This window comes from Eriocheir sinensis, chromosome 23 (genome assembly GCF_024679095.1).
Source record: "Eriocheir sinensis breed Jianghai 21 chromosome 23, ASM2467909v1, whole genome shotgun sequence".
In the NCBI taxonomy this organism is placed as follows: domain Eukaryota; kingdom Metazoa; phylum Arthropoda; class Malacostraca; order Decapoda; family Varunidae; genus Eriocheir; species Eriocheir sinensis.
In genome coordinates this window covers 11141820-11285998 of record NC_066531.1, presented here as the reverse complement: position 1 = coordinate 11285998, position 144179 = coordinate 11141820, and the positions used below count along the sequence as shown (strand labels likewise).

Genomic DNA, 144179 nt, shown 5'->3' with positions numbered 1-144179 from the left:
CAGGAGAGAGACCCCTCTGTGTGTGCTCTGCGCATCACAGAGGTGATTGTCTCTGGAATGGAGGCATACATTCCACGTACTTTCTCTACTCCTCATGCTAAAAAGCCTTGGTTTAATCACGCTTGTTCTCGTGCTATTAAAGATAGAGAGGCAGCTCACAAAAGATTCCAGAGCCTTTGAACTCCCACTAACTTTGATCTATACATTTCAGCCCGGAATCGTGCCAAATCTAGTCTCCGACTTACCAAAACTTCTTTTATAAATAGAAAATGTCAACACCTTGCTTCTTCTAATTCTTCCCGTGACTTCTGGCATCTAGCCAAAAATATCTTTTCCAATTTCACTTCTTCCTCTTTCCCTCCTCTCCTTAACCCTGACGGCAGCACTGCCGTCTCATCTGTCTCTAAGGCTGAACTCTTCGCTCTAACTTTCTGTAAGAACTCCACCTTGGACGATTCTGGGCATATTCCTCCTACTCATCCCCGCTCTGATTCCTTTATGCCTGTTATTAAGATTATTCTTAATGATGTTTCCTATGCCCTTTATGGCCTCAACTTTCAGAAGGCTTAGGGACCTGATGGAATGCCTCCTATTGTCCTTAAAAACTGTGCTTCTGTGGTGACACCTTGCCTGGTCAAACTCTTTCGTCTCTGCCTATCAACATCTATCTTTCCTTCCTGCTGGAAGTATGCCTTTGTACAGCCTGTGCCTAAGAAGGGTGACCGCTACAATCCCTCAAACTACCGCCCAATAGTTTTACTTTCATGTCTATCTAAAGCTTTTGAATCAATCCTTAACCGGATGATTCAAAAGCACCTTTCCACTTCTAATCTTCTATCTGATCGCCTGTATGGGTTCCGCAAGGGGCGTTCTACTGGCGATCTTCTTGCTCTCTTAACTGACTCTTGGTCATCCTCTCTTAGCAGTTTCGGTGAAACTTTCTCTGTTGCGCTAGACATATCGAAAGCCTTCGATAGAGTCTGGCACCAGTCTTTACTTTCTAAACTGCCCTCTCTCTCTGTTCCTTTATCTCCAGTTTCCTTTCCGGCCGTTCTATCTCTGCGGTGGTAGACGGTCACTGCTCTTCTCCTAAACCTATCAACAGTGGCGTTCCACAGGGCTCTGTCCTATCACCCACTCTCTTCCTGTTATTCATCAATGATCTTCTTTCCATAACAAACTGTCCTGTCCACTCGTATGCCGACGACTCCACTCTGCATTATTCAACTTCTTTCAATAGAAGACCATCAAAACAGGAAGTACACAACTCCAGACTGGAGGCTGCAGAACGCTTAACCTCAGACCTTGCTATCATTTCCGATTGGGGCAGAAGGAACTTTGTGTCCTTCAATGCCTCAAAAACTCAATTTCTCCACCTATCAACTCGACACAATCTTCCAAACACCTATCCCCTATTCTTCGGCAACACTCAGCTGTCACCTTCTTCAACACTAAACATCCTCGGTCTATCCTTAACTCAAAATCTCAACTGGAAACTTCATATCTCCTCTCTCGCTAAATCAGCTTCCTCGAGGTTGGGCGTTCTGTATCGTCTCCGCCAGTTCTTCTCCCCCGCGCAGTTGCTGTCCATATACAGGGGCCTTGTCCGCCCTCGTATGGAGTATGCATCTCATGTGTGGGGGGGCTCCACCCACACAGCTCTTCTGGACAGAGTGGAGGCTAAGGCTCTTCGTCTCATCAGCTCTCCTCCTCATACTGATAGTCTTCTACCTCTTAAATTCCGCCGCGATGTTGCCTCTCTATCTTCTATCGATATTTCCACGCTGACTGCTCTTCTGAACTTGCTAACTGCATGCCTCCCCCCCTCCCACGGCCCCGCTGCACACGACTTTCTACTCATGCTCATCCCTATACTGTCCAAACCCCTTATGCAAGAGTTAACCAGCATCTTCACTCTTTCATCCCTCACGCTGGTAAACTCTGGAACAATCTTCCTTCATCTGTATTTCCTTCTGCCTATGACTTGAACTCTTTCAAGAGGAGGGTATCAGGACACCTCTCCTCCCGAATTTGACCTTGTTTTTGGCCACCTCTTCTGACTCTTTTATGGGTGTGCCCTTGAGCTGCTTCCTTTGTTGTAAAAAATAAATAAATAAATAAATTGAAAACTCCCTCGATTTCATCACCGTCGATTACGTCGACTCTTGCGACATATCTTTGTGTGGTTCCCTTCATGCTATGAATGTTCACTACCACGAAACCGCCTTCCATTAACTCGTCATCCGATATATCGTCATCAGAATCTTGTGTAAGTGAATCCATGGTCTCGCATACATCGTCCTCACTATCATCATCCGAAGTGGCATTATAGATGCTGTCTGTCTTGACTTCTGTCTCTTACCAAACAAATTCTTCACAATTTCTTTATTCGCCTTGGCGGCCTATTTTTCTTCTCTCTCTGCTGCTACTTCATCCCGGACTGGCGTATCAGTCAGTATTTTTGTGGCCCTTTTCTTTTCTTTCTTTCTTCTTTTTTCCATCGTCGAATGCAGCGGAGGCCCTTTTCATCACATCGAGGGGTACAGGGGCCCGGCCCGTTTTTCTGATGTACTTTCGCGGCATCTGATATCAAACAGATTACAATGAGGATTAAAAATAATCATTCACACATGATGGGTAAGATGAACTGATGGTTCATCTGTCCCCAAACTTAAAGGTTCATCTTACCCCTCCGCGGCCATTTTGAATGAATCGTTTGTAAATATGTTAATACAAACCGTTACCATCGAAAACATGGACAGAAGAATTATCAAATACTAAACTAATCACCAGCAATTTGCAACAAAAGTAAGACTAATACATACCAGAGTAATTGACGATATTCTCAGCTTCCAATATTTTACTTTTCAATGGAAGAAACATTTTTTGCTGTAAAAACTGACAGACTCTCCACAGGAACGTCTCGCTGCTACCAGAGACACGTGGTGACTACTGGTTTGGTTGTGCAGCATTAGAGCTTGATGCAATCTGTGATCACGTGATCGCAAGGGGTGGTTCATCTTACCCTACGGTTCATCTTTCCCCACTTTCCCATACTCGTATTACAGAGGTATCTGACACAGCCGCACGACGCGCGGGGGAGATAACCTACCCCCCTTTCCAAGGCCACATCACTCTAGCTTCATCACCCGCAGGCAGAGCTCGGGTCAAAATTACGGCCGACATGTGCTGTTAAACCACCATTTACTTCTATAATCTTGGCTTTACCCTCGAAACAAGCAGTTTCAAGATTTCAAAGGGAAGGGTTTTCAAATAAGTTTGTCTTCAGTAATATAAGTGAAGCCATGCCATTCCCGAGGTGTTCCTTCAATTGTAGGTTCTTCCCTTTTTCATTTTATTCAGAATTTTTCCTTAAAGTGCATATGACGAACAACACATCTTTGATTTAGTTCCTCATGGGTGCAGTTGCAAAGGACGGGGATGGATGGACGAGAGTGAATGGGAAGATGGGTAAGGCAAGGAAGGGGATGAATGGAGAGAAGGGGAAGGAGTGGGTGGAAACATGGAAACATGGAAATGCAGGCAACAGAAAGCCTATTGGATCATTACGAGGTCGCCCGCTTGGGTGATTTAATCTGCTCGACCGCCACTTGGGGCTTGGTGAGCAGATGAAAGCACCTCGATATTGAGGAGCAGATGGAAGCCCCTCGTTATTCAGTTTACTCCCGACGCAGCGAAATGACGGTCGATTCTATATTTGAAGGAGTTGATGGTATTCGCATTTACTACTTCTGAGGGAAGATTGTTCCAGTGGCGGATGACTCGGTTTGAAAAGAAACTCCTTCCAATGTCTGTGTTACATCGACTCACCTGAATGGGTAAACCGTTATTTCTAGTTCTTGAGTTGGTTTGCAGTTCAAAGAATTTGGAGTAATCGACGTTATTGAACTTTTTTAGATACTTGAAGACTTGAATCATATCCCCTCGTTGGCGTCTTTTCTCCAATGTAAAGAGATTGAGTCGCTTGAGTCGTTCCTCGTACGGTTGAGCCCTAAAGGTTGGAATCATCTTTCTGGCGCGTCGTTGAATCCTTTCCAGTAAAGCAATGTCCTTTCTGTAATTGGGAGACCAGAACTGCACTGCATACTCGAGGTGCGGTCTTACCATGGAATTATACAAGGATAGCATCACGTCTGGTATTTTACACTCGAAGTTCCTCACTATGAACCCGAGCATAAGGTTGGCCTTGTTGTATGCTGGCCTTGTTGTATGCTGGACATGTCGCCGAATGGCCAAGACTATTCGGGGACATGTCCCCGAATATTCGGCGAATAAATCACGACACGGCAAACGGGTCGCGGTGGTAGGTGTACACGGGGGTCTATCTATCTATCTATCTATTTATGGATTATCTCTCTCTCTCTCTCTCTCTCTCTCTCTCTCTCTCTCTCTCTCTCTCTCTCTCTCTCTCTATATATATATATATATATATATATATATATATATATATATATATATATATATATATATATATATATATATATATATATATATATATATATATATATATATATATATATATATATATATATATATATATATATATATATATATATATATATATATATATATATATATATATATATATATATATATATATATATATATATATATATATATATATATATATATATATATATATATATATATATATATATATATATATATATATATACGGAATAAAATAATACTTTAATAAAAAGTAAAGAAGACAATATGAAAAACAAGAAGAATCATGAATATATAAAATAGGTATGGAACTAACATTTTCATTTATTTCATAATTAATTTACTATTTATTTCTTTATTTATTTCTTAATATCATTATTCTGCCATTATTTAACCTTTGTTTCATTTTCAGTTATTTAGATTTATTTCTTCTTTCAGTTACTGGTTTGTTTACTGATATTACGTAAACATTCATTCATTCTAAAATATTTGTAGGAGAGTAAAACAAAAACAAGTCACATTTATACATTTTATTACACATACTATCATACATATTACTACACAATCATATTACCACACATGGTATTTACTCGCCCACAATTCTGTCCTGTCAGGCCACTGCTCCCCGGGTGTTGTAGTAGTCCATGAGGTAGGCGCGGATTCCCGTGCTCTTGTATGCCACATGGGCATCAGATGATCAGCTGTCAGAAATCTTGGCACTGTCGGAGAATTGTCCCCGACATGTCGCCGACACTTCGGGGACATGCGAAGACAATTCGGAGACTTGTCGCCAGTTATTCCGCGACAAAAAAAAAAAAAAAAACGTTAACATTTCAGATTTTGAGGTCGGCGACTTGGACGCCGAATAGTCGGTGACATGTCTCCGAACTGTCCCCGAATTGTCTTGAGCATTCGCCGACATGTCGCCGAATGGTCACGAACTGTAAGAATCTTGGTCATGTCGGCGAACCGGTCGCCGAATTTTTTCACGAATTGATTCGGCGTCAAGTTCGTGGCCAAAATTCGGCAGTGTATTTGGGGCTTAAGGCGTCTCCTAGAAGTGATAATCAAGACTAAATCAAATGACAGAGCAGTAGCAGAAAGACGTCGCACTGCTATTGCCCATAGTATAATATCTGCTGTCAGACCTCGTTCATTCATATCACCAATTTTGCTAGGAATATCTGTGTATATTAATAGAAAACTGGAGTCACGTGAACTCATTGATCTTCTCGGTAGTTTATCTTTTGCAGATAACTACAGGGAGGTTCAAAGACAATATGATGCCCTTTTACTAAAAGAAGAGCAGTTTTTTTACCTTTCTGGAGATCTAGTCAATTTTATTTTTGACAATGCAGATATAAATGTTCGCACTCTAACATGTCATGGCACGTTGCATACCAAGGGTGGCATTGCATGTGTAACCCCAGCAGCAACAGATCAGGTTTCATCTCTGCTACAAAGGTCCACCAGTATCAGATCTGTAGTGCAGATGGGACAGTTCAGTCATGTGTCCATAAAGCCATACAAAAAACCTAAATCTGCAGGACTGAAGTCAGTCATAATTGACCCACCTAAACCCCCTAAACCACTCCCGGCCCTGTTGAACCTGGCTAAATCTCTGGATAGTATATAGTTTGCTAGTTTTTCCCAAGCTATTCCTTCAGCAGAGTGTCCTTCCTGGAGTGGATTCATGCAGGTGGCAGTCACAGGGGACAATAATCATAAAAGCAAGATAGAAATTCTTCCATTCACCAACCAAGCTCCATCTCAGCCATCAACCATTTTTGGGAAAGTGTCTTGTGACATTTGACCAGCCACTGTATATCAAAGCTGTTAAGGCCTCCCCTGAGCTCAAGAACACAATAGTCAGGCTTGGTGGGTTTCACCTTCTGATGTCATTCATGGGATCTATTGGCTACATAATGGGCGGTAGTGGTTTGGAGAGTTTGTGGCAGACAGTCTATGCGCCAAACACAGTGAATCATATGGTGACAGGGCATGCATATGCAAGAGCTCTTCGTGCCCATTTACTCACAGCAGCTGCTCTTGTGAGGATCTTACTACAGACACCAGGTTGTCTGATTGGGAGGGATATCAGTCAGTTTTGCTCTGTTCAAATAATGATCCTTGCCAGGGAGTGTGACATGAGTAGCATTATGAATGAAGAGGTAGTTCAGCAGCTGACTCACATTTTACATGATCTCATGGCAGATGCTGTTAGACAAAGTCGTACAGGCACGTTATGGATCCAGTATTTAAAGCAGGTGCAAGTAATTATGCTCTTTATCAGAGCAGAGCGCACAGAAGACTGGCATTTGCATCTTCATGCTGTGAGTAAATGATCCCGATATTCCATGCAGCAGGCCATACTGCTTATGCTAAATCATCACGTTTGTATCTTGACTCAATGAAGAAGCTACCTGAAATCATGGGTGAAACTGAATTTCTAAATTTCCCCAAGCATGGTTACTTCACAATACGGAGAAGTGATACATTTTGGAATGGGAATTTTACAGACCAAATAATTGAGCAAGAACTCATGAGATTATTGAAGACATCTGGTGAACTGGCTCGTGGTAGGGGAATAACTGATAGCACTGTGACCAAATGGGTCTTTGTAACTCCATAATGTGTTCCTATCTGCAATGCACTGGAAAACTTCTGTGGTGTTCATAACAGCACATCAGACCAGCATGCTGATTTACGTCCATCCAGAACAGCACGTGACAGTCAGGATTGTGAAACTTTCATTAATTGTCTTTCTACATTCCCGTTCTCATATCAAGGGTATGAATCTCTTGTCTGTATTTCTACTGGTGAAGTTGCTAATACTGCAGCAAATGCTGATGAATCATACACAGTGGGGAAAGCTGGAGCAGAAGCAATGACAGGACACAACTATGCTGATCAGAAAATGAAGCGAAAAGACAGGGTTTTGTCAATCAGCAGCGCTAGATCTCAAGTTTATATAAGAGGACAGAGTGTGGAAGTCAACGCAGCCGTTCTTTTCATGCGTGTGACATGTAATATGAAGCATCATAATGAAATGCGGGATTTCCTTTGTTATGAATTTGGGACCCACCTTTTTCATCATGGGATGATGCGCAAAAACATCAAAAGTGTCCTTGCCATTATGCTGAAGTCAAAGGTGAATGGTCAGTTACAGATTCCCGAGAACTTACAATTCATTATTGATGGTGGCCACCTCTTACACAGTGTAACTTGGTCATGTGACGCTACATATGGAAAGGTGTGTGACACCTATGTGACACATGTTCTTAATCATTATGGAAGGGGCTCAGCAATCATATTTGATGGATACGATTGCACCATATCAACAAAAGCACTAGAACAACACAGGAGAGCAGTCCAGAATGCATCTGCAGGTATTATATTTGAGGTGGACATGGTGCCTACCACCTCCCAAACGTCATTCCTGGCAAACAGTAAGAACAAGCAGCGGTTGATTGGTATACTCATGAAAAAATTAAGTCTAATGGTGTGAACTGTTAGCAGAGCACTGCAGATGCAGATCATCTCGTTGTAGCCACATCACTGACTGCAGCAGCTGGTGACCATGAACGACCAGTTGTAGTTGTTGGGAAGGATACTGATTTGCTGGTGATGCTCACTGCCCAGGCAACTAGAGATATGAACATTTTCATGATGTTTGAACGTGATCCATCAGTTTACAGCATACATGCTATTCAACAGGCCATCAGTCCCAACCTTGAAACCAATCTCTTGTTCCTACATGCTATAACAGGCCGTGATACTGTTTCAGCCTTATACGATGTAGGTAAGATGAAGGCAGTGTTCATTATTGAAGGCAGGAACGAATGGGGAATGTTGGATGTGTTTCATCAGCCTTCATCAAGTCATGAAGAGATGGCAAGAGTTGGAGAACAATTTTTGCTAAAACTGTATGGGGCAGTTCAGTCCACCTCTCTGGATATGCTTCGGTATGTACTGTACATGAGGCAGGTTGGTAGAAAATCTGTGTACTCAAGTGGAGTCAACTTAGAGAGCCTGCCACCAACATCAGCTGCCACCAAATATCATTCATATCGGGCCTACTTAGCAGTGCAGCAGTGGTCCGGAAATGAGCTGGCACCTACTGAATGGGGATGGAAAGTACAAGATGGAAGGTTGCTTCCAGTTGCAACAGACCAACCTGTGCCACCTGATCGGGTGTTGCGAATGATTTCATGTGGGTGCATAATAGGATGTGGAAAAAATGCAGTTGTTACAGAGCTGGGCTATTTTACACTGAGATGTGTTCCTCGTGTATTGGGAGGACATGTAACAACAGCCAATCCATAGATTCAGATGAGAGTTGAAACTAGAACTGTGTTGTAATAATTATGTTTCGACATAAATGTACTCACATTTGGTACCTGCCAGACTGGACCAATGGTTTCTTTGTTGTATTATTTGCTTCTTGATATATATGCTGTATGGATATGCCTTTCTATGTATTGTATGTTTCACAGTTTGTAGCGGTTAGCATCCTACTGAAATTGGATTTCGTTAATTTAATCTTGTGCCCTTTTTGTGAACCAGATTACTTATGGTAGTTCTGCAATTTGGCAGAATAATTTCTTGAGACAGCACATGGTTATTTTGAAAGTAATGCTTGGATTGAATTTCGAACGGTATATTTACACTCCTTGCCCACAAAAACATGGGATTATACCCCAAAATAATCTCTCTCTGATGGATAGTAACAAAGTTATTACATTTTTAGTGTCTTTCTGGTGTCTGGTCGACTCATCAGCGGTCATCTTGGATTGTGAATTTTCCACAGCCTGGAAGTTATTATGTTACTAGATAGATTTCCTGAAAAAATCAGCTTTCTACATTTTGTTCCCGGCTCAACACTAATGCTCCTGGGCTATTAGAAATTTAGGCTATTTTGCAATTAGGAATATTAAGCTATTATTTTGCATTTAGGAATCAAGGCTATTATTTTGCATTTAGGAATACTAAATTATTATTTTCCATTTAGGAAAACTAGGCTATTTTTTTTGCATTTAAGAATACTAAGCGATTATTTTGCATTTATAAAACTAGGTTATTATGTTCCATTTACGAATACTAAGTTATTATTTTGTATTTAAGAAAACGAGGCTTATTTTGCACTTTTTTCTTAAGCGAAGTAATTCTCTCTCTCTCTCTCTCTCTCTCTCTCTCTCTCTCTCTCTCTCTCTCTCTCTCTCTCTCAAGCAACAGTGGCTTTAAAAAGCAGAGACTGAGTGGGCAAAAGGGATGTTTGTGTCGTGTTTTAGCGGTGCTTAAATTTTTTATATATGTTATTGATACTAAAACGAACTGAAATGAAAATGTGACTTCATGGGTCCATGCGCATTACCAGTGGGGGGCTACATGCCAAATTTGGTTAGGCTAGGTAAAAAAAATAAAGTCAGGACGCCTTAATTTTGTTTTGAGAGTTTGCCCGCCTAATATTTAGGCGGTTCCGCCGACATCCGTCAAGGATACAGAGTCTATGTCATGACCCAATATGAGTTAGTGTAATTATCAGTTCATAAAATTACCTACCACTCCCGTGTTTGCCAGCATTGCTAATGTGCATCTTATATTTGCAACCAGCTCTGCCACAAGGTTGCAATCATTTTTGTCATTCAGCTTTATGCTCGTGCTGACAGTACTTAACCTGTTTGAGTTTGGTCTTCGTGGCCGTCTCCCTGTTTTTATTCAGGAGTTTTTATCTCATCGTCCTTTACGGGTTAGAGTGGGGAGTACTCTTTCCGAGGTTTGTCCACTTGAGGATGGTGTACCACAGGGAAGTATTCTCAGTGTTGCGCTATTTGCTGTGGCTATTAATGGAGTCGTTGGTGTCCTGCCTGATGGAGTTCATAGCTCCTTATATGTAGACGATTTATCCATTTCGTTTTATGCGACAAGGATGTCGTTGATTGAACGAAAACTGCAATTGACTATAAATAGAGTCGCCAATTGGGCAAATACGCGCGGCTTTCGATTTTTGTCCTCAAAGACAGTAGCTATGCATTTCTGTCGTCTTCGAGGCGTTCATCCGGACCCTGACTTATATCTTGGTAATAGGCAACTGTCCTGTGTAGAGACGACTCGTTACCTCGGTCTTTTATTTGATAGCCGCCTAACCTGGGTGCCTCATTTACGTTACGTTAAGGCGGCTTGTCAGAAAGCCCTGTCCCTCCTTCGTGTTTTAGCTCATACCTCTTGGGGTGCAGACAGGGACACGCTACTCCTCCTCCACAGAACACTCATCCTTTCCAAGTTGGAATATGGCTGCGAGGTATACTCCTCCGCCAAGGAGGCTCACCTATGCGTGTACAGTACATCACGCCGGGGTCCGCTTGGCTACTGGTGCATTCCGGTCTTCACCGATACCTAGCCTCCTCGTGGATGCTGGCGTCCTGCCTCTGGATTTGAGACGCCAGTCCTCTCTATTCCGTTGCTGGTTCCGCGTCCAACGCCTTCCAGAATCAGTTCCTTTTGTGTCAATTTTGCGGGATTCCCGTTCGCCTGCATATGATGAGCGACCTAGTCTCCCTAAACCTTTTGGGTTTCGGGTAGCGTCTGCCATGACACCGCTGTCTTTCCCTCCCATTCCTATCTGCCCTTATCGAGTACCTAGGGTTGGATACTGGCAGTTGCCCGGTGTGTCCTTGTGTTCTCCCACTATAGATAGTAAGAGGGATTTACCGCCATATGCGTATATGCGTCCCGAGCCTTATTTTTAGAGCATTTCACTGAACACTCGGACTCCATCCCTGTCTTTACTGATGGCTCTAAATTGGATGCTGGAGTTGGCTTTGGTGTTGTGTTCCCCTCCTTCTGTCGGGGAGGTAGTCTTTCTTCTGTTGCTTCTGTATTTACTGCAGAGCTGTCTGCAATAGTCCTCTCTTTATAGATTATTTTTACCCTTCCTGTGGACTCTTTTATGATTTTTAGTTATTCTCGTAGCGCTCTTTCTGCGCTGGGCTCCTTTACTCTCTCTGTTAATCCCCTAGTTTTATCTGCTCTCGAGTGGTTGTATTTGCTCAGCAACAGGGGATATCGCGTTGGGTTTTGTTGGGTTCCAGGACACGTTGGCGTACACGGGAACGAACGAGCTGATGGACTTGCAAGGGAGGCAGCAGCTAGAGCTGCCCCTCCTAGTGCTGTCCCATGTACAGATATGTTTCCAGAGATTCGCAAGGCAATTCTTGCCAGTTGGCAGGAGAGGTGGAATGCTCGGGGTGCGACTTCCAAAATGGGAGAGATTACCAGGACTGTGTCTCGTCCTTGGTCATACGAGAGTGTCCGTGACCGTCGCTCGTAGACAGCCTTGACCCGTCTTCGGACGGGTCATACGCGTCTAACACATGGTTACCTCATGTTCCGGGGAGTGCAGCCTTATTGTGATGACTGCTTGGTTCCCCTGACCGTGCGGCACTTGCTGGTCGAGTGCCCCAGTTTGGGGGACCTGAATGTGCGATACCTGTCGCAGTGTCGGGGAGAAGACGGATCATTCCGTCTCTCGCTGATGCTGGGAGGGAGATGCCTTTCCCCGGGACATGAGGTACTTCTCTGTATGGAGAAGGCTGGCCTTCTCCATGAATTATGACCGTTTTCTGTGTGATTTGTTTCGTCTCGTTTTGTTTGGCTTTGCTCTTAGTTTACTTTTTTAGGTTCCTCTTTTAGCCCTTTTAGTTTAGATTTTTTTTTTTTTTTTAAAGTTTTTAACACATTGAATGCGGCGCCAAATGACCCTGGCTGTTGCGGCGCCTAATTTAAATCAATCAATCAATCAATCAATCGTGCTGACAGCTCCTCTGATCTTACTAACGACATACGTCATGGGCACTTTGCATTGCTGCAGTGTTATGCTCAGTGAGCTACAAAGGTATGTGAAATTTTCCAAGATATCAATGTTCTTTACACATGCATAAACACACAGAACTTTTTCATCCAGTGAGCTTCCAAACATTTGTATCTTAGTAGTGGCAAAGGTGACCTGCATTTCCAAAGGCTTTGCCTTCTCGTGTAGGGCCTGTAGACCCATTACCAGAGCCTCCAGCAACTTGATAAAGGTTACTGCATCATCGGCAAAGCCAGATCAGTGACCTTGGCATTGCCAACAGATGCTCCACAATGACTTTGCTCCACAACTCTGCCTAATACTCAGTCCATATAAGTGCTGAAAGCAACAGGGGAAAGAGACACCCCAGGCTCGCTTGTGTTTTCAGGAAAGAAAAGTTGGATACTCCCTTCCCCAGCACACATTTCACAGCACACTCTGACTCAGAGTAAAGACCAGTTAATAGAGCAATGATCCTTGAAGGAATCCCACAACGTTGCCGGAGAATGTTTCGCGGTGCACTGAATCAAATGCCTTCTTGAGATCGACTTAGGCTGCAAGCGTCCCTTGTCGAACCTCACGTTGACAGTCCACCAGTTCACGACGGTCAGTTATTGACTTACAAGGCGTAAACCCAGACTGCTCAAGCCTCGTCAACTTCACCAATGCTTGACACTGACCAGTGAAATACCACTGTAGTTGTCACAATCAGGAGGTACTATTGTACCAGATTACAATATTGTAGTTCAAGACCTCATGCAACTCGCGGATCATGCATGGGCTCACCTCCAGATTTGATGAGTTCCATACTGATGTTACAAACACCAGTTACCTTTCCAGACCCAAATCTTGCCACAGCCCCTCTGATTTTCTTCAGAGAGGCTTTTGCCAATGGGTGGATCAACAGTTACTACTACTACTGTTGTTACTTTTTTTTTATTTTTTTTTTTACGTTGTTGCCTATTGCGCCAGTAGGCATCTTCCCGGTGGGGCCTGATGGTCGGCCCAAGGCTTCTTCCAGGTGGGGCCTGATGGTCGGCCCAGCCCGTTCTGGCACAGGCGAGTGTTTATAGTGGCGCCATCTTGCGTTGGTTAGGGGCTGCTCAATTTGAGCATCTGCCGTGAACAACTGCTCAAAGTACTCACTCCAAAGCGCTCTCTACTCATCCATGTCACAAAGGAACACAAAGTAAGAACAAACAACAGCAGACCTGCTGGTCCTTACGAGGTTGTTTGTGACAAGCTACACTAACTATCTAACCAAAGGTGGAAGATGAAGGACAGCAAAGGCGATGACATTTTTGTCACTGACGAAGCAACCAGTTATCTTCGGATATCGCTTGCTTGAGAAAGAGACCGAGAGCAGAGGTTCTTCAGGGCTCAGTAGGCAAGTCAGAGGTCATTTGCACTGAAATGGCCCTCGACGTTCTCAACAAGACTGCTGCCATACCTCTCCTTGTCTCTTCTCAGATTTACATAGATTTACATAGATACCCATACCACATACCCTATCGTCCAGAGCCAGGGGTTCTCAACCTGGGGTTCGCGAACCCCCAGGGGTTCAAAACCAGATTTCAAGGGGTACTTAGATGGCTGACGAAAATTTTTTTTTTAGATAGTTACATCTGCTCAAAGAGAGAGAGAGAGAGAGAGAGAGAGAGAGAGAGAGAGAGAGAGAGAGAGTGTGTGTGTGTGTGACGGAGGGGCGCGCCATATCGTGTCGGTTTAATTTCAAACAGCAACGTGAGTGAGGGTGGGGGACGGTTACGTGGACACTGGACAGTCAGCTCACTCAGCTAGCCAACAGACACTGATGCACATCGTAGTTGTTGCTCCTGTCTCCAACGCCTTTTGTTTGCTTAAATGAGGTTAGTTCGTTTTTTTTAATTTTTTTATTCTGTATTGAATATTCTTTTATCATTGGCAATATTATACATGCATTTCACAGTATACTCGTACGTGTATATAGCTTTGGTTATAAAAAAGTTCCTCTTCTACAATTCCAGATATCGTTATGGCCTCATCAGCGAAGAAACGGCAGTATGATGAAAGCTACATTCAGTATGGATTCACTGCTATCAACAAAAGTGGGATTGAATTTCCAGTGTGTATTATGCCACAAAGTTTTGTCACTGGAGTGCATGAAGCCTAGCTTTCTCAAACGCCATCTAAACAGCTGTCATCCAAGTTTTATAAGCAAGAATGCTGCTTTCTTCAAGCAAAAGGAAGAGGGATTGAAGCGAGCACGCTTCGATCGTTCGGGACATTTCAGGCAACAAAATGAAGCTGGTTTGCGTGCATCCTACATGGTATCACTGAGAATTGCACAAGAAAAGAAACCTCACAACATTGCAGAAAAGTTGATAGTTCCTTGCTGCAAAGATATAATACGTTGTGTTATTGGTTGTGATGCTGAGCAGAAGGTCACATCAGTACCTCTCTCAAATGATACTGTTCATCGACGAATAGTAGATATGTCTGAGGATGTCAAACAACAAGTAATTGCTGAATTAAAGGAAGTCTCTTTAGGAAAATTTGCAATCCAGCTTGACGAGTCGACTGACGTGGCTGCTTGTGCACAACTCCTGGTGTTTGTGCGATACGTCACTGGTCAAGATTTCAAGGAAGAGTTTTTGTTCTGTCATACCTTGAATACGACTACTAGAGGTGAAGACATTTTCAATGAAGTCTCATTGTTTTTTGAGAAAGAAGGACTGTCTTGGAATAATGTATGTGCATGCACAACTGACGGAGCACCAGCAATGCTTGGTCGTCGATCAGGATTTCGAGGAAGAGTGAATCAGGTGAATCCTGAAACCAAGCATCTTCATTGCATGCTTCATAGATATGCCCTGGCATCCAAAACTCTCCCACCTGATTTAAAATTAGTCCTGGATGATGTTGTGCACATGGTAAATGCCATCAAGTCAAGCGCCCTAAATACAAGACTGTTTTCCCTTCTGTGCCAAGAGTTTGGAAGTGATGAAGAAGTGTTGCTCCTTCACACTGAGGTTCGCTGGCTGTCGAGGGGGAATGTGGTATCAAGAGTAGAATCACTAAAGGAGGAGCTCACTGAATTCTTCAAATGTGACAACAAGGCAAAGTCACTTGAGTTCACCAAGAAATTGTCAGACAGCCAGTGGCTTCAGAAGCTGGCCTACCTGAGTTACATATTCTTACGCCTCAACTCATTTAACTTATCCCTCCAAGGCCGTTTTGCCACAGTGAGTGATTTCATGGACAAACTTAGGTCACTGACCATGAAGCTGGAGCTTTGGGAAGGGAAGGTCAAAGATGGAAATCTTAGCATGTTTGAACACCTTGGTGAGGCACTTGATAAAAGTCAAAACACTGGAAAACAAGATGTGATGCAACTTGTGCAATCACATCTAGCTTCTCTGCGGATGGAGCTGCAGTCTTACTTCCCCGAATTGAGTGAATTGGAATCAAAATTGATTAGAAACCCTTTCATTGTGAATGTGCACCTTCTCCCAGATAACATGCAAGAGGAGTTCTTAGAGTTGGTGAACGACTCTGTTGCAAAAGATGCATTTGAAACACTTTCCCTAACCAAGTTCTGGGCTAAAATGAGTGAGATTTACCCTGTTGTATCTAAAGTAGTTCTGAACTCTTTGTTGATGTTCCCTAGTACTTATCTGTGTGAGCAAGGATTTTCAACGCTGTTGAACATGAAAACCAAACATCGATCACGGCTTAATGTGGAACATGACCTACGATTGTGCCTGTCTAATACTGCTCCTCGAATTGAGAAACTTGTTTGTAACAGACAGGCACAGCCTTCACACTGAAGTTCAGTAATGGTTGATAAAGGAAATATTGTTTCATTTCTGCATGTGTAGTATCACTGTAAAATACTTGGAATATTCATGTTTCATCTCAATAAAGTAATAAAAATTTGAATAATTTCATAATATCCTATGTTGTACCATTGTACATTGAGTTAGTTACTAAATTACCATTTTGTTCGATGTCAGATTACCGGGGGGTACTGGTAAATGGTCTTATATCTCAGGGGGTACTTGACGGGAAAAAGGTTGAGAACCCCTGGTCCAGACGATAGTCTGTTTCATTTCATTTGTTAATCAACAGAGCGGGATTTTCCATGGACGTGGTACCTGCGCATTTCTAGTTCGGGAATACGTGAAAATCAACTGTTGTGATAGATATTCAAGCTATTTTTTTCAATAACATATTTGAATGTTTATGTATACAAAAAACACCAGTCATATGCATCGATATATATAGTGTAACATACAAACCCCCATACATTCCCCCAGGGAGGACTCCCCTTCTGGATGCCGACTTAAGAGGTGTCCTGATAACTCCTCGAACCTCCTTTTCAGTTTCTGCAAGATTCGTGGTCTTAGTTCTAACTTCCATTCTGTGGAACACAATCTCTCATCCTCTAAACCTCACCTTCTCTTCCTCACCGAAACACAGGTTTCTGAGGCTACTGACACCAATCTCTACTCTGTTCCCTCCTACTATCTCTATCCTAAATTTCAATGCAAAGCTGGATGTTGCGCCTACGTGCGTATCGACATTACTTGCTCTCGTGACCTTGACTCTTCTGAATTTTCCACCATCTGGCTAAGGCTTCATTGTCATTCTATTACTAAATACATATGTGCTGTTTATCTCTCACCTAACTCTACTAACTTTGTAAAATTCTTTGACTACTTGAACTCTAAAGTGGAGCACATTTTGGCTCACTGTCCCATTGCTGAAATCTCCAGTTTGGAAGATTTCAATGTTCACCACCAGCTTTGGCTTTCATCCTCTTTCACTGAGCAGCCTGGTGAACAAGCCTACAATTTTGCTATCCTCAACAATCTAGAGCAGCTGGTTCAGCACCCTACATGTATTGCCGACCGTCTTGGAGACAGGGCCAACATTCTAGACCTCTTCCTTACCTCTAATCCTTCTGCTTATTCTGTCAAACTGTTTTCTCTGTTGGGCTCCTCCGATCACAACCTTATTTATGTATCCTGTCCTATCGCTCCTGTACATCCTTTGGACCCACCGAAGAGACGATGCTTCTGGTATTTTGCTTCAGCTCGGTGGGACGACCAGAAGATGTACATTTCCGATTTCCCGTGGAATGATTACTGTTTCCAGGAGTGTGTGCGCATCACAGAGGTGATTGTTTCTGGAATGGAGGCCTACATTCCACGTACTTTCTCTACTCTTCATGCTAAAAACCCTTGGTTTAATCACGATTGTTCTCGGGCTATTAAAGACAGAGAGGCAGCTCACAAAAGGTACCAGAGCCTTCGCACTCCTGCTAACCATGATCTTTACATCTCTGTCCGGAATCGTGCCAAATCTATTCTTCGACTTACCAAAACTTCTTTCATCAATAGAAAATGTCAAAACCTTGCTTTTTCCAATTCTTTCCGTGACTTCTCCTCCAATTTCACTTCTTCCTCTTTCCCTCCTTTCCTTAACCCTGACGGCAGCACTACCGTCTAATCTATCTATGAGGCTGAACTCTTCGCTCAAACTTTCTGTAATAGCTCCACCTTTCCTTCGCACAGCCTGTGCCTAAGAAGGGTGACCGTTCCAATCCCTCAAACTACCGCTATATAGCATTACTTCCCTGTCTATCTAAAGCTTTTGAATCAATGCCTGTTATTAAAATTCTCAAGAATGATGTCTTCTATGCCCTCTCTGGCCTCAACTCTCAGAAGGCTTATGGACCTGAAGGAGTGCATCGTATTGTCCTTAAAAACTGTGCTTCTGTGCTTCCCCCTACCAGGTCAAACTCTTTCGTCTCTGCCTATCAACATCTACCTTTCCTTCCTGCTGGAAGTACGCCTGCGTACAGCCTGTGCCTAAGAAGGGTGACCGTTCCAATCCCTCAAACCACCGCCCTATAGCTTTACTTTCTTGTCTATCTAAAGCTTTTGAATCAATCCTTAACCGGAAGATTCAAAAGCATCTATCCACTTCTAACTTTCTATCTGATCACCAGTATGGGTTCCGCAAGGGGCGTTCTACTGGAGATCTTCTTCCTCTCTTAAGTGACTCTTGGTCATCCTCTCTTCGCCATTTCGGTGAAACTTTCTCAGTTGCGCTAGACATATCGAAAGCCTTCGATAGAGTCTGGCACAACTTTTTGCTTTCTAAACTGCCCTCTTTCGGATTATATCCCTCTCTCTCTACCTTTATCTCCAGTTTCCTCTCCGGCCGTTCTATCTCTGCTGTGGTAGACGGTCACTGTTCATCTCCTAACTTATCAACAGTGGTGTTCCACAAGGCTCTGTCCTATCACCCACTCTCTTCCTATTATTTATCAATGATCTTCTTTCTATAACAAACTGTCCTGTCCACTCTTACCCTTACGACTCCACTCTGCATTATTCAACTTCTTTCAACAGAAGGCCCTCTCAACAGGAATTACATGACTCCAGGCTGGAGGCTGCAGCACGCTTAAAGTCTTTAAAAGTAACACTTAAAAAAGGGTAACAACCTCAGTCGGTTCTACACTTACCAACTTGGCGGAACCCAGATGTAGACTCAAGTACGTGGTACTTCGAGAGAGTTCCCTTTTCTCCAGCTCCAAGTGAGAGTTAGCTATCGTGCACTAGTAATGAAGGGTTCACAAAATGACGGTTTTGATCTCTGAAAAACCTATTTTTGGGAACCCGGAATGACTAGTGCACATTCCTTACTTCCCCCCCTCATTCCCCTAAGAAGGTTCCTCCAGTCTCCGTCGAAGCGCACTGAAAGAATGAGGTGTGGGACTGGCGGCATCTTCCTCTACTTGTGCCCAGGTGGCGCTGCTGACGCCGTTCTCGATCGCTTCATTAGACTGTTCCACGTTGGGGTATCTGCCGTTTTTCTCTAGGCTTTATCGCGAGAGCGAGGATCCCTCTCTTATAAAAGCTATCGTCATTCCAGGTTCCTCAAAATAGGTTTTCCGGAGATCACATAAGTCACTCTGGTTATAGGCTTAATAGTTTCCTACCCGTGTTTATGTTGTTTCTGTATACCTGTGTGTGTGTGTGTGTGTGTGTGTGTGTGTGTGTGTAAGGGCAAAAAAAAAAGATCATAATGGAAAAAAATATAGCCCGCTGATCACTGCCCCCATAAAAAGAGTTAGAAGAGTGGCCAAAAAAGAGGTCAATTTCGGAAGGAGAGGCATCCCGATACTCTCCTCCTGAAAGAGTTAAACTCATAAGCAGGAGGAAATACATTTGAAGAAAGATTATTGCAGAGTTTGCCAGTGTAAGGAACGGAGGAGTAGAGATGCTGGTTAACTCGTGCATAAGGGATTTGGACAGTATAGGGATAAGCTTGATTAAAAACTCGTGTGCAGCGGGGCCGCGGGAGTGGGAGAGGTATGCAGTTAGCAAGTTCAAAAGAGCATATAACAGTTTTTAGAAGCTGCTGTGGCACCTGAAGTATGGTGATAGCTCATTTTCTCTTTGGCAGACGTAGAGGTTGGATGTATTGCTCCTCGGCCTCTACTGACGTACCACAAATCACGATGTCCCATAACAGCCAAGGTCAAACACAAAAACGACACTGTGTTCGTTTAGACAAGGCAGACATGTGTCCTATCTTTAAGCAAGTGGATGATCTCCCAGAAAACCAACTTCCTACATACAAAGATGTTCTATCATGTGTTCTGTGGCATAAATATAAACTGCTTGAATCATCAAAGAGTCCTTCAGTTCACATGATATCTAAGTGTGTTGCAGAAAAGATAGTTCACATTTACAGCCAGGAAAACATCCCATAATCAGTCAGAAATGCATTGTTGACAAATTAGAAGCCTATCACAACAAATACAGGAACTTGCTGAAACCTTTCAAAGACCGAAAAAAAAAATGCCCAAGTTATGATCAGAAAGTTAAAGAGTTCATCAGAGATGCTGCTAGATTATTTGAAGTAACAGCTTGCAGGTGCCTTGAATTCCAGTACTGTGCCTGTCCTCGACAGAAAAAAGTCCCCAAAATAGAACAAGAATTTGAAGAGGACCAAATAAATGAACGTAAAATGTTCATTGGAGGAATGGCAAACGAACAACTGAAGCCATTAGGAAAAGAGAAGAAAGAAGAAATCAATATGCTGCAAGACCATCAGCCAGTTACAAGCATCAGGATGTCTTGTTCAAAGTGATACCTCGTCCTCAAATTTGACTGACTCGGCAGATGAATACACCCCTTCCAAGTACCAGCTCCATCATAGAAAACCAAAAGAAGGTGGAGCTGTGGGACAACAATGTAGAAATTAAAAAGAAAAAAAATTAAGAACAAAAACGTCTGTTCTCTTCTTTCCATGAGGTTTGTGACTGGGTTGGAGTGTCCGATCGTGGTGCTGCATTACTATCTAGTGCAATCCTTGAAGATTTAGGGGTTATTACAAAAGAGGATCCTTCCAAAGTCATAGATAGGAACAAAGTACGGAGATCGAGGCAATCAAACGGACAACATTTTACAAAGGAAGCACACGGGAAAGTATAAGTTGCAGGCATCTACTTTGATGGAAGGAAAGAAACTCTTACTACGGAGAAGATTGGAAATAGAGACTATAGGAGAAAGGTAATTGAAGAGCAAATTGCTATAGTGGCTGAACCAGGTTCAGAATATCTAGGCCAGTATTCACCTGCCACTGGTTCTGCAAAGAGTATTGCCACTGAGCTAAAACAGTTTGCTAATAGAAAAGGAATTTCCATGGAAAACGTACTGGCGATTGGATGTGATGGTACAGCTGTAAATACCGGGAATAAATCTGGGGTGATTTGTCAAATCGAGAAAAGCCTTGCTCACCCAGTTCATTGGTTCATCTGTCAGTTCCATGGCAATGAGCTGTCACTACGTCACCTATTTGAAAAACTTGATGGTAAAACAAGTGGGCCACATGGCTTCGCAGGACCAATTGGGAAAAGCAATCTCTAACGGGACTGTTCCTGACACACTGTCAAGGAGAAATTCTGGAAACCTAAACCACTCCATATGGTTCACAACAGCCAATTGGATTCTCCGCCTGTATATTGGTACACAACATCCTACAGAACAACGTAAAACACTTTTTTTTTTCAACAAAGGAGACAGCTCAAGGGCACAAATACAAGAAACAATAATAAAAAAAACCGCTACTCGCTCCTCCTAAAAAAAGAATCGAAAGAGGTGGCCTAAAGAGTGGTCAATTTCGGGAGGAGAGGTGTCCTGATACCCTCCTCTTGAAAGAGTTCAAGTCGTAGGCAGGAGGAAATACAGATGAAGGAAGGCTGTTCCAGAGTCTACCAGCGCGAGGGATGAAACAGTGAAGATGTTGGTTAACTCTTGCATAAGGGGTTTGAACAGTATAGGGATGAGCATGAGTAGAAAGTCGTGTGCAGCGGGGCCGTGGAAGGGGGGGGAGGCATGCAGTTAGCAAGTTCAGAAGAGCAGTCAACGTGAAAATAGCGATAGAAGATAGAAAGAGAGGCAACTTTAAGAGGTAGAAGACTATCAGTAGGAGGAGGAGAGCTGATGAGACGAAGAGCTTTAGACTCCACTCTGTCCAGAAGAACTGTGTGAATGGAGCCCCCCCCACACGTGAGATGCATACTCCTTACGAGGGCGGACAAGGCCCCTTTATATGGATAGCAACTGTGCGGGGGAGAAGGACTGTCGGAGACGATACAGAACGCCCAACCTCGAGGAAGCTGATTTAGCGAGAGAGAAGATATGAAGTTTCCAGTTGAGATTTTGAGTTAAGGATAGACCGAGGATATCTAGTGTTGAAGAAGGTGACAGCTGAGTGTTGTCGATGAATAGGGGATAGGTGTTTGGAAGATTGTTACGAGCTGATAGGTGGATAAATTGAGTTTATGAGGCATTGAAGGACACAAGGTTCCTTCTACCCCAATCGGAAATGATAGCAAAGTCTGAGGTTAAGCGTTCTGCAGCCTCCAGTCTGGAGTCGTGTACTTCCTGTTGGGATGGCCTTCTATTGAAAGAAGTTGAATAATGCAAAGTGGAGTCGTCGGCGTATGAGTGGACAGGACAGTTTGTTGTGGAAAGAAGTTCATTAATGAATAACAGGAAGAAAGTGGGTGATAGGACAGAGCCCTGTGGAACACCACTGTTGATAGGTTTAGGGGAAGAACAGTGACCGTCTACCACAGCAGAGATAGAACGGCCGGAAAGGAAACTGGAGATAAAGGAACAGAATCCGAAAGAGGGCAGATTAGAAAGCAAAGACATGTGCCAGACTCTATCGAAGGCTTTCGATATGTCTAGCACAACTGAGAAAGTTTCAACGAAACGGCTAAGAGAGGATGACCATGAGTCAGTTAATAGAGCAAGAAGATCGGCAGTAGAACGCCCCTTGCAGAACCCATACTGGAGATCAGAATGATAGAAGGTTAGAAGTGTAAAGGTGTTTTTGAATATTCCAGTTAAGGATTGATTCAAAAGCTTGAGATAGACAGGAAAGTAAAGCTATAGGACGGTAGTTTAAGGGATTGGAGCGGTGTGCCTTCTTAGGCACAGGCTGTACAAAGGCATACTTCCGGCAGGAAGGAAAGGTAGATGTTGATAGGCAGAGACGAAAGAGTTTGTCAGCCCGGAAGCACAGTTTTTATGGACAATAGGAGGCACTCCATCAAGTCCATAAGCCTTCTGAGAGGTGAGGCTAGAAAGGACACATAAAACATCATTATGAAGAAACATAATAACAGGCATAAAGGAGTCAGAGGGGGGAATGAGTAGGAGGAATATGCCCAGAATCGTCAAGGGTGAAGTTGTTACAGAAAGTTTGAGCGAAGAGTTCTGCATTAGAGACAGATGAGACGGCAGTGCTGCCGTCAAAGTTAAGGAGAGGAGGGAAAGAGGAAAAAGTGAAATTGGAAGAGATATTTTTGGCTAGATGCCAGAAGTCACGGGGATAATTAGGAGAAGCAAGGTGTTGACATTTTCTATTTATAAAAGAAGTTTTGGTAAGTCGGAGAATAGATTTGGCACGATTCCGCACTGAAATGTATAGATCAAAGTTAGTGGGAGTTCGAAGGTTCTGGAACCTTTTGTGAGCTGCTTTAGAGATAGATGAGACGGAAGTGTTTCCGTCAAGGTTAAGGAGAGGAGGGAAAGAGTATAAAGTGAAATTGGTGTAGATATTTTTGGCTAGGTGACAGAAGTCACGGGAAGAATTAGATAAAGCAAGGTGTTGACATTTTCTGTTGATGAAAGAGGTTTTGGTAAGTTGGAGAATAGATTTGGCACGATTCCGAGCTGAAATGTAAAGATTGTGATTAGTAGGAGTGCAAAGGCTCTGGAACCTTTTGTGAGCTGCCTGTCTATCTTTAATAGCACGAGAACAAGCATGGTTAAACCAAGGCTTTTTAGCATGAGGAGTAGAGAAAGAACGTGGAATGTATGCCTCCATTCCAGAGACAATCACCTCTGTGATGCGCTGGGCACACACAGAGGGGTCTCTCTCCTGGGAGCAGTAATCATTCAACGGGAAATCGGAAAAGTACTTCCTCAGGACGTCCCACCGAGCTGAGGCAAAATGCCAGAAGCATCGCCTCTTTGGTGGGTCCAGAGGAAGAACAGGAGCGATATGACAAGATACAGAAATAAGGTCGTGATCGGAGGAGCCCAACGGAGAGAACAGTTTGACAGAGTAAGCAGACGGGTTAGAGGTAAGGAAGAGGTCTAGTATGTTGGGCGTGTCTCCAAGACGGTAGGGAATACGTGCAGGGTGCTGAACCAACTGCTCTAGGTCGTTGAGGAGAGCAAAGTTGTAGACTTATACACCAGGCTGGTCAGTGAAAGAGGATGAAAGCCAAAGCTGGTGGTGAACATTGAAATCTCCCAAGATGGAGATTTCAGTGAAGGGAGAGTAGGTCAAGATGTGCTCCACTTTAGAGTTCAAGTAGTCAAAGAATTTTACATAGTTAGTAGAGTTGGGTGAGAGATAAACAGCACAGATGTATTTAGTAATAGTATGACAATGAAGTCTTAGCCAGATGGTGGAAAATTCAGAAGAGCCAAGGTCGTGGACACGAAAGCAAGTGATGTCTTTGCGCACGTAGACGCAGCATCCAGCTTTGGATTGATATTTAGGATAGAGATAGTAGGAGGGAACAGAGTAGAGATTGCTGTCAGTAGCCTCAGAGACCTGTGTTTCGGTGAGGAAGAGAAGGTGAGGTTTAGAGGAGGAGAGATGGTGGTCCACAGAATGAAAATTATGTATTCTAGATATCATGAAAATATGAAATAGAAACATATACAAGAAGTCATTGTGGTTAATGCTGTCTATATGTTTGTCAACAAATGATGAGCGATGGACCGACGGAGTGGATCATCCGTGTCGAGCGGCCGCTGTTTCGCTGACGTCATTTTGAGGTCATTATTAACGTCGACGGATCCGTCAAAACGGAATAGTGGGAACCTCGCCTTACTCATTTCCCTCACCTCCTTCCTTTCCCTCCATCCCCTCCTTTCCTCCCTTATTTTTTATCTCCCTCACCTTCCTTTACTAACACCCTTCTCACCCTCTTATCAACTCCCTTACACCTTACCTCCCTCCATCCCCTCCTTTCCTCTCTCATTCTCTCTCTCCTCCCTTTCACTCCATCCCCCTCCTTTCTCTCCCTCTCCCCTCCCTTCTCTTTCATCCTCTCTCCTCCTTTACTCTTTATCTCCCTCTCCTTCCTTTTCCTCCTCTCCTCCCTTCCCAGTTCCCACTTCCCTATTCCCTTACATTCTCTCCCTCTCCTCCCTTACTCTTTCTCAGTCACGTTGTTTTGTTTAGAAGTGAGCCGAGTACCGCACCCCGCCGGCCACCGTCCCCCCTTGACCCGCTCTATTGTTATATATTTCCATTATTTCTATTTCCCTTCCTTCTGTTTCTTCTATTCCTTCTTTCTTCTTCTTTATTCTTCTGTAATTCTCTCCTTTCTCCTTTTGTCTTTGATCTTCTTCCTTTTCTCCTTTATCACAATTATCATATTACTGTTACTGTAATTATTATTATTATTATTATTATTATTATTATTATTATTATTATTATAATTATTATTATTATCATAATTATTATCTCTCTCATATATAAGAAAAAAACTATTAAAACAAACACAAAAAACACGATCTCTATCTGTGGAAAAGGATTATAATTGGTTTCATGCACTTAATTAATATTCCTTCCTTTACTGTTTTCTGTTATCATATAACGAATCTTATCATTTCCTCCACTGCATGAATATTGCACACATGTTTCTTGTATTAACTGAAAATCACACAGTATGCGCTAACCACTCTTGCAGGAAAGCTGTTACAGTGGCGGACGACTCAATTCGAGGAAGGAAGGAGGGGGAGGGAGGGAGGGGGCGGGAGAGCAATTTATTATTTTCTTTATTCTTTGTTCCATATCTCATAATAGAAGGGTGTCGATCCAGTGCAGATGCAGCTAACAGATGTGGAGTAAAGGACCTGCATGGAAACAGTGCTCAGAAGGGAAAGACTCCGATGGTTTAGACATGTAAAGAGAGCAGGGGAGGACACAGTGCTGGGAGTTCTGGAGAGAATGGTAAGATAGGGTGTCCGGTGCAGATGTAGCTCACAGATGTGGAGTAGAGGACCTGGAAACAGTTTCTTTTTTCCTTTTTTACATGTGACCTAAAGCGCCGGTAGGCTTTTTTTATTAGGGGCCTGATGGTGGGCCCGAGCCCGTTATGGCGCAGACAATTGTTTATAGTGGCGCAATTATTATTGGCTCATGCTGCCCCCCGGAGATCATTCTTGATTTCACTTGCATAGCTTCTTCTAGAGTCCGGGTTGGTGGGTAGTCTTCAGGACAGCATGTGGGTAGTCTTAGGCCCTTCGGCGGTGACTGAATAATCCCAGGTGGTTAGCGGCGGATTCGAACCCTCATCATCATCAACCCTGCGAATGCGGGGCCGGCACGCTAACCACTCCGCCACCACCTCAGAAACATGGAAACATGGAAATGCAGGCAACATAAAGCCTATTGACTCATTACGAGGTTGCCGGCTTTGGTGATTTAATCTGCTCGACAGGCACTTGGGGCCTGGGGAGCAGATGAAAGCACCTCGACATTGACGAGCAGATAAAAACACCTCGATATTGAGGAGCAGATGAAAGCACCTCGATATTGAGGAGCAGATGAAAGCACCTCAATATTCAGTTTACTCCCGACGCAGCGAAGTGAAGGTCGATTCTATATTTGAAGGAGTTGATAGTATTCGCATTTACTACTTCTGAAGGAAGATTGTTCCAGTGACGGATGACTCGGTTTGAAAAGAAACTCCTTCCGATGGGAAAGACTCCGATGGTTTGGACATGTGAAGAGAGCAGGGGAGGATACAGTGCTGGGAGGTTTGGAGAGATTGGCAAGACAGGGTGCGCAGTGCAGATGTAACTAACAGATGTGGAGTAGAGGACCTGGAAACAGTGCTCAGAAGGGAAATACTCCGAAGATTTGGACATGTGAAGGGAGCAGGGGAGGATACAGTGCTGGGAGTTGTGGAGAGATTAGCAAGACAGGGTATCTAGTGCAGCTAGATGTGGCTAACAGATGTGGAGTAGAGAACCTGGAAACAGTGCTCAGAAGGGAGACTCCTATAGTTCGGACATGTGAAAAGCAGGGGAGGATACAGTGCTGGGAGTTTTGGAGAGATTGAAAGTAAAAGGAAGGAGACCAGTTGGTAGACCTAGGAAAACGTGGGGAAGGTGTATACAGGAAGACTTGGCAGTGATGGGATTGGATGAGCATCAGGCAGAAGACAGAGCAGAATAGAGGAGACCCATAAAGCGTCCAACCGCTCAGGAAGAGTGAAAACGGACGTTAAACGAAATTATGATGATGATGATATCTCATAATAGAAGAAGAAAATAAGAGAACTAAGAACATTATTTTCAGTAACTTCCTCTGCATTGCGCCACGTAGGGCTACAGCAGACGCTTTTAAAATTAGGAACAGCAGACGCTTTTAAAATTAGGAACAGCAGAAGCTTTTAAAATTAGGAACAGCAGACGCATTATACATTAGGAACAGCAGACGCATTTAAAATTAGGAAGAGTAATCACTTAAATTAACTTGAGAAACAAACAAAGATTAACATGATTCTGAGGGGAAGTAGGCACCCGTTTATTATATATATACATGTCTGTACATCATCAAGACCCCAAGACCCAGACCAAGCATTCCTAAACGTATACTATAGTAGCAGCACATGAGTCTGAGGTCTTCGTTATCGTGTTCTGGCAACTTGCCATTACACATGCACACACACATACAGCTACATAATCAGCGACCTTATTTTTTTTTTACAACAGAGGAGTGGCCGAAAGATAGAGAAGAGCTGTGTGGGTGGAGCCCCCCACACGTGCGATGCATACTCCATACGAGGGCGGACAAGGCCCTTGTATATGGATAGCAGCGGTGCGGGGCAGAAGAACTGGAGGAGACGATACAGAACGCCCAACCTCGAGGAAGCTGATTTAGTGAGAGAAGAGATGAGAAGTTTCCAGTTAAGATTTTGAGTTAAGGATAGACCGAGGATATTTAGTTCTGAAGAATTATAAGGTGACAGCTGAGTGTAGTTGAATAATAGGGGATAGGTGTTTGGAAGATTGTGTCGAGTTGAAAGGTGGATAAATTGGGTTTTTGAGGCATTGAAGGACACAAAAACCCAAAGGTTCCTTTTATCCCAATCGGAGATGATAGCAAGGTCTGAGGTTAAGGATTCTGCAGCCTCAGTCTTATAAACTAAAACAGATTTTTACGACAATTTCAATAATATGATTAATACTGACGTGCCCTATGCGTAGACTATCATATAACATCGTAGACGCCATGACGCCAGGTTGCCAGAGCGCGATAATTCACCTCAGTCTCGGGTGCCGCGACGAAACCAAGGCTGTTACACAGAGACGGCCTTGGCACAGCACAACTATAACTCCTCCTCCTCATCTCTCTCCTTTCCTTTCCCTCCTCTTCCTCCTCACTCAGGCTTAGTGATGCGGAAGACGAAGACGAGACCCTCCTTGTCACAGAAATAGTTTGGGACGATGCGCCGCTCCACCTGAAGGAATTATGACCATCATTTCAAATACGTGACTTTCTCCCCCTGGCCAGCTCCTGACCATCTCCTTATACCAGAGTGTCGTGACAGGCGCCCATACAGTGAACAGCCCCGCCAGACAGAAACCTTGATTAGAGTAAATGTTTTCTTGTACCAATGTTGCCAGATAGTTGTACTCAGCCTCTTATATATTTACCAACTTCCGACCCCAAAACTGTCTCCTGGGGATCAATAACTAGATTCATTTATATCTATCGTTAAAATAGTGAATTCCTGATGTTTCTTGGCAATAGTTAGGTGTCAAAAAATGGTAAATACTATGCTCTGAGTACGATAATCTGGCAACGGTGATCCCTACCTTCTTCCACTTCCCGTCCGCCTCCAGCTGGTCCATGTAAGGCTCCAGCTTGTCCTTGTAGGAAGGTACGGTTTGTAGGTACTCATGGCGCATCACGATGATCACGAAGCCTCCTGGAGTGCCGGAGAGGAGGAAATCAGTTAATCATTGGGGCATACGCTAGGGGGCGCGTCATCTAGCCTACCCTAGGAAGACCACCTCAAGGTTTACTCCAGGCAAATCTGAAGTCTCTATGTAGGCTCTTTCCCATCCTAAACGGCGCCTAAGTTCGCCTGTTTGAAAAGCCTCTCGTAAAAGTTGTTGGGATTACCATGAACTGTTTTGCGATCCTATAGTGATGGTTCTACACGTCAGTCACGATCTTCAACGGGAAAACCACCCATGAAAACCCGGTGAATCTTCTCAGTGGCCTTGGGAAATAGTCGTGGCGGAAGATCGGCACGCCCAGGAACAGTGCTAACCTACGGGTCCTCGCACGAGTATCTAAACTGAGGGTCCACCTTCCAACACCCACTCAGCGGACCTTGCAACACACACACACACACACACACACACACACACACACACACACACACACACACACACACACACTCACCAGAGCCTTCGCACTCCTACTAACCATGAACTTTACATTTCAGCCCGGAATCGTGCCAAATCTATTCTCCGACTTACCAAAACCTCTTTTCATCAATAGAAAATGTCAACACCTTGCTTTTTTTCTAATTCTTCCCGTGTCTTCTGGCACTTCGCCAATAAAATCTCCACCACTTTCACTTCTTCCTCTTTCCCTTCTCTCCTTAACCCTTACGGGAGCAATGCCGTCTCATCTATCTCTAAGGCTGAACTCTTCGCTCAGACTTTCTGTAAGAACTCCACCCTGGACGATTCTGGGCATATTCCTCCTACTCATACCCCCTCTGACTCCTTTTTGTCTGTTATTAAGATTATACATAATTATGTCTTCTATGCCCTCTCTGGCCTCAACTCTCAGAAGGCATATGGACCTGATGGAGTGCCTCCTATTGTCCTTAAAAACTGTGCTTCCATGCTGACACCCTGCCTGGTAAAACTCTTTCGTCTCTACCTATCATCATCTACATCTACTGGCAGTATGCTCGTTCCAATCCCTCAAACTATAGCCCTGTAGTTTTACTTTCCTGTCTATCTAAAGCTTTTGAATCAATCCTTAACCGAAAGATTCAAAAGCACCTTTCCACTTATAACCTTCTATCTGATCGCCAGTATGGATTCCGCAAGGGGCGTCCCACTGGCGATCTTCTTGCTCTCGTAACTGACTCTTGGTCATCCTCTGTTAGCCGTTTCGGTGAAACTTTCTCAGTTGCGCTAGACATATCGAAAGCCTTCGATAGAGTCTGGTACAAGTCTTTGCTTTCTAAACTGCCCTCTTTGGATTATATCCCTCTCTCTGTTCCCTTATCTCCAGTTTCCTTTCCGGCCGTTCTCTCTCTGCGGTGGTAGACGGTCACTGCTCTTCCCCTAAACCTAACAACAGTGGTGTTCCACATGGGTCTGTCCTATCACCCACTCTCTTCTTTCTATTCATCAATGATCTTTCCATACCAAACTGTCCTGTCCACTCATACGCCGACGTCTCCACTCTGCATTATTCAACTTCTTCCAATAGAAGGCCATCCCAACAGGAGGTACACGACTCCAGACTGGAGTCTGCAGAACGCTTAACCTCAGACCTTGCTATCATTTCCGATTGGGGTAGAAGGAACCTTGTGTCCTTCAATGCCTCAAAAACTCAATTTATCCACCTATCAACTCGACACAATCTTCCAAACGCTTATCCCCTATTCTTCGACAACAATCAGCTGTCACCTTCTTCAACACTAAATATTCTCGGTCTATTCTTAACTCAAAATCTAAACTGGAAACTTCATATCTCCTCTCTCGCTAAATCAGCTTCATCGAGGTTTGGCGTTCTGTATCGTCTCCTCCAATTCTTCTCCCCCGCACTGTTGCTATCCATGTACTGGGGCCTTGTCCGCCCTCGTATGGAATATGCATCTCACGTGTGGGGGGGCTCCACTCACACAGCTCTTCTGGACAGAGTGGAGTCTAAGGCTCTTCGTCACATCAGCTCTCCTCCTCCAACTGATAGTCTTCTACTTATTAAATTCCGTCGCGATGTTGCCTCTTTCAATTTTATATCGCTATTTTCACGCTGACTGCTCTTCTGAACTTGTTAACTGCATGCCTCCCCCCTTCCCGCGACCTCGCTGCACACGACTTACTACGCATGCTCATCCCTATACTGTCCAAACCCCGTAAGCAAGAGTTAACCAACATCTTCACTCTTTCATCCCTCACGCTGGTAAACTCTGCAAAAATCTTCCTTCATCTGTATTTCCTCCTGCCTACGACTTGAACTCTTTCGAGAGTATCAGGAGAGGAGAGTATCAAGACACCTCTCCTCCCGAAATTGACCCCTCTTTCGGCCACCTCTTTTGATTTTTTTTTTGTAGGAGCAGCAAGTAGCGGGCTTTTTTTTATATTAGTTTTCTTTCTTTGTGCCCTTGAGCTGTCTCCTTTGTTGTAAAAACACTCACTCACCATTCTTTGCGACGCGCACCAGGTCGTCGAGGCCACTGACTGGGATGTGACCTTCGCCCATACCGCCCGAGATGACCACCAGGTCGTATGTGTCTGAGAGAGAGAGAGAGAGAGAGAGAGAGAGAGAGAGAGAGAGAGAGAGAGAGAGAGAGAGAGAGAGATGTAGAAGAAAAATACGTATATTAATCTTTACATATGAAACAACAACAATAACAATAATTCCACTCACACAGCTCTCCTGGACAGAGTGGAGTCTAAGTCTCCTCGTCTCATCAGTTCTCCTCCTCTTACTGGCAACCTTCTACCTCTTAAAGTCCGCCGCTATGTTGCCTCTTTTTCTATCTTCTATCGATATCTTCATAATGATTGCTGTTCTGAACTTCCTAACTGCATTCCTCCCTCCCTCCCGCGGCCCCGCTGCACACGACTTTCTACTCAAGCTCATCCCTATACTATCCAAATCCCTTATGCAAGAGGTAAACTCTGGAACAACCTTCCTTCGTCTGTATTTCCTCTTGCCCATGTCTTGATTTATTTCAAGAAGAGTGTATCAAGACACCTCTCCACTCGAAATTGACCTCTATTTTGGCTACTCTTTACTTTTATCTTTCATGGGAGCGGCGAGTAGCGGGCTTTTTTTTTGTACTCTTTTTGTTGCCCTTGAGCCGTGTCCTTTGACGTAAAAAAAAAATTACAAATACCTTTGGGCACGGTGGAGTGTCCGCTGCCGATAAACTCCAGGAAGTCGTTGGTATAGATGCCAGTCTCCCGCTGCATCATCATGCCCTCCGACGGGTCCACAGCGTCTATGTGCCTGTGGGAGTGGCTGTAGTAGTAGCAGTAGTAGTAGTAGAAGTTATAGCAGTAGTAGTAGTTGTTGGGAATCAGTAAATTTACCCTACCCAACAGTTAGGTCACCCGCAAAGTGAATAACACACCCGTCAGACAATCCCAAAGAAACAAGTGCTTACCAGCTTTTAGGTGGTGAAGGTATCCAACAAGCAACTCCAGACAGCCGAACAAATAATAATCCTACCGGATCCGTGTAGTAAAATCTATCTGTCTCAAATAACTGCTGGGGGCACTTAGCTGAGAAGCGGGTTTCAAAAGATATTGTTGTCTCTGAAGTCTCGTTGCCGGGTGTAGTATCCCTCAGTCAGGTAATAGAAGGCACACTGCGTCCGATTTAATGGGTGGGCTGCAGTGCCTTGGTCTTTACTTTGTGAAGGCCGGTGGTGGAGTGAGAGAAAACCAACCACGTGTGTCTGAAGCGATATTTTTATTTTCTCTCGCCAGATGGCGTGGCTTTCCTCTCTGTTTCCATCGGTTAAATTATCCTTGCTCTTTAATTATAATTCAGCAAGGACAATTAGTTATTATTTCATGAAAGGAAACACTTCACTATTGTTTTTCCTTTCATGGTAAATGTGGTTAGTCTTCAGGCAGTGAATAAGTTGATTCTGTCTCGGTTTGGGAGCCGATGACCGAAGTATTTAAGTACCATCCAAGGCTTAGTTGAGCTCAGGCGATACTCATAGTTGGCTTGAGCTCTCGGCCCGAGACTAGTTCCATAAGGGAAATAGTTAATTTGTCTAGTCCCACGGTTAACTGGCCTAATTCCTAACATAGTATAGTCTATCGATTTTAACTTGAGCCCTTGGGCGTGACACAAGGATTCCCCACGAGACCGCGCTGGTGCCACATCACTCCATTACTCTCCTCAGAGAGGGTGGCTACCTCTCTCTCTCTCTCTCTCTCTCTCTCTCTCTCTCTCTCTCTCTCTCTCTTTGCATGGCTGCGCAGGGCGCGAGAGTGAGATCTACTTCATTTGTCCATTGTGGCGTAACGTTGAATGGTGCGGCCTGGCGCCTGTTGCCAAGGTCCGTCAGGCGGCAACGTTGCATGAGCCACGTTGCCAAGTGATATGGAAGGTTTACTGAGTCGTTGTCTTTCCCTCTAATCCCAAGCCATTCATAACACCACGCAGTCGTATTATGAATATATATATATATATATATATATATATATATATATATATATATATATATATATATATATATATATATATATATATATATATATATATATATTCCAAAAATAGATAACGTACAGACTAACAGTGAGACATAATGCCATGCGCAGGTCATCGCTAGATCTGTAAACAAATGGGGTTTCCCCGGGCTAAGCCACAGGGCTCAATTTTAAGTTAGAGTTGATGGAGTATAGTAATGCCGCTCCTGCCCGCTCCCAGTTCCCACCCAGCGGCCCTGCCTCTACACAAGCTGCTGTAATTTCCAACACATCATCTTCATCTCTTGGGGTTGGAGTCGTGTTGAGGCTGAGGCACTGGCAGGCAGGAGGCAGTGGACTGGAGGATATTTAAGTATGGTGACCGTACTTCCCCCTGTCTGCGGCCCTGCGGCACCCACCTGAAGCCTTCCCGGTGGAGTTCGCGGCCCACACACCCCGTCCCGGCGGCCACGTCCAGCACCCTGGCCTTGGCTCGCCGCTCCAGGGGTACCCAACGCAGCGCCTCCTCCAACGTGATGGCGGGGCCACGGTACCCGCCTTTCCAGATCATCTAAGGGGACGGGGAAGCAGATGATTACAGGTGCGTACCCCAGGGGCCGCATCACTTCACTCCCGGACCTCACGGAGTAGTCGCCGGTTTAACGCAAAATCATTCCAGCGATACCCCATGATTCTGCATAGGCACTTGGTACCGAAGGCATCTCTCTCTCTCTCTCTCTCTCTCTCTCTCTCTCTCTCACCATCTCCTCGTAGTTCTCGGACCACTTGTCGTAGCCGGCCGCCATCTCCTCCGGCGTGATCCCCGGCCTGTGGACGTTCGCGTCCACCCTCATTGCCACGTCGCCCTGACTGCCGCCCTCAGACATTATCCTGCAGCAGGGAAGAGACGGGAGAATCACAGGCAGGGCATGACTACAGTACAGTACAATTCCTTTATACATCCTTTATATATTTACAAAGGTAGGTACGGTTTTCTAGCCCGCGCCGCACTCCTCGCTGACTCGCCGGCTGGCTCTCAAGCTCCGCCCACCTCCATGACAGGCATGGCCCGCCTCTCTCTCTCTCTCTCTCTCTCTCTCTCTCTCTCTCTCTCTCTCTCTCTGGAATGAAATAGACGAAGCAATTACATAGTTAGTGCAGGGACGATAGCTTGGTTTAAGAGTAGACTGGATAGCTACATGGACGAGGATGACAGGTGATAGTGAGGTGTGGGTGCAGTAAGGCTCCCCAGCTTATTGCACGGCCAGCTGAAGTTGCTCTCTCTCTCTCTCTCTCTCTCTCTCTCTCTCTCTCTCTCTCTCTCTCTCTCTCTCTCTCTCTCTCTCTCTCTGTGTGTGTGTGTGTGTGTGTGTGTGTGTGTGTGTGAGAGAGAGAGAGAGAGAGAGAGAGAGAGAATCGTGATAAGGCTGTGATGAATGAATTACACACACACACACACACACACACACACACACACACACACACTCTGCCAGGCTACACGGTCTGACAGGGCGGCAGTTCGAGCCCGCTCAGGGCGAATTCTTTCCGTTGACTAGGAGTGGTTACTATCCCCCCTTGAGCCAAGGGATGGGGTGTGGTGTGTGAAGTCCTGGCAGTACCCATAGATCGACGATAAAGAGCACTTGCTCATGTCGGGAGGGTACCTGCTGCTGGCGATTATGAGCTTCGGGAGGGCAGCATGAGCCAATGCAAGATGGCGCCACTATAAACACTCGCCTGCGCCAGAACGGGCTGGGCTGACTGTCAGGCCCCACCGGGAAGAAGCCTTGGGCAGACCATCAGGCCCCACCGAGAAGAAGCCTACCGGCGCAATAGCCCGCGACGTAAAAAAAAAAAATAGTCGCCATGTTAACCATTTTTCTTCTAATCCGACATAAAAATAGTTGTAAGCTCTAAAATGTCTTACTTTTATGAAAATTCCATTTAAAAGAAATATGTTAAAATCCTTCAACCTATTAGGCCCGACACGTACCATTCAAGTCACTTGTCGGGACCCAGAAGACCATAACAGCACAATTAATTAATAGTGACCCCAATCAGAGGCAAATACCGGAGGGAGATATGGAGACAAGTATTGTAAATATGATAGGAGAGGGAAGTGTCACGGGGTAAAATAAGATTAATAACAGGAGTGTGCTCACAAGGAGGTAGCTAGCCGACAACGGTTGATTCCCGCGGCACGCCAGGAGACACGACGGTGTACACACCCTGACTAGGGAGTACTAACACGACATACCTGCTCAAATCTCCCGTGGGGTTCCTATTTACTCTCCTTATGGGGCTGGAAGGCACATACGCACAGGCAAAAGGGTTACTGATAAAGCTCGTGTACAACTATGCACAGACTTTATTACATAAAGGAACAAGACACGGACAGATCTCACATACACACCCAGCTGAGCCTAGCGTTTCTCGTGCTCGCACAAGACTAACGTGCCCTGGCTACACTAACAACTAGCTACTTAACTTAGTGCGGAGGGAGAAGAGTAGAGGCTCGTTGCACAGCCTTGCTCGAGGTGGCTGCAGCTTGTCCTTCCTGCCGTGGGTCCTCTCATCAGGCGCGTGATGTCGGCGGTAGATGCGGCTTTCAGAAAGAGGCCGCCGCGGACTCGACACACCCAAACTGAGACCCGGTGTGGGCTGTATCCCGAAGTGGCGAAGCCCAGGATCCCCGCACTCCAGCAGGAGGAAAACCGCGTGGTGCCAAGAGGTAGGGTAGGTGACCTCACCAGACGGCGGTCAGGGGGAGAAGTCAGCCCCGAGCCGCGGCGAGTGACCTGACGGGCCCCAACTCGCCCGGCCGAGATGCAAAACGCTGCTGGCGAGGAAAAATACAACAGAGGGTGCTGACAGCACTCTATGCAATACTGCCATAGGCAGATATCGTTACACTTCTCTGACGCGCAGCTATAACTTGCAAGTGCATGGCACCGCAATATAAACAGCGGAGCAAGCTACGTACAGACACGAAGAGGAAAGCAACAATCGCGAGCTAGCAACACAGGCCGCCCAGCCAGGCCGCGGGCGGCAACAGCCCCCATGGCGGGAAGCACAAAGACAATAGCCCAACATCCTCACAGCAGAGGCATACAAGCTGCAGTAATGCACACACTACTATGCACCTGCAGAGAGTGGAGTGGTGACTCCTGAAAGTGCGTAAACGCAGGTAAAACACAGCGGGCGACCCGCACGAAAATGCACGCCTTGGCATCACTACGCTCGTCGCCTAGGCAACGAACAGACTGAGTCATCGTGACCCCGCCCCGCGCCTAGGTCACGTGACGAACTAGGAAAACGCGTCAACAGCTTCCCTATAGCAAATACTATAAAAATAACTTGTCGCGAATCTAAACCGAGACAGGAAGGAAAGCAATTAGTCAGATATACAAAGTCGTAAACATCTGATAAGCACTAACACTAACAAGGGAGGTTACGGAAAATACCAAGACCCACATACAGAAAACAGATACGGTACCCAGTAGGCTTGGTCAGAAAGTGTGGAAAACCATTCAAAAGACTTTAAACACGTGACCTCAGTCGTGACGACATGCTATAAGCGAATAACTAAACAGATAAGTCACTGTGGGAGCGTCATAAGAGTGAATCACGAATAGCAGGATAAGTAAACAATACAATATAATGAGCGAGCCAATGTTTGTTGACAGGAAGTATTGGCTACTGGTTATGTAGAAAATTAAAGCGTGTCAAGAATGTAGTTCCGCCTAAAGCAAAGAAAAAATGTGACCTAGAAATCAGTAGTAAGACCAGACCGAGCTTGGTTCTCGCCTCAAGCAGACCTGCTACTCACTCAGCTGAGAATGGCTGTTGTGATCTTAATCGTGAGTATAAATTGAGAATCTAAGGAAAACCGACTGTATTGTCCTGGAGATTATAATGTAGGAGATGTGTAGTAGGATTGTGAGTGGGACAGGATTGTGATTATTTTATTGCGATGTAAAGCAAAGGTAGAAACCGCTGGGTGTGGTATAATTTGGTGCTTCCGTGAAATTGTAGTAGATAATACTATAAGAATGTGTTATTAGGATTTGAGGAGAGTACATAATTATTGTGATGTAACCAGAGAGAAACAAACCACTGCTTGTGGAATGACGAGTGTTATTATTATTGGCAACACCTGAGCACATATTGTAGTATTATGTTTTAGACATGTCGTTTGTCATATGTTGTATCCATTGCTGAATATGCCAGTGTTATGATCGTCTGAGCATATAATATTGCGTAAGGCAATTACTTTCATTTAATTTTAAATAAATGTATATTTTCTTTTTCCCTTGATTATCTCGGAACACCAGTCTCTAATAACAACCTCAGCCAGATCACTCTCCCAGGGATACGAGACAGTGATATCATTTATGGAGTAATTAATGAGTGATGAAAGAGTTGTTTTAATACAAGCTGATGCAAATAAAATAAAATGTAAGAATTAAATACAAGAAAAGAAGGATCCACAAACTTTGCCGCCCGCGTTCGTTACCCTTAAAAAGGAGGGTCTTGAAATTATGATATAATAAATACGACCCTCCAAACTTGCTGATTCATTCAGTCATGTGTAGTTACCTAGTAATCTTTCAATGACATTTTGTACCAATCTTACTTCTCTTCTATAAATACTATCCGTTAAAATTACTAATACCTATGTAATTAATCAAGCACTCGATAACATCTGTAATCGTCATTCAGGTGTGTCGAGACTTCTGAATAATGTACGTACGTCATTAGGCTCGGGATATCGCAGATAATGGCGGACACTTGACTTTCTTCGCGGACAACAGGTAAAATACGGGACCTAACACTAACCCGGGAACACACACACGTTACCGCATTAATCACACGACGGACTCAAAATAGCCTCGCAAACCGTCTTGGGCGGCCGCCAAGTCATTACAAATAAGTCATCCAGTGTGGAGAAGTTCGTTTCCGAGCGGGAGAGCGTGCGAGGAAGAGCCAGTTTGCCGGATTACTTGTTTTCGTCTTTTTCTTGAAGGCCGGACTTGGGAGATATTTGTATAATGAATGATGTATAACTATTTTCACTCACAGCCACTATCACATCTTAGTGTTGCTTAATACAGATGAAGGTTTTCCTTATATACTTATTTGTCATAGAGAGAGAGAGAGAGAGAGAGAGAGAGAGAGAGAGAGAGAGAGAGAGAGAGAGAGAGAGCTTCCTCAGGCAGGCTACCCATTTATCGACCAGCCCGAAAAGAAAGAAGGATGAATAGCTGGGTGAGCCCACTGACTGCCCAAGCCGGGATTCGAACCCGGGCCCGCGGATTCGTAGCTAACCACTAGACCATGGAGGCATAAAAAAAGATTCAAGGGGTGAGAAACTTGCTATATGTAGAGAGACTCAAGCATCTAATGCAGCCATTGTCAACAAGATGACTGAAGTTGCTAACGCTTGTCTGCACACACTTTAGATGTTCTGGCTCATGATCAAACAATTGGTAACATAAAAGAAAATGTGGTTCATGTTATAAAATACGTTTGAAACCATCACCATGCCTCAGCAAGATATGGAGAGAGACGGTCAATGTCTTGTTCTGCTCCAGGACACTAGACGAACCATGTTTGAACTGGGTCAAGGCGTGGCTTAGCAATAGGAAGCAAATAGTGCAAATCAATGGTAAAAGATCTCACTCGGGATGTGTTACGGGTGGGGTCCCACAAGGTTCGGTATTAGGTCTACTTTTGTTTATTATTTATATCAGTGACTTAGATACAGGAATTAGTAGTGATGTCAGTAAGTTTTTTTTGTTTTTTTTACAACAAAGGAGGCAGCACAAGGGCACACAAAAAAAGAAAACAATAATAAAAAAAAGTCCGCTACTCGCTGCTCCTAAGAAATATATAAAAGAGGTGTCCAAAACCAAGGTCAAATTCGGGAGGAGAGATGTCCTGATACCCTCCTCTTGAAAGAGTTCAAGTCGTAAGCAGGAGGAAATACATATGAAGGAAGATTGTTCCAGAGTTTACCAGCTTGAGGGATGAAAGAGTGAAGATGCTGGTTAACTCTTGCATAAGGGGTTTGGACAGTATAGGGATGAGCATGAGTAGAAAGTCGTGTGCAGCGAGGCCGCGGGAGGGAGGGAGGCATGCAGTTAGCAATTTCAGAAGAGCAGTCAGAGTGGAAATATCGATAGCAGATAGAAAGAGAGGCAACATGGCAGCGGAATTAAAGAGGTAGAAGACTGTTAGTAAGAAGAGGGAAGGTGATGAGACGAAGAGCCTTAGACTCTGTCCAGTAGAGCAGTTTGAGTGGAACCCCTCATCACATGAGATGCATATTCCATACGAGGGCTGACAAGGTCCCTGTATGTGGACAGAATCTGGGAGGGGAAAAGAACTGGCGGAGATGATACAAAACGCCCAACCTCGAGGAAGATGATTTAGTAAGAGGAGATATGAGGTTTCCAGTTGAGATTTTGAGTTAAGGATAGACCGAGGATGTTTAGTGTTGAGGAAGGTGATAGCTGGGTGTTGTCAAAGAATAGGGGATAGTTGTTTGGAAGATTGTATCGAGTGGATAGGTGGAGAAAATGTGTTTTTGAGGCGTTGAAGGACAACAGGTTCCTCTTGCCCCAATCGGAAATTATAGTAAGGTCTGAGGCTGAGCGTTCTGCAGCCTCCAGCCTTGAGTCGTTAAGTTCTTGTAGGGTGGGTATTCTATTAAAAGAAGTTGAGTAATGCAGAGTGGAATCATCGGTGTAGGAATGGACAGGACAGTTCGTTTTGGAAAAAAGATCATCAATGAACAACAGAAAGAGAGTGGGACATAGGACAGAACCCCGTGGGACACCACTGTTAATAGATTTAGGGGAAGAACAGTGACCGTCTACCACAGCAGAGATAGAACGGCCGGAAAGGAAACTGGAGATAAAGGAACAGAGAGAGGGATAGAATCCGAAAGAGGGTAGTTTAGAAAGCAAAGACCTGTGCCAGACTCTATCGAAGGGTTTCGATATGTCTAGCGCAACCGAGAAAGTTTCACCGAAACGGCTAAGATAGGATGACCAAGAGTCAGTTAAGAGAGCAAGAAGATCGGCAGTAGAATGCCCCTTGCGGAACCCATACTGGAGATCAGATAGAAGGTCAGAAGTGGAAAGGTGCTTTTGAATCTTCCGGTTAAGGATTGATTCAAAAGCTTTAAATAAACAAGAAAGTAAAGCTATAGGACGGTAGTTTGAAGGATTGGAACCGTCACCCTTCTTAGGCACAGGCTGTATGAAGGCATACTTCCAGCAGGAAGGAAAGGTAGATGTTGACAGGCAAAGGCGAAAGAGTTTGACCAGGCAGGGTGACAGCGCAGAGGCACAGTTTTTAAGGACAATAGGAGGCACTCCATCAGCTCCATAAGCCTTCTGAGGATTGAGGCCAGAGAGGGCATAGAAAACATCATTTTGAAGAATCTTTATAACAGGCACAAAGATGTCAGAGGGTGGATGAGTAGGAGGAATATGCCCAGAATCGTCCAGAGTGGAGTTTTAGAAAAGTTTGAGAGAAGAGTTCAGCCTTAGAGATAGATGAGACGGCAGTGTTGCCGTCAGGACTGAGGAGTGGAGGGAAAGATGAAGAAGTGAAGTTGAGGAGATGATTTTGGCTAGATGCCAGAAGTCACGGGAAGAGTTAGAGAAAGCAAGGTTTTGGCATTTTCTATTAATGAAAGAGTTTTTGGTTAGTCGGAGAATAGATTTGGCACGATTCCGGCCAGAAATATGAAGTTCATAATTAGCATTAGTTTGAAGGCTCTGGTACCTTTTGTGAGCTGCCTCTATCATTGACCGCACGAGAACAAGCGTGAATAAACCAAGGCTTTTTAGCGTGAGGAGTAGAGAAAGAACGAGGAATGTATGCCTCCATTCCAGAGACAATCACTTCTGTGATGCGCAGAGCACACACAGAGGGGTCTCTATCCTGGAAGCAATATCCATTCCATGGAATGGAAAAGTACATCCTCAGGTCGTCCCACCGAGATGAAGAAAATTGACATAAGAATCGACTCTTCGGTGGGTCAGAGGGTGTACAGGAGCGATAGGACAGGATGCAGAAATAAGATTGTGATCGGAGGAGCCCAACGGAGAGAACAGTTTGTCAGAATAACCAAAAGGGTTTGAGGTAAGGAAGAGGTCTAGAATGTTGGGCCGGTCTCCAGGACGGTCGGGAATACGTGTAGGGTGCTGGACCAGCTGCTCTAGGTCGTTGAGGATAGCAAAGTTGTAGGCTTGTTCACCAGGCTGGTCAGTGAAAGAGGATGAAAGCCAAAGCTGGTAGTGAACATTAAAATCTCCTAGGATGGAGATTTCAGCGAAGGGAGAGTGGGTCAAGATGTGCTCCACTTTAGAATTCAAATAGTCAAAGAATTTTACATAGTTAGTAGAGTTAGGTGAGAGATAAACAGCACATATGTATTTAGTAATAGAATGACAATGAAGTCTTAGCCAGATGGTAGAAAATTCAGAAGAGTCAAGGTTGTGGGCACGAGAGCAGTGATGTCGTTTCGCACGTAGGCGCAAAATCCAGCTTTTGATTTAAATTTTGGATAGAGATAGTAGGATTTAACAGAGTAGAGATTGCTGTCAGTAGCCTCAGAAACCTGTGTTTCGGTAAGGAAGAGAAGGTGAGGTTTAGAGGAGGAAAGATGATGTTCCACAGAATAAAAATTAGAACGGAGACCGCGAATGTTGCAGAAATTGAGAAGAAAGAGGTTCGAGGAGTCATCAAGACACCTCTCGGGTCGGCAGCCAGAAGGGGAGTCCTCCCTGGGGGCATTTGTGCCCTCCCAAGGCGGGGACCTGAGACTTGATGTAGGTGCGCCATTTTGAAATTTGAATTTTGGGAAAAGGTGTATATGTTGTGTCAATGTAGTGTGGTGTGGATAGAGAGAGGATCTGTCTTTAGAGAGCAAGCTGAACTACTCTCCGGTGTTGTTTAGACAATAGGGAAACGGTTAGTGAGGACATGGAAGGGTCTTTGTAGGGCTTCAGCTCCCTTCTCACCTCCCATATATACCTCATCGGGAGTGGCTTGCGCCCGTTCGGTAGGTGTCTTCCTACGTACTCCGGCCATATGATGATACCAAGTTCGGTAGAGTAATTGAGTCGGATCAGGACGCTAGTATTCTCCAGGATGAACTAAACATTGTATGACAGGGCGGATAAATGGCAAATGGAGTTCAACAACCCCTCACATAACTATTGCTTAAATGACGCCCCCACAAGCAGGTCTGGGTGCGAGAGGGATTTAGGGGTCTTAGTGAGCTCTGATCCCCGTCCAAGGACACAATGCATTCAAGCTATAAATCCTGCAAATAGGGTACTGGGATTTATTTCAAGAAGCGTAAGCAACAGAAGCGCCGAAGTCTTCCTCAAACTATATTTAGCATTAGTTAGACCTCATCTTGACTATGCGGTTCAGTTCTGATCACCTTACTATAGAATGGATATCAAAATGTTAGAATCGGTGCAGAGGAGGATGACTAAGATGATTCAGGGGTTGAGAAACTTGCCATACGAGGAAAGACTCAAACAGTTAAACTTGCATTCTCTAGAAAGGCGAAGGGTGCGTGGAGACTTGATCGAGGTTTATAAATGGATGAAGGGCTTTAATAAGGGGGATATTCATAAGGTGTTGTTGGTAAGAGAACCGGGTAGGACACGAAGTAATGGGCTTAAACTGGATACATTCAGATTCAACAGGGACATAGGCAAAATTGGTTTACTAACAGAGTGGTGGATGAGTGGAATAGGCTTAGCAGTCATGTGGTGACTGCCAATACAACTGTCACATTCAAAAATAGATTAAATAAATTCATGGACAGCGAAATTAGGTGGGGTTAGATACACAGGAGCTTAGTTACAATAGAGCTGCATTGTACAGGCCTACAGGCCTCTTGCAGACTCCTACGTTATTTTGTTCTTATGTTCTTATATGTAGCTGATTGAATATATATATATATATATATATATATATATATATATATATATATATATATATATATATATATATATATATATATATATATATATATATATATATATATATATATAATGAACTAACAAGCTCATGGAAATCAGTGAAGTTAATGATAGGGAAAATATTGATATCAAAGTTAGTGTTTTCTTAATTAGTTTTTCCGTAGTATATTGTTGCCCTGGTAATACGGTCAAGATTTAAATCAATGACATTTGAAAAGAGTATCATAATTAAAGTCGATTTACATCAATGATTAAAAAAAATCCTTAAATTTAAATCAGTGATTTAAATCAACTTGATTTAAATCAAACAACCCTGCGTTATATAATTATGTGTCTAATAAATTAAACAATATTGATCTGCCTTGTTAGGAGCTCACCTTCACCACCCCCGCGCAGCCGCCGTACCCGAAAAGAGACATTTTCTCCACGGTAATAATTATGATAGCTTTCGTCACGTCATCGAAGTGTTTATGTATGGGTGTGAAAGATATATTATTTAAGGATTTTTGTTACGAAACTGTGAGCGTCAACTGCACGACGATTATGTTTTTTTAAAAAGAAATGTTATGAATCCTCTTGTTTCCACCAGTGCACGCTCTGTAATAAGATTTTCTGCATTCCATAAGCCAAATACTTGCTTGGCTTTGGTCGTCAGTGTTCATTATGGTGTGTGTGTGTGTGTGTGTGTGTGTGTGTGAGAGAGAGAGAGAGAGAGAGAGAGAGAGAGAGAGAGAGAGAGAGAGAGAGAGAGAGAGATTAATTTATGTTAAGAAAAAAAAGTTACTGCAAAATAATAGCCTAGTTTTCTTAAATGCATAATAATAGCTTAGTATTCGTAAATGCAAAGTAATAGTATAGTTTCATAAATGCAAACAAATCGCTTAGTATTCTTAAATGCAAAATAATAGCTTTGTAATTATATTCAATTCACAATAGCCTACTAGTTTACTAAATGCGCCGGCTGGCATGGTCGATGGCGACGTAATTACATAACATTGTCTAGCGAGAGTTAAATGGTGACATCATTATATATTTTTTATAGTATATCATAATATTTGTTCACGTTATCAATGTTTTCTTCGTATTTTCTTAGGGACGACGTTGCAGAAATGAGTACAACATACATTCAGATGCGTAATAGCGTTGTAAACAACTTTAGCTGTCCTTGACTAAATTTGAACGAAATGTAAAAGAGACATTTTCGTCCACAAATTACAAACTTGTTATCAGTGTGCACAACTGACAGATTCATATCTAATAACTTATGGAGAGTGTATATGTAGTGACATATCTGAACATTAGCCTCTTTCCATGCGATGTATATATTTTAAAGTCAGGGCCGGTGAACGAAACCGAGTGGACAGTGTGTCAACACTTGTGTACCACGATTGTACAACAGTAGTTTTCCTGGGTTATTGGTCATGGAGTTCTCTGACTTTAGGCACTGTAAAGCCAAAGACAGGGAGGGGATGGTAGTTGGGGTAGTGCTAATTGCCATTTGAGCAACGTAAAAAAAGCAGCGAAAAGGGGGTGGGGAGAGAAAAGGGGCAGTATACACGATTTGCCGTTTCTGTTGTAACCGACGGTGGAATTTACGAGCTCACATAACTATACACGGAAGGAAGTACTCTTGTAGGTGATGCAATCCTTTCACTTTCTTATTCCTGAAACATCAGTACAAACCTCTTGTGCTGCTACGAGGCAACCCACGGAAGTACTTCCCAGGAATAGGTGTTCGGTCCCTCAGGCTGCCCCTCCGTCGCTGCGTCAATCTGGGTTACACGCGACACAACAACTGGTCACATGCGTTCGGAAGAGTATTTAGGAGCCTCAAAGGGTACGTGATGGTTACACTTATGGCAGGGCACGCGCCACTACCACCGGACTCCTCATATGTGAGCTCCGTCACCTCAGGCAGCCGTGCGCCACCCTGTAGTGTTGCCACCGGCCGTTGGGGTAGATTCCCTGGGACAAGGTTACCCGAGGTCTCCTCAGAATAATATACTCAGTATGACTTGATTAACGATGAGTGAAGGGTATTTGCTCTGGAGACTATTTGAGAAAATATCACCCGCTAAGAGTTAAAAAGTAAAGTTGATTATGGCGGAATCTGAAAACTTTCCATCGCCTATAGATGACTGAACTTCTGTTGGAGAAACAAGCAATGAAACCTACTCGTCCCCGGATCCGATGAGCGTTAACAAACAACGTCGTTGTCTGAGAATTACAATGCATTTCTTATACATTTTTATTTTCTTGAAAATGAAGATTACGAAGATTCAAAACAATTACTTCCTTAAAACGCTGAGCTGCATACACAAAACAAAGCAAATATTACAAGTGTAAACACAAGATTTACTCATGCTCGTTAAGTGCTTGCTTCGTGCCTACGTGTGGAGCGCTGCCACCACTAGTGGAGGGGTACAGTGGAAGTGATGCAACATCTTGTCAGGATGACACGACAGTGTAGCGCAAGTCATATGCAACCCTTACCTCCCATAATGGAGGCTCGTTACTCTTCATAAATTATTATACCTACCGTTCGTGATTTCCCTCAGTTTAGTGAGGACATACAGGTCAGTAGACGGATGATTTGCTCTCTCTCTCTCTCTCTCTCTCTCTCTCCACTGCCCAGCCCACACGTCAGGCCCGTCGGGTTATCCATTTTTTTTTTCCCCGTCCGCTGCTGATTGTTAATAAAAAACTTTACTCTGGAAATAAGCGAGATACGAGCATTTTCAATTTTGATATGTTTGCTTGAATTACACTGTACGTGTGTGTGTGTGTGTGTGTGTGTGTGTGTGTGTGTGTGTGTGTGTGTGTGTGTGTGTGACTGAGGACTGAATATATTTGTTGGCTCGGAGCTCCTAGTTACTTGTATTACAGAGGTATCTGACACAGCCACACTTTTGGACCCTTCTTTTCTTGTATTTAATCTTTATATTTTATTTCATTTGTATTAACTTGTATTAAAACAATTATTTTATCACTCATTAATTACTCCATATATGACCGTCTCGTATCCCTGGTAGCGTGATCCGGCTTAAGTTGTTATTGGAGACTGGTGTTCGGGGATAAACAAGGGAAAACGAAAATATAAATTTATTTAAAATTAAATGAAAGTAATTCCCTTACGCAATATTCTATGCTCAGACGATCATAACACTGGCATATTCAGCAATGGATGCAACATATGACAAACGACATGTCTTAAACATAATACTACAATATGTGCTCAATTGTTGCCAATAATTATAACACTCGTCGTTCCACTTATCTCTGCTTCTCTGCTTACATCACAATCATTATGTACTCTCTTCACAAAATCCTAATAACACATTCCTATAGTATAATCTACTACAAGTCACGGAAACACCAAATTATACCACACCCAGTGGTTTTACCTTTGCTTTATATCGCGATAAAATAATCACGATCCTGTTCCACTCACAATCCTACTACACATCTCCTACATTATAATCTCCAGGACAATACAGTCGGTTTCCCTTAGATTCTCGAATTTCTTCTCACGATTAAGATCACAACAGCCATTCTCAGCTGAGTGAGTAGCAGGTCTGCTTGAGGCGAGAACCAAGCTCGGTCTACCCATACCACTGATTTCTAGTTCACATTTTTCTTTGCTTTGAGGCGGACTTACATCCTTGACACGCCCTTAATTTTCTACATAACCAGTGGCCAATACTTCCTGTCACACCCATTGGCTCGCTCATTATGTTGTATTGTTTTACTTCTCCTGCTTATTCGTGATTCACTCTTAAGACAGTGATTTTCTTTTAAGCTAATGGTTTATAACATGTCGCCACGAATGACGTCACAGGTTCAGAGTATTTTCAATGGCTGTTCACACTTTCTGACCACGCCTACTGGGTATCTGTTTTCTGTATCTGAGTCTGGGTATCTGTTTTCCTTGACCGTCGTTGTTTCCCTTTTGTTATCGTTTGTACTATGAGATGTTTACACTATTATATATGTCACCCTTCTTGTTAGTGTTTGTCCTGTCAGATGTTTACACAGTTGTATATCTGTCATTCCTCTCTGGGTATCTGTTTTCCATTACCTCGTTGTTTGTTCGTTTTCTGGGTCCCGACATACTTCCCCTTCAGGAAGATCTCGCCCCTGATATCTCACAGGTGTTGGTTGAGAGAGAAGATACGCCTTTCAATGTCTGCAATTGGCTCTATTCTGGAAGTAGGCGGTGTTCTGCGTAGCGCAGGACATAGGAATACCCCACGGCAGACGTCACCAGCAGAAAAACCCGGATCACGACAATGGCGAAGACAATCCACCAAGGGATTGCTGGTTGAAAGGGCTGATCCGGCTCGACCACAGAATTAAGGGGCTGCAAGCCATCTGTTAGCTCCTGTAGGGAGATGGACTCAGCACTACGAAGAGAACCTTGCCTAAGCGTCAATATTCCATTACCCGCCAAGCTGACAGTATGTTTGTTTACAGGACTGGTGGGGCATGTGAGTGTCAGAGTGATGGGGGAGGCAAGTGAATAGGTCCAGTAGCCAGGACCTTTTATAAACATAGGGGTAAATGTTTTCAAGACTATTGTGTGGCAGAGGTTGATCACTGACTCATGATTGAAGAAAGCAGCCGATTCACAAGAGGCTGCGTCACTAGCCTCATAGACGGGGCCTGTGGGAGGACAAACTAACATATGGTTATTCTTGTTACTGTGTTCTATACTAGAAAGCAGAAAATATATTTTCCTATTCTCACTGAAGGCAATATATCGTGAATCAACACTATACATAAGAAAGTAAGTGCTATTCTGCACATAAAATGGAAGGGAGTCGATTCGAAAGACATCAAAGGTGTCAGGCGGATCTCCTCGTAAAGGTTTGGTGAGACAGAAATTACGAGAATCGTGCAAAGCCGTTGTCCTGGAGGACAGTTATTACATCCCTATATAAAGCTAAAAAATCAAGAACTGCAAGGCACAAAAGACCTGGAGGCCGAACCTAGGCTTCTTTTAATTAATGTACTGAACAACTGTTTGTCTCACATAATGGTTGGAGTTATGTATGTTTGCAGGGGAGCCTGCAGACTCAACTTTAAATCTTGTATACCTGGTCAGCATAATGCTAAGTCAAAATACAACAATGCTTGTAGGAGCTTTTTTCTCTTCCTAAAGCCAAAGTCTATAGAAAATTGGCGCACGACTTGGTTCAATACATCTACAGCTGAATATAGCCTATTGAAGGCAGATTGCATGGCATGCATATTACTTAACGATGTTGAGTTTTCCATAATAAACATTTAACTATATAAATTTTTCTCAGTTAATGACTCTAGTACTCTATTTTTCCATGAATAGCATCAACTTGAGCCTGGGTCGCGGTACCAAATAAGATATTAGACAAGGATCCTTAAAAAAATAATTATTTCACGTTTTTTTTTTTTTTTTTGTATAATTCATAGAAGCATGCAGCTTGTTTTGATTAGTAGTCATCACATAGCCTAAAACGTTTCTTAGATGATGCAACAATGAACTGAATTCATGTTCAAAATTAAGGAGTGTGTATTTTATTGCTTTTACAGCTGAATACTCAGGTGACATTTGAATAACATTTCAAGCTAAAGAAGCAGTTAAATTCCGTGCTTTATATAATGCAGCTAAAACATCTTCTGTGAGGCTAAGCGGTACTATAGTCTCTGTCTGTGAGGACTATAATATAGATAGTATGTTGGTGTGAACCTTTGGCCAGCACGTGTTGGGGACTCCTGTTGTGTTATTGAGTTGTACACCGAAAGAGTCAAATCAATCTGTGGTCTATTTCGTCATATTTCCGCTTAATCATTGCATTTTCATCTTTATACATTATTCCTGTTTTATATCGTATTGGTTTTGACATTACATTAGGCAACTCTTGTACCGTAGAGGAAGAGCAAAGGCTTTATATATGCTGAGGTGGCTCTGAAAGTTTGGGAGTAACCTGAGAAGGTAGGGCCTGTGCATCAGCTGTTTATTGCTGTTGTAGAACGAACATTATTTAATGTGTCGTAGTAGTCACCTCTCCGCTACGAGTTTTCATTTTCGGTAGAATTTTTTTCAGCGATTTCAGGGTTGAGCAATGCAAAGAATAGATCAGTGTCTGTCTCTGGATTTAAGGGTATGCTCGCCTAGCCGTTGGACATTGCTGTACATCGATGCAGTCTTCATGAAGGACTTTTACTCTATCTGTGTGGACCGTTGAAACCTTACTAGTCCTGATGTTCCTAATATTTACTACTACATCACTGATCTTTTCTTACCCTATTGGGTCCATCAAAAATAGGTTGCAACTTTTTATTTTATTTTATTTTTGGTGTATGTTTGAGGAACACTCTGTCGCCAACGCTGATAGTTTTGATTTTTGTAGCTTTGTAGTACTTTTCCATTTCTTCTCTACCTTCTTCAGTGTAAACCTGGCATCTATCATAAACTTTCTTTGCAATTGCAGCCATTTCCTTTTCATAGGAGTCAATATCGTAAACTTTCCTTGCAATTACAGCCATTTCTTCTTTATAGGAGTATTATCATAAACGTTCCTTGCAATTACAGCCATTTCCTCTTTATAGGAGTAAATATCATAAACTCTCCATGCAAGTGCAGCCATTTCCTCTTTATAGGAGTCAATATCATAAACCCTCCTTGCAATTGCAGCCATTTCCTCTTTATAGGAGTCAATATCATACCAGGGCTGCTGAGGTTTATATTTTTTTCTAACATAGTGTAGGGCATACGAGGATCTCTAAAAATCCTCTCTCTGTCTCTCTCGATAAAAAGGGGACTCCTTTATGGTGCGATGATACGCAGCATTATAGGCCAGGGTGACTGCAAGTAAGTAACATTATCTCCCAAACGGACACATTTCCTAGAACCATTGTCCTCAAAATGTTAACAACGGTATAATTTGCGCGCTTTATTATTCCATTTCCACTTGTATGGTAAGCCGTTATTTTCGCGTGTCGCATAGGTATCTTCTAATTTATCTCCTGCATCACGGAATTAACGAACTCTGAACCTTGATCTGTAACATCTGTCTGAGGAACACCGTGTACACAAACAACATCCATGTACAGTCGACGACAGAGAGTAGTGTCACGGTTTTCAGAATGTTTAGCCTGGTGGCGGTATCTGGCAACTATACCAAGGTGGCGCATTCACTGGTGATGTTAGTGACGCGCATCAGTGTGTACAGTGTGTGTGTGACCGTGAAATTATAATATTGTATAATATTATATTATATTATAATATAATGTAGTTAGAAATGTACCATATTACATGAAATCAATTTAGAAATGCGATAATGAATGTCTTCTACATGATGATGATGTTATGCCGGACGTATTACTTGGGTTCCGTGTCGCCGTCACAAGACTCCGTGGGAGGGAGATATGTAAACACTTCGCACAACTTCTGTAGTTTAATATTCTTCCTTAGTAGTACACTTCACTCGACTCTTCACTGGCCACTAGCTTACTATGACTCGGACTTGACTATCTCGCCCTCTTCTCCTATATATATATATATATATATATATATATATATATATATATATATATATATATATATATATATATATATATATATATCCAGAACAGTAGAGTCTAGAATGTTACAGTATATTTGAGATCATACAAGAACAGGTAGCACAAATATCTGCGAGTGGGCAACACTTCCCACCTGGCGTCTGGTCGCGCCCCTGGGGCGCGGACGGCTCTTGCTCCCCGCCCCCTGCTCGCTCCTCCTGTAGCCTTCTAGAGGCCCATGGACGCCGGGGAAGCTTCCAGCACAACACTATCCCCTCTTAATTGTGATCGTCCTGATCACGCACTTAACTATATACAAACATAAGATAATTAATCAAAAACATAATAATCGTCGTATCGCTGTGGACGCCTGCGTTGTCTCTGTCTTCTGTTCGCTGCCTCCTGCGCGTCTGTCTCCTGGTGCGCCTCGTCGTCGTCCACTTCTTGGGGTGTCCCTGGAACATCTGCCGAAGCCGGGAGGTTATCTCCCTCGGCTGAAAGGTCCAGAAGGCTTATGTCGTCGTCGACCTCCTCTTGGTCCTGGACGTCCCTTACGTTTTCGCCGGCTGCTGGGTGTCTGTAGTTGTTCCAGGTGTAGTTTCCCGGACCGCGGTACCTCCATAGGCGGCTGATGTGGACAACTTTCGGCTTGGTCCTTTCCGTTCTCCGGATTCGGTAAGTCACGTCGGAGAGGCGTTCTAGCACAGTATAAGGGCCTTCCCAGGGGTTCTGTAACTTCGGAGACTGTCCTTTCTTCCTCTGCGGGTTGTAAAACCAGACTTGGTCTCCTTCCTTGAAGTCAACGTGGCTTGCCCTCATATTGTAACCGCACTTCATGGCCTCCCCGGAGAACTTCAAGGCACCACGGACTTGATGGTGCACCTCTTCCAGCCGTTCCTCTAGTTGACGGGCAAAACTGAGGCGTCCTTGGAAGACTTTTCCCCAGGAGGCCTTCCTGTCAGTAGGTCCACCGGCAATCGCAGCTCACGTCCAAACATCAGCTTTGCCGGTGAATACCCCGTAGTCTCGTGGACGGCAGACCTGTAGGCCATGAGGAGCGCAGGCAGCTTCTGATCCCATGAAGACTGATCATTGTTGCACTGCTTGGCCAACTCCTGGCCCAACGTCCAATTAAACCTCTCCACCATTCCATCTGACTGGGAGTGCAGAGGGGTGGTCCGGGTCTTCTTGATACCCAGGAGCTTGCAACACTCAGCAAGGACTGTTGACTCAAAATTCCTTCCCTGATCGGAATGGAGCTCGTTAGGCACACCGAAGCGACAGAAGAACTCCTCCACCAATATCTTAGCGATGGTAGTGGCTTCCTGGTCAGGGATGGCGTTGGCTTCCGGCCACTTGGTGAAGTAATCCATTGTGACGCAGATGTACCTATTTCCGTTCGTCGTCAGAGGCAAGGGTCCTGCTATATCCACTGCCACCCGTTCATTGGGGGCTCCAACCTGGTATAGTTGCAATGGGGCACGGTGACGCTTCTTGGGGCCCTTCTTTGCACAGCACACCTTACACGCGTGACACCATTCTTCCACGTCCTTCCTCATGCCAACCCAGTAGAACCTTTGGCGCAGGCGACTCAGTGTCTTCTTTACCCCAAGGTGTCCGCTGGTGATGCTGTCGTACATTTCTTTCAAGACTCCTTCCCGGGACTTCATAGGTAGCACCGTGGACCAGTAGTGGTCAAGACCATCATGAGAGACCCAGCGTCGCTGCAACACCCCGTTGCCCATCCGAAGAGTGTTACACTGAGTCCATTAATTTGGTGGTAGGGCTTTCTCTCGAGATTACTTCCCACCCAGGTCGCGTTGACGATTGACTCAGCCAATCCATAATTGGTCTCAGATCTCGGTCCTCCTGCTGCAGTTTTCCCAAGTCTTCCCATGGCACTTCCGCTGTCTGTTCCACTGTAGTGCGGCGGCACATATTCTGGACGCTTTCCCTCTGGAGGCAATGTTGACACTCAAGCCTCGATTATGTCGTGTTGGACCGACTGGTTAAGTGTACAGCGTCTGTTGGTTTCGTCATCACCATCCATGAAGAAGACATGGACAAACTTGGGCTCTTCATATTCTAGGGGGAGTAGACTGCCCATGCGGTGGTAGCACTGGCCTTGGATCTTGTAGGTAGTAACGAACCCATGCAGTGAGCTTCTTGGTGGCACCAAAGGAAGTCATCATTAAGGCAGCATTGTACTTCCAGATCTTTCTTCTAAAGTTTTTGGCTTGTGGGCTGTTCTCTGTCAGCAGCTTCTGCAGGATCACTGGCGGTGCCTGAAGGGCCTCCAACTTGACTTTTCCTCCAGTGCAGCACATGACTGGAGCTTCTCCTGGCCACTTCTTAGCTCTGCACTGGGAACAAACTTTGTCCATCTTACCAATGCGATTTTTGGGTTGCTGTTGTAGTCCTTCTTGATGTCATAGGAGAAGGCCCCTTTGAACAAGGTGATGACCTTTGTCTTTGCTCTCTTTTGACGTTCAGCTTCCAGGCGTAACCTTTGTTGTTCCAAGGTTTCTTTTGCTCTCTTTTGACGATGTGCATCTGCATTCTACGGCCTTGTATCTGCACGTTGTTCATTTGTTGCCCTTGCTCTGTTTTTTTGGTGGTGCAACTTATCCGTTTCTTGGCGGCTTTGTCTCTGCTGGACAGACAGTGATGCCCTTGCTTCAGAATTGTAGAGTCTGAGAGCCTCCAAACGATGAGCATGGTCTGCCTCAATGTCTCCATCCCGTCTTTGCCGCGCTGCGAGCTTGAGCAGTCAATTTGCCAATGGAGCGACGTTTTGGAGCCATTGTGGAGGTAACGATGGACCTACATGTAAAAGGAAAAAAAAAGTACTTTTGATGATTTTACTAAAAAAAAATAATAGGTACTACTTTTGCCATTTTAATAATAAAATAGGTGAAAATATAAAAAAATGAAATAAAAAAAATGATAATATTGTGTGGCAAAGAAAAACAAATTACTCGTGTCAAACTACTAAATTGACATAAAATACTTAAAAGTAGTAATTCAAACCAAAATAACAAAATAAAATGTGACCTTACCTGCAGGTGTAGTTGGAGGGTTGATGACGTTGAGGATACGTAAATAACTTTGACAAGGGATTTAAACGTTCGATGGAAAAATGAAGGGTTAAAATGAAACGGAAAATAACTCTTAAAATAAAAGAAAAAACAAAGTGAAAAAGAAAGGTTTAACCGTTTGAAACGGAAATTTCCGAAAAGGTCGTTTTAGGGATTGTTTTTTTCTTTTGCACTGAACATAAGCTGAGTCGCTTCTATTCCGCAACCTCCCCCGCTCCAGCACCGGCAAAAAACGCCGATGGTCCCAATGTTTGGACCATTTTTTTATAGTTTATATTAAATAACTTAAAATAATGGTATATTAATGTCCTAATATTATGAGCCACGATTACTCGGGAGCATAGTATGCTTCAAAAACATATGAAGCCTATGTCTGTAGCTATCACCGTTTGGACGTCTATAAAGGACATCCAGACGGACGTGAGTCGCCCTTTATATTGTCCACTTCCAAGTTTTTGGGAGCTAGGATGGCAAGGACTTGATGTAGTGCTCACAACTATTACAGTAGTCATCACAGCTATGAGGGTAGTCATCACAACTATCACAGTAGTCATGCTGCTAGATTATTTGAAGTAACAGCTTGCAGGTGCCCTGAATTCCAGTACTGTGCCTGTCCTCGACAGAAGAAAGTCCCCAAAATAGAACAAGAATTTGTTGAGGACCAAATAAATGAACGTAAAATGTTCATTGGAGGAGTGAACAAACGAACAAATGAAGCCATTAGGAAAAGAGAAGAAAGAAGAAATCAATATGCTGCAAGACCATCAGCCAGTTACAAGCATCAGGATGTCTTGTTCAAAGTGATACCTCTTCCTCAAATTTGACTGACTCGGAAGATGAATACACCCCTTCCAAGTACCAGCTCCATCATAGAAAACGTCTGTTCTCTTCTTTCCATGAGGTTTGTAACTGGGTTGGACTGTCTGATCGTGGTGCTGCATTACTATCTAGTGCAATCCTTGAAGATTTAGGGGTTATTACAAAAGAGGATCCTTCCAAAGTCATAGATAGGAACAAAGTACGGAGATCGAGGCAATCAAACGGACAACATTTGACAAAGGATGCACATGGGAAAGTATAAGCTGCAGGCATCTACTTTGATGGAAGGAAAGAAACTCTTACTACGGAGAAGATTGGAAATAGAGACTATAGGAGAAAGGTAATTGAAGAGCATATTGCTATAGCGGCTGAACCAGGTTCAGAATATCTAGGCCATTATTAACCTGCCACTGATTCTGCAAAGAGTAATAGAAAAGAATTTCCACGGAAAACGTACTGGCGATTGGATGTGATGGACTACTGTAAATACTGGGAATAAATCTGGGGTGATTTGTCAAGTCGAGAAAAGCCTTGCCCACCCAGTTCATTGGTTCATCTGTCAGGTCCATGGCAATGAGCTGTCACTACGTCACCTTTTTGAAAAACTCGATGGTAAAACAAGTGGGCCACATGGCTTCGCAGGACCAATTGGGAAAAGCAATCTCTAATGGGACTGTTCCTGACACACTGTCAAAGAGAAATCCAGGAAATTTAAACCACTCCAGATTGCTCACAACAGCAAATAGTATTATCCGCCTGTAATTTGGTACACAAAATCCTTCAGAACAACGTAAAACACTTTTTTTTACAACAAAGGAGACAGCTCAATGACACAAAAAAAGGAAACAATAATAAAAAAAAACGCTACTCGCTGCTCCTAAAAAAAGAATCAAAAGAGGTGGCCGAAAGAGTGGTCAATTTCGGGAGAAGAGGTGTCCTGATACCCTCCTCTTGAAAGAGTTCAAGTCGTAGGCAGGAGAAAATACAGGTGAAGGAAGGCTGTTCCAAAGTTTACCAGCGTGAGGGATGAGAGTGAAGAGGTTGGTTAACTCTTGCATAGGGAAAGCATGAGTAGAAAGTCGTGTGCAGCGGGGCCGCGGAAGGGGGGGAGGCATGCAGTTAGCAAGTTCAGAAGAGCAGTCAGCGTGAAAATATCGATAGAAGATAGAAAGAGAGGCAACATCACGACGGAATTTATGAGGTAGAAAACTATCAGTAGGAGGAGGAGAGCTGATGGGACGAAGAGCCTTAGACTCCACTCTGTCCAGAAGAGCTGTGTGAGTGGAGCCCCCCCCCCCCCCCCACACACACACACACGTGAGATGCACACTCCATACAAGGGCGGACAAGGCCCCTGTATATGGATGGCAACTGTGCGGGGGAGAAGAACAAAACGCCCAACCTCGAGGAAGCTGATTTAGCGAGAGAGGAGATACGAAGTTTCCAGTTGAGATTTAGAGTTAAGGATAGACCGAGAATATCTAGTGTTGAAGAAGGTGACGGCTGAGTGTTGTTGATGTATAGGGTCTTGGTGACTGAAAGATAGGGTCGAGCTGATAGGTAGAAAAATTGAGTTACTCAGGAATTGAAGGACACAAGGTTCCTTCTACCCCAATCGAAAATGATAGCAAAGTCTGAGGTTAAGCGTTCTGCAGCCTCCAGTCTGGAGTCGTGTACTTCCTGTTGGGATGGCCTTCTAATGAAAGAAGTTGAATAATGCAAAGTGGAGTCGTCGGCGTAGAGTGGACAGGACAGTTTGTTATGGAAAGAAGATCATTGATGAATAACAGGAAGAGAGTGAGTGATAGGACAGAGACTTGTGGAACACCACTGTTGATAGGTTTAGGGAAGAACAGTGACCGTCTACCACAGCAGAGATAGAACGGGCGAAAATTGGAGATAAAGGAACAGAGAATAAATGAAGAATCCGAAAGAGGGAAAGAAAAGAAAGTACAGAAAAGCTAGACTTTTACGAAGGCTAGCAAGGCTTTCGATTTGTCTAGCGCGAAACCAAGAAGAAACCCCAGAAGAAGAGAAGACCAATGTCAAGTAAGAAAAGAGAGAGAGAAGAGATGCGGAAGAATACCCCCATACCATACTGCGATACGATTGAATAGATGTAGTAAGGATTTAACAAGGTGGATAATTGATTTCCGGAAAGCTTTAGATAGACAAAAGTAAAGCTGGAGCGGTAGTTTTAGGATTGGAGCGGTGCCACAGGGCTTCCAGCTTGTTGGGGGATATAAGGTATTAGGGCAGGGAAGGTACTAGATTGATAGGAAGGTAATGACGGAAGATGCTAGGAAGGGTGACAGAATAGGAGGCAATATATCAGGTCCTAGAGGGACTCCATCAGTCCATAAGTCTTCTGAGAGTTGAATGAAAGAATCCATATAAAACATCTTTATTAAGAATCTTAATAACAGTCACAAAGGAGTCATAAATGGGATGATTAGAAGGAATATGCCCAGAATCGTCCAGGGTGGAGTTCTTACAGAATGTTTGAGCGAAGAGTTCAGCCTTAGAGATAGATGAGACAGAAGTGCTCGTGTAAGGGTTAAGGAGAGGAGGAAAGAGGAAGAAGTGAAATTGGTGGATATATTTTTGGCTAGGTGCCACAAGCAAGGAAGAAATAGATAAAGCAAGGTGTTGACATTTTCTGTTGATGAAAGAGGTTTTGGTTTGGAGAATAGATTTGGCACGATTCCGGGCTGCAATGTAAAGTTTGTGATTAGTAGGAGGCGAAGGCTCTGGAACCTTTTGTGAGCTGCCTGTCTATCTTTAATGGCACGAGAACAAGCATGGTTAAACCAAGACTTTTTAGCATGAGGAGTAGAGAAAGAACGTAGGATGTATGCCTCAATTCCAGAGACAATCACCTCTGTGATGCGCTGGGAACACACAGAGGGGTCTCTCTCCTGGAAGCAGTAATAATTCCACGGGAATCGGAAAAGTACATCCTCAGGACGTCCCACCGAGATGAGGCAAAATGCCAGAAGCATCGCCTCTTTGGTGGGTCCAGAGGATGAACAGGAGCGACAGGACAGGATACATAAATAAGGTCGTGATCGGAGGAGCCCAACGGAGAGAACAGTTTGACAGAGTAAGCAGAAGGGTTAGAGGTAAGGAAGAGGTTTAGTATGTTGGGCGTGTCTCCAAGACGGTCAGAAATACGTGTAGGGTGCTGAACCAACTGCTCTAGGTCGTTGAGGAGGGCAAAGTTGTAGACTTATTCACCAGGCTGGTCAGTGAAAGAGGATGAAAGACAAAGCTGGTGGTGAACATTGAATCAGTGAAGGGAGAGTGGGTCAAGATGTGCTCCACTTTAGAGTTCAAGTAGTCAAAGAATTTTACATAGATAGCAGAGTTGGGTGAGAGATAAACAGCACAGATGTAGTTAGTAATAGTATGACAATGAAGTCTAAGCCAGATGGTGGAAAATTCAGAAGAGTCAAGGTCGTAGGCACGAGAGCAAGTGATGTCGTTGCGCACGTAGACGCAACATTCAGCTTTGGATTGAAATTTAGGATAGAGATAGTAGGAGGGAACAGAGTAGAGATTGCTGTCAGTAGCCTCAGAGACCTGTGTTTCGGTGAGGAAGAGAAGGTGAGGTTTAGAAGAGGAGATGGTGCTCCACAGAATGAAAATTAGTATCCTACATATCATGAATATGAAATATAAGTACTTAGCTACAAAATAACATATACAAGAGGTCGTTGTGATTAATGCTGTCCATATGTTTGTCAACAAATGATGGACGATGGATTGACGGAGTGGATCATCCGTGCCGAGCGGCCGCTATTTCGCTGACGTCATTTTGAGGTCATTATTAACGTCGACGGATCCGTCAAAACGGAATAGTGGGAACCTCGCCTTACTCATTTCCCTCACCTCCTTCCTTTTCCTCCATCCCCTCCTTTCCTCCCTTATTTTTTCTCTCCCTCACCTTCCTTTACTTACAGCCCTCTCTCCCTCTTATCACCTCCCTTACTCCTTACCTCCCTCCATCCCCTCCTTTCCTCCCTTATTCTATCTCTCCTCCCTTTCACTCCATCCCCTCCTTTCTCTCCCTCTCCCCTCCCTTCTCTTCCATCTTCTCTCCTCCCTTACTCTTTCTCTCCCTCTCTTTCCTTTTCCTCATCTCCTCCCTTCCCTGTTCCCACCTCCCTACTCCCTTACATTCTCTCCCTCTCCTCCCTTACTCTTTCTCAGTCACGTTGTTTTCTTTAGAGGTGAACCAAGTACCGCACCCCGCCCCCCCACCGTCCCCCCTTGACCCGCTCTATTGTTATATATTTCCATTATTTCTATTCCCCTTCCTTCTGTTTCCTCCATTCCTTCTTTCCTCTTCTTTATTCTTCTGTAATTCTCCTTTATCACACTTCTCATATTACTGTTATTATAATTATTATTATTGTTATTATTATTATTATTATTATTATTATTATTATTATTATTATTATTATTATTATTATTATTATTATTATTATTATTATTATTATATTATATTTATTATCTCTCTCTCATATAGGAGAAGAAGAAGAAGAAAAAAACTATTAAAACAAGAACAAGAAAAAAACGACCTCTAGCTGTGGAAAATGATTATAATTGGTTTCATGCACTTAATTAATGTTCCTTCCTTTACTGTTTTCTATTATCATATTACGAGTCTTATCATTTCCTCCACTGCATGAATATTGCACACATGTTTATTGTATTAACTGAAAATCAAAAAGTATGTGCTAACTAATCTTGCAGGAATTCTGTTACATTGGCGGACGACTCAATTAGAGGAAGGCAGGAGGGAGGGAGGAGGGAGGGGCGGAAAGCAATTTATTCTCTTCTTTATTCTTTGTTAAAAATCTCATAATAGAAGGTGTCGATCCAGTGCAGATGTAGCTAACAGATGTGGCGTAGAGGACCTGGAAACAGTTTCTTTTTCCTTTTTATATATGACCTAAAAGCGCCGGCAGGCTTTTTTATTCGGGGTCTAATGGTGGGCCTGAGCCCGTTATGGCGCAGACAATTGTTTATAGTGGCGCACTTATTATTGGCTCATGCTGTCCCCCGGAGATCTTTCTTGACTTCACTTGCATAGCATCTTCTAGAGTCCGGGTTGGTGGGTAGTCTTCAGGACAGCATGTGAGTAGTCTTAGGCCCCTCGGCGGTGACTGAAGAATCCCAGGTGGTTAGCGGCGGATTCCAACCCTCATCATCATCAAACCTGCGAATGCAGGGGCCGGCACATAGCCACTCCGCCACCACCTCAGAAACATGGAAACATGGAAATGCAGGCAACATAAAGCCTATTGGCTCATAACGAGGTTGCCCGCTTTGGTGATTTAATCTGCTCGACAGCCACTTGGGGCCTGGGGAGCAGATGAAAGCACCTCGATATTGAGGAGCAGATGAAAGCACCTCGATATTGAGGAGCAGATGAAAGCACCTTAATATTCAGTTTACTCCCGACGCAGCGAAGTGAAGGTCGATTCTATATTTGAAGGAGTTGATAGTATTCGCATTTACTACTTCTGAAGGAAGATTGTTCCAGTGACGGATGACTCGGTTTGAAAAGAAACTCCTTCCGATGGGAAAGACTCCGATGGTTTGGACATCTGAAGAGAGCAGGGGAGGATACAGTGCTGGGAGTTGTGGAGAGATTAGCAAGACAGGGTATCTAGTGCAGCTAGATGTGGCTAAAAGATGTGGAGTAGAGAACCTGGAAACAGTGCTCAGAAGGGAGACTCCTATAGTTCGGACATGTGAAAAGCAGGGGAGGATACAGTGCTGGGAGTTTTGAAGAAATTGAAAGTAATAGGAAGGAGACCAGTTGGTAGACCTAGGAAAAGGTGGAGAAGGTGTATACAGGAAGACTTGGCAGTGATGGGATTGGATGAGCATCAGGCAGAAGACAGAGCAGAATAGAGGAGACCAATAAAGCGTCCAACCGCTCAGGAAGAGTGAAAACGGACGTTAAACGAAATTATGATGATGATGATGATATCTCATAATAGAAGAAGAAAATAACAGAACTAAGAACATTAAGTGACCTTGGATACGTTCAGTTCACTCCCGACGCAGTAAAGTTACTGTCAGTGGAAATGGAGTTGATCGTTTCCGCACTGACTACTTCTGCGGGGAGGCTGTTCCAGTGGCGGACGACTCTGTTCGAGGAAGGAAGTATGGAGGAGGGAGGGATGGGGGCGAGAGTTTTTATTCTTTTCGTTAATCTTATTCTCTCGTTCCATCTCATCCTTCCACATGCTACCTGCCACATTTTTTTTTTTTTTTTTTTTTACAGCAAAGGAGACAGCTCAAGGGCACAAAAAAGTAAACATTAATAAAAAAAAAGCCCGCTACTCGCTGCTCCTAAAAAGAATCCAAAGAGGTGGCCGAAAGATAGGTCAGTTTCGGGAGGAGAGGTGTCCTGATACCCTCCTCTTGAAAGAGTTCAAGTCGTAGGCAGGAGGAAATACAGATGAAGGAAGATTGTTCCAGAGTTTACCAGCGTGAGGGATGAAAGAGTGAAGATGCTGGTTAACTCTTTACATAAAGGGTTTGGACAGTATAGGGATGAGCATGAGTAGAAAGTCGAGTGCAGCGGGGCCCAGGGAGGGAGGCATGCAGTTAGCAAGTTCAGAAGAGCAGTCAGCGTGGAAATATCGATAGAAGATAGAAAGAGAGGCAACATTGCGGCGGAATTTAAGAGGTAGAAGACTATCAGTATGAGGAGGAGAGCTGATGAGACGAAGAGCCTTTGCCTCCACTCTGTCCAGAAGAGCTGTGTGGTGGAGCCCCCCCACATGAGATGCATACTCCATACGAGGGCGGACAAGGCCCTGTATATGGACAGCAACTGTGCAGGGGAGAAGAACTGGCGGAGACGGTACAGAACGCCCAGCCTCGAGGAAGCTGATTTAGTAAGAGATGAGATATGAAGTTTCCAGTTGAGATGTTGAGTTAAGGATAGACCGAGGAGGTGTAGTGTTGAGGACGGTGATAGCTGGGGGGTGTCAAAGAATAGGGGATAGTTGTTTGGAAGATTGTGTCGAGTGGATAGGTGGAGAAACTGTGTTTTTGAGGCGTTGAAGGACACCAGGTTCTTCTTGCCCCAATCGGAAATAATAGTAAGGTCTGAGGCTAAGCGTTCTGCAGCCTCCAGCCTTGAGTCGTTAAGTTCCTGAAGGGTGGGTCTTCTATTAAAAGAAGTAGAATAATGCAGAGTGGAATCATCGGCGTAGGAATGGATAGGACAGTTCGTTTTGGAAAGAAGATCATCAATGAACAACAGAAAAAGACTGTGAGATAGGACACAACCCTGTGGTACACCACTGTTAATAGATTTAGGGAAGAACAGTGACCGTCTACCACGGCAGAAATAGAACAGTCAGAAAGGAAACTGGAGATAAAGGTACAGAGAAGGATAGAAACCGTAGGAGGGTAGTTTAGAAAGCAAGATTTGTGCAGACCCTATCAAAAGCTTTTGATATGTCCTGTGCAATAGCAACAGTTTCACCGAAACGGCTAAGAGAGGATGACAAAGAGTCAGTTAAGAAGGCTAGGAGATCACCAGTAGATCGCCACTTGCGGAGCCCATACTGGCGATCAGATAGAAGGTCAGAAGTGGAAAGGTGCTTTTGAATCTTCCGGTTAAGGATTGATTCAAAAACTTTAGATAGACAAGAAAGTAAAGCAATAGGACGGTAGTTTGAGGGATTGGGCGGTCACCCTTCTTAGGCACAGGCTGTATGAAGGCATACTTCCAGCAAGAAGGAAAGGTAGATGTTGACAGGCAGAGGCGAAAGAGTTTGACCAGGCAGGGTGACAGCACGGAGGCACAGTTTTAAGGACAATAGGAGGCACTCCATCAGGTCCATAAGCCTTCTGAGGATTGAGGCCAGAGAGGGCATAGAAAACATCATTTTGAAGAATCTTTATAACAGGCATAAAGGAGTCAGAGGGGGAATGAGTAGGAGGAATATGCCCAGAATCGTCCAGAGGGGAGTTTGTAGACAAAGGTTGAGAGCAGAGTTCAGCCGTAGAGATCGAGGAGACGGCAGGGTGGCCGTCAGGACGGAGGAGTGGAGGGAAAGAGGAAGACGTGAAGTTGGAGGAGATGTTTTGGCTAGATGCCAGAAGTCACGGGAAGAGTTAGAGAAAGCAAGGTTTTGACATTTTCTATTAATGAAAGAATTTTTGGTTAGTCGGAGAATAGATTTGGCACGATTTCGGGCAGAAATGTAAAGTTCATAATTAGCATTAGTTTGAAGGCTCTGGTATCTTTTGTGAGCTACCTCTCTATCATTGACAGCACGAGAACAAGCGTGATTAAACCAAGGCTTTTTAGCGTGAGGAGTAGAGAAAGAACGAGGAATGTATGCCTCCATTCCAGAGACAATCACCTCTGTGATGCGCTGAGCACACACAGAGGGGTCTCTATCCTGGAAGCAATAATCATTCCACGGGAAATCGGAAAAGTACATCCTCAGGTCGTCCCACCGAGCTGAAGCAAAATGCCAGAAGCATCGCCTCTTCGGTGGGTCCAGAGGGTGTACAGGAGCGATAGGACAGGATGCAGAAATAAGATTGTGATCGGAGGAGCCCAACGGAGAGAACATTTTGACAGAATAAGCAGAAGGGTTTGAGGTAAGGAAGAGGTCTAGAATGTTGGGCCGATCTCCAAGACGGTCAGGAATACGTGTAGGGTGCTGGACCAACTGCTCTAGGTCGTTGAGGATAGCAAAGTTGTAGGCTTGTTCACCAGGATGGTCAGTGAAAGAGGATGAAAGCCAAAGCTGGTGGTGAACATTGAAATCTCCTAGGATGGAGATTTCAGCGAAGGGAGAGTGGGTCAAGATGTGCTCCACTTTAGAATTCAAATAGTCAAAGAATTTTACATAGTTGGTAGAGTTAGGTGAGAGATAAACAGCACAGATGTATTTAGTAATAGAATGACAGTGAAGTCTTAACCAGATGGTGGAAAATTCAGAAGAGTCAAGGTCGTGGGCACGAGAGCAAGTGATGTCGTTGCGCACGTAGGCGCAACATCCAGCTTTGGATTGAAATTTAGGATAGAGATAGTAGGAGGGAACAGAGTAGAGATTGCTGTCAGTAGCCTCAGAAACCTGTGTTTCGGTAAGGAAGAGAAGGTGAGGTTTAGAGGAGGAGAGATGATGTTCCACAGAATGAAAATTAGAGCGAAGACCGCGAATGTTGCAGAAATTGAGAAGAAGAGGTTCGAGGAGTTATCAAGACACCTCTCGGGTCGGCAGCCAGAAGGGGAGTCCTCCCTGGGGGAATTTGTGGTCCCCCCCCCCAGGCGGGGACTCCGAGGCTTGGTGTATGTGCGCCATTTTGAAATTTTAATTTTGGGAAAAAGGTGTATATGTTGTGAGAATGTAGTGTGGTGTGGATAAAGAGAGGATCTGTCTTTAGAGAGCATGCTGAACTACTCTCCGGTGTTGGTGAGACAATAGGGAAACGGTTAGTGAGGGCATGGGAAGGGTCTTTGGAGGGCTTCAGCTCCCTTCTCACCTCCCATATATACCTCACCGGGAGTGGCTTGCGGCCGTTCGGTAGGTGTCTTCCTACCTACTTCAATACTCTGTTACTTAACTTTACTTTATGATCATTTCACTTTACTTTCAGATTAAATAAGTTAACTTCCTCTGCATTGCGCCACATAGGGCTACAGCAGACGCTTTTAAAATTAGGAACAGCAGACGCTTTTAAAATTAGGAACAGGAATCGCTTTTAAGATTAGGAACAGCAGACGCATTATACATTAGGAACAGCTGACACATTATAAATTAGGAACAGCAGACACATTTAAAATTAGGAAGAGTAATCACTTAAATTAACTTGAGAAACAAACAAAGATTAACATGATCCTGAGGGGAATTAAACACCCGTTTATTATATATATACATGTCTGTACATCATCAAGACCCCAAGACCCAGACCAGACATTCCTTTTATCCCAATTGGAGATGATAGCAAGGTCTGAGGTTAAGCATTCTGCAGCCTCAGTCTTATAAACTAAAATAAATTTTTACGACAATTTCAATAATATGATTAATACTGACAAATGTGTCCTATGCGTAGACTATCATATAACATCGTAGACGCCATGACACCAGGTTGCCAGACCTCGATAATTCACACCTCAGTCTCGGGTGCCGCGACGAAAGCCAAGGCTGCAACACAGAGACGGCCTTGGCACAGCACAACTATAACTCTTCCTCCTCATCTCTCTCCTTTCCCTTCCCTCCTCTTCCTCCTCACTCAGGCTTAGTGATGCGGAAGACGAAGACGAGACCCTCCTTGTCACAGAAATAGTTTGGGAAGGTGCGCCGCTCCACCTGAAGGAATTATGACCATCATTTCAAATACATGACCTTCTCCAGCTGGCCAGCTCCTGACCATCTCCTTATACCAGTGTCGTGACAGGCGCCCATACAGTGAACAGCCCCGCCAGACAGAAACCTTGATTAGAGTAAATGTTTTCTTGTACCAACGTTGCCAGATAGTTGTACTCAGCCTCTTATATATTTACCAACTTCCGACACAAAACCGTCTCCTGGGGCTCAATAACTAAATTCATTTATATCTGTCGTTAAAATAGTTAATTCCTGATGTTTCTTGGCAATAGTTAGGTGTCAAAAAACGGTAAATACTATGCTCTGAGTACGATAATCTGGCAACGGTGCTCCCTACCTTCTTCCACTTCCCGTCCGCCTCCAGCTGGTCCATGTAAGGCTCCAGCTTGTCCTTGTAGGAAGGCACGGTCTGTAGGTGCTCATGGCGCATCATGATGATCACGAAGCCTCCTGGAGTACCGGAGAGGAGGAAATAAGTTAATCATTGGGGCATACGCTAGGGGGCGCGTCGTCTTGCCCACCTTAGGAAGACCGCCTCAAGGTTTATTCCATGCAAATCTGAAGTCTCTATGTAGGCTCTTTCCCATCCTAAACGGCGCCTAAGTTCGCCTGTTTGAAAAGCCTCTAGTAAAAGTTGCTGGGATTACCATGAACTGTTTTGCGATCCTATCGTAGGAGTAGGTAGGAAGACACCTACCGAACGGGCGTGACCTACTCCCGGTGAGGATATATGAGAAGCGAGGAGGATGCTGAAGCCCTTCAAAGACCCATCCCATGTCCTTACTAACCGTTTCCTTATGTCTCATCAACACCAGAGAGCAGTTCAGCATGCTCTCTAAAGACAGTTCTCTCTTTCTACACCACACTATATTCACACCACACACACCTTTTCCCAAAATTCAAAATTATAAATGGCGAAAAATAACAATGCCTCGAAGTCCCCGCCTGGGGGGAGGGGGGGGACCATAATTTCCCCCAGGGAGGACTCCCATTCTGGCTGCCGACTTGAGAGGTGTCCTGATAACTCTTCGAACCTCCTCCTTATCAATTTTTTGCAACATTCGCGGTCTTCGTTTTAATTTTCATTCTGTGGAACACCATCTCTCCTCTAAACCTCACCTTCTCTTCCTCACCGAAACACAGGTTTCTGAGGCTGCTGACAGCAACCTCTACTTTGTTCCCTCCTACTATCTCTATCCTAAATTTCAATCCAAAGCTGGATGCTGCGCCTACGTGCGCAACGACATCACTTGCTCTCGTGCCCACGACCTTGACTCTTCTGAATTTTCCACCATCTGGCTAAGACTTCATTTTCATTCTATTACTAAATATATCTGTGCTGTTTATCTATCACCTAACTCTATAAATATGTAAAATTCTTTGAATATTTGAATTCTAAAGTGGAGCACATCTTGACTCACTCTCCCTTCGCTGAAATCTCCATCATGGGAGATTTCAATGTTCCTACCAGCTTTGGCTTTCATCCTCTTTCACACACCAGCCTGGTGAACAAGCCTACAACTTTGCTCTCCTCAACGACCTAGAGCAGTTGGTTCAGCACCCTACACGTATTCCCGACCGTCTTGGAGAGAGGCCCAACAGTCTAGACCTCTTCCTTACCTCTAATCATTTTACTTACTCTGTCAAACTGTTCTCTCCGTTGGGCTCCTCCGATCATAACCTTATTTCTGTTTCCTGTCCTATCGTTCCTGTACATCCTCTGGACCCACCGAAGAGGCGATGCTTCTGCCATTTTGCTTCAGCTCGGTGGGACGATCTGAGGATGTACTCCATTCCGTGGAATGGTTACTGCTTCCAGGAGAGACCCCTCTGTGTGTGCCCAGTGCATCTCAGAGGTGATTGTCTCTGGAATGGAGGCACACATTCCACGTTCTTTCTCTACTCCTCATGCTAAAAAGCCTTGGTTGAATCATGCTTGTTTTCGTGCTGTTAAAGATAGAGAGGCATCTCACAACGCTAACTATGACCTTTACATGTCAGCCCGGAATCGTGCCATATATATTATCCGACTTACCAAAACTTCTTTTATCAATAGAAAATGTCAACACCTTGCTTCTTCTAATTCTTCCCGTGACTTCTGGCATCTAGCCAAAAATATCTCCTTCAATTTCACTTCTTCCTCTTTCCCTTCTCTCCTTAACCCTGACGGCAGCACTGCCGTCTCATCTGTCTCTAAGGCTGAACTCTTCGTTCAAACTTTCTGTAAAAACTCAACCCTGGACGATTTTGGGCATATTCCTCCTACTCATCCCCCCTCTATGTCCGTTATTAAGATTCTTCCAAATGATGTTTTCTATGCCCTCTCTGGCATCAACTCTCAGAAGGCTTATGGACCTGATGGAGTGCCTCCTATTGTCCTTAAAATCTATGCTTCCGTGCTGACACCCTGCCTGGTCAAACTCTTTCGTCTTTGCCTATCAACATCTGCCTTCCCTTCCTGCTGGAAGTATGCCTTTGTACAGCCTGTGCCTAAGAAGGGTGACCGTTCCAATCCCTAAAACTACCGCCCTATAGCTTTACTTTCCTGTCTATCTAAAGCTTTTCAATCAATCCTTAACCGGATGATTCAAAAGCACCTTTCCACTTCTAACCTTCTATCTCATCGCCAGTATGGGTTCCACAATGGGCGTTCTACAGGCGATCTTCTTGCTCTCTTAACTAACTCTTGGTCATCCTCTCTTAGCCATATCGAAAGCCTACGATAGAGTCTCTGGCACAAGACTTTGCTTACTAAACTACCCTCTTTTGGATTATATCCCTCTCTCTGTTCCTTTATTTTCAGTTTCCTTTCCGGCAGTTGTATCTCTGCGGTGGTAGACGGTCACTGTTCTTCCCCTAAACCTATCAACAGTGGCGTTCCACAGGGCTCTGTCCTATCACCCACTCTCTTCTTGTTATTCATCAATGATCTTCTTTCAATAACAAACTTTCCTGTCCACTCATACGCCGACGACTCAACTCTGCATTATTCAACTTCTTTCAATAGAAGGCCATCCCAACAGGAAGTACACGACTCCAGACTGGAGTCTATCATTTCCGATTGTGGTAAAAGAAACCTTGTGTCCTTTAATGCCTCAAAAAGTCAATTTATCCACCTATCAACTCGACACACTCTTCCAAACACCTATCCCCTATTCTTCAACAACACTCAGCTGTCACCTTCTTCAACACTAAATATCCTCGGTCTATTCTTAACTCAAAATCTCAACTGGAAACTTCATATCTCCACTCACGCTAATTCAGCTTCCTCGAGGTTGGGTTTTCTGTATCGTCTCCTCCAGTTCTTCTCCCCCGCACAGTTGCTATCTATATACAGGGGCCTTGTCCGCCCTCGTATGGAGTATGCATGTCACGTGTCTCATCACCTCTCCTCTTCCAACTTATAGTTTTCTACCTCTTAAATTCCGTCGCGATGTTGACTCTTTTTATCTTCTATCGCTATTTTCACGCTGACTGCTCTTCTAACTTGCCTCCCTCCCTCCCGCGGTCCCCTGCACACGACTTTCTACTCATGCTCATCCCATACTGTCCAAACCCCTTATGCAATATTTAACCAGCATCTTCACTCTTTCATCCCTCACGCTGGTAAACTCTGGAACAATCTTCCTTCATCGGTATTTCCTCCGGCCTACGACTTGAACTCTTTCAAGAGGAGAGTATCAGGACACCTCTCCTCCCGAAATTGACCCCTCTTTCGGCCACCTCTTGTGATTTTTTTCATCAGGAGCAGCAAGTAGCGGGCTTTTTTTTATATTATTGTTTCCTTTTTTGGCGCCATTGAGCTGTCTCCTTTGTTGTAAAAACATTATCACGCTCACGCACGCACGCACGCACGCACGCTCGCTCACCGTTCTTTGCGACGCGCACCAGGTCGTCGAGGCCACTGAGTGGGATATGACCTTCGCCCATACCACCCGAGGTGACCACCAGGTCGTATGTGTCTGAGAGAGAGAGAGAGAGAGAGAGAGAGAGAGAGAGAGAGAGAGAGAGAGAGAGAGAGAGAGAGAGAGAGAGATGTATAAGAAAAATACGTATATTAATCTTTAAATATGAAACAACAACAATAACAATAATTCCACTCACACAGCTCTCCTGGACAGAGTGGAGTCTAAGGGTCTTCGTCTCATCAGCTCTCCTCCTCTTACTGACAACCTTCTACCTCTTAAATTCCGCCGCTATGTTGCCTCTTTTTCTATCTTCTATCGATATATTCATGATGACTGCTCTTCTGAACATGCTTACTGCAGCCTCCCTCCCTCCCGCGGTCCCGCTGCACGACTTTCTACTCATGCTCATCCCTATACTATCCAAAACCCTTATGCAAGAGGTAAACTCTGGAACAACCTTCCTTCGTCTGTATTTCCTCCTGCCTATGACTTGACTTATTTCAAGAAGAGTGTATCAAGACACCTCTCCACTCGAAATTGACCTCTCTTTTGGCTACTCTTTACTTTAATCTTTTATGGGAGCGGCGAGTAGCGGACTTTTTTTTGTACTCTTGTTGAACTTGAGCCGTGTCCTTTGATGTAAAAACAAATCACTAATACCTTTGGGCACGGTGGAGTGTCCGCTGCCGATAAACTCAGGAAGTCGTTGGTATAGATGCCAGTCTCCAGTTGCTTCATCATGCCCTCCGACGGGTCCACAGCGTCTATGTGCCTGTGGGAGTGGCTGTAGTAGTTGTAGTAGTAGCAGTATTAGAAGTAGAAGTTATAGCATTAGTAGTAGTTGTTGGGAATCAGTAAATTTACCCTACCCAACAGTTAGGTCACTCGCAAAGTGAATAACACACCCGTCAGACAATCCCAAAGAAACAAGTGCTTACCAGCTATTAGGTGGTGAAGGTATCCAACAAGCACCTCCAGACAGCCGAACAAATAATAATCCTACCGGATCCGTGTAGTAAAAATCTATCTGTCTCAAATAACTGCTGGGGGCACTTAGCTGAGAAGCGGGTTTCAAAAGATACTGTTGTCTCTGAAGTATCGTTGCCGGGTGTAGTATCCCTCGAGTCAGGTAACAGAAGGCACACTGCGTCCGAGTTAATGGGTGGGCTGCGGTGCCTTGGTCTTTGTGAAGGCCGGTGGTGGAGTGAGAGAAAACCAACCACGTGGGTCTGAAGCGATATTTTGAATTTATCTCACCAGATGGCGTGGCTTTCCTCTCTGTTTCCATCGGTTAAATTAAATAATCCTTGCTCTTTAATTGTAATTCAGCAAGAACAATTAGTTATTATTTCATGAAAGGAAACACTTCACTATTGTTATTCCTTTCATGGTAAATATGGTTAGTCTTCAGGCAGTGAATAAGTTGATTCTGTTTCGGTTTGGAAACCGATGATCGAAGTATTTAAGTACCCTCCGAGGCTTATTTGAGCTCAAACGATACTCATAGTTGGCTTGAACTGTCGGCCCGATCTGCGAGAGCAGTACCTCTCCCGGTGTTGTGATGTACATGAGAATGTTTCCCTTTCCCTAATGCTGGGAGAAAAGGCGCTCACCCCTGGATATGACGTCATAGGGTATCTGCAGGAGATGGGCATCCTCCATCTCTTGTAGGGTCTCTTCACAGAAAGTTATTTGTATTTCACTAATGCATTTTTAATAAACATTTTATTATATTTTAAACTAGTGCTATATCTGAATGGACCATTTCAAAACTATCTTCCTAATAACTTTTATCACCCTTAGATTATTTTAATTATTTGCCTTCCATTTTATTACCCCGGTGCCATATGACCAAGATGTTGCGGCGCCATTAAAGAAACTCTAAATCAATCAATCAATCAATCCCTCTAATCCCAAGCCATTCATAACACCACGCAGTCGTATTATGAATGTATGTAAATTCCATAAATAGATAACGTACAGACTAACAGTGAGACAAAACGTCATGCGCAGGTCATCGCTAGATCTGTAAACAATGGGGGTTTCCCCGGGCCAAGCCACAGGGCTCCATTTTAAGTTAGAGTCGATGGACTATAGTAATGCCGCTCCTACCCGCTCCCAGTTCCCACCCAGCGGCCCTGCCTCTGCACAAGCTGCTGTAATTTCCAACACATCGTCTTCATCTCTTGGCGTTGGACTCGTGTTGAGGCTGAGGCACTGGCAGGCAGATGGCAGTGGACTGGAGGATATTTAAGTATGGTGACCGGACATCCCCCTGTCTGCGGCCCTGCGGCACCCACCTGAAGCCTTCCCGGTGGAGTTCGCGGCCCACGCAGCCCGTCCCGGCGGCCACGTCCAGCACCCTGGCCTTGGCTCGCTGCTCCGGGGGTACCCAACGCAGCGCCTCCTCCAGCGTGATGGCGGGGCCACGGTACCCGCCTTCCAGATCATCTAAGGGACGGGAAGCGGGTGATTACAGGTGCGTACCCCAGGCCGCATCACTTCATTCCCGGACCTCACGGAGTAGTCGCCGGTATAACGCAAAATCATTCCAGCGATACCCCATGATTCTGCGTAGGCACTTGGTACTGAAGGCATCTCTCTCTCTCTCTCTCTCTCTCTCTCTCTCTCTCTCTCTCTCTCTCTCTCTCTCTCTCTCTCTCTCTCGCACCACCACCCGCTCTGAAGAACTCCTGGAGAAGTACCGTAGGCTCATCCAGCAGTATAAGTCTAAATCCCCTAACATTTTGATTTCAGGAGTTCTACCACGGACTTGGGCGGAGGGCGACTTTTTCAGTAAGGCCTTCAGCCTAAACAACCGCTTACAGACTCTTTGTAGGGATCTTGACGTGGAGTTCTTAAACGCATGGGACAATTTCTATGGACAAAGTGAGCTCTTCCACAGGGACGGATTGCACCTTTCTCCCATCGGGGCAGCCAGATTCGGAAGGCTCCTCAACGACGCAGTACGTGTCATCCGAGCAAAAAACGAGTCACAGCCACGTCCCCCCACCCCACCCGTGTAAATAGACGCCGTGCATCGCAACAAACCCGTAACCGTGATCCCGCAAGTACCACCACCTCTATTACCAAGCCTCTAGATAACTTAAAAATCCTTAGTTTCAATGCGCGTAGCCTAAGGAACAAATTTGATGAACTGAGATGTCTTGTTCTAACAGAAAATTTTGACATAATTGCTATAACCAAAACATTTATCGACACCACAAATATTGATTTAAGTTCCGAATACAACATAGATGGCTACAGACTCTTCAACAAAGATCGTGTAAACCGTAGAGGCGGTGGCGTCGCCATTTATGTCAAAAGCTATTTGCAACCCACTAACAAAACACCGGGGAACAGTAACGTTGAACATTTGTGCGTGCGAGTAAACATTGCAAAAGTCAATTTAAATATATCTGTCACCTACAGACCTCCCGGGCAATCACTCGATGACGACCTTGAAATGTACAGCGTCTTAAGGCAGTCACTTAATAACAACGACTCACTGATATTAGGAGACTTTAACCTCCCCCATATCGACTGGGCGACACTGTCAGGTACAGAAGGCGAGTCACATAGAATGATCGAGTTTCTAGAAGAAAATTATCTAAGCCAAATAGTTTCTGAGCCAACTCGACAAAATAATATACTCGACCTTGTTATAACGACCCTCGGTGTTTAATACTAACAGTCTTCCTCTCGCTCCCACCAACACCAGTACTATTGTAAATCTCGAGCATGCATTGCCTAATTTTGAAATAACAACCAATGAAGTCCTTAAAGCTCTCCATTCACTTAAAACAAATAAAAGTCCAGGACCCGACAAAGTATATCCTATACTGCTTAAAGAAACAAAGAGCGAAATACTCTCCTCCCTCACTACCGTATTCAATATGTCCTTGCGACAAGGCATCGTCCCTTCGGATTGGAAAAAGGCTAACGTGACACCGATTTTTAAGAATGGAGACAAAAAAATACCAGGTAACTACCGACCCATTAGTCTAACTTCAATTGTAGGTAAGCTACTCGAGAGCATAATTAGAGACATATTTTGTGAGTTACCTCGAAAGCCACTCATTAATTGGGGATTCACAACATGGCTTCCGTAACAAAAGATCCTGCCTGTCAAACCTACTGACCTTTTATAACGGTCTCTTCTCAATTTATGACGTAACCAAATCAGTGGACGTAGTCTATCTTGATTTCAGAAAGCGTTTGATAAAGTCCCACATCATAAATTACTTTATAAATTAAAGCAAATAAGTATTGACGGTCAAGTACACCAATGGATCGCGAATTGGTTGAGCAACAGACAACAAAGAGTGGTGATCGACAGATTTAACTCAGAGTGGGCGCCGGTTACTAGTGGCGTCCCACAGGGCTCGGTTCTTGGCCCAGTGCTCTTCATTATTTACATCAACAATGTGGATGTTGGACTCAATAATCGCATTAGTAAATTTGCAGACGACACACAGATTGGTAACGTGTTTCTTACTGACGAAGACAGGCAAAGCTTCCAAGAGGATTTGCGCAAAATTTGAACCTTGTCTGATATATGGGAGATGCTCTTTAACGTAGATAAGTGCCAGGTCCTTCATGTTGGAACAAAAATAAGAAGTTCGATTACGAAATACACGGCGTTAAACTCACAAGCGTTCAGTGCGTTAAGGACCTGGGGATTAAAATCGCGTCAAACCTCAAATTCTCACATCAATGCATCGATGCAGCAAATAAAGCGAACAGAATGTTGGGCTTCATTAAAAGAAACTTTTATTCAAGAATAAAGATGTAATACTTCCGCTCTACAATAGTTTAGTCAGACCCCACTTGGAATATGCGGTACAGTTTTGGTCTCCCCACCATGCAAAGGACATTGCTAAACTAGAAGGTGTTCAGCGTCGAGCAACAAAATGATCCTTCCTTGCGCAACAAATCTTACGAAGAAAGGCTTTCCACCCTTAACATGTTCTCTCTTGAGAAACGTCGCCTCCGAGGAAAACTGATCGAATGTTTTAAAATACTTAATGGTTTCACGAATGTAGACAGAACAAAATTGTTTATGATCGATGACACTTTGCGAACGAGGAACAATGGCACAAAACTCAAATGTAGACAAGTAAATTCAGACTGCACCAAATTTTTCTTCACCAACGTTGTAGTGCGAGAATGGAATAAGCTCCCACCATCAGTGGTCCAGTGTAACACGATTGACTCCTTTAAAAATAAGCTCGACCGTCACTTCCTTGAACTTAATATTAACTAGAGAAGAAAAACAACGTTTTGGAGCCATCTGATTAATGTAAAATCACTTAGGTTTAAGGACAGACCACCTAGTCTGGACCATGGGGTCTGTGTGGTCTGATTTTCTATGTAAATTTATGTAAATCTCTCTCTCTCTCTCTCTCTCTCTCTCTCTCTCTCTCTCTCTCTCTCTCTCTCTCTCTCTCTCTCTCTCACCATCTCCTCGTAGTTCTCGGACCACTCGTCGTAGCCGGCCGCCATCTCCTCCGGCGTGACCCCCGACCTGTGGACGTTCTCGTTCGCCCTCATTGCCACGTCGCCCCGACTGCCGCCCTCAGACATTATCCTGCAGCAGGGAAGAGACGGGAGAATCACAGGCAGGGCATGACTACAGTACATTACAATTCCTTTATACATCCTTTATATATTTACGAAGGTAGGTACGGTTTTCTAGCCCTGCGCCGCACTCCTCGCTGATTTGACGGCTGGCTCTCAAGCTCCGCCCACCTCCATGACAGGTGTGGCCCGCCTCTCTCTCTCTCTCTCTCTCTCTCTCTCTCTCTCTCTCTCTCTCTCTCTCTCTGGAATGGAATAGACTAAGCAATCACATAGTTAGTGCATCGACGATAGCTTGGTTTAAGAGTAGACTGGATAGCTACATGGACGAGGATGGCAGGTGATAGTGAGGTGTGGGTGCAGTAAGGCTCTCCGGCTTATTGCACGGCCAGCTGAAGTTGCTCTCTCTCTCTCTCTCTCTCTCTCTCTCTCTCTCTCTCTCTCTCTCTCTCTCTCTCTCTCTCTCTCTCACGCACACACACACACACACACACAGGCTTCACGGTCTGACAGGGCGACGGTTCGAGCCCGCTCAGGCCGGATTCTTTCCGTTGACTAGGAGTGGTTACTATACCCACTTGAGAAAAGGGGATGGGGTGTGTGGTGTGAGGTCCTAACAGTACCCATAGATCGACGATAAAGAGCACTTGCTCATGTTGGGAGGGTACCTGCTGCTGGCGATTACGAGTCCAACTCGTGATCAGGTCGTGGTGAATTACACACACACACACACACACACACACACACACACACACACACACACTTTACACGTGGCAATTCCTGGCCGGCAATACAGCCGCGACGATCTAGCGGCTAGACCGTCTGGGTGCTCTCGGGAGAAAGTACCTTCACACGTGGGAGGAGCCGCCGGGAGCATCAAGACGTAAACTGCTAGTAAATGCAAGGGCATGAATTCACCCCAGACACCCCAAAAGGCTACTACCATATCTTAAAACCACAATGAGTTTGGTCCATCAGCCTAATATTGTAGAAATACTTTAGTAAACGAGTTTTATCATAAGTAGTATTGATTGATTGACTGATTGTTTATTGTTGCATTTAACAACAAAGGAGAAGGGAGGAACATGCCATCCCAACCCCCAGGCATTACATAGTGTGATTATATAATACACGAAAATAACCGTTCCTTATACGTTCCTTATCCCGCAATGTTGCTGCCACTCCATCAAAAGTTGTTTTGCGCAGACTCTGCTTCTTGTAGAGCTTATCTTGTGGGTCCCACAAGTGTCGATGCTGTCTCACTTCCTCTAGCAATGCCACCTCGGCCTCCCGGCTCCAAATATTGTTATCTGCATCTGCATCTGCCGCGCCTGTATTGCCAGCCGCGAATTGCCAGGTGTAAAGCCGCCTTTAGAGGTGAGGTTCGTGATTTAAATGAGAAGAGATCGCAAGAAGAGAAGAGGGAGATTTTTTGGAGAGTAATGGATATGAAAGTGAGAAAGTAGTTCATAGGGTCGAGAGGAAGAAGGGAATAAAACTAACAGAAAAGGAGAAAGGGTGGAAAGTGACATATACGAATATTAATGGAATAGTTTCATCGTAGATAGAATTAACGACTATTTGAGAGGCAGAGAACCTGATATTGTGGGGCTGACGGAAACTAAGTTGTGACTCAATTGAGGTGGTGGGGATTGGAGAAGGTGCAAACAACATATGGAGGAGAGACAGAAAGATAAAACAGGGAGGAGGTATGATGTTAATGGTTAAAAAAGGCATTAGGGTGGAGGAGGTAATTGAGGGTGAAGGCTTGACAGAGGTGTTGAAAGTGAAAATTGTGGGTGCTGAAGGAAGAAGGAGGCATTATGTTGTAGGGTATGTGCCCCCATGAACAAGCGTATGGGGTTGTGGGAATATAAACAAATGATACAAGAGGCGGTGAGTTGCAAGGATGAAATGTTGAGGGCGTGTGAGAGAATACTTATAATGGGTGATTTCAACTGCATGGAGGTGGAATGGGAGGATTGGGAGACGCAGGGAGCAGACGAGTCGTGGGGAGGAAGACTCCTGCGACTGGCAGTGGAACATGTGCTGACTCAGTGGATCAAGGAACATACCAGATTCGGGAAAGAAGGCGAGGCATCAAGACTAGACCTGGTATATATTTAGTAAGGCGCCGGAAATAATAGAAAATCTTAACGTAGATTGTCCAATAGCGAAGAGTGACCATGAAGTTGTGGACTTTGAAGTATCAGAAAAGAAAACGATTGACCGAAAAGAAAATCACAAAATTGGGAGAAGCAACTACTGTGACTTTGTTAGCATGAGAACCTTTTTTGAAAATGCAAATTGGAGTGGGCTGTTCAAAGCCAAGAGTACACAGGATAAGTAAGAGGCGTTTTTAAAGCTATACAAGGAAGCCGAAAATAGATATGTCCCCAAGGTAACCAAAAAGGATGTTGGTAAAAAGGAGTGGTTTAACAAGAGATCCGAGATAATTAGAAAGAGAAAAGAGGAAGCTTGGAAAGGATGGAGGAGACGAAGAAGAATTAACTCGTGGAACGATTTCAAACAAGCAAGGAATGAATATACAAAGATTAGAAGAGAAGAAAAAAGGAAATATGAAAAAGATATAATCGACAAGTGAAAAGACCTACCTAAACTATTTTATAGACGTGTGAACGGCAAATTAAAGAATAGAGAAAAAAATCGATTAACTGAAAATGGATGAAACCACATATGAGGACCCAGCAAAGATGGCAGAGGTGATGAATAACAGCTTCCGTAGAATGTTCACAAAAGAAGAATTTGTACAACCCCCGGGCCAAGAAAAAGGAAAGGTTATGCAAGAGATTCAGTTAACGGTGCAGGAGGTCAAAGAAAGTTTGAACAAATTGGATGTAAGAAAGGCGACGGGGCCGGATGGAGTATCAGGGTGGATCTTGAAAGAATGTAGTGATCAACTTGCAGAGAAACTGCACTCCATAATGAGTGCCTCTCTGAGTGAAGAAAAGGTACCACAAGATTGGAAGAGAGCAAACATAGTACGGTACCGATTTTTAAGGGAGGCAAGAGAGCGGACCCATTAAATTACAGACCGGTATCACTCACTAGTGTGGTTGCGAAGGTATGTGAGAGACTGGTTAATAACAGGTGGCCGGATTTCTTAGAAAGTGAGAAAATTATATCGGATTTCCATCGAGAGAGAGAGAGAGAGAGTGTGTGCACACGTTTACACGTGAATGCTGATGAAGGAGCGGAACATCAAAGTCTCGACTCTTGATAATACGCCTCGTCTTCTCTCTGGTGTTATTATTTTGTAGTGGTTTAACATGTGTTACATACACATGCTACATTTATTTCCACCTCTTAATTATGGATAAAGCCTCCCTTACACTTCCTGAATAGCAGTGAACCTCTCCGCTACTCACAGCCGAACACGACGAACATCGTTTATTCACAACAACACTTGAGTAGCACTACTGCGACGTTGCCGGTTGCAGGGAAGGCTTACCACAGGAACAGGAAGAGGAACTCGTTTCCGCAAATGTACCAGGAACATCAACAGCTCTCTCCTCCTGAATTTTGAAAAATCCAGAAAGTTGAGAATTGCGGGTTCCTGGTACCAGAGACCAGAGCTGCACCGCTGGACTTGATATAGCGATGCCGGAGGTGTAGCTAAGGAGATCGACCACATTCTCGTAAATACTCGTTGGAGGATCCTTCAGAACTGCAGGGTTTACTGGAGTGCTGCGTTCTTTGCAACTGACCATAGGCTTGTTGTTGCAACACTCAAGCTTCATGTTAGGTCAAAAAGAATCTCGAGATGCAACACTACTGTGTTCCATCTCGAGAGGCTGAAGGACCTGGAATGTGCTCAGGAGTATGCAGTTACGGTCTCAAATCGGTTCGATGTGCTCAGCACCCTGGAAGACCCTGTAGAACTGTGGAATACCTTCAAACGTAAGACTCTGCAAGATGCCGAGGAGTGCACTGGAGAGCGCCCGAGATCTAGGAGTGCCTTTGCCTCGGTGGAGACGTTGGATAATATTGAGGAGAGTCGCGCTGCCAGACTTGCTGGGAAGCGGGACCAATACAGGGCTCTGTTGCGTAGGACTAGAGCTCTCCTGAGGAGAGACAAGGAGAGGTATGTCAGGAGTCTCGCTGAGGATGTCGAGGGCCATTTAAATGCGAATGACCCCCGACCTGCTTATCGAGCCGTGAAGATGCTCCGCTCCAAGTCTCCCTCTTATTAGGTGAGCACTATCCGAACAGCTGACGGCTGCCTCGTGTCTTACGTGAATGGGCAGAGGGCACGTTGGGCTGAGAACTTTGAGCAGCTGTACATGGTGGACTCTCCACGTCGGCAGCTTCCAGTTGCTGGGTTACAAGTGGTGGATGCTGACCCACCCATTGACGAAAGTTCATCCTCTCTGGTTGAGGTCAAAGAGGCTGTGGTTAAGTTGAGGGGTGGGAAGGCACTTGGCATGCTGTCCGGATCTTCAATCAACCTTAACTTCAGCAACTTCGGTCAAGAAGAGCACCGGGAGGCAGCATGGGCCAAGCAAGTCATACATCACGCCAGCCACCATAAATAAAATTAGCTTGCGCCACTAACAGGCTGGGGCCGTCTATAACACCCCTCAAAAAACCCTACCGGCGCTACAGACAGCACAAAAAAGTGTAGCAAATCTGAGGTATTCCAGTGGAAAACAAGTTCGCGGTCCTCGGCCTGTGTTTCTGGAGTGACGGGAGGAAATGTTGTGGGCAGCCCGGCGTGGCGATAAATCTCATCAATGTATTTTAGTCTATCCGATCCTGATCTGCGCATGCGCAGAACCCAATGTTTACTATCACGGAGTGTTGATATTAGTTTGTCCAGGCAAGATGGCGGCAATACAGCATGCTAGTTTTTATGAGAGAATGGCCAAATTCCAGGATGACATTCAAGGGTTATCACATTTATCACATTTACCGACATACAAGGGGTATAGGTTATCACATTTATTACATTTAACGACATACAAGGGGTATAGGTTATTACATTTATTACATTTACCGACATACAAGGGGTATAGGTTATCACATTTATCACATTTACCGACGTACAGGGGGTGCAGGTTATCTCACCAATCACATTTACCGACGTACAAGGGGTGCAGGTTATCTCACTTATCACATTTACCGACACAGGGGAAGGTGGGGCAAAACGGCACCCTTAAGGTTTCACTCCAGATTTTGCATCAATTTTGTAGTATATTCAGAGATAGCTGGTGTTTTTGCAATCTTTATTCATCATTAAACAAAATAAACTATCTTTGGAAGAACTACTTTGGATCCTTTACTCATGAATTAAAAAAATAAAATAGCCACAAGTGGACCATTTTGTACAACGGTCGGGGCAAAACGGACCTCACTTATGGGGCAAAATGGACCTCATATGGAAATGCTTGGTAAAATGCCAAACATACGTTTTGACAGATAATCACATTAGAAAGATTACTTAACAAAACTAAAATAATCTAGTTCTTATTCCATTAGAAAACAATTGCTCTTAGGCTCAGTAGCATGAACAACAATGAATTCCAAATGAAAAGTGATATTACCTTCCTGAACATCAAGTTCTTATTCCATTACAAAAATAAATGATCTGTGGCTCAATAGCATGAACACCAATGAACTCTCATGAAACTACTCACAAGTGAAAGTGAAATTACCTTTCTCAACATAAAAGTTCTTAATGCATTACAAAAATAATTGTTATTTTGCTCAATAGCATGAACAACATGAACTCACAAACGAAAAGTGACATTACCTTCCTGAACATAAAATTAATATTCATATAAAAGAAACAGAGAACACTTTGTCCTTATCTTTGTTCACTGAAGTTGTGAGTTAGTTAGCAGCAAAAAATAATTATTATTGTTAAGTGGGCCGTTTTGCCCCAAGGGCAATGAAAATGTTAACAACAATCTCAGCGGAACAATGGCGGTGCAGAAAAATGTTTCAGTAGTCAGACTCATGCACAGAGTAATACCAAAGAATCATGCAATAACACATGAAATTATGAGTCACAGTACTCCTATAAACACGATTTTATCAGACCCTTACCAATAGATCAGCTGGTGATAAAATATTCTGGGATTTTTCACACACAAACAAACGACGGCGTCCAAACTTGCCCCGATGTCACAGCTGACTAATGAGCCGAGGAGTAAGTCCATATCATTATAAATAGCTGGCAGAAGCTAAAAACACAGAAAACGGGGTGGTCCATATTACCCACCCATGCCATTTTGCCCCACCTCCCCCTACAAGTGGTGCAGGTTATCTTATTTATCACATTTACCGACATACAAGGGGTGCAGGTTATCTCATTTATCACATTTGCTGACATACAAGAGGTGCAGGAATCAACTTTCATATTTCACGCATTTTCCAAATTCAAAACATACGTCATCATTTACTTTCATAAAAAACATATATAAACTCGGGTGGGACAGATCACAATAAGTAAGCGAGAAAAGACACGGTACCGTGCCGAAAATAATCCGCCCTGTGTATGTAAACAAAGTCCGCGCATGCGCAGATCAGGATGGGATGTTCACCCATAGCGGATCGTTGGCAACACTGCTTACATCACAATGGCCGCTTCCCCGCTCCAACTAAAACAAATGTAGGCTATGCCTTTTCACTGGTGTTCTAATGCGATTCTGTTGATTTCTCGACCTCATTTAAAATGCATGTTAGTCGATTTCATGCTCCCCCACCCAAAAACCCCGTGCTCCCACAGGTCCCCCAAGATCGTTTAGGGAAGGGGATAGGCATAACTTGAAAAGAGGCATAACTCGAAAAGTAGACATTTGCGACGGAAATGAGGAACAAAATCACGGAATTCTTTACATCTATCACTAGAAAAACATGAACCACGTGAGAAAATCGTTGGTTGGGTGAAACCGTAAATTGACCAAAAAAAGTTACTGCAAAATAATAGCAGTTTTCTTAAATGCATAATAATAACTTAGTATTCGTAAATGCAAAGTAATGGCTTAGTTTCATAAATGCAAACGAATCGCTTAGTATTCTTAAATGCAAAATAATAGCTTTGTAATTCAATTCACAATAGCCTACTAGTTTCCTAAATGCGCCGGCTTTTTTTTTTTTTTTACAGCAAAGGAGACAGCTCAAGGGCACAAAAAAGTAAACATTAATAAAATAAAAAAAGCCCGCTACTCGCTGCTCCTAAAAAGAATCCAAAGAGGTGGCCGAAAGATAGGTCAGTTTCGGGAGGAGAGGTGTCCTGATACCCTCCTCTTGAAAGAGTTCAAGTCGTAGGCAGGAGGAAATACAGATGAAGGAAGATTGTTCCAGAGTTTACCAGCGTGAGGGATGAAAGAGTGAAGATGCTGGTTGACTCTTGCATAAGGGGTTTGGACAGTATAGGGATGAGCATGAGTAGAAAGTCGCGTGCAGCGGGGCCGCGGGAGGGGGGGAGGCATGCAGTTAGCAAGTTCAGAAGAGCAGTCAGCGTGGAAATATCGATAGAAGATAGAAAGAGAGGCAACATTGCGGCGAAATTTAAGAGGTAGAAGACTATCAGTATGAGGAGGAGAGCTGATGAGACGAAGAGCCTTTGCCTCCACTCTGTCCAGAAGAGCTGTGTGAGTGGAGCCCCCCCACACATGAGATGCATACTCCATACGAGTGCGGACAAGGCCCCTGTATATGGACAGCAACTGTGCAGGGGAGAAGAACTGGCGGAGACGGTACAGAACGCCCAGCCTCGAGGAAGCTGATTAGTAAGAGATGAGATATGAAGTTTCCAGTTGAGATTTTGAGTTAAGGATAGACCGAGGATGTTTAGTGTTGAGGAAGGTGATAGCTGGGTGTTGTCAAAGAATAGGGGATAGTTGTTTGGAAGATTGTGTCGAGTGGATAGGTGGAGAAACTGTGTTTTTGAGGCGTTGAAGGACACCAGGTTCTTCTTGCCCCAATCGGAAATAATAGTAAGGTCTGTGGCTAAGCGTTCTGCAGCCTCCAGTCTTGAGTCGTTAAGTTCCTGAAGGGTGGGTCTTCTATTAAAAGAAGTTGAATAATGCACAGTGGAATCATCGGCGTAGGAATGGATAGGACAGTTCGTTTTGGAAAGAAGATCATCAATGAACAACAGAAAAAGAGTGGGAGATAGGACAGAACCCTGTGGGACACCACTGTTAATAGATTTAGGGGAAGAACAGTGACCGTCTACCACGGCAGAAATAGAACGGTCAGAAAGGAAACTGGAGATAAAGGTACAGAGAGAAGGATAGAAACCGTAGGAGGGTAGTTTAGAAAGCAAAGATTTGTGCCAGACCCTATCAAAAGCTTTTGATATGTCCAGCGCAATAGCAAAAGTTTCACCGAAACGGCTAAGAGAGGATGACCAAGAGTCAGTTAAAGGCTAGGAGATCACCAGTAGAACGCCCCTTGCGGAACCCATACTGGCGATCAGATAGAAGGTCAGAAGTGGAAAGGTGCTTTTGAATCTTCCGGTTAAGGATTGATTCAAAAGCTTTAGATAGACAAGAAAGTAAAGCAATAGGACGGTAGTTTGAGGGATTAGAGCGGTCACCCTTCTTAGGTACAGGCTGTATGAAGGCATACTTCCAGCAAGAAGGAAAGGTAGATGTTGACAGGCAGAGGCGAAAGAGTTTGACCAGGCAGGGTGACAGCACGGAGGCGCAGTTTTAAGGACAATAGGAGGCACTCTATCAGGTCCATAAGCCTTCTGAGGATTGAGGCCAGAGAGGGCATAGAAAACATCATTTTGAAGAATCTTTATAACAGGCATAAAGGAGTCAGAGGGGGATGAGTAGGAGGAATATGCCCAGAATCGTCCAGAGTGGAGTTTTAGAAAAGTTTGAGAGAAGAGTTCAGCCTTAGAGATAGATGAGACGGCAGTGTTGCCGTCAGGACTGAGGAGCGGAGGAAAGATGAAGAAGTGATGTTGGAGGAGATGTTGTTGGCTAGATGCCAGAAGTCACGGGAAGAGTTAGAGAAAGCAAGGTTTTGACATTTTCTATTAATGAAAGAATTTTTGGTTAGTCGGAGAATAGATTTGGCACGATTTCAGGCAGAAATGTAAAGTTCATAATTAGCATTAGTTTGAAGGCTCTGGTATCTTTTGTGAGCTACCTCTCTATCATTGACAGCACGAGAACAAGCGTGATTAAACCAAGGCTTTTTAGCGTGAGGAGTAGAGAAAGAACGAGGAATGTATGCCTCCATTCCAGAGACAATCACCTCTGTGATGCGCTGAGCACACACAGAGGGGTCTCTATCCTGGAAGCAATAATCATTCCACGGGAAATCGGAAAAGTACATCCTCAGGTCGTCCCACCGAGCTGAAGCAAAATGCCAGAAGCATCGCCTCTTCGGTGGGTCCAGAGGGTGTACAGGAGCGATAGGACAGGATGCAGAAATAAGATTGTGATCGGAGGAGCCCAACGGAGAGAACAGTTTGACAGAATAAGCAGAAGGGTTTGAGGTAAGGAAGAGGTCTAGAATGTTGGGCCGATCTCCAAGACGGTCAGGAATACGTGTAGGGTGCTGGACCAACTGCTCTAGGTCGTTGAGGATAGCAAAGTTGTAGGCTTGTTCACCAGGATGGTCAGACGTCATTACATAACATTGTCAAGCGAGAGTTAAATGGTTTCATCATTATATATTTTTAGATCATATCAGAATATTTGTGCAAGTTATCAATGTTTTCTTCGTATTTTCTTAGGGAGGGCGTTGCAGGAATGAATACAACATTTATTCAAATGCATAATAGCCTTGTAAACAACTTTAGCTGTCCTTGACTAAATTTGAACGAAATGTAAAAAGAGACATTTTCCTCCACAAATTACAAACTTGTTATCAGTGTGCACAACTGACAAATTCATATATAATAAATTATGGAGAGTGTATATGTGGTGACATATCTGAACATTAGCCTCTTTCCATGCGGTGTATATATTTTAAAGTCGGGGCCGGTGAACGAAACTCAGTGGACAGTGTGTCAACACTTGTGTACCACGATTGTACAACAGTAGTTTTCCTGGGTTATTGGTCATGGAGATCCCTGACTTTAGGCACTGTAAAGCCAAAGACAGGAGGGATGGTAGTTGGGGTAGTGCTAATTGCCATTTGAGCTATGTAAAAAGCAACGAAAAGGGTGGGGGTGGGGGGGTGAAAGAAGGCAGTATACACGATTTGCCGTTTCTGTCGTAACCGACGGTGGAATTTACGAGCTCACATAACTATACACGGAAGGAAGTACTCTTGTAGGTGATACAATCCTTTCACTTTCTTATTCCAGAAACATCAGTACAAACCTCTTGTGCTGCTACGAGGCAACCCACGGAAGTACTTACCAGGAATCGGTGTTCGGTCCCTCAGGCTGCCCCTCCGTCGCTGCGTCAGTCTAGGTTACACGCGACACAACAACTGGTCACATGCGTTCGGAAGAGTATTTAGGAGCCTCAAAGGGTACGTGATGGTTACACTTATAACAGGGCATGCGCCACTACCGCCGGACTCCTCATATGTGAGCTCCGTCACCTCAGGCAGCCGTGCGCCACCCTGCAGTGTTGCCACCGGCCGTTGGGGTAGATTCCCTGGGACAAGGTTACCCGAGGTCTACTCAGAATAGTATACTCAGTATGACTTGATTAACGATGAGTGAAGGGTATTTGCTTTGGAGACTATTTGAGAAAATATCACCCGCTAAGAGTTAAAAAGTAAAGTTGATTATGGCGGAATTTGAAAACTTTCCATCGCCTATAGATGACTGAACTTCTGTTGGAGAAACAAGCAATGAAACCTACTCGTCCCCGGATCCGATGCGCGTTAACAAACAACGTCGTTGTCTGATAATTACAATGCATTTCTTATACATTTTTATTTTCTTGAAAATGAAGATTACGAGGATTCAAAACAATTACTTCCTTAAACGCTGAGCTGCATACACAAAACAAAGCAAATAGTACAAGTGTAAACACAAGATTTACTCATGCCCGTTAAGTGCTTGCGTGCCTACGTGTGGAGCGCTGCCACCACTAGTGGAGGGGTACAGTGGAAGTGATGCAACATCTTGTCAGGATGGCACGACAGTGTAGCGCAAGTCATATGCAACCCTTACCTCCCATAATGGAGGCTCGTTACTCTTCATAAATTATTATACCTACCCTTCGTGATTTCCCTCAGTTTAGTGAGGACATACAGGTCAGTAGACGGATGATTTGCTCTCTCTCTCTCTCTCTCTCTCTCTCTCTCTCTCTCTCTCTCTCTCTCTCTCTCTCTCTCTCTCTCTCTCTCTCCACTGCCCACCCCACACGTCAGGCCCGTCGGGTTATCAATTTTTTTTCCCGTCCGCTGCCGATTGTTAATAAAAAACTTGACTTTGGAAATAAGCGAGATACGGTCATTTTCAATTTAGATATGTTTGCTTGAATTACCCTGTACGTGTGTGTGTGTGTGTGTGTGTGTGTGTGTGTGTGTATGTGTGTGTGTGTGTGACTGAGGACTGAATATATTTTTTGGCTCGGAGCTCCTAGTTAGGGGGAAGTGGGGTAAGATGAACCACTTTTTAGATTTTTCGACCTGGGGTCTTCCCTGGTAACGTGACCCTGTCTCTGTCAGTGTTCATTTGAGCAGCTGTCATTTACCTTTAACCATAAACAAAATTGATATTCTCCTGATAAGGCTTTCACCTTTTTAAAGCCTTTAAAAAAGAGGATATTACAGATTTTTTTATGTATCAATAGTACATATACATCCTTTTGAAAATTTAGCAAAATGCACTTATGTCCATCAACAGGCCTACGAGAGATTGAATCTTCCCAAGTCACATGGGAACACAAACTGGTTCGACTTTCGCAGACTACCAGACAAGTTTTTCGGAGCTGGTAGTGTCACCGAAATATCTTTTTTATCGAATGATGCTTCATCATTGTGGTCGATTATGAAGGCCTATTTGCTTTCAATGGGCCTGTGTCCCGGGATTCTCTTCATGAAAACTCCCTCGATTTCATCACCGTCGATTACGTCGACTCTTGCGACATATCTTTGTGTGGTTCCCTTCATGCTATGAATGTTCACTACCACGAAACCGCCTTCCATTAACTCGTCATCCGATATATCGTCATCAGAGTCTTGTGTAAGTGAATCCATGGTCTCGCATGCATCGTCCTCACTATCATCATCCGAAGTGGCATTATAGATGCTGAATTCTGTCTCTTACCAAACAAATTCTTCACAATTTCTTTATTCTCCTTGGCGGCCTATTTTCTTCTCTCTGCTGCTACTTCATCCCGGACTGGCGTATCAGTCAGTATTTTTGTGGCCCTTTTCTTTTCTTTCTTTCTTCTTTTTTCCATCGTCGAATGCAGCGGAGGCCCTTTTCATCACATCGAGGGGTACAGGGGCCCGGCCCGTTTTTCTGATGTACTTTCGCGGCATCTGATATCAAATAGATTACAATGAGGATTAAAAATAATCATTCACACATGATGGGTAAGATGAACTGATGGTTCATCTGTCCCCAAACTTAAAGGTTCATCTTACCCCTCCGCGGCCATTTTGAATGAATCGTTTGTAAATATGTTAATACAAACCGTTACCATCGAAAACATGGACAGAAGAATTATTATCAAATACTAAACTAATCACCAGCAATTTGCAACAAAAGTAAGACTAATACATACCAGAGTAATTGACGATATTCTCGGCTTCCAATATTTTACTTTTCAATGGAAGAAACATTTTTTGCTGTAAAAACTGACAGACTCTCCACAGGAACGTCTCGCTGCTACCAGAGACACGTGGTGACTACTGGTTTGGTTGTGCAGCATTAGAGCTTGATGCAATCTGTGATCACGTGATCGCAGGGGGTGGTTCATCTTACCCTACGGTTCATCTTACCCCACTTTCCCATACTCGTATTACAGAGGTATCTGACACAGCCGCACGACGCGCGGGGGAGATAACCTACCCCCCTTTTCAAGGCCACATCACTCTAGCTTCCTCACCCGCAGGCAGAGCTCGGGTCAAAATTAGGGCCGACATGTGCTGTCAAACCACCATTTACTTCTATAATCTTGGCTCTACCCTCGAAACAAGCAGTTTCAAGATTGCAAAGGGAAGGGTTTTCAAATAAGTTTGTCTTCAGTAATATAAGTGAAGCCATGCCCATTCCCGAGGTGTTCCTTCAATTGTAGGTTCTTCCCTTTTTCATTTTATTCAGAATTTTTCCTTAAAGTGCATATGACGAACAACACATCTTTGATTTAGTTCCTCATGGGTGCAGTTGCAAAGGACGGGGATGGATGGACGAGAGTGAATGGGAAGATGGGTAAGGCAAGGAAGGGGATGAATGAAGAGAAGGGGAAGGAGTGGGTGGAAACATGGAAACATGGAAATGCAGGCAACAGAAAGCCTATTGGCTCATTACGAGGTCGCCCGCTTGGGTGATTTAATCTGCTCGACCGCCACTTGGGGCTTGGTGAGCAGATGAAAGCACCTCGATATTGAGGAGCAGATGGAAGCCCCTCGTTATTCAGTTTACTCCCGACGCAGCGAAATGACGGTCGATTCTATATTTGAAGGAGTTGATGGTATTCGCATTTACTACTTCTGAGGGAAGATTGTTCCAGTGGCGGAGGACTCGGTTTGAAAAGAAACTCCTTCCAATGTCTGTGTTACATCGACTCAACTGAATGGGTAAACCGCTATTTCTAGTTCTTGAGTTGGTTTGCAGTTCAAAGAATTTGGAGTAATCGACGTTATTGAACTTTTTTAGATACTTGAAGACTTGAATCATATCCCCTCGTAGGCGTCTTTTCTCCAATGTAAAGAGATTGAGTCGCTTGAGTCGTTCCTCGTACGGTTGAGCCCTGAAGATTGGAATCATCTTTGTGGCGCGTCATTGAATCCTTTCCAGTAAAGCAATGTCCTTTCTGTAATTGGGAGACCAGAACTGCACTGCATACTCGAGGTGCGGTCTTACCATGGAATTATACAAGGATAGCATCACGTCTGGTGTTTTACACTCGAAGTTCCTCGCTATGAACCCGAGCATAATGTTGGCCTTGTTGTATGCTGGCCTTGTTGTATGCTGGACATGTCGCCGAATGGCCAAGACTATTCGGGACATGTCCCTGAATATTCGGAGAATAAATCACGACACGTCTATGGGGTCGGGGTGGGAGGTGTATATGGGGGTCTATCTATATATATATATATTTTTTGAGTCTCTCTCTCTCTCTCTCTCTCTCTCTCTCTCTCTCTCTCTCTCTCTCTCTCTCTCTCTCTCTCTATATATATATATATATATATATATATATATATATATATATATATATATATATATATATATATATATATATACGGAATAAAATAATACTATAATAAAAAGTAAACAAGAAAATATGAAAAACAAGAAGAATCATGAATATATAAAATAGGTATGGAACTAACATTTTCATTTATTTCATAATTAATTTACTATTTCTTTATTTATTTATTTCTTAATATCATTATTCTGCCATTATTTAACCTTTGTTTCATTTTCAGTTATTTAGATTTATTTCTTCTTTCAGTTACTGGTTTGTTTACTGATATTACGTAAACATTCATTCATTCTAAAATATTTGTAGGAGAGTAAAACAAAAACAAGTCACATTTATACATTTTATTACACATACTATCATACATATTACTACACATATTACCACACATGGTATTTACTCGCCCACAATTCTGTCCTGCCAGGCCACTGCTCCCGGGTGTTGTAGTAGTCCATGAGGTAGGCGCGGATTCCCGTGCTCTTGTAAGCCACATGGGCATCAGATGATCAGCTGTCAGAAATCTTGGCACTGTCGGAGAACTGTCCCCGACATGTCGCCGACACTTCGGGGACATGCGAAGACAATTCGGAGACTTGTCGTCAGTTATTCCGCGACAAAAAAAAAAAAAAAAAAAAATTTCAGATTTTGAGCTCGGCGACTTGGACGCCGAATAGTCGGCGACATGTCTCCGAACTGTCCCCGAATTGTCTTGAGCATTCGCCGACATGTCGCCAAATGGTCACGAACTGTAAGAATCTTGGTCATGTCGGCGAACCGGTCGCCGAATTTTTTCACGAACCGATTCGGCGTCAAGTTCGTGGCCAAAATTCGGCAGTGTATTTGGGGCTTAAGGCGTCTCCTAGAAGTGATAATCAAGACTTAATCAAATGACAGAGCAGTAGCAGAAAGACGTCGCACTGCTATTGCCCATAGTATAATATCTGCTGTCAGACCTCGTTCATTCATATCACCAATTTTGCTAGGAATATCTGTGTATATTAATAGAAAACTGGAGTCACGTGAACTCATTGATCTTCTCGGTAGTTTATCTTTTGCAGATAACTACAGGGAGGTTCAAAGACTATATGATGCGCTTTTACCAAAAGGAGAACAGTTTTTTTACTTTTCTGGAGATCTAGTCAATTTTATTTTTGACAATGTAGATATAAATGTTCGCACTCTAACATGTCATGCCAAGTGGCATACCATGGGTGGCATTGCATATGTAACCCCAGCAGCAACAGATCAGGTTTCATCTCTGCTACAAAGGTCCACCAGTATCAGATCTGTAGTTCAGATGGGACAGTTCAGTCATGTGCCCATAAAGCCATACAAAAAACCTAAATCTGCAGGACTGAAGTCAGTCATAACTGACCCACCTGAACCCTCTCAACCACTCCCAGCCCTGTTGAGCCTGGCTAAATCTCTGGATAGTATATAGTTTGCTAGTTTTTCCCAAGCTATTCCTGCAGCAGAGTGTCCTTCCTGGAGTGGATTCATGCAGGTGGCAGTCACAGGGGACAATAATCATAAAAGCAAGATAGAAATTCTTCCATTCATCAACCAAGCTCCATCTCAGCCATCAACCATTTTTGGGAAAGTGTCTTGACATTTGACCAGCCACTGTATATCAAAGCTGTTAAGGCCTCCCCTGAGCTCAAGAACACAGTAGTCAGGCTTGGTGGGTTTCACCTTCTGATGTCATTCATGGGATCTATTGGCTACATAATGGGCGGTAGTGGTTTGGAGAGTCTGTGGCAGACAGTCTATGCGCCAAACACAGTGAATCATATGATGACAGGGCATGCATATGCAAGAGCTCTTCGTGCCCATTTACTCACAGCAGCTGCTCTTGTGAGGATCTTACTACAGACACCAGGTTGTCTGATTGGGATGGATATCAGTCAGTTTTGCTCTGTTCAAATAATGCTCCTTGCCAGGGAGTGTGACATGAGTAGCATTATGAATGAAGAGGTAGTTCAGCAGCTGACTCACATTTTACATGATCTCATGGCAGATGCTGCTAGACAAAGTCGTACAGGCAAGTTATGGATCCAGTATTTAAAGCAGGTGCAAGTAATTATGCTCTTTATCAGAGCAGAGCGCACAGAAGACTGGCATTTGCATCTTCATGCTGTGAGTAAATGATCCCGATATTCCATGCAGCAGGCCATACTGCTTATGCTAAATCATCACGTTTGTATCTTGACTCAATGAAGAGGCTACCTGAAATCATGGGTGAAACTGAATTTCTAAATTTCCCCAAGCATGGTTACTTCACAATACGGAGAAGTGATACATTTTGGAATGGGAATTTTACAGACCAAATAATTGAGCAAGAACTCATGAGATTATTGAAGACATCTGGTGAACTGGCTCGTGGTAGGGGAATAACTGATAGCACTGTGCCCAAATGGGTCTTTGTAACTCCAAAATGTGTTCCTATCTGCAATGCACTGGAAAACTTCTGTGGTGTTCATAACAGCACATCAGACCAGCATGGTGATTTACGTCCATCCAGAACAGCACGTGACAGTCAGGATTGTGAAACTTTCATTAATTGGCTTTCTACACATTCCCCGTTCTCATATCAAGGGTATGAATCTCTTGTCTGTATTTCTACTGGTAAAGTTGCTAATACTGCACCAAATGCTGATGAATCCTACACAGTGGGGAAAGCTGGAGCAGAAGCAATGACAGGACACAACTATGCTGATCAGAAAATGAAGCGAAAAGACAGGGTTTTGTCAATCAGCAGCGCTAGATCTCAAGTTTCTATAAGAGGACAGAGTGTGGAAGTCAACGCAGCCGTTCTTTTCATGCGTGTGACATGTATTATGAAGCATCATAATGAAATGCGGGATTTCCTTTGTTATGAATTTGGGACCCACCCTCCCTCCCTTTTCCATCATGGGATGATGCGCAAAAACATCAAAAGTGTCCTTGCCATTATGCTGAAGTCAAAGGTGAATGGCCAGTTACAGATTCCCGAGAACTTACAATTCATTATTGATGGTGGCCACCTCTTACACAGTGTAACTTGGTCATGTGACGCTACATATGGAAAGGTGTGTGACACCTATGTGACACATGTTCTTAATCATTATGGAAGGGGCTCAGCAATCATATTTGATGGATACGATTGCACCATATCAACAAAAGCACTAGAACAACACAGGAGAGCAGTCCAGAATGCATCTGCAGGTATTATATTTGAGGTGGACATGGTGCCTACCACCTCCCAAACGTCATTCCTGGCAAACAGTAAGAACAAGCAGCGGTTTATTGGTATACTCATGAAAAAATTAAGTCTAATGGTGTGAACTGTTAGCAGAGCACTGCAGATGCAGATCATCTCGTTGTAGCCACATCACTGACTGCAGCAGCTGGTGACCATGAACGACCAGTTGTAGTTGTTGGTAAGGATACTGATTTGCTGGTGATGCTCACTGCCCAAGCAACTAGAGATATGAACATTTTCATGATGTTTGAACGTGATCCATCAGTTTACAGCATACATACTATTCAACAGGCCATCAGTCCCAACCTTAAAACCAATCTCTTGTTCCTACATGCTATAACAGGCTGTGATACTGTTTCAGCCTTATACGATGTAGGTAAGATGAAGGCAGTGTCCATTATTGAAGGCAGGAACGAATGGGGAATGTTGGATGTGTTTCATCAGCCTTCATCAAGTCATGAAGAGGTGGCAAGAGTTGGAGAACAATTTTTGCTAAAACTGTATGGGGCAGTTCAGTCCACCTCTCTGGATATGCTTCGGTATGTACTGTACATGAGGCAGGTTGGTAGAAAATCTGTGTACTCAAGTGGAGTCAACTTAGAGAGCCTGCCACCAACATCAGCTGCCACCAAATATCATTCATATCGGGCCTACTTAGCAGTGCAGCAGTGGTCCGGAAATGAGCAGGCACCTACTGAATGGGGATGGAAAGTACAAGATGGAAGGTTGCTTCCAGTTGCAACAGACCAACCTGTGCCACCTGATCGGGTGTTGCGAATGATCTCATGTGGGTGCATAATAGGATGTGGAAAAAATGCAGTTGTTACAGAGCTGGGCTATTTTACACTGAGATGTGTTCCTCGTGTATTGGGAGGACATGTAACAACAGCCAATCCATAGATTCAGATGAGGGTTGAAACTAGAATTGTGTTGTAAATATTATAACATAAATGTACTCACATTTGGTACCTGCCAGACTGGACGAATGGTTTCTTTGTTGTATTATTTGCTTCTTGATATATATGCTGTATGGATATGCCTTTCTATGTATTGTATGTTTCACAGTTTGTAGCGGTTAGCATCCTACTGAAATTGGATTTCGTTAATTTAATCTTGTGCCCTTTTTGTGAACCAGATTACTTATGGTAGTTCTGCAATTTGGCAGAATAATTTCTTGAGACAGCACATGGTTATTTTGAAAGTAATGCTTGGATTGAATTTCGAACGGTATATTTACACTCCTTGCCCACAAAAACATGGGATTATACCCCAAAATAATCTCTCTCTGATGAATAGTAACAAAGTTATTACATTTTTAGTGTCTTTCTGGTGTCTGGTCGACTCATCAGCGGTCATCTTGGATTGTGAATTTTCCACAGCCTGGATTTTAGGGGACTTTGTACCATGTTACTAGATAGATTTCCTGAAAAAATCTGCTTTCTACATTTTTTTCCCGGTTCAACACTAATGCTCCTGGGCTATTAGAAATCTAGGCTATTTTGCATTTAGGAATACTAAGCTATTATTTTGCATTTAGGAATCAAGGCTATTATTTTGCATTTAGGAATACTAAGCTATTATTTTGCATTTAGGAATCAAGGCTATTGTTTTGCATTAGGAATACTAAACTATTATTTTCCATTTAGGAAAACTAGGCAATTTTTTGCATTTACGAATACTAAGCGATTATTTTGCATTTATAAAACTAGGTTATAATGTTGCATTTACGAATACTAAGTTATTATTTTGCATTTAAGAATACTAGGCTTATTTTGCAGTAACTTTTTTCTTAAGCGAAGTAATTCTCTCTCTCTCTCTCTCTCTCTCTCTCTCTCTCTCTCTCTCTCTCTCTCTCTCCACTTCAGGAATTCCACCTACAACACTGGTTTCCTCACATCCTTAAAAAAATACCACCATCTCTTTTATAAATTCTTCGTGGACTTATGAGTGAATAATGTATTACAGATAGCTATTCAAAACTGAAATTGGATAAGAGGTAAAGATAATAAGTAAAAAAAAAAAAAAAAAAAAAAGTATATCTATAAATGCACTCACCACGAAAGAAATCAGTCCGGAGATGTATTAGTAGGCTAATATTTTTAGTATCTCTCTCTCTCTCTCTCTCTCTCTCTCTCTCTCTCTCTCTCTCTCTCTCTCTCTCTCTCTCTCTCTCTCTCAAGCAACAGTGGCTTTAAAAAGCAGACTGAGTGGGCAGAAGGGATGTTAGTGTCGTGTTTTAGCGGTGCTTAAATGTTTTATATATGTTATTGATACTAAAACGAACTGAAATGAAAATGTGACTTCATGGGTCCATGCGCATTACCAGTGGGGGGCTACATGCAAAATTTGGTTAGGCTAGGTAAAAAAAATAAAGTCAGGACGCCTTAATTTTGTTTTGAGAGTTTGCCCGCCTAATATTTAGGCGGTTCCGCCGACATCCGTCAAGGATACAGAGTCTATGTCATGACCCAATAATTATGAGTTAGTGTAATTTTCAGTTCATAAAATTACCTACCACTCCCGTGTTTGCCAGCATTGCTAATGTGCATCTTATATTTGCAACCAGCTCTGCCACAAGGTTGCAATCATTTTTGTCATTTAGCTGCCTCAAAAAAAAAATCTCCACTTATCTACTCGACACAATCTTCAAAATACCTATGCCCTATTTTTTAATAACACACGAGGGCGGACAGGGTCCCTATAAATGGAAAGCATATGTGCGGGAAAGAAGAATTGGCAGAGACGATACAGAAAGCCCAACCTCGAGAAAACTGATTTAATGAGAGATGAGATGTGAAGTTTCCAGTTGAGATTTTGAGCTAAGGATAGACCGATGATACTTAGTGTTGAAGAAGGTGACAGCTGAGTGTTATTAAAGAACAGGGCATAGGTGTTTTGAAGATTGTGTCGAGTAGATAAGTGGAGATTTTTTTTGAGGCACTGAAGGACACAAGGTTCCTTTTACCCCAATCGGAAATTATAGCAAGGTCTGAGGTTAAACGTTCTGCAGCCTCCAGTCTGGAGTCTTGTAATTCCTGTTGAGAAAGTCTTCTGTTGAAAGAAGTTGAATAGTGCAGAGTGGAGTCATCAGCGTATGAATGGATAGGACTGTTTGTTAAAGAAAGAAGATCAATGCTAAATAACAGAAGGACAGTGGGTGATAGGACAGAGCCCTGTGGAACACTACAGTTGATAAGTTTAGGGGAAGAACAGTGACCGTCTACCACAGCGGAGATAGAACGGCCAGAAAGGAAACAGGATATAAAGGAACAGAGACAAGGATATAAACCGTAAGAGGGCAGTTTAGAAAGCAAAGATTTATGCCAGACTCTATCGAAGGCTTTGGATATGTCTAGCGCAACTGCGGAAGTTTCATGTTACTTTGAATATCAATCGTTATTTACATGCAGTGCATTATTAAATTACCCTTTATTTCCACTTGCAGAGCCAGCTGTCTTCTAATCTACCTGAAATGAGATAATTATATGAACTTGAAATAACATATAGATCGTTCGAGAATGATGTGACTATGTTGTTTGATACAAGCTTGTCATCCGTTTTTTTTTGTTGTTTTTTTTTTTGTTTTTTTTTACAGCAAAGGAAACAGTTCAAGGGCATATACAAAAAATATTAAAGAAAAAAATCCCACTATTTACTGCTCCTGAATAGAGTACAGGGGAGTGGCCAAAAAGAGAGGTCAATTTCGGGAGGAGATGTGCCCTGAAACCCTCCTCTTGAAAGAGTTCAAGTCGTAGCCAGAAGGAAATACAGATGAAGGAAGAGTGTTCTGGAGTTTACCAACGTGAGGGATGAAAGAGTGAAGATGCTGGTTAACTCTTGCAAAAGGGATTTGGACAGTATAGGGATGAGCATGAGTAGAACGTCGTGTGCAGCGGGAGGTGGGGAGGCATGCAGTTATCAAGTTCGGAAGAGCAGTCAGCGTGAAAATATCGATAGAAGATAGAAAAGGAGGCAGCATCGCGACGGAAGACTATCAGTAGGAGGAGGAGAGCTGACGAGACGAAGAGCCTTAGACTCCACTCTGTCCAGAAGAGCTGTATGAGTGGAGCCCCCCCCCCCCCCTCCATAAGTGAGATGCATACTCCATACGAGGGCGGACAAGGCCCCTGTACAAAAGGAAGAAAAACTGGCGGAGACGATACAGAAAGCCCAACAAATAGAAAACTGCTTTAGTAAGAGATGAGATGTGAAGTTTCCAGTTGAGATTTTGAGCTAAGGATAGACCGAGGATATTTAGTGTTGAAGAAGGTGACAGCTGAGTGTTATTGAAGAATTTGGAAGATTGTGCCGAGTAGATAGGTGGATAAATTGTTTTTCTGAGGCATTGAAAAACACAAGGTTCCTTCTACCCCAATCGGAAATGATAGCAAGGTCTGAGGTTAAGCGTTCTGCAGAGTGGAGTCGTCGGCGTATGAGTGGACTGTGCAGTTAGTTATGGAAAGAAGATCATTGATGAATAACAGGAAGAGAGCGGGCGATAGGACAGAGGCCTGTGGAACACCACTGTTGATAAGTTTAGGGGAAGAACAGTGACCGTCTACGACAGCAGAGATAAAACGGCCGAAAAGGAAACAGGAGATAAAGGAACAGAGAGGGGAATATAATCCGAAAGAGGGCAGTTTAGAAAGCAAAGACTTGTGCCAGACTCAATCGAAGGTTTTCGATATGTCTAGCGCAACAGAGAAAGTTTCACCGAAACGGCTAAGAGAGGATGACCAAGAATCAGTTAAGAGAGCAAGAAGATCGCCAGTAGAACGCCCCTTGCGGAACCCATACTGGCGATCAGATAGAAGCTTAGAAGTAGAAAGGTGTTTTTGAATCTTCCGGTTAAGGATTGATTCAAAAGCTTTAGATAGACAGGAAAGTAAAGCTATAGGGCGGTAGTTTGAGGGATTGGAACGGTCACCCTTCTTAAGCACAGGCTGTGCAAAGGAAAGGTAGATGTTGATAGGCAGGCAGCGACGAAAGAGTTTGACCAGGCAGGGTGTCAGCACGGAAGCACAGTTTTCAAGGACAACAGGAGTCACTCCATCAGGTCCTTAAACCTTCTGAGAGTTGAGGCCAGAGAGGGCATAGAAAACATTATTATGAAGAATCTTAATAACATGCATAAAGGAGTCAGAGGGGGGATGAGTAGGAGGAACATGCCCATAATCGTCCAGGGTGGAGCTCTTACAGAAAGTTTGAGCGAAGAGTTCAGCCTCAGAGATAGATTAGACGACAGTGCTGCCGTCAGGGTTAAGGAAAGGGGGGAAAGAGGAAGAAGTGAAATTGGAGGAGAAGTCACGGAAAGAATTGGAAAAAGCAAGGTTTTGACATTTTCTATTGATGAAAGAAGGTTTGGTAAGTCGAAGAATAGATTTGGCACGATTCCGGACAGAGATGCAAAGATCATGGTTAGCAGGAGTGCGAAGGTTCTGGTACCTTTTGTGAGCTGCCTCTCTATCTTTAATAGCACGAGAACAATCGTGATTAAACCAAGGGTTTTTAGCATGAAGAGTAGAAAGTCCGTGGAATGTAGGCCTCCATTCCAGAAACAATCACCTCTGTGATGCGCTGGGCACACACAGAGGTGTCTCTCTCCTGGAAGCAGTGATCATTCCACGGGAAATCGGAAATGTACATCTTCTGGTCGTCCCACCGAGCTGAAGCAAAATGCCAGAGGCATCGCCTCTTCGGTGGGTCCAAAGGATGTACAGGAGCGATAGGACAGGATACATAAATAAGGTTGTGATCGGAGGAGCCCAACAGAGAAAACAGTTTGACAGAATAAGCAAAATGATTAGAGGTAAGGAAGAGGTCTAGAATGCTGGTCCTGTCTCCAAGACGGTCGGCAATACATGTAGGGTGCTAAACCAGCTGCTCTAGATCGTTGAGGAGAGCAAAGTTGTAGGCTTGTTCACCAGGCTGCTCAGTGAAAGAGGATGAAAGCCAAAGCTGGTGGTGAACATTGAAATCTCCCAAACCGGAGATTTTAGCTATGGGTTAGTGAGTCAAAATGTGCTCCACTTTAGAGTTCAAGTAGTCAAAGAATTTTACAAAGTTAGTAGAGTTAGGTGAGAGATAAACAGCACATATGTATTTAGTAATAGAATGACAATGAAGTCTTAGCCAGATGGTGGAAAATTCAGAAGAAGCTAAATGACAAAAATGATTGCAACCTTGTGGCAGAGCTGGTTGCAAATATAAGATGCACATTAGCAATGCTGGCAAACACGGGAGTGGTAGGTAATTTTATGAACTGAAAATTACACTAACTCATAATTATTGGGTCATGACATAGACTCTGTATCCTTGACGGATGTCGGCGGAACCGCCTATATATTAGGCGGGCAAACTCTCAAAACAAAATTAAGGCGTCCTGACTTTATTTATTTTACCTAGCCTAACCAAATTTTGCATGTAGCCCCCTACTGGTAATGCGCATGGACCCATGAAGTCACATTTTCATTTCAGTTCGTTTTAGTATCAATAACATATATAAAACATTTAAGCACCGCTAAAACACGACACTAACATACCTTCTGCCCACTCAATCTCTGCTTTTTAAAGCCACTGTTGCTTGAGAGAGAGAGAGAGAGAGCGAGAGAGAGACTAAAAATATTAGCCTAAAGCATCTCCGGACTCATTTCTTTCGCGGTGAGTGCATTTATAGATATAAATTTTTTTTTTTTTTTTTTTTTACTTATTATCCTCACCTCTTATCCAATTTCATGCTCCTTGTTACTTATATTAGACACCAGTTTTGAATAGCTATCTGTAATACATTATTCACTCATAAGTCCACGAAGAATTTATAAAAGAGATGGTGGTATTTTTTTAAGAATGTGAGGTAACCAGTGTTGTAGGTGGAATTCCTGAACTGGAGAGAGAGAGAGAGAGAGAGAGAGAGAGAGAGAGAGAGAGAGAGAGACTTGTAGAAAAAGTTACTGCAAGATAAGCCTAGTGTTCTTAAATTTTTTTTTTTTTTGTTTGTTTTTTACATTGCAGCCTATTGCGCCGGTAGGCTTCTTCCAGGTGGATCCTGATGGTCGGTCCAAGGCTTCTTTCCGGTAGGTCCTGATGGTCGGCCCAGCCCGTTCTGGCGCAGGCGAGTGTTTATAGTGGCGCCATCTTGCATTGGCTCATGCTGCCCTCCCAGAGCTCATCTTTGATCCTAGAATCTAGAGTCCGGGTTGATAGGTGGTCTTCTGGACAGCATGTGGGTAGTTTTAAGCCACTCGGCGGCGGCTGAAAAATCCCAGCTTGGTGGCACCGGGCGGGGATTGAACTCGCGTCCTCCTGAACACGAGGCCGTTACTTTGACGACTCAGCCACCGCCTCCCCAATGCAAAATAATCGCTTAGTATTCGTATATGCAAAAAAAAGCCAAGTTTTCCTAAATGGAAAATAATAGTTTAGTATTCCTAAATGCAAAATAATAGCCTTAATTCCTAAATGCAAAATAATAGCTTAGTATTCCTTAATGCATAATAGCCTAGTTTTCTAATAGCCCAGGAGCATTGTTGAACCGGGAAAAAATGTAGAAAGCTGATTTTTTCAGGAAATCTATCTAGTAACACGGTACACAGTCCCCTAAAATCCAGGCTGTGGAAAATTCACAATCCAAGATGACCGCTGATGAGTCGACCAGACACCAGAAAGACACTAAAATGTAATAACTTTGTTACTATTCATCAGAGAGATTATTTTGGGGTCTAATCCCATGTTTTTGTGGGCAAGGAGTGTAAATATACCGTTCGAAATTCAATCCAATCATTACTTTCAAAATAACCATGTGCTGTCTCAAGAAACTATTCTGCTAAATTGCTGAACTACCATAAGTAATCTGGTTCACAAAAAGGGCACAAGATTAAATTAACGAAATCCAATTTCAGTTGGATGCTAATCGCTACAAACTGTGAAACATACAATACCTAGAAAGGCATATCCATACAGCATATATATCAAGAAGCAAATAATACAACAAAGAAACCATTGGTCCAGTCTGGCAGGTACCAAATGTGAGTACATTTATGTCATAATATTTACAACACAATTCTAGTTTCAACCCTCATCTGAATCTATGGATTGGCTGTTGTTACATGTCCTCCCAATACACGAGGACAACTGCATTTTTTCCACATCCTATTATGCACCCACATGAGATCATTCGCAACACCCGATCAGGTGGCACAGGTTGGTATGTTGCAACTGGAAGCAACCTTCCATCTTGTACTTTCCATCCCCATTCAGTAGGTGCCAGCTCATTTCCGGACCACTGCTGCACTGCTAAGTAGGCCCGATATGAATGATATTTGGTGGCAGCTGGTGTTGGTGGCAGGCTCTCTAAGTTGACTCCACTTGAGTACACAGATTTTCTACCAACCTGCCTCATGTACAGTACATACCGAAGCATATCCAGAGAGGTGGACTGAACTGCCCCATACAGTTTTAGCAAAAATTGTTCTCCAACTCTTGCCACCTCTTCATGACTTGATGAAGGCTGATGAAACACATCCAACATTCCCCATTCGTTCCTGCCTTCAATAATGGACACTGCCTTCATCTTACCTACATCGTATAAGGCTGAAACAGTATCTCAGCCTGTTATAGCATGTAGGAACAAGATATTGGTTTTAAGGTTGGGACTGATGGCCTGTTGAATAGCATGTATGCTGTAAACTGATGGATCACGTTCAAACATCATGAAAATGTTCATATCTCTAGTTGCCTGGGCAGTGAGCATCACCAGCAAATCAGTATCCTTCCCAACAACTACAACTGGTCGTTCATGGTCACCAGCTGCTGCAGTCAGTGATGTGGCTACAACGAGATGATCTGCATCTGCAGTGCTCTGCTAACAGTTCACACCATTAGACTTAATTTTTCATGAGTATACCAATCAACCGCTGCTTGTTCTTACTGTTTGCCAGGAATGACGTTTGGGAGGTGGTAGGCACCATGTCCACCTCAAATATAATACCTGCAGATGCATTCTGGACTGCTCTCCTGTGTTGTTCTAGTGCTTTTGTTGATATGGTGCAGTCGTATCCATCAAATATGATTGCTGAGCCCCTTCCATAATGATTAAGAACATGTGTCACATAGGTGTCACACACCTTTCCATATGTAGCGTCACATGACCAAGTTACACTGTGTAAGAGGTGGCCACCATCAATAATGAATTGTAAGTTCTCGGAATCTGTAACTGGCCATTCACCTTTGACTTCAGCATAATGGCAAGGACACTTTTGATGTTTTGCGCATCATCCCATGATGAAAAAGGGAGGGTGGGTCCCAAATTCATAACAAAGGAAATCCCGCATTTCATTATGATGCTTCATAATACATGTCACACGCATGAAAAGAACGGCTGCGTTGACTTCCACACTCTGTCCTCTTATAGAAACTTGAGATCTAGCGCTGCTGATTGACAAAACCCTGTCTTTTCGCTTCATTTTCTGATCAGCATAGTTGTGTCCTGTCATTGCTTCTGCTCCAGCTTTCCCCACTGTGTAGGATTCATCAGCATTTGGTGCAGTATTAGCAACTTTACCAGTAGAAATACAGACAAGAGATTCATACCCTTGATATGAGAACGGGGAATGTGTAGAAAGCCAATTAATGAAAGTTTCACAATCCTGACTGTCACGTGCTGTTCTGGATGGACGTAAATCACCATGCTGGTCTGATGTGCTGTTATGAACACCACAGAAGTTTCCCAGTGCATTGCAGATAGGAACACATTTTGGAGTTACAAAGACCCATTTGGTCACAGTGGTATCAGTTATTCCCCTACCACGAGCCAGTTCACCAGATGTCTTCAATAATCTCATGAGTTCTTGCTCAATTATTTGGTCTGTAAAATTCCCATTCCAAAATGTATCACTTCTCCGTATTGTGAAGTAACCATGCTTGGGGAAATTTAGAAATTCAGTTTCACCCATGATTTCAGGTAGCCTCTTCATTGAGTCAAGATACAAACGTGATGATTTAGCATAAGCAGTATGGCCTGCTGCATGGAATATCGGGATCATTTACTCACAGCATGAAGATGCAAATGACAGGCTTCTGTGCGCTCTGCTCTGATAAAGAGCATAATTACTTGCACCTGCTTTAAATACTGGATCCATAACGTGCCTGTACGACTTTGTCTAGCAGCATCTGCCATGAGATCATGTAAAATGTGAGTCAGCTGCTGAACTACCTCTTCATTCATAATGCTACTCATGTCACACTCCCTGGCAAGGAGCATTATTTGAACAGAGCAAAACTGACTGATATCCATCCCAATCAGACAACCTGGTGTCTGTAGTAAGATCCTCACAAGAGCAGCTGCTGTGAGTAAATGGGCACGAAGAGCTCTTGCATATGCATGCCCTGTCATCATATGATTCACTGTGTTTGGCGCATAGACTGTCTGCCACAGACTCTCCAAACCACTACCGCCCATTATGTAGCCAATAGATCCCATGAATGACATCAGAAGGTGAAACCCACCAAGCCTGACTACTGTGTTCTTGAGCTCAGGGGAGGCCTTAACAGCTTTGATATACAGTGGCTGGTCAAATGTCAAGACACTTTCCCAAAAATGGTTGATGGCTGAGATGGAGCTTGGTTGATGAATGGAAGAATTTCTATCTTGCTTTTATGATTATTGTCCCCTGTGACTGCCACCTGCATGAATCCACTCCAGGAAGGACACTCTGCTGCAGGAATAGCTTGGGAAAAACTAGCAAACTATATACTATCCAGAGATTTAGCCAGGTTCAACAGGGCTGGGAGTGGTTGAGAGGGTTCAGGTGGGTCAGTTATGACTGACTTCAGTCCTGCAGATTTAGGTTTTTTGTATGGCTTTATGGGCACATGACTGAACTGTCCCATCTGAACTACAGATCTGATACTGGTGGACCTTTGTAACAGAGATGAAACCTGATCTGTTGCTGCTGGGGTTACACATGCAATGCCACCCATGGTATGCCACGTGGCATGACATGTTAGAGTGCGAACATTTATATCTACATTGTCAAAAATAAAATTGACTAGATCTCCAGAAAGGTAAAAAAACTGTTCTCCTTTTGGTAAAAGGGCATCATATAGTCTTTGAACCTCCCTGTAGTTATCTGCAAAAGATAAACTACCGAGAAGATCAATGAGTTCACGTGACTCCAGTTTTCTATTAATATACACAGATATTCCTAGCAAAATTGGTGATATGAATGGACGAGGTCTGACAGCAGATATTATACTATGGCCAATAGCAGTGCGACGTCTTTCTGCTACTGCTCTGTCATTTGATTAAGTCTTGATTATCACTTCTAGGAGACGCCTTAAGCCCCAAATACACTGCCGAATTTTGGCCACGAACTTGACGCCGAATCGGTTCGTGAAAAAATTCGGCGACCGGTTCGCCGACATGACCAAGATTCTTACAGTTCGTGACCATTTGGCGACATGTCGGCGAATGCTCAAGACAATTCGGGGACAGTTCGGAGACATGTCGCCGACTATTCGGCGTCCAAGTCGCCGAGCTCAAAATCTGAAATGTTTTTTTTTTTTTTTTTTTTTTTGTCGCGGAATAACTGACGACAAGTCTTCGAATTGTCTTCGCATGTCCCCGAAGTGTCGGCGACATGTCGGGGACAGTTCTCCGACAGTGCCAAGATTTCTGACAGCTGATCATCTGATGCCCATGTGGCATACAAGAGCACGGGAATCCGCGCCTACCTCATGGACTACTACAACACCCGGGGAGCAGTGGCCTGGCAGGACAGAATTGTGGGCGAGTAAATACCATGTGTGGTAATATGTGTAGTAATATTTTTTTTTTTTTTACGTTGATTGCCTATTGCGCCGGTAGGCATCTTCCCGGTGGGGCCTGATGGTCGGCCCAAGGCTTCTTCCAGGTGGGGCCTGATGGTCGGCCCAGCCCGTTCTGGCGCAGGCGAGTGTTTATAGTGGCGCCATCTTGCATTGGCTCATGCTGCCCCCCGGAACTCGTTCTTGATTCGCTTGGACGGTTTCCTCTAGAGTCCGGGTTGATGGGTGGTCTTCAGGACAGCATGTGGGTAGTTATAAGCCACTCGGCGGTGACTGAAAAATCCGAGTGGTAGCGTGGGGATTCGAACCCGCGTCGTCCATCACGCGGTGAATGTGGGCCCAGTACGCTACCACCTACGCCACCGCCTACCCTGTATGATAGTATGTGTAATAAAATGTATAAATGTGACTTGTTTTTGTTTTACTCTCCTACAAATATTTTAGAATGAATGAATGTTTACGTAATATCAGTAAACAAACCAGTAACTGAAAGAAGAAATAAATTTAAATAACTGAAAATGAAACAAAGGTTAAATAATGGCAGAATAATGATATTAAGAAATAAATAAATAAAGAAATAGTAAATTAATTATGAAATAAATGAAAATGTTAGTTCCATACCTATTTTATATATTCATGATTCTTCTTGTTTTTCATATTTTCTTGTTTACTTTTTATTATTATAGTATTATTTTATTCCGTGTATATGTGTGTGTGTGTATATATATATATATATATATATATATATATATATATATATATATATATATATATATATATATATATAGAGAGAGAGAGAGAGAGAGAGAGAGAGAGAGAGAGAGAATCCATAAATAGATATATAGATAGATAGACCCCCATGTACACCTCCCACCGCGACCCGTTTGCCGTGTCGTGATTTATTCGCCGAATATTCGGGGACATGTCCCTGAATAGTCTTGGCCATTCGGCGACATGTCCAGCATACAACAAGGCCAGCATACAACAAGGCCAACATTATGCTCGGGTTCATAGCGAGGAAAATCGAGTGTAAAACACCAGACGTGATGCTATCCTTGTATAATTCCGTGGTAAGACCGCACCTCGAGTATGCAGTGCAGTTCTGGTCTCCCAATTACAGAAAGGACATTGCTTTACTGGAAAGGATTCAACGACGCGCCACAAAGATGATTCCAACCTTCAGGGCTCAACCGCACGAGGAACGACTCAAGCGACTCAATCTCTTTACATTGGAGAAAAGACGCCTACGAGGGGATATGATTCAAGTCTTCAAGTATCTAAAAAAGTTCAATAACGTCGATTACTCCAAATTCTTTGAACTGCAAACCAACTCAAGAACTAGAAATAACGGTTTACCCATTCGGTCGAGTCGATGTAACACAGACATTGGAAGGAGTTTCTTTTCAAACCGAGTCATCCGCCACTGGAACAATCTTCCCTTAGAAGTAGTAAATGCGAATACCATCAACTCCTTCAAATATAGAATCGACCGTCATTTCGCTGCGTCGGGAGTAAACTGAATAACGAGGGGCTTCCATCTGCTCCTCAACATCGAGGTGCTTTCATCTGCTCACCAAGCCCCAAGTGGCGGTCGAGCAGATTAAATCACCCAAGCGGGCGACCTCGTAATGAGCCAATAGGCTTTCTGTTGCCTGTATTTCCATGTTTCCATGTTTCCACCCACTCCTTCCCCTTCTCTTCATTCATCCCCTTCCTTGCCTTACCCATCTTCCCATTCACTCTCGTCCATCCATCCCCGTCCTTTGCAACTGCACCCATGAGGAACTAAATCAAAGATGTGTTGTTCGTCATATGCACTTTAAGGAAAAATTCTGAATAAAATGAAAAAGGGAAGAACCTACAATTGCAGGAACACCTCGGGAATGGCATGGCTTCACTTATATTACTGAAGACAAACTTATTTGAAAACCCTTCCCTTTGCAATCTTGAAACTGCTTGTTTCGAGGGTAAAGCCAAGATTATAGAAGTAAATGGTGGTTTAACAGCACATGTCGGCCCTAATTTTGACCCGAGCTCTGCCTGCGGGTGAGGAAGCTAGAGTGATGTGGCCTTGCAAAGGGGGGTAGGTTATCTCCCCCGCGCGTCGTGCGGCTGTGTCAGATACCTCTGTAATATGAGTATGGGAAAGTGGGGTAAGATGAACCGTAGGGTAAGATGAACCACCCCTTGCGATCACGTGATCACAGATTGCATCAAGCTCTAATGCTGCACAACCAAACCAGTAGTCACCACGTGTCTCTGGTAGCAGCGAGACGTTCCTGTGGAGTCTGTCAGTTTTTACAGCAAAAAATGTTTCTTCCATTGAAAAGTAAAATATTGGAAGCCGAGAATATCGTCAATTACTCTGGTATGTATTAGTCTTACTTTTGTTGCAAATTGCTGGTGATTAGTTTAGTATTTGATAATTCTTCTGTCCATGTTTTCGATGGTAACGGTTTGTATTAACATATTTACAAACGATTCATTCAAAATGGCCGCGGAGGGGTAAGATGAACCTTTAAGTTTGGGGACAGATGAACCATCAGTTCATCTTACCCATCATGTGTGAATGATTATTTTTAATCCTCATTGTAATCTATTTGATATCAGATGCCGCGAAAGTACATCAGAAAAACGGGCCGGGCCCCTGTACCCCTCGATGTGATGAAAAGGGCCTCCGCTGCATTCGACTATGGAAAAAAGAAGAAAGAAAGAAAAGAAAAGGGCCACAAAAATAATGACTGATACGCCAGTCCGGGATGAAGTAGCAGCAGAGAGAGAAGAAAAATAGGCCTCCAAGGCGAATAAAGAAATTGTGAAGAATTTGTTTGGTAAGAGACAGAAGTCAGCATCTATAATGCCACTTCGGATGATGATAGTGAGGACGATGCATGCGAGACCATGGATTCACTTACACAAGACTCTGATGATGATATATCGGATGACGAGTTAATGGAAGGCGGTTTCGTGGTAGTGAACATTCATAGCATGAAGGGAACCACACAAAGATATGTCGCAAGAGTCGACGTAATCGACGGTGATGAAATCGAGGGAGTTTTCATGAAGAGAATCCCGGGACACAGGCCCATTGAAAGCAAATAGGCCTTCATAATCGACCACAATGATGAAGCATCATTCGATAAAAAAGATATTTCGGTGACACTACCAGCTCCGAAAAACTTGTCTGGTAGTCTGCGAAAGTCGAACCAGTTTGTGTTCCCATGTGACTTGGGAAGATTCAATCTCTCGTAGGCCTGTTGATGGACATAAGTGCATTTTGCTAAATTTTCAAAAGGATGTATATGTACTATTGATACATAAAAAAATGTGTAATATCCTCTTTTTTAAAGGCTTTAAAAAGGTGAAAGCCTTATCAGGAGAATATCAATTTTGTTTATGGTTAAAGGTAAATGACAGCTGCTCAAATGAACACTGACAGAGACAGGGTCACGTTACCAGGGAAGACCCCAGGTCGAAAAATCTAAAAAGTGGTTCATCTTACCCCACTTTACCCTAACTAGGAGCTCCGAGCCAAAAAATATATTCAGTCCTCAGTCACACACACACACATACACACACACACACACACACACACACACACACACGTACAGGGTAATTCAAGCAAACATATCTAAATTGAAAATGACCGTATCTCGCTTATTTCCAAAGTCAAGTTTTTTATTAACAATCAGCAGCGGACGGGAAAAAAATTGATAACCCGACGGGCCTGACGTGTGGGGTGGGCAGTGGAGAGAGAGAGAGAGAGAGAGAGAGAGAGAGAGAGAGAGAGAGAGAGAGAGAGAGAGAGCAAATCATCCGTCTACTGACCTGTATGTCCTCACTAAACTGAGGGAAATCACGAACGGTAGGTATAATAATTTATGAAGAGTAACGAGCCTCCATTATGGGAGGTAAGGGTTGCATATGATTTGCGCTACACTGTCGTGCCATCCTGACAAGATGTTGCATCACTTCCACTGTACCCCTCCACTAGTGCTTGCTTCGTGCCTACGTGTGGAGCACACGTAGGCACGAAGCAAGCACTTAACGGGCATGAGTAAATCTTGTGTTTACACTTGTAATATTTGCTTTGTTTTGTGTATGCAGCTCAGCGTTTAAGGAAGTAATTGTTTTGAATCCTCGTAATCTTCATTTTCAAGAAAATAAAAATGTATGAGAAATGCATTGTAATTCTCAGACAACGACGTTGTTTGTTAACGCGCATCGGATCCGGGGACGAGTAGGTTTCATTGCTTGTTTCTCCAACAGAAGTTCAGTCATCTATAGGCGATGGAAAGTTTTCAAATTCCGCCATAATCAACTTTACTTTTTAACTCTTAGCGGGTGATATTTTCTCAAATAGTCTCCAAAGCAAATACCCTTCACTCATCGTTAATCAAGTCATACTGAGTATACTATTCTGAGTAGACCTCGGGTAACCTTGTCCCAGGGAATCTACCCCAACGGCCGGTGGCAACACTGCAGGGTGGCGCACGGCTGCCTGAGGTGACGGAGCTCACATATGAGGAGTCCGGCGGTAGTGGCGCATGCCCTGTTATAAGTGTAACCATCACGTACCCTTTGAGGCTCCTAAATACTCTTCCGAACGCATGTGACCAGTTGTTGTGTCGCGTGTAACCTAGACTGACGCAGCGACGGAGGGGCAGCCTGAGGGACCGAACACCGATTCCTGGTAAGTACTTCCGTGGGTTGTCTCGTAGCAGCACAAGAGGTTTGTACTGATGTTGTAGCAGTCACCGCTCGAATCGCGTGTTCCTTCCCCTCAGTGACACAAGAAAACGGGGTGCTGCAAAGAGAGACTAAGATTCTCAGTGTTTTCATGTAATGTCCATCGTCACTGTGTCTGTCAGTCTGTCTTGTCGCGTCTTCATCGTTAACTTTCCTTGTATTCGTTTACCTTTGACTGTCCGTCCACGTTCTCTTGTTGTCCACCGTTACACATTGTTATACACATACACCAACACTTAAATGTTAACCTACACAAACAACATTCACACAAACGCATACCCACACAAACACCTTTTTTTTGTGTTGTGTTTGTCTTAATGACTTGTTGTATTTTTGTGCAATAAAGCAACCCTAACGGATACTGAGTTTCATTATCCGTGAACCGACTAGCACTTAGAACACTCGCTACCACCAACAATTGGTGACCCTGGAGTGTTGCTATGGTTCAAGGTGGCTTATAGCCGGTGCCGTTTTAAGGGCACTCTCTCCTAGAGTGGAGGACCTGGGCAGGGTAACTTGTCCATTCGTCCGCCCTCTCCTGGGGCACAAATCCTCACCTCCATTCGGGGTTCGTGGGGCTGAGCACTCAGGTCGGGAGAAACATTACGCCATAGGCGTAGTTGCCACCTTCAGGGTTTTCCCCCGCCCTCCCCTAGGCGCCTTCTGCGCCTTCCCCAGGCACCCTCTGTGCCTTCCCCAGGCACCCTCTGTGCGCCTCTTCCAGGCACCCTCTGTGCGCCTCTTCCAGGCACCCTCTGTGCGCCTCTTCCAGGCACCCTCTGTGCGCCTCTTTCAGGTTCCCTCTGTGCGCCTCTTCTAGGCTCCCTCTGTGCGCCTCCTCCAGGCATCTTCAGCGCCCTTCAGGCATCTTTTGTGCCCCATGGTGCTTCTCCCGGCGCTCACCCACCCACCCCCACCCTTCCTCCTCCCTGCTTTTCTGCTGGTCCGGCGACTGAGACACGCACATCGTGTGACACACTACACAGACTCAGTGAACACTCAAACACAGTGCGACATATTACTGAGACACAGTGCCACACACTCAGTGTACACGCCACACACAGACTCATTGTACACGCCATACAGACAGTGTATACGCCACCACACACCGCAGACTCAGTGTACACGAAAACACAGTGTGACACCCCACTGGGATTACTAGCTGCCCCCTGGATTAACCACCGCCTCCTGGATCTACCACCGCCCTCTTGGATTATCCTACACTTGTGGATCTATGTGTACAGTGCAGTGTGTCCAGCAACAGTTCAGTGCAGCAAGTCCCCAGCAACAGTTAGTGTCACAGTGTTCCCACTAAGTGTACAGTGTTGTTTTACAGTGCTTTCTTGGACACTGGTTCACTCCCCGGGCCACTGAGGTCCCTAGCACGCGCCAGTGCCTATACTACACGCAGTTCGTTCTATTCTCACGGACTGCCGTGGCTCCTGGCCCGTTGTACGCCAGCGCCCTTGCCAACACCGTTCAACTTCACCATGTCTGACGACGACAACTCTTCCGCTGCGGCGGCGGTGTCCTTCAAAGCGCCGCCCTTCTGCTCACACGACCCGTCCATATGGTTCTCGATTTTGGAGTGCGGATTCAAGACCGCCAAAATTACTAACAGCCTTACTCAGTACACTCACGCTGTTAGCCTCCTGCCCGCCGACGTCCTTCCACAAGTCTCTGACGTCATCGCCTCAGCCTACAACTCTGAGCATGCCTATGAAGACCTGAAGACTGCCCTACTCCAACGCCTTCAGTCTTCTGTCGCCACCCGCCTCCGTGAACTCCTCTCCAAAGAAGAGTTGGGTAATGAGAAACCGACGGACCTCCTACGCCGCATGAAGCAGCTGCTCGGCGAAAAGTACCAGTCTTTCGACCCAGACTTGTTCAAACAGCTGTTTTACCAACGTCTGCCCCCTGCTGTCCAGCGCAGCCTCTTCAGCGTTAAGGACGACCTGAAGCCCGACGCCATTGCCAAGTTAGCAGACGAATTCATGGCAACTCTACCTGGACCGGTAACTTCCTCAGTGTCTTCCGTCGTCTCCGAAAGGACCACTCAATTTGACGAACTCGTCAAGCAAGTCTCCCTGCTCGCGACGAAAGTCACCTCTCTTGAGGAGCGGCTCGATCGCCTCCGCTCTCGCTCCCCCACTCCTCACCGACGTCGGCGCCGCTCCCGTTCGAAAAGCCCAGGACTCTGCTGGTACCACAAAAACTTCGGCGAGAAAGCTACGAGGTGTACCACCCCGTGCACTTACAAGGCGTCAAACTCCAAGGACGAGCACTAGTGCAGCATAGCGCTCGTCATCAACCCTCAGCGCTGCTCCACCTTCATGATTGCCGTTCCAACACAAAGTTCCTGATTGACACCGGCGCTGATGTCAGTATAATCCCAGCAACCGCCAGTCAGCGAACTCTACCTCCACTCTTGCACCTGTACGCCGCCAACGGTACCAAAATACCTGTCTACTCGCGACACACCATGCAAGTGGACCTTTACCTACTGGCCCCGGACCAGGCGCCCCATCTCTCCGTCGCCGAAACAACACCATCTGCACCACTCCGCACCAGGAAGATATCGTTCCTTCTATGAAGTCACTGGGGGGGAATATCTGTAGCAGTCACCGCTCGAATCGCGTGTTCCTTCCCCTCAGTGACACAAGAAAACGGGGTGCTGCAAAGAGAGACTAAGATTCTCAGTGTTTTCATGTAATGTCTATCGTCACTGTGTCTGTCAGTCTGTCTTGTCGCGTCTTCATCGTTAACTTTCCTTGTATTCGTTTACCTTTGACTGTCCGTCCACGTTCTCTTGTTGTCCACCGTTACACATTGTTATACACATACACCAACACTTAAATGTTAACCTACACAAACAACATTCACACAAACGCATACCCACACAAACACCTTTTTTTTGTGTTGTGTTTGTCTTAATGACTTGTTGTATTTTTGTGCAATAAAGCAACCCTAACGGATACTGAGTTTCATTATCCGTGAACCGACTAGCACTTAGAACACTCGCTACCACCAACAATGTTTCTGGAATAAGAAAGTGAAAGGATTGTATCACCTACAAGAGTACTTCCTTCCGTGTATAGTTATGTGAGCTCGTAAATTCCACCGTCGGTTACGACAGAAACGGCAAATCGTGTATACTGCCCCTTTTCTCCCCCCACCCCTTGTCGTTGCTTTTTTACATAGCTCAAATGGCAATTAGCACTACCCCAGCTACCATCCCCTCCCTGTCTTTGGCTTTACAGTGCCTAAAGTCAGGGATCTCCATGACCAATAACCCAGGAAAACTACTGTTGTACAATCGTGGTACACAAGTGTTGACACTGTCCACTGAGTTTCGTTCACCGGCCCCGACTTTAAAATATATACACCGCATGGAAAGAGGCTAATGTTCAGATATGTCACCACATATACACTCTCCATAATTTATTATATATGAATTTGTCAGTTGTGCACACTGATAACAAGTTTGTAATTTGTGGAGGAAAATGTCTCTTTTTACATTTCGTTCAAATTTAGTCAAGGACAGCTAAAGTTGTTTACAAGGCTATTATGCATTTGAATAAATGTTGTATTCATTCCTGCAACGTCCTCCCTAAGAAAATACGAAGAAAACATTGATAACTTGCACAAATATTCTGATATGATCTAAAAATATATAATGATGAAACCATTTAACTCTCGCTTGACAATGTTATGTAATGACGTCATCGACCATGCCAGCCGGCGCATTTAGGAAACTAGTAGGCTATTGTGAATTGAATTACAAAGCTATTATTTTGCATTTAAGAATACTAAGCGATTCGTTTGCATTTATGAAACTAAGCCATTACTTTGCATTTACGAGTACTAAGTTATTATTATGCATTTAAGAAAACTGCTATTATTTTGCAGTAACTTTTTTTGGTCAATTTACGGTTTCACCCAACCAACGATTTTCTCACGTGGTTCATGTTTTTCTAGTGATAGATGTAGAGAATTCCGTGATTTTGTTCCTCATTTCCGTCGCAAATGTCTACTTTTCGAGTTATGCCTCTTTTCAAGTTATGCCTATCCCCTTCCCTAAACGATCTTGGGGGACCTGTGGGAACACGGGGTTTTTTGGTTGGGGAGCATGAAATCGACTAATATGCATTTTAAATGAGGTCGAGAAATCAACAGAATCGCATTAGAACACCAGTGAAAAGGCATAGCCTACATTTGTTTTAGTTGGAGCGGGGAAGCGGCCATTGTGATGTAAGCAGTGTTGCCAACGATCCGCTATGGGTGAACATCCCATCCTGATCTGCGCATGCGCGGACTTTGTTTACATACACAGGGCGGATTATTTTCGGCACGGTACCGTGTCTTTTCTCGCTTACTTATTGTGATCTGTCCCACCCGAGTTTATATTTGTTTTTTATGAAAGTAAATGATGACGTATGTTTTGAATTTGGAAAATGCGTGAAATATGAAAGTTGATTCCTGCACCTCTTGTATGTCAGCAAATGTGATAAATGAGATAACCTGCACCCCTTGTATGTCGGTAAATGTGATAAATAAGATAACCTGCACCACTTGTAGGGGGAGGTGGGGCAAAATGGCATGGGTGGGTAATATGGACCACCCCGTTTTCTGTGTTTTTAGCTTCTGCCAGCTATTGATAATGATATGGACTTACTCCTCGGCTCATTAGTCAGCTGTGACATCGGGGCAAGTTTGGACGCCGTCGTTTGTTTGTGTGTGAAAAATCCCAGAATATTTTATCACCAGCTGATCTATTGGTAAGGGTCTGATAAAATCGTGTTTATAGGAGTACTGTGACTCATAATTTCATGTGTTATTGCATGATTCTTTGGTATTACTCTGTGCATGAGTCTGACTACTGAAACATTTTTCTGCACCGCCATTGTTCCGCTGAGATTGTTGTTAACATTTTCATTGCCCTTGGGGCAAAACGGCCCACTTAACAATAATAATTATTTTTTGCTGCTAACTAACTCACAACTTCAGTGAACAAAGATAAGGACAAAGTGTTCTCTGTTTCTTTTATATGAATATTAATTTTATGTTCAGGAAGGTAATGTCACTTTTCGTTTGTGAGTTCATGTTGTTCATGCTATTGAGCAAAATAACAATTATTTTTGTAATGCATTAAGAAAGAATTTCACTTTCACTTGTGAGTAGTTTCATGAGAGTTCATTGGTGTTCATGCTATTGAGCCACAGATCATTTATTTTTGTAATGGAATAAGAACTTGATGTTCAGGAAGGTAATATCACTTTTCATTTGGAATTCATTGTTGTTCATGCTACTGAGCCTAAGAGCAATTGTTTTCTAATGGAATAAGAACTAGATTATTTTAGTTTTGTTAAGTAATCTTTCTAATGTGATTATCTGTCAAAACGTATGTTTGGCATGTTACCAAGCATTTCCATATGAGGTCCATTTTGCCCCATAAGTGAGGTCCGTTTTGCCCCGACCGTTGTACAAAATGGTCCACTTGTCGCTATTTTATTTTTTTAATTCATGAGTAAAGGATCCAAAGTAGTTCTTCCAAAGAGAGTTTATTTTCTTTAATGATGAATAAGATTGCAAAAACACCAGCTATCTCTGAATATACTACAAAATTGATGCAAAATCTGGAGTGAAACCTTAAGGGTGCCGTTTTGCCCCACCTTCCCCTGTGTCGGTAAATGTGATAAGTGAGATAACCTGCACCCCTTGTACGTCGGTAAATGTGATTGGTGAGATAACCTGCACCCCCTGTACGTCGGTAAATGTGATAAATGTGATAACCTATACCCCTTGTATGTCGGTAAATGTAATAAATGTGATAACCTACACCCCTTGTATGTCGGTAAATGTAATAAATGTGATAACCTATACCCCTTGTATGTCGGTAAATGTGATAAATGTGATAACCCTTGAATGTCATCCTGGAATTTGGCCATTCTCTCATAAAAACTAGCATGCTGTATTGCCGCCATATTGCCTGGACAAACTAATATCAACACTCTGTGATAGTAAACATTGGGTTCTGCGCATGCGCAGATCAGGATCGGATAGACTAAAATACATTGATGAGATTTATCGCCACGCCGGGCTGCCCACAACATTTCCTCCCGTCACTCCAGAAACACAGGTGAGGACCGCGAACTTGTTTTCCACTGGAATACCTCAGATTTGCTACACTTTTTTGTGCTGTCTGTACCGCCGGTAGGGTTTTTTGAGGGGTGTTATAGACGGCCCCAGCCTGTTAGTGGCGCAAGCTAATTTTATTTATGGTGGCTGGCGTGATGTATGACTTGCTTGGCCCATGATGCCTCCCGGTGCTCCTCTTGACCGAAGTTGCTGAAGTTAAGGTTGATTGAAGATCCGGACAGCATGCCAAGTACCTTCCCACCCCTCAACTTAACCACAGCCTCTTTGACCTCAACCAGAGAGGATGAACTCTCGTCAATGGGTGGGTCAGCATCCACCACTTGTAACCCAGCAACTGGAAGCTGCCGACGTGGAGAGTCCACCATGTACAGCTGCTCAAAGTTCTCAGCCCAACGTGCCCTCTGCCCATTCACGTAAGACACGAGGCAGCCGTCAGCTTTTCGGATAGCGCTCACCTGAGAGGGAGACATGGAGCGGAGCTTCTTCAAGGCTCGGTAAGCAGGTCTAAAGTCATTTGCATTCAAATGTCCCTCGACATCCTCAGCGAGACCTCTGACATGCCTCTCCTTGTCTCTCCTCAGGAGAGCTCTAGTTCTACGCGACAAATATATATTTGTCCTCATTCCCAACAAATCTGGCAGCGCGACTCTCCTCAATATTATCCTACGTCTACACCGAGGCAAAGGCACTCCTAGATCTCAGGCGCTCTCAGTGCACTCCTCGGCATCTTGCAGAGTCTTACGTTTGAAGGTATCCCACTGTTCTACAGGGTCCTCCAGAGTGCTGAGCACATTGAACCGATTTGAGTCACTGCATACTCCTGAGCACATACCAGGTCCTTCAGCGTCTCGAGATGGAGCACAGTAGTGTTGCATCTCGAGATTCTTTTTGACCTAACATGAAGCTTGACTGTTGCAACAACAAGCCTATGGTCAGTTGCAAAGAACGCAGCACTCCGGTAAACCCTGCAGTTCTGAAGGATCCTCCAACGAGTATTTACGAGAATGTGGTCGATCTCCTTAGCTACACCTCCGGCATCGCTATATCAAGTCCAGCGGTGCAGCTCTCGTCTCTGGTACCAGGAACCCGCAATTCTCAACTTTCTGGATTTTGCAAAATTCAGGAGGAGAGCTGTTGATGTTCCTGGTACATTTGCGGAAACGAGTTCCTCTTCCTGTTCCTGTGGTAAGCCTTCCCTCCAACCGGCAACGTCGCAGTAGTGCTACTCAAGTGTTGTTGTGAATAAACGATGTTCGTCGTGTTCGGCTGTGAGTAGCGGAGAGGTTCACTGCTATTCAGGAAGTGTAAGGGAGGCTTTATCCATAATTAAGAGGTGGAAATAAATGTAGCATGTGTATGTAACACATGTTAAACCACTACAAAATAATAACACCAGAGAGAAGACGAGGCGTATTATCAAGAGTCGAGACTTTGATGTTCCGCTCCTTCATCAGCATTCACGTGTAAACGTGTGCACTCTCTCTCTCTCTCTCTCTCTCTCTCTCTCTCTCTCTCTCTCTCTCTCTCTCTCTCTCTCTCTCTCTCTCTCTCTCTCTCTCTCTCTCTCTCGATGGAAATCCGATATAATTTTCTCACTTTCTAAGAAATCCGGCCACCTGTTATTAACCAGTCTCTCACATACCTTCGCAACCACACTAGTGAGTGATACCGGTCTGTAATTTAATGGGTCCGCTCTCTTGCCTCCCTTAAAAATCGGTACCGTACTATGTTTGCTCTCTTCCAATCTTGTGGTACCTTTTCTTCACTCAGAGAGGCACTCATTATGGAGTGCAGTTTCTCTGCAAGTTGATCACTACATTCTTTCAAGATCCACCCTGATACTCCATCCGGCCCCGTCGCCTTTCTTACATCCAATTTGTTCAAACTTTCTTTGACCTCCTGCACCGTTAACTGAATCTCTTGCATAACCTTTCCTTTTTCTTGGCCCGGGGGTTGTACAAATTCTTCTTTTGTGAACGTTCTATGGAAGCTGTTATTCATCACCTCTGCCATCTTTGCTGGGTCCTCATATGTGGTTTCATCCATTTTCAGTTTATCGATTTTTTTCTCTATTCTTTAATTGGCGTTCACACGTCTATAAAATAGTTTGGGTAGATCTTTTCACTTGTCGATTATATCTTTTTCATATTTCCTTTTTTCTTCTCTTCTAATCTTTGTATATTCATTCCTTGCTTGTTTGAAATCGTTCCACGAGTTAATTCTTCTTCGTCTCCTCCATCCTTTCCAAGCTTCCTCTTTTCTCTTTCTAATTATCTCGGATCTCTTGTTAAACCACTCCTTTTTACCAACATCCTTTTTGGCTACCTTGGGGACATATCTATTTTCGGCTTCCTTGTATAGCTTTAAAAACGCCTCCCACTTATCCTGTGTACTCTTGGCTTTGAACAGCCCACTCCAATTTGCATTTTCAAAAAAGGTTCTCATGCTAACAAAGTCACAGTTGTTGCTTCTCCCAATTTTGTGATTTTCTTTTCGGTCAATCGTTTTATTTTCTGATACTTCAAAGTCCACAACCTCATGGTCACTCTTCGCTATTGGACAATCTACGTTAAGATTTTCTATTATTTCCGGCGCCTTACTAAATATATACCAGGTCTAGTCTTGATGCCTCGCCTTCTTTCCCGAATCTGGTATGTTCCTTGATCCACTGAGTCAGCACATGTTCCACTGCCAGTCGCAGTAGTCTTCCTCCCCACGACTCGTCTGCTCCCTGCGTCTCCCAATCCTCCCATTCCACCTCCATGCAGTTGAAATCACCCATTATAAGTATTCTCTCACACGCCCTCAACATTTCATCCTTGCAACTCACCGTCTCTTGTATCATTTGTTTATATTCCCGCAACCGCATACGCTTGTTCATGGGGGCACATACCCTACTACATAATGCCTCCTTCTTCCTTCAGCACCCACAATTTTCACTTTCAACACCTCTGTCAAGCCTTCACCCTCAATTACCTCCTCCACCCTAATGCCTTTTTTAACCATTAACATCATACCTCCTCCCTGTTTTATCTTTCTGTCTCTCCTCCATATGTTGTTTGCACCTTCTCCAATCCCCACCACCTCAATTGAGTCACAACTTAGTTTCCGTCAGCCCCACAATATCAGGTTCTTTGTCTCTCAAATAGTCGTTAATTCTATCTACGATGAAACTATTCCATTAATATTCGTATATGTCACTTTCCACCCTTTCTCCTTTTCTGTTAGTTTTATTCCCTTCTTCCTCTCGACCCTATGAACTACTTTCTCACTTTCATATCCATTACTCTCCAAAAAAACTCCCTCTTCTCTTCTTGCGATCTCTTCTCATTTAAATCACGAACCTCACCTCTAAAGGCGGCTTTACACCTGGCAATTCGCGGCTGGCAATACAGGCGCGGCAGCATTTTTGGTCTGGGTCTGGGTCTGGGAGCTCTTCTCGCGGCAAGTTCTCTGCAGCTGAGCGTGTCCGTCTTGTATTGCCGACTGGCGGCCAGGTAAACAACATGTCGGCGCCAATAAAACAAGAAATGACAGATGCAGATAACAATATTTGGAGCCGGGAGGCCGAGGTGGCATTGCTAGAGGAAGTGAGACAGCATCGACACTTGTGGGACCCACAAGATAAGCTCTACAAGAAGCAGAGTCTGCGCAAAACAACTTTTGATGGAGTGGCAGCAACATTGCGGGATAAGGAACGTATAAGGAACGGTTATTTTCGTGTATTATATAATCACACTATGTAATGCCTGGGAGTTGGGATGGCATGTTCCTCCCTTCTCCTTTGTTGTTAAATGCAACAATAAACAATCAGTCAATCAATCAATACTACTTATGATAAAACTCGTTTACTAAAGTATTTCTACAATATTAGGCTGATGGACCAAACTCATTGTGGTTTTAAGATATGGTAGTAGCCTTTTGGGGTGTCTGGGGTGAATTCATGCCCTTGCATTTACTAGCAGTTTACGTCTTGATGCTCCCGGCGGCTCCTCCCACGTGTGAAGGTACTTTCTCCCGAGAGCACCCAGACGGTCTAGCCGCTAGATCGTCGCGGCTGTATTGCCGGCCAGGAATTGCCACGTGTAAAGTGTGTGTGTGTGTGTGTGTGTGTGTGTGTGTGTGTGTGTGTGTGTGTGTGTGTGTGTGTGTGTGTAATTCACCACGACCTGATCACGAGTTGGACTCGTAATCGCCAGCAGCAGGTACCCTCCCAACATGAGCAAGTGCTCTTTATCGTCGATCTATGGGTAATGTTAGGACCTAACACCACACACCCCATCCCCTTTGCTCAAGGGGGGATAGTAACCACTCCTAGTCAACGGAAAGAATCCGGCCTGAGCGGGCTCGAACCGTCGCCCTGTCAGACCGTGAAGCCTGTGTGTGTGTGTGTGTGTGTGTGTGTGTGCGTGAGAGAGAGAGAGAGAGAGAGAGAGAGAGAGAGAGAGAGAGAGAGAGAGAGAGAGAGAGAGAGAGAGAGAGAGAGCAACTTCAGCTGGCCGTGCAATAAGCCGGAGAGCCTTACTGCACCCACACCTCACTATCACCTGCCATCCTCGTCCATGTAGCTATCCAGTCTACTCTTAAACCAAGCTATCGTCGATGCACTAACTATGTGATTGCTTAGTCTATTCCATTCCAGAGAGAGAGAGAGAGAGAGAGAGAGAGAGAGAGAGAGAGAGAGAGAGAGAGAGAGAGAGAGAGAGAGAGAGAGAGAGAGAGAGAGAGAGAGAGAGAGAGGCGGGCCACACCTGTCATGGAGGTGGGCGGAGCTTGAGAGCCAGCCGTCAAATCAGCGAGGAGTGCGGCGCAGGGCTAGAAAACCGTACCTACCTTCGTAAATATATAAAGGATGTATAAAGGAATTGTAATGTACTGTAGTCATGCCCTGCCTGTGATTCTCCCGTCTCTTCCCTGCTGCAGGATAATGTCTGAGGGCGGCAGTCGGGGCGACGTGGCAATGAGGGCGAACGAGAACGTCCACAGGTCGGGGGTCACGCCGGAGGAGATGGCGGCCGGCTACGACGAGTGGTCCGAGAACTACGAGGAGATGGTGAGAGAGAGAGAGAGAGAGAGAGAGAGAGAGAGAGAGAGAGAGAGAGAGAGAGAGAGAGAGAGAGAGAGATTTACATAAATTTACATAGAAAATAAGACCACACAGACCCCATGGTCCAGACTAGGTGGTCTGTCCTTAAACCTAAGTGATTTTACATTAATCAGATGGCTCCAAAACGTTGCTTTTCTTCTCTAGTTAATATTAAGTTCAAGGAAGTGACGGTCGAGCTTGTTTTTAAAGGAGTCAATCGTGTTACACTGGACCACTGATGGTGGGAGCTTATTCCATTCTCGCACTACAACGTTGGTGAAGAAAAATTTGGTGCAGTCTGAATTTACTTGTCTACATTTGAGTTTTGTGCCATTGTTCCTCGTTCGCAAAGTGTCATCGATCATAAACAATTTTGTTCTGTCTACATTCGTGAAACCATTAAGTATTTTAAAACATTCGATCAGTTTTCCTCGGAGGCGACGTTTCTTAAGAGAGAACATGTTAAGGGTGGAAAGCCTTTCTTCGTAAGATTTGTTGCGCAAGGAAGGGATCATTTTTGTTGCTCGACGCTGAACACCTTCTAGTTTAGCAATGTCCTTTGCATGGTGGGGAGACCAAAACTGTACCGCATATTCCAAGTGGGGTCTGACTAAATTATTGTAGAGCGGAAGTATTACATCTTTATTCTTGAATAAAAAGTTTCTTTTAATGAAGCCCAACATTCTGTTCGCTTTATTTGCTGCATCGATGCATTGATGTGAGAATTTGAGGTTTGACGCGATTTTAATCCCCAGGTCCTTAACGCACTGAACGCTTGTGAGTTTAACGCCGTGTATTTCGTAATCGAACTTCTTATTTTTTGTTCCAACTTGAAGGACCTGGCACTTGTCTACGTTAAAGGGCATCTCCCATTTATCAGACCAAGGTGAAATTTTGTGCAAATCCTCTTGGAGGCTTTGCCTGTCTTCGTCAGTAAGAACCGAGTTACCAATCTTTGTGTCGTCTGCAAATTTACCAATGCGATTATTGAGTCCAACATCCACGTCGTTGATGTAAATAATGAAGAGCACTGGGCCAAGAACCGAGCCCTGAGGGACGCCACTAGTGACCGGCGCCCACTCTGAGTTAAATCCGTCAATCACAACTCTTTGTCGTCTGTTGCTCAACCAATGCGCGATCCATTTTTTTACTTGACCGTCAATGCCTATTTGCTTTAATTTATAAAGTAATTTATGATGTGGGACTTTATCAAACGCTTTCTGGAAATCAAGATAGACTACGTCCACTGATTTGGTTACGTCATAAATTGAGAAGAGACCGTTATAAAAGGTCAGTAGGTTTGACAGGCAGGATCTTTTGTTACGGAAGCCATGTTGTGAATCCCCAATTAATGAGTGGCTTTCGAGGTAACTCACAAAATATGTCTCTAATTATTCTCTCGAGTAGCTTACCTACAATTGAAGTTAGACTAATGGGTCGGTAGTTACCTGGTATTTTTTTGTCTCCTTTCTTAAAAATCGGTGTCACGTTAGCCTTTTTCCAATCCGAAGGGACGATGCCTTGTCGCAAGGACATATTGAATACGGTAGTGAGGGAGGAGAGTATTTCGCTCTTTGTTTCTTTAAGCAGTATAGGATATACTTTGTCGGGTCCTGGACTTTTATTTATTTTAAGTGAATGGAGAGCTTTAAGGACTTCATCGGTTGTTATTTCAAAATTAGGCAATGCATGCTCGAGATTTACAATAGTACTGGTGTTGGTGGGAGCGAGAGGAATACTGTTAGTATTAAACACCGAGGGTCGTTATAACAAGGTCGAGTATATTATTTTGTCGAGTTGGCTCAGAAACCATTTGGCTTAGATAATTTTCTTCTAGAAATTCGATCATTCTATGTGACTCGCCTTCTGTACCTGACAGTGTCGCCCAGTCGATATGGGGGAGGTTAAAGTCTCCTAATATCAGTGAGTCGTTGTTATTAAGTGACTGCCTTAAGACGCTGTACATTTCAAGGTCGTCATCGAGTGATTGCCCGGGAGGTCTGTAGGTGACAGATATATTTAAATTGACTTTTGCAATGTTTACTCGCACGCACAAATGTTCAACGTTACTGTTCCCCGGTGTTTTGTTAGTGGGTTGCAAATAGCTTTTGACATAAAGGGCGACGCCACCGCCTCTACGGTTTACACGATCTTTGTTGAAGAGTCTGTAGCCATCTATGTTGTATTCGGAACTTAAATCAATATTTGTGGTGTCGATAAATGTTTCGGTTATAGCAATTATGTCAAAATTTTATGTTAGAGCAAGACATCTCAGTTCATCAAATTTGTTTCTTAGGCTACGCGCATTGAAATAAGGATTTTTAAGTTATCTAGAGGCTTGGTAATAGAGGTGGTGGTACTTGCGGGATCACGGTTACGGGTTTGTTGCGATGCACGGCGTCTATTTACACGGGTGGGGTGGGGGGACGTGGCTGTGACTCGTTTTTTGCTCGGATGACACGTACTGCGTCGTTGAGGAGCCTTCCGAATCTGGCTGCCCCGATGGGAGAAAGGTGCAATCCGTCCCTGTGGAAGAGCTCACTTTGTCCATAGAAATTGTCCCATGCGTTTAAGAACTCCACGTCAAGCTCCCTACAAAGAGTCTGTAAGCGGTTGTTTAGGCTGAAGGCCTTACTGAAAAAGTCGCCCTCCGCCCAAGTCCGTGGTAGAACTCCTGAAATCAAAATGTTAGGGGATTTAGACTTATACTGCTGGATGAGCCTACGGTACTTCTCCAGGAGTTCTTCAGACCGGGTCGTGGTGCGAGAGAGAGAGAGAGAGAGAGAGAGAGAGAGAGAGAGAGAGAGAGAGAGAGAGAGAGAGAGAGAGATGCCTTCAGTACCAAGTGCCTACGCAGATTAATGGGCTATCGCTGGAATGATTTTGCGTTATACCGGCGACTACTCCGTGAGGTCCGGGAATGAAGTGATGCGGCCCCTGGGGTACGCACCTGTAATCACCCGCTTCCCCGTCCCCTTAGATGATCTGGAAAGGCGGGTACCGTGGCCCCGCCATCACGCTGGAGGAGGCGCTGCGTTGGTACCCCCGGAGCAGCGAGCCAAGGCCAGGGTGCTGGACGTGGCCGCCGGGACGGGCTGCGTGGGCCGCGAACTCCACCGGGAAGGCTTCAGGTGGGTGCCGCAGGGCCGTAGACAGGGGGATGTCCGGTCACCATACTTAAATATCCTCCAGTCCACTGCCTTCTGCCTGCCAGTGCCTCAGCCTCAACACGAGTCCAACGCCAAGAGATGAAGACGATGTGTTGGAAATTACAGCAGCTTGTGTAGAGGCAGGGCCGCTGGGTGGGAACTGGGAGCGGGTAGGAGCGGCATTACTATAGTCCATCGACTCTAACTTAAAATGGAGCCCTGTGGCTTGGCCCGGGGAAACCCCCATTGTTTACAGATCTAGCGATGACCTGCGCATGACGTTTTGTCTCACTGTTAGTCTGTACGTTATCTATTTATGGAATTTACATACATTCATAATACGACTGCGTGGTGTTATGAATGGCTTGGGATTAGAGGGATTGATTGATTGATTGATTTAGAGTTTCTTTAATGGCGCCGCAACATCTTGGTCATATGGCACCGGGGTAATAAAATGGAAGGCAAATAATTAAAATAATCTAAGGGTGATAAATATTATTAGGAAGATAGTTTTGAAATGGTCCATTCAGATATAGCACTAGTTTAAAATATAATAAAATGTTTATTAAAAATGCATTAGTGAAATACAAAGAACTTTCTATGAAGAGACCCTACAAGAGATGGAGGATGCCCATCTCCTGCAGATACCCTATGACGTCATGTCCAGGGGTGAGCGCCTTTTCTCCCAGCATTAGGGAAAGGGAAACATTCTCATGTACATCACAACACCGGGAGAGGTACTGCTCTCGCAGATCGGGCCGACAGTTCAAGCCAACTATGAGTATCGTCTGAGCTCAAATAAGCCTCGGAGGGTACTTAAATACTTCGATCATCGGTTCCCAAACCGAAACAGAATCAACTTATTCACTGCCTGAAGACTAACCATATTTACCATGAAAGGAATAACAATAGTGAAGTGTTTCCTTTCATGAAATAATAACTAATTGTTCTTGCTGAATTACAATTAAAGAGCAAGGATTATTTAATTTATCCGATGGAAACAGAGAGGAAAGCCACGCCATCTGGCGAGATAAATTCAAAATATCGCTTCAGACCCACGTGGTTGGTTTTCTCTCACTCCACCACCGGCCTTCACAAAGTAAAGACCAAGGCACCGCAGCCCACCCATTAACTCGGACGCAGTGTGCCTTCTGTTACCTGACTCGAGGGATACTACACCCGGCAACGAGACTTCAGAGACAACAATATCTTTTGAAACCCGCTTCTCACCTAAGTGCCCTCAGCAGTTATTTGAGACAGATAGATTTTTACTACACGGATCCGGTAGGATTATTATTTGTTCGGCTGTCTGGAGGTGCTTGTTGGATACCTTCACCACCTAATAGCTGGTAAGCACTTGTTTCTTTGGGATTGTCTGACGGGTGTGTTATTCACTTTGCGAGTGACCTAACTGTTGGGTAGGGTAAATTTACTGATTCCCAACAACTACTACTAATGCTATAACTTCTACTTCTAATACTGCTACTACTACAACTACTACAGCCACTCCCACAGGCACATAGACGCTGTGGACCCGTCGGAGGGCATGATGAAGCAACGGGAGACTGGCATCTATACCAACGACTTCCTGGAGTTTATCGGCAGCGGACACTCCACCGTGCCCAAAGGTATTAGTGATTTGTTTTTTTACATCAAAGGACACGGCTCAAGTTCAACAAGAGTACAAAAAAAAAAAAGTCCGCTACTCGCCGCTCCCATAAAAGATTAAAGTAAAGAGTAGCCAAAAGAGAGGTCAATTTCGAGTGGAGAGGTGTCTTGATACACTCTTCTTGAAATAAGTCAAGTCATAGGCAGGAGGAAATACAGACGAAGGAAGGTTGTTCCAGAGTTTACCTCTTGCATAAGGGTTTTGGATAGTATAGGGATGAGCATGAGTAGAAAGTCGTGTGCAGCGGGGCCGCGGGAGGGAGGGAGGCTGCAGTAAGCATGTTCAGAAGAGCAGTCATCATGAATATATCGATAGAAAAAGAGGCAACATAGCGGCGGAATTTAAGAGGTAGAAGGTTGTCAGTAAGAGGAGGAGAGCTGATGAGACGAAGACCCTTAGACTCCACTCTGTCCAGGAGAGCTGTGTGAGTGGAATTATTGTTATTGTTGTTGTTTCATATTTAAAGATTAATATACGTATTTTTCTTATACATCTCTCTCTCTCTCTCTCTCTCAGACACATACGACCTGGTGGTCACCTCGGGGGGTATGGGCGAAGGTCATATCCCACTCAGTGGCCTCGACGACCTGGTGCGCGTCGCAAAGAACGGTGAGCGAGCGTGCGTGCGTGCGTGCGTGCGTGCGTGAGCGTGAGAATGTTTTTACAACAAAGGAGACAGCTCAATGGCGCCAAAAAAGGAAACAATAATATAAAAAAAAGCCCGCTACTTGCTGCTCCTGATAAAAAAAAATCAAAAGAGGTGGCCGAAAGAGGGGTCAATTTCGGGAGGAGAGGTGTCCTGATACTCTCCTCTTGAAAGAGTTCAAGTCGTAGGCCGGAGGAAATACCGATGAAGGAAGATTGTTCCAGAGTTTACCAGCGTGAGGGATGAAAGAGTGAAGATGCTGGTTAAATATTGCATAAGGGGTTTGGACAGTATGGGATGAGCATGAGTAGAAAGTCGTGTGCAGGGGGCCGCGGGAGGGAGGGAGGCAAGTTAGAAGAGCAGTCAGCGTGAAAATAGCGATAGAAGATAAAAAGAGTCAACATCGCGACGGAATTTAAGAGGTAGAAAACTATAAGTTGGAAGAGGAGAGGTGATGAGACACGTGAGATGCATACTCCATACGAGGGCGGACAAGGCCCCTGTATATAGATAGCAACTGTGCGGGGGAGAAGAACTGGAGGAGACGATACAGAACGCCCAACCTCGAGGAAGCTGAATTAGCGTGAGTGGAGATATGAAGTTTCCAGTTGAGATTTTGAGTTAAGAATAGACCGAGGATATTTAGTGTTGAAGAAGGTGACAGCTGAGTGTTGTTGAAGAATAGGGGATAGGTGTTTGGAAGATTGTGTCGAGTTGATAGGTGGATAAATTGAGTTTTTGAGGCATTGAAGGACACAAGGTTTCTTTTACCACAATCGGAAATGATAGACTCCAGTCTGGAGTCGTGTACTTCCTGTTGGGATGGCCTTCTATCGAAAGAAGTTGAATAATGCAGAGTGGAGTCGTCGGCGTATGAGTGGACAGGAAAGTTTGTTATTGAAAGAAGATCATTGATGAATAACAAGAAGAGAGTGGGTGATAGGACAGAGCCCTGTGGAACGCCACTGTTGATAGGTTTAGGGGAAGGACAGTGACCGTCTACCACCGCAGAGATACAACTGCCGGAAAGGAAACTGAAAATAAAGGAACAGAGAGAGGGATATAATCCAAAATAGGGTAGTTTAGTAAGCAAAGTCTTGTGCCAGAGACTCTATCGTAGGCTTTCGATATGGCTAAGAGAGGATGACCAAGAGTTAGTTAAGAGAGCAAGAAGATCGCCTGTAGAACGCCCATTGTGGAACCCATACTGGCGATCAGATAGAAGGTTAGAAGTGGAAAGGTGCTTTTGAATCATCCGGTTAAGGATTGATTCAAAAGCTTTAGATAGACAGGAAAGTAAAGCTATAGGGCGGTAGTTTTAGGGATTGGAACGGTCACCCTTCTTAGGCACAGGCTGTACAAAGGCATACTTCCAGCAGGAAGGGAAGGCAGATGTTGATTGGCAAAGACGAAAGAGTTTGACCAGGCAGGGTGTCAGCACGGAAGCATAGATTTTAAGGACAATAGGAGGCACTCCATCAGGTCCATAAGCCTTCTGAGAGTTGATGCCAGAGAGGGCATAGAAAACATCATTTGGAAGAATCTTAATAACGGGCATAAAGGAGTCAGAGGGAGAATGAGTAGGAGGAATATGCCCAAAATCGTCCAGGGTTGAGTTTTTACAGAAAGTTTGAACGAAGAGTTCAGCCTTAGAGACAGATGAGACGGCAGTGCTGCCGTCAGGTTTAAGGAGAGAAGGGAAAGAGGAAGAAGTGAAGGAGATATTTTTGGCTAGATGCCAGAAGTCACGGGAAGAATTAGAAGAAGCAAGGTGTTGACATTTTCTATTGATAAAATAAGTTTTGGTAAGTCGGATAATATATATGGCACGATTCCGGGCTGACATGTAAAGGTCATAGTTAGCGTTGTGAGATGCCTCTCTATCTTTAACAGCACGAGAACAAGCATGATTCAACCAAGGCTTTTTAGCATGAGGAGTAGAGAAAGAACGTGGAATGTGTGCCTCCATTCCAGAGACAATCACCTCTGAGATGCACTGGGCACACACAGAGGGGTCTCTCTCCTGGAAGCAGTAATCATTCCACGGGAAATCGGAAAAGTACATCCTCAGATCGTCCCACCGAGCTGAAGCAAAATGGCAGAAGCATCGCCTCTTCGGTGGGTCCAGAGGATGTACAGGAACGACAGGACAGGAAACAGAAATAAGGTTATGATCGGAGGAGCCCAACGGAGAGAACAGTTTGACAGAGTAAGTAAAATGATTAGGGGTAAGGAAGAGGTCTAGAATGTTGGGCCTCTCTCCAAGACGGTCGGGAATACGTGTAGGGTGCTGAACCAACTGCTCTAGGTCGTTGAGGAGAGCAAAGTTGTAGGCTTGTTCACCAGGCTGGTGTGTGAAAGAGGATGAAAGCCAAAGCTGGTGGTGAACATTGAAATCTCCCATGATGGAGATTTCAGCGAAGGGAGAGTGAGTCAAGATGTGCTCCACTTTAGAATTCAAATATTCAAAGAATTTTACATATTTATAGAGTTAGGTGATAGATAAACAGCACAGATATATTTAGTAATAGAATGAAAATGAAGTCTTAGCCAGATGGTGGAAAATTCAGAAGAGTCAAGGTCGTGGGCACGAGAGCAAGTGATGTCGTTGCGCACGTAGGCGCAGCATCCAGCTTTGGATTGAAATTTAGGATAGAGATAGTAGGAGGGAACAAAGTAGAGGTTGCTGTCAGCAGCCTCAGAAACCTGTGTTTCGGTGAGGAAGAGAAGGTGAGGTTTAAAGGAGGAGAGATGGTGTTCCACAGAATGAAAATTAAAACGAAGACCGCGAATGTTGCAAAAAATTGATAAGGAGGAGGTTCGAAGAGTTATCAGGACACCTCTCAAGTCGGCAGCCAGAATGGGAGTCCTCCCTGGGGGAAATTATGGTCCCCCCCCTCCCCCCAGGCGGGGACTCCGAGGCATTGTTATTTTTCGCCATTTATAATTTTGAATTTTGTGAAAAGGTGTGTGTGTTGTGTGAATATAGTGTGGTGTAGAAAGAGAGAGAGGAACTGTCTTTAGAGAGCATGCTGAACTGCTCTCTGCTGTTGAAGAGACATAAGGGAAACGGTTAGTAAGGACATGGGATGGGTCTTTGAAGGGCTTAAGCATCCTCCTCGCTTCTCATATATCCTCACCGGGAGTAGGTCACGCTCGTTCGGTAGGTGTCTTCCTACCTACTCCTACTATAGGATCGCTAAACAGCTCATGGTAATCCCAGCAACTTTTACGAGAGGCCTTTCAAACGGGCGGACTTAGGCGCCGTTTAGGATGGGAAAGAGCCTACATAGAGACTTCAGATTTGCCTGGAGTAAACCTTGAGGCGGTCTCCCTAGGGTGGGCTAGACGACGCGTATGACCCAATGATTAACTGATTTCCTCCTCTCCGGCACTCCAGGAGGCTTCGTGATCATCGTGATGCGCCATGAGCACCTACAGACCGTGCTTTCCTACAAGGACAAGCTGGAGCCTTACATGGACCAGCTGGAGTCAGACGGGAAGTGGAAGAAGGTAGGGAGCACCGTTGCCAGATTATCGTACTCAGAGCATAGTATTTACCGTTTTTTGACACCTAACTATTGCCAAGAAACATCAGGAATTAACCATTTTAACGACAGATATAAATGCATTTAGTTATTGAGCCCCAGGAGACAGTTTTGGGGTCGGATGTTGGTAAATATAAGAGACTGAGTACAACTATCTGGCAACGTTGGTACAAGAAAACATTTACTCTAATCAAGGTTTATGTCTGGCGGGGCTGTTCACTGTATGGGCGCCTGTCAGGACACTGGTATAAGGAGATGGTCAGGAGCTGGCCAGGGGGAGAAGGTCACGTATTTGAAATGATGGTCATAATTCCTTCAGGTGGAGCGGCGCATCGTCCCAACCTATTTCTGTGACAAGGAGGGTCTCGTCTTCGTCTTCCGCATCACTAAGCCTGAGTGAGGAGGAAGAGGAGGGAATGGAAAAGAGAGAGATAAGGAGGAGGAGTTATAGTTATAGTTCGTCGCGGCACCCGAGACAGAGGTGTGAATTATCGTGCTCTGGCAACCTGGTGTCATGGCGTCTACGATGTTATATGATAGTTTACGCATAGGACACATTTGTCAGTATGAATCATATTATTGAACTTGTCATAAAAATCTCACTTAATGAACTAAGACCCATTGCCATCACTCCAATCCCGAGCCTGCTTTGTGAAGACTGTGTTTAGCTGGGCATATGATACTATTCATTACAAAATTGATCAGAGGCAGTTCGGCAACATTAGAGCCTCCTCCACAACACATTGCCTCATAAGTTTCCTTGATTTCATTCTAAAAAACCTGAAAACCAGAAAAAAAACTTCCTCTGCCCTCGCCTTTATTGACTTTCGGAAAGCCATCGACCTGGTTGACCACACCACTGTCATCACCAAGGCCATAAACATCGGCCTGCCCTCCCACCTGACATCCTGGCTGGCGGACTTCCTGACGCACCGGCACCAAGCTGTGCGTCATCAAGGTAGCACATCCACCCTCCAGCCCCTCTCTGCTGGGGTGCCACAAGGGACGCGCATCGGACCTCTTTGTTTCCTTATTCTGATCAACAATGCACTGTTAGACGCCCCTCATCGCTGGAAGTACGTGGATGATTGTCCAGTGGGCATCTCCATCAACAACACAGCCCCTGACTACACGCCCCTACAACACATTCTGGACCGACTGCAGAGCGGGACGCAAGATAACCACGTCACCATCAACACCAACAAGACGGTGGTGATGCATTTTCACACCTCCACCAATGCTATCCCACCGCCAGCCCTGGAGGTTGGCCCTCACCAGCTGCAGGTGGTTGAATCCACCAAACTACTTTGAGTCACCCTGGACAGCAAGCTGAGCTGGGGCAAGCACGTCAGCACCATTATCAGGGTGGCTTCCTACAAACCTTTCATGCTGAGACGCATGAAGGCACTGGGAGCCCCCCAAAGGACGCTCAACATAAGAATATAAGAACGCAGGAGTCTACAAGAGGCCGGTAGGCCTGTACAAGGCAGCTCCTTTGACCCTAAGCTCCCGTGTATCTAACCCCACCTAATATCGCTGTCCATGAATTTATCTAGTCTATTTTTGAATGTGACAATTGTATTGGCACTCACCACATGACTGCTAAGCCTATTCCACTCATCCACCACCCTGTTAGTAAACCAATTTTTGCCTATATCCCTGTTGAATCTGAATTTATCCAGTTTAAACTCATTACTTCGTGTCCTACCCGGTTCTCTTACCAACAAAACCTTATGAATGTCTCCTTATTAAAGCCCTTCATCCATTTATAAACCTCGATCATGTATCCACGCACCCTTCGCCTTTCTAGAGAATGCAAGTTTAACTGTTTTAGTTTTTCCTCGTATGGCAAGTTTCTCAACCCCTGAATCATCTTAGTCATCCTCCTCTGCACCGATTCTAACATTTTGATATCCATTCTATCGTAAGGTGACCAGAACTGAATCGCATAGTCAAGATGAGGTCTAACTAATGCTAAATATAGTTTGAGGAAGACTTCGGGGCTTCTGTTGCTTACGCTCCTTGAAATAAATCCCAGCACCCTATTAGCTCGATTTCTAGCTTGAATGCAATGTGCCCTTGGACGGAGATCAGAGCTCACTAAGACCCCTAAATCCCTCTCGCACCCAGACCTGCTTATGAGAGTGTCATTTAAGCAATAGTTATGTGATGGGTTGTTCCTACCTACACTCAGAATACTGCACTTCCCTACATTGAACTCCATCTGCCATTTATCCGCCCAGTCATACAATCTGTTGAGTTCACCTTGGAGAATACTAGCGTCCTGATCCGACTCAATTACTCTACCGATCTTGGTATCATCTGCAAATTTACTAACATCACTACTAATTCCTGTATCTAAGTCATTGATATAAATAATAAACAAAAGTGGACCTAATACCGAACCTTGTGGGACCCCACTCGTAACACATCCCCAGTCAGATCTTTTACCATTGATTTGCACTCTTTGCTTCCTATTGCTAAGCCACGCCTTGACCCAGTTCAAAACTTTACCCTCTACTCCGTGAGCCTGTAATTTAAGCAACAGTCGTTGGTGAGGAACTTTGTCAAACGCTTTACTAAAATCAAGATAGATTACATCATAATTTTCATCGCTGTCAACCGCTTCAAATACTTTATTGTAGAAGGACAAGAGATTGGTGAGGCATGACCTACCTTTTGTAAACCCATGCTGCGAATCGTGAATTAAGCTATGTTTCTCTAAATGCTCCCGAATGTTCCTGGCTATTATGGACTCCAGCATTTTGCCTATAACCGATGTTAAGCTAATTGGGCGATAGTTTTAAGCAACTGACCTGTCCCCCTTTTTAAAAATCGGCGTCACATTAGCTACTTTCCGTAGGCTCGGCACATAGCCAGTATTTACCGACATCTTAAAGATGTTGGTTAGTGGGTCACTGAGTACATCGCCTAATTACTTTAATACCCTCGGAAATATCCCGTCAGGACCTGGCGACTTGTTCTTCTTAAGCTTATCTATCTCATCGTGAACTACTTGCCTGGTAATGATTATATCCCTCAATTTGTCGCCATCCCCGCCCTCGTACACCTGAACTCTTTCCGGTATAGTCGTTCGATCCTCCTGTGTGAATACTGAAAGGAAGTAGTCGTTCAACAATGTGCTCATATTTTCGGAATTTTCTATTAGCTCCCCTGTGTTTGTTTTCAGCGGTCCAATTTTCTCCCGTGTTTTTGTTCTATACATCTGAAAGAAGCCCTTAGGATTACTATTCGCCTCATTTGCTATTTTGATCTCATAGTTCCTTTTTGCTACCCTGGTGTTTTTCTTAACTAATCTAGATAGTTCGACGTACCGGCCCCTGAGATGTGTTTCCCCATTCTTTATTTTCTGATAAATTCCCTTATTTAACCCAATCTCGTGTTTTAGTCCACGAGTCATCCACTTAGGACCATTGTTTTCTTTTCTAAGTGTTCGCTGTGGTATATGCTGTCCTTGCCCCTCTACTATTACTCTAACTAAGGTATTGTAAGACATTTCTACCTGGTTCTCCTGGCTCTCCAATCCGCAGTTCTGGCCCTCATGAATCCCTAAATTATACCAGTTTACCCCTTCAAGATGTTTTCGAAGCCCCTCGTAATTTGCTCTTCTGAAATCTGGCAATAACACTGGGTTTGGTTCGCGGGTTACCGCCCAGTCTAAGCTAAAACGAACCGTTCTGTGGTCACTATTTCCTAACTCTCCGCCCACCTCCAACTCACGTAGCAAGTTCCCATTATTGGTTAGGACTAAGTCTAATATGTTATCTCCTCTGGTAGGCTCAGTAACTACCTGCTTAAGGAAATTATCTTGTATAACTTCAAGAAAGTCCTCGGCTTCCAGGTCACCCACTAGGACTTCCCAGTCAATATTCCTATAATTAAAGCCCCCCATTACGCAGACATTTCTCCTCCTACTCGCCCTGCCAATCTCCTGTAGTAATATACTCGTGTCCTGCCTGTTAAGGTTGGGTGGCCTGTACATAACTCCTAGTGTTAGTTTTTCTTTCCCTTTGTAAACGTACACCCAAACTGATTCTGAATCCATGTTAGTTTTGACTGAATTGTTAACTAAACATTTAAGTGAGTCTTTAACATATTTTTTTTTTTTTTTTTTTTACAGTAAAGGAGACAGCTCAAGGGCACAAAAAAGTAAACATTAATAAAAAAAAGCCCGCTACTCGCTGCTCCTAAAAAGAATCCAAAGAGGTGGCCGAAAGATAGGTCAGTTTCGGGAGGAGAGGTGTCCTGATACCCTCCTCTTGAAAGAGTTCAAGTCGTAGGCAGGAGGAAATACAGATGAAGGAAGATTGTTCCAGAGTTTACCAGCGTGAGGGATGAAAGAGTGAAGATGCTGGTTAACTCTTGCATAAGGGGTTTGGATAGTATAGGGATGAGCATGAGTAGAAAGTCGAGTGCAGCGGGGCCGCGGAGGGGGAGGCATGCAGTTAGCAACTCCACCTCCCTTTCTGCCCCTTCTGTCTTTATGAAACATCTGATAACCCGTTATTTCAAATTCTGATCTAAAATTTATATTTCCATGTCTCAGTGATCGCTATTATGTCAAAATTTTCTGAACAAGCTTCACCCCTTAGTAAGTCTATCTTGTTTCTGAGGCTCCTGCTGTTAGTATGGAAGATTCTTAGCCCGTCCTCTGTTACTCCCCTAGAATTACTTCTAAGCTGCCTGGTTATATTATGAGCTAGATGTCCCCTCCCATTACTCCCATTACTCCTCTCCCCCTCGCCTATACTAAAAAAATCCCTCAGGGTACCAAGTGCTCGCTCAAGGAGTCTGAGAGCCTCAACACCCTTGAACATCAAGTGTATCCCGTCACGGGCGTAGAGGGCGTCGTTGCCAAAGAAGAGGTCCCAGTTGTCGACGAACAGCCACCCATTGCGCCCGCAGTGCTCAGCAAGTCTGCTGTTCACTGCTATCGCCCTGGACAGCCATCCATCGCCAACGCCCCTCCTTGGCAGGACGCCACACACTACTGGCGACCCACCAGCGTCACGTATCCTGCCTAACAATTCTCTAAAACGCCTGAGAAGGTCCTCGCTTGGAACACGAGAAACGTCGTTTCCGCCACAGCTGAGAAAGACAATGGGGATCGATCCCTCGCTTGCCATACACGCCTCAATCCTGTCTGATATATGGCCCACCCCTGCCCCTGGGAAACACACCCTCGTCCTGTTCTTATCCTTGGAGCAAAAATACCTGTCAACATAACGAACCTGACTATCACCAACAACAAGAACCCGACGGTCGGAAGAGGGGCCAGGAGGGGTGGGTGAAGGGGGGAGGGGCGAGGGAAGGAGGGAGGGACCTGCTGTGAAGAACGAGGAGAAATTGTGGAAGAGGTGGAAGGTGGAAAGGAAGAGGAGGAGGAGGTGGAGGTGGAGGTGGAGGTGGAGGAGGAAGAGGAGGAAGAGGAAGAAGGAGTAGGAGAAAGGGAGGGTGAGGTGGTGGAGGGAGGAACGGACGAGGAGAGGGAGGAGGAAGAGGGGGAAAGGGAAGGTAAGGGACAGGTGTTGGAGGGAGGGACGAGCGAGGAGGCGGAGGACAAGGAGGAGAAAGAGGGAGAGGAGGAGGAGGAGAGTGGGCGGGAAGAGGGGAGAGGAGGGACGGAAGAGGAAGGCGAGGAATTGGAGGCGGAGGAGGAGGAGGAGGAGGTGGAGGAGGAGGGCGAGGAGGAAGGAGTAGGAGGGGGAGGAGGAGGGGGAGGAGGAAGGAGGAGGAGGTGAAAGGGAGAGTGAGGTGGGGGAGGGAGGAACGGACGAGGAGAGGGAGGTGGAAGAGGGGGAAAGGGAAGGTAAGGGACAGGTGTTGGAGGGAGGGACGAGCGAGGAGGCGGAGGACAAGGAGGAGAAAGAGGGAGAGGAGGAGGAGGAGAGTGGGCGGGAAGAGGGGAGAGGGGGGACGGAAGAGGAAGGCGAGGAATTGGAGGCGGAGGAGGAGGAGGAGGAGGAGGGGAGGAGGGGAGGAGGAAGGAGGAGGAGGTGAAAGGGAGAGGAGGTGGGGAGGGAGGAACGGCCGAGGAGAGGGAGGAGGAAGAGGGGGAAAGGGAAGGTTAGGGACAGGTGTTGGAGGGAGGGACGAGCGAAGAGGCGGAGGACATGGAGGAGAAAGAGGGAGAGGAGGAGGAGGAGGGTGGGCGGGGAGAGGGGAGAGGGGGGACGGAAGAGGAAGGCGAGGAGGAGGAGGAGGAAGAGGAGGAAGAAGAGGAGAAGGAGGGGTGGGAAGCGGGGAGAGCGGAGATGGTCGAGGATTGATTGATTGATTGATTTGGGATTTCCTTCGTGGCGCCGCAACATCTTGGGTCATATGGCGCCGGAGTGCGTAATAAAATGGAAAGCAAATTAGTAAAATAATCTTAGTTTAGAAAAATCTATCCATGGACCAAAGTATGTTGAGGGATATTAAAGAGTGTTCTAAAATGGTCCATTAGAATAACTTCAGCGTTTAAAAGACTACAGGAGATGGAGAACGCCCACCTCCCGCAAATACCCCAAGACGTCATATCCCGGAGATGGTCGAGGAGGAGGAGGAGGAGGATGGGAGGGGCTGCTGTGTGGGAGATGACAATACTGGAGGGGAGGAGGACGAGGAAGAAGAGGAAGAGGAAGGGGAAGAGGAAGAGGCGGGGCCTGTTGCTGCTGCACTAACTGGTAAGTCTACCTGGGCGGCGAGAGTCTTAACCCTATTCTCTAACTCTATGATCCTCTGATCATCCTTCTGAGTCTTAACGCAGAACCTACAAACGTCCTTGGAAAGAAAGTACTGCTTGGCCATGCGAAGGCCACACCCAGAACAGCGCTTGAGGGACGTCATGGCTTGTCGGGGGGCGTTTAAAGGGTGTTGATTAAGACTTCAGCTTCCTTAAGGCGAATTATATTCGTAGCCTTTATGTACAAGAAGCGACGGAGCGAGAGCGACTGTCGTTGTGTGTCAGTCGGACTCTCGTGAAGGAGTGGCGAGTTACAGGTTGGAAAATAATTGTTACAATTGGTCACGTATGTCAAGGTGACCTCCACGCACCATCGGAGTGCTAAGTATACAAAACTGAGACGGTAAACACTGACGGACGACATTCCTATAAGGTGGCGTGATCTATCTGTCGTGGGGTTTTTCCATTGACAATTGTATGCCTAATTCGTGGTGATATTAAATAATAATAATACATTGATATCCTACTATAACACTGCTCGGTCACCTACCAGTGATCGCGACCTCGCGATATATAAAAATCGAAATAGCAGTCTAGGTACCAGGAACATACATAGTGGGAGTTTGTCAAGCAGACTGCCTATGATACAATTATATTAAAACACTGGCTATGTAAGAACAGATGTGGAATTATAATATAAATAGTGAGAGGGAAACCACAACGTGGTTGACATGAAACATAAGAAACCTCTCAAAAGATAAATATAAGGACACATGTATAAGAAACTATCAACTGGCATAGTTACAGACAATGAAACGTTGATCTAGCTCCTAAAAAAAAATACAGTAGTGAAACACAGTACAATGTTAAGTATAGGAGCAGCCAGGTTTCTGTCCCCTGACTTGTCTGAGAAAAGGAAAACTACCTTGCCAGTGGCCTCCCGGCATCCAGTCGCCGTGTCTGCACAACCAAATAATCGTGCAGGACAGAGTTTCTCCTAATAAGGTAGCACATGACGACGAGACTGACGAACATCAGAAACATTGGTACAAAAATCCAGGGTACAGGTAGGGAGATGCAAATAATCAGGCAGCGTTTCTCCAGGGTTTCCGCAAACTCTGTTTTGTTCGCGAAAGACAATGAATTAAGGGAATTAGTCACATACGAGATGCTGGAGAAATGAATGTCATCGAGAGACCGTAGAGGAAACACTCGATGGGAAATATTGGCCGTGAAAACCAGACGAATCCGGGACGGGTACGTTGTTATGTTAGTGGAGCGGATATAGCATGCTTCCGCTATGGCATAGTGACCAGTAACCCGTTGATAAGTGGTACCCTCCGGGCAGATGACCGATACATAGAAGGACTGAGGGAAATAAAAATAATGCAGACCCTGAAAGTTCTTATGGAAAACAGGCGTTGGTGTTAGCTGCTTGTAAGGGCACAGGAAAGAGCGTCAGACGCGTTCACGCGGGTGAGGGCGATCTCGCATACCCTCCCGGAACTGGAAGGAAGGCAAAGAGAGACGCAGAGCAATAGAATCGCCCGAAGACCGTCTCCTTGCAATACTGCAAGAGTGAGTAGCTACCCGTTGAATACAGAGCGAAATCCTTCGCGATTAGAACAAGAGACGGGGACGTGTCCAGGGCCAACACACTGTCCTTTGCCGAAAAAGGGAACGGGACAATTTCGTGTGCCTCAAACACGTCCGCCGTCTGAAACGGAACATGAATGCTTATGGCATCAGGGGTGAGGCTGGACTCAATCAAGGGGTAAAAATATTGACTCATGTCCGGGGTGAATAAAGGCGTCAGGCTATAATTTTGATACCCGATCTGGACAGTCGTTCTCAAATCGTGTAGAGGGAACGAGGCAGGTGTGACTCTACCGTGCGCTGCATCAACCATGTTGCTAATAACCTGCTGATTTGCCGTTGCGACGGAGCTAATGACGTTTTCCAATACATGCAAGGCCTGATCTAGGAGGAGAAACTGATTCACCTGGTCGATCTGTTTGACAACTATGTTGATAACCTCTACCATCTTATTTGTCTGCTCTAGCAGTACCGCAATGTTAGTATGCAATCGCGCAAGTTTCCTACAATTGGCATTGATCACCCTGCGATTTCGAGTAGCAAAGGAAAGTACATGAGCGTAGTGGTCCCGCAAATCGCGAACGTCCTCGTCGGTAGCCGTACCGAAAAGGAACTTTGAGGCGGACCCCACGATGTTGAGCAATCCCCTCTTTACCCGAGAGTGAACTGAGAGAAAACTATAATCCATGTTTACCTCATCAACTTTTCCCCGTAAGAACAGAATCCTATCCTCCAGTAGTTGAAAAAGAGTCAGAGAGTTGGTACTAGAAGGAGCCTTTGATTCCCTAGTCTTGGTAGCCCGGATGGCGTCTGCCATGCCGAGTAGTTTTTCTGAGACTATCCTGATTGTGTCCGTGGTGTTGGTCAAGGAAGTATATGGATATTTTACGAGGAGCACATCTTCTATGAGGAAGACCTCTCCTATGTGTGCCGTGAGGGCACCAGGCTTCAGGTGGATGGGTGTTGTTGCAAGCAGGGAGCCAAGGGACAACAAGATGGTCAGAAAACGCAACATCATGATTTTGAGCCTGTAATACTGCGGCTGGTGCGAGGGGATGCTGGTGAGGGTGTCCATGAGCCTTGAGTGGGTTGTAAGTATGCAGACGAACCCGGGGGTGAACGAATTCTGCGGCCTGTAATTGATAAATAATGAGTGCCGGAACAGAAGATTACCTTAGTAAATTCACCGGTTGTGGTATCATGTTCCAGTCCCTCTTCACTTGAAGGACGAGCCAACTGTTTAAAGGTGTCGCCGAGTTTAGCGAGAGTGTCTTTGTTCATACTATGGTGTAAATCATTTACAAAATAGGAGCATATGTTGATAGCTGTAAATATGAACCAATAAACGCAACGTGTATGAATGAATAGTTTGCGTTGAAACCCTAAAAAGGCAAGAAAGAATGGCTAGCAAGGTGCCTGTTTAGACGTAATAGAAGTTAAGATTATAATGGAATGCCCTAATGATATGGGTATAATGAAAGAATAATTATATAAACAAGTGGTATGTTAAGTGAGTATACCATTGATGCTCACGTTTTCTCTCGAGCGGTGAAAAGAAAACGGAGGCAGGGCACACTGATGAAGATTAAATTTGATCAGGGAACTCACACTATACTCAATAGACTCGCTAGCAAACAATAAGAAAGAATCAATATCGTATGCGAATGAACGTTACTCTCACAATTATGACTGAAGAACAGTGTTAGGAACACAGAAATAAAAAAAAATCGTGCCTCTGCACGGATAATAATGAAAATGAGCCGAGTCGGCAAATTTGGACAAGAATGGAATATCCACAAATACCAAGATTAATCAGCTGATGTAGTGGAGAGGGCGACGGCTTGTGATGCCCTGGGTGACGTGCAGTCGTTGTAGGCGCGTCAGGAAACCTCGGCCGCGGCCACAGCGGCGGTGAGAGGTGAGGGATGGGCTGACATCGGAGGACTCGCAATGGAGGTTGAAAAACTGCTGACCCAGCAAAATGAGCGGCCGCGGTGCGCGGCTGGGAGCTGGTACACTGCCGCCAGACGTATGATGGCCGCGTCGTCCTTGTTGTAAGAGATGGGCGGCGGTGGCAGACACCACGACTTGGGTGTGTTACCTCTAGAGCAGACGCCTTGCAAGAAACGGTAGTGGGAACAGCTTGCAGTCACCGGGAGATGTCCGCGGGTACCCTTGCTGACTGTTTGCCGGAAGAGGTTTGGGCCGATGCTCCCGGCAGCGGCGGTGGTGCCGCCAGCTGTGGAGCGAGGGGCATGCGGGGGTCCCAAGGTCAGCGGGGCGTGCCTCCTCGTTGCAGGTGTGAATACCTCTGCCGTATCGTGGAGTGGCTTGCAGGGTACGTAGCAGTGCTGGCGTGAAGCGGGGGGAGCTTGGATTGTGGCCCTCGCTATCGGCTGCGTAGGCCTGTTGGTGTGCTCGGGGCTTGTAGGCTTGACGCCTGTAGAGTTGCTTGAAGCTGGTGTGCTCGAGGCTTGTAGGCTGTAGAGCCTGTAGGCTTGTAGCTGGTGTGCTCGAGGCTTGTAGGCTGGACGCCTGTAGAGTTGCTTATAGCTGGTGTGCTCGAGGCTTGTAGATGGCGCCTTGTGAGTTGCACGTAGGTGGCGACTTGTGAGATGCTTGTAGCTGGCGCCGTGTGAGTTGCACGTAGGTGGCGACTTGTGAGATGCTTGTAGCTGGCGCCATGTGAGTTGCACGTAGGTGGCGACTTGGGAGATGCTTGTAGCTGGCGCCTTGTGAGTTGCACGTAGGTGGCGACTTGGGAGATGCTTGTAGCTGGCGCCATGTGAGTTGCACGTAGGTGGCGACTTGGGAGATGCTTGTAGCTGGCGCCTTGTGAGTTGCACGTAGGTGGCGACTTGTGAGATGCTTGTAGCTGGCGCCTTGTGAGTTGCACGTAGGTGGCGACTTGTGAGATGCTTGTAGCTGGCGCCTTGTGAGTTGCACGTAGGTGGCGACTTGTGAGATGCTTGTAGCTGGCGCCTTGTGAGTTGCACGTAGGTGGCGACTTGTGAGATGCTTGTAGCTGGCGCCTTGTGAGTTGCACGTAGGTGGGCGCCTTGTGAGATGCCGCGGACGGCTGGTGCGTTGCCGCGGACGGCAGGTGCGTTGCCGCGGACGGCTGGTGCGTTGACTCCTTCTTCCCTTGTACGCCTGTCCCCGGAGTTTTGTTGGTGAGTTCTCGTGGCTTGGAGGAGAACGAGGTAGCGAAGGCACAGGCGCGGGGTGACCGCTGCCAACCAAATGTAACGGGCTTGTCGGGGGGCGTTTAAAGGGTGTTGATTAAGACTTCAGCTTCCTTAAGGCGAATTATATTCGTAGCCTTTATGTACAAGAAGCGACGGAGCGAGAGCGACTGTCGTTGTGTGTCAGTCGGACTCTCGTGAAGGAGTGGCGAGTTACAGGTTGGAAAATAATTGTTACAATTGGTCACGTATGTCAAGGTGACCTCCACGCACCATCGGAGTGCTAAGTATACAAAACTGAGACGGTAAACACTGACGGACGACATTCCTATAAGGTGGCGTGATCTATCTCTCGTGGGGTTTTTCCATTGACAATTGTATGCCTAATTCGTGGTGATATTAAATAATAATAATACATTGATATCCTACTATAACATATGGGCGAGGCAAGACGGAAACAATTAGGCGCGTTAAGACGATAACAAAGTACGCAGCTGCGGTGAGGTCGTCAGGTCAAATCTCTGGGCAAAAATGTGTATCTAGGAAAACAAACCAACAGCTGCTGTGAGGTCGCAGTCAGGTCAATTCCCCGGGGAAAAGGGTGTGTCTCGGGTAAAAAGGCGCGGTTATTTCTACCCACCAAGACAAAACACAGGCCAATATTAATATACTGAGAAATCACTTACGTAAAGAAGATAATAACTGTGTTCACTAGGTTTGCGCGGAAAGTGGATTATCTAGTGTTTTGTGTGGGCTTAGAAATTAACGTAGCTTGGCACGCCTGATTCACGTAGTCCTGTTATCACAGCACAGTAAAGTATCCTAATAATAGAAGAAGAAAACACAAAAGCAATATAAAAAACACAAAAGCAATATAAAACCGTGTAGCACTGGGTTGGCGTGAAAGAATGTTGAATTTAGTGTAGATGTGGAAAGCTTAATACACTTGTCCTAGGAGTAACTGTGGATCACTATCTGACTAAGTGAATACTAAATCAGAACACTTAGCGGTCTGTAGTAGAAGGCAGGTAATCCTCCTGGTTTTGTAGTCCTCCAGCACAGCAGCAGTGCACAGAAGCACAGAACGCCTCACACCGCAAAAGCAGAGGAAAGCAGAGGAAAGAGCGAGTTGGCTCCACACAGCAGCGGGGCAAAGTCACGTGTGAACCCAAGGAAGGTCGCTCGCTGACTGAGGAAGGTCGCTCGCTGACTGGGAAGGTCGCTCGCTGACTGAAAGGAAGGTCGCTCGCTGACTGAGGAAGGTCGCTCGCTGACACCTCTCGTCGTCGTCTCAACACCTCTCCTCCTCTTACTGATAGTCTTCTACCTCTTAATTTCCGCCGCCATGTTACCTCTCTTTCTATCTTCAATCGATATTTTCATGCTGACTGCTCTTCTGAACTTGCTAACTGCATGCCTCCCCCCCTCCCTCTGCTCGGCTGCACGAGACTTTCTACGAATGCTAAAAGAATAAAGAAAAAAAATACAATTAATGCTCAACCGAGTAAAAGAAGAAAGGGAATCCAAAGGTTTGATAATTAAGGTACAGAGAACGAAGTGGTTGGTAATGTCAAAGAATGCACACATACCACGAATGGAGCTGCGATGTGAAGGTCGAACCGTGGAGAGGGTAGAGAACTTTAATTATTTGGGAAGTGTTGTGACCGAGGATATAAGGTGTGATACAGAAATTAAAAGGAGAATAGGTATAGCAAAGACCGCATTTTGCAATATGAGGAACCTATTGACAAATAAAGTTGTCTATAACAAATACGGAAAAGCTTAATATAAACTCATGTGTGGTCAACAATGTTATATGGTGTGGAAAGTTGGACTCTATCAAAGACGATGGTGAATAGGCTGGAGGCGATGGAGATGTGACTGTGGAGGAGGAGGATGAAGACCACGTGGACGGCAAGAAGGTCGAACGAAGAAGTATTGGAGATGGTGGGAGAGAGGAGGGAGCTGATGGGGGCGGTGAGATTGAGACAACTGAAATATTTTGGGCAGGTAATGAGGAGAGGGGCTGGAGAATCTGATAATGACAGGAATGGTGGAGGGAACCAGAGGAAGAGGAAGACCGAGAGTGAAATACGTGGACGGATTGGTAAAGCTGGCACGGGGGAATATGACGGGTGGACAGTTTATCAGGGCCACGAGGGACAGAAGATGGACGTCCATGGTTGCCCACGTGTGGTACTATGTAAAAAGATTTTTTTCTTCAAATCCAGGTACACTCCATCCACCCAGCCTTATCTCTCCTGTAGTAAATATGTCACACTTAAGTAGTAACACAACAAGTTGGTGACGCAAGATCTCCCTTTCCTGAATCCAAACTGGCAATCCGATGTAATTTTCTCACTTTCTAAGAAATCCGACCGCCTATTTTTAACCAGTCTCTCACATATCTTCGCAACCACACTAATGAGTGATACCGGTCTGTAATTAAATGGGTCCTCTCACTTGCCTCCCTTAAAAATCGTAACCGTACTATGCTTGCTCTCTTCCAATCTTGTGGTACCTTTCCTTCACTCAGAGAGGCACTCATTATGGAGTGCAGTTTCTCTGCAAGTTGATCACTACATTCTTTCAAGATCCACCCTGATACTCCATCCGGCCCCGTCGCCTTTCTTACATCCAGTTTGTTGAAACTTTCTTTGACCTCCTGCACCGTTAACTGAATCTCTTGCATAACCCTTCCTTTTTCTTGGCCCGGGGGTTGTACAAATTCTTCTTTTGTGAAAATTCTATGGAAGCTATTATTCATCACCTCTGCCATCTTTGCTGGGTCCTCATATGTGGTTTCATCCATTTTCAGTTTATCGATTTTTTCTCTGTTCTTTAATTTGCCGTTCACACGTCTATCAAATAGTTTGGGTTGGTCTTTTCACTTGTCGATTATATCTTTTTCATATTTCCTTTTTTCTTCTCTTCTAATCTTTGGATATTCATTCCTTGCTTGTTTGAAATCGTTCCACGAGTTAATTCTTCTTCGTCTCCTCCATCCCTTCCAAGCTTCCTCTTTTCTCTTTCTAACTATCTCGGATCTCTTGATAAACCACTCCTTTTTACCAACATCCTTTTTGGTTACCTTGGGGACATATCTATTTTCGGCTTCCTTGTATAGCTTTAAAAACTCCTCCCACTTAGCCTGTGTACTCTTGGCTTTGAACAGCCCACTCCAATTTGCATTTTCAAAAAAGGTTCTCATGCTAACAAAGTCACAGTAGTTGGTTCTCCCAATTTTGTGATCCTCTTTTCGGCCAATCGTTCACTTTTCTGATACTTCAAATTCCACAACCTCATGGTCATTCTTCGCTATTGGACAATCTACGTTAATATTTTCTATTATTTCCGGCTCCTTAATAAATATATACCAGGTCTAGTCTTGATGCCTCGCCTTCTTTCCCGAATCTGGTATGTTCCTTGATCCACTGAGTCAGCACATGTTCCACTGCCAGTTGCAGGAGTCTTCCTCCCCATGACTCGTCTGCTCCCTGCGTCTCCCAATCCTCCCATTCCACCTCCATGCAGTTGAAATAACCCATTATAAGTATTCTTTCACACTCCCTCAACATTTCATCCTTGCAACTCACCGTGTCTTGTATCATTTGTTTATATTCCCGCAACCCCATACGCTT

The 144179-nt window shown here is 44.4% G+C and overlaps 1 protein-coding gene and 1 long non-coding RNA gene across 3 annotated transcripts; one reads left to right on the top strand and one right to left on the bottom strand.

Moving 5' to 3' along the window:
• Positions 1-27436: 27436 nt before the first annotated feature.
• Positions 27437-139395, bottom strand: LOC127002476 (demethylmenaquinone methyltransferase-like). 2 transcript variants are annotated; one of them, XM_050868470.1, is made up of 7 exons: positions 45033-45227; positions 34095-34224; positions 33753-33904; positions 32025-32137; positions 31324-31416; positions 28744-28856; positions 27437-28385 (listed from the first exon to the last, which is right to left on the bottom strand). In XM_050868470.1, the coding sequence occupies exons 2-7, from the start codon at positions 34218-34220 to the stop codon at positions 28305-28307; spliced, it is 678 nt and encodes a 225-aa protein (XP_050724427.1). In that variant the 5' UTR covers positions 34221-34224; positions 45033-45227; the 3' UTR covers positions 27437-28304. The 2 variants fall into 2 exon arrangements, with proteins under 2 accessions (XP_050724427.1, XP_050724426.1); XM_050868469.1 differs by lacking the exons at positions 27437-28385; positions 28744-28856; positions 31324-31416; ... (2 more) ...; positions 34095-34224; positions 45033-45227 and adding exons at positions 136864-138486; positions 139157-139395.
• LOC127002478 (uncharacterized) lies at positions 108403-123105 on the top strand. Its single transcript, XR_007756296.1, has 3 exons — positions 108403-108759; positions 119898-120027; positions 123041-123105. It is a non-coding gene; the product is annotated as an uncharacterized LOC127002478 (long non-coding RNA).
• Positions 139396-144179: the final 4784 nt, after the last annotated feature.

Coding starts and splice junctions, on each gene's coding strand:
- LOC127002476 (XM_050868469.1), bottom strand. CDS start 138,428: ATGGACACCCTCACCAGCATCCCCTCGCACCAGCCGCAGTATTACAGG.